Raw genomic sequence first — 144,179 nt, 5'->3', positions numbered from 1 at the left:
TTATCATTTTTTCGCCACAAATAGAGCTTTCTTTTGGTGGTATTTGATCACATCTGTAGTTTTTTCTTTTTGTTAAAAAAAATGTAAAAAACTGAATTTTTAAAAAATTATTTTTTTTTTATATTTTGTTATAAAAAATTTAAAACAGGTCATTTTTCTCCTTCATTGATGTACACTGATGAGGCAGCAGTGATGGGCACTGATAGGCGGCAGTGATGGGCACTGATGGGTGGCAGTGATGGGCACTGATGGGTAGCAGCGATGGGCAGCACTGCTAGGTGGCACTGATTGGCACTACAGGTGGGCATTGATAGCTGGCACTTGTGGGCATTGATAGGTGGCACTTGTGGGCACTGTTAGGTGGCACTGTGGGCACTGTTAGGTGGCACTGTGGGCACTGTTAGGTGGCACTATTAGGTGGCACTGATGAGGCAGATGTGCCTCTTCCACTTGGGGACCGATGTCCCTTACATCCGAGCCGGTGATCGGCTTTTTTTTCTACTCACGCTGTCAGCGTGTGTAGAAGAAAAAAAAAACAATTACCAATCTTTTGTTTACATCATGTGATCAGCTGTCATTGGCTGACAGCTGAGCACATGGTAAGGGGCTGGGACCGTCCCCTTACCTGGATCGGTGATCACCCGAGTCTCAGTGACTCGGTGATCACAGCGCGCCCAGGGCGCGTGCACAGAGGAGGCCGTCATATGAGGCCGTCATATGCCTCCCGGTCCGCGCTGTGGCCGTCATTCGGCCATAGCGCGGATGTGAAGTGGTTAATGTTTGTTTTTTTGGGGGTTTTTTTGGAAAAGACGGCCTTGAGAGTAGTATCATATTTTGTAGCTTATTGTTGTTATGTCAATTTTCTTGATCACTCACATCTCCATCCTAATTTGTTCAGATTATTGACAATAAGTGCTCTGACAGTTTACAATTGTTTATTTTTATGCTATGTTATTGTTGATTAATAGGACCATTCTCTGGTATTTTCGACCAGTGTTGGTCATATCTTTGTTATGTCATAGAAGTTAATTGTCTCTATTTCTGTCTATGTGCCATATCCTTTAATAATAAGTATTCTATTAAAAAAAGAACTATCTTCAGCATAAAAAAGAACAAGGAGGGGGGGGCGTGGCTGACCATGGCGGAGTCCGGACGCTGAATCCTGAGCTCCCGACACACGGAGCTATCCCCGTGGCCGTTTTTCTTGCTGAGACAGTCACCCGACTGATGCCCAGAAGGAGGAGGTCCCAGAGCGTCCCGCGGCCCCGAACACCGGCGGTAATCACCCGCTACTTTGGCTCCCGGGACCCAGAAGCTCAGGCCCTCGTGGAGTCGGCCGCAACCAACATGGCGCCGGCGCCTCCGACCACAGGCCATGCAGCGGCGAACAGACCTTCCCCACGATCAAGCCTTACTGTGTCACCAGGGGCTCCCGCAGATGAGGTGAGAGACTGCTCTCCGATCCCCTCACCAAACCTAAGTCTGTCTCCCTCACATGCCGCCGCTGATGACAGGCACGATGCTGTAGATTTACTCCCTTTAGAAGCCCTGAAGCAGATCCAACACAGCTTAGCCACTCTCCCTACCAGACAGGAGCTGGATGGCTGGGCTCAACGTATTGAATCCTCCCTCAAGAGAGAAGTGGAGGATCTTCGGGCTCAAGTTACCCACACTGATAACAGGGTCACTACTATTGCCTCTGATCAAGCTACACAGGAGTCCCGCATTACGGCTTTGGAATCCATAGTGTCCCACCATAGATCCCAACTCCTCCAAGTTCGTCTGAGGTCAGAGGACATCGAGAATAGGAGCAGGAGGAATAACATTAGGATTCGGGGCTTGCCGGAAGCTACGGCTCCTGGGGACCTTGCGGTAACTATTACGTCCATTTTTAACTCCTATCTCGATAGAGCTCCGTCCACAGAAATTGAGTTGGACAGAGTACACAGAGTGTCTCCTGGCGTGACACCTGCTAGCGGACGCCCAAGGGATGTTTTGTGTCGCGTCCATTACTATAAAGTGAAAGATCTGATCCTTCGGAAGGCTTGGCACAGGGGTCCTATTGACTTTGACGGCGCTTCTATTCAACTCCTGCCAGATCTGTCCCGTGCTACCCTAGGGATGCGCAGGGCAGTTAGACCCCTCCTAGTTGCTATACGTGAATCTGGAGCTACATATACCTGGGGCTTCCCATTTCATGTGCAAGTGAAGAAGGAAAATCGCCAATTTATCTTGAAGTCACCGGACCAACTCCCTGAGCTCTTTTTGTTCTTGGGTTCTGACCCAATCCCCGTACCCAATTGGTTGGATGCCCTGCTAGAGGACCCGGCTCCACAGATATCCAACCCCCTACCTCAAAGGCGCAGAAGATCTCGTTCCAGTGGTGCGGTCTCTGGTCAGGCTCACATCCATCCATCGGACCCGGAACTGTGACAATTATCTGGTGCCCCGTGATCTTTCCAGGATGACCTTGCACGGTCTTATTTACAGCCTGAATCCCTCGGACATGATTCTTTGATTCCGCTGGCTACATCCTAAATTTAACCTTACAGGCCAAGTTACACAAAGAACCAGCGTCATATGTCTAAGTGGAGGGACGGGCAGGCCCTATATGTCATTTAGTTAACATGGGGTAGCTTTGTTTTCTGTTTCCAACTCATTGTCTTCCGGGCTCCTCTGTCAGAGGGATGCTCATAAGGACTGGTCCCTTTTACCCTAGTCCTCCTGGTTATGTGTCTTGATTAGGGAAGTTTTGGGATCATTCCATAACTCGTTAAAGTTACAAATTCATTAAGCTGTTTTCTGATGTATGGGGGGTTTTGTTTTTGTTTTTCTTTTTTTTTTTTTTTTTTTTTTTGCTTTGTTTGTTCCGTTTTTCTTCAGGTTATCCAGCTACAGCGGCCATTGCACTGCTCCCTGCATCATATATGACAACCGTGGACTCTTTCCCTTTCAATCGGTTGGCGTCTGGGTCCCAGAGATCCTGCCAGTCCCCAAATAACGGAGTACTCAGTTTCTTTTATATTCCTCACATTTATGTCGACAGGGAGTAGTTCAGTGGTCAGCTTCAGACCCCAGTCAGATTGCAATGTTTTATGGTCACCGTGACTTAGTGTTACTACATATTGGCCCGGGGTGGCCCGTGTGTGCTGTTGGGTTCGCCACGGTCAACACTTCCCCCACATAGGCCCGCTCTCCACCCGAATTTCTAGGTGGAGACCATATATTAGTTTTGTGTTTAACAGAACTTTCTGATACAAGTGCATTTAGTGTTGTAAATTTGTGCTACCACCCTTGAGGAAGTTTTCCCAACAGGTGGTTTACTTACTTATCTTTCTATCCTTCCTCTACTCTTTCTCTCTCTTTCTCCTTTTCATTCTCATCTCTCTCTCCTCCCTCCTCCCCTTCCTTTCCCCTCCCCCCCCCCCTTTTTTTTTTTTTTTTTTTTTTTTTTTTTCTCTTTTCTTTTCTTTCAGGGAACATTTCGTTCATCACAATGCCAAAAGTTAACTTGTTCTCCCTGAATGCTCATGGGCTGAATATCCCAGAGAAGAGGTCGCAGGTGCTAGGTGAGATTTGGAGAAATCGTGTCCACGTAGCCTTCCTCCAGGAGACTCATTTTAAAGCTTCAAAACCCCCAAGATTCGGGAACTTCAGGTACCCTTTTGTCTACCACAGCTGCTCCCCAGACTCTAAATCTCGAGGGGTAAGTGTCCTTATCTCTAAAAATGTGGCTTGGTCGATGTCAGCTGTCTTCAGTGACAAACTGGGACGTTACATCTTTGTGAAGGGATCTATCTATGGGCAAGTTGTTACCCTAGCCAACATCTACGCCCCCAATATAGGCCAGGTGGGTTTTATTGAAGACTGTCTAGACAAACTGACTGACTTTGCAGAGGGACAGGTGATTTTGGGAGGAGACCTAAATGTAGCCTTGGATCCTCTGCTGGACACTTCCACGGGTTCCTCGCATCTGTCGTACGCGGCCCTGCGTCGGATTAAGAAAGCCCTGTCAGCTGTTCACTTGGTGGACGCGTGGAGGATTACACACAGCGACACTAGGGACTATACCTTTTTTTCATCCCCTCATAACTCCTACTCGAGACTGGATTACTTTCTAATACACCATTCGGCCCTTCCTTTAGTGTCTTCCAGCAGTATAGGGGTGAGATCACTCTCAGATCACGCACCAATTTCACTGACACTCATGTTAGGAGAGGGGCGGCCACATCAACCAGGGTCTTGGCGGTTAAATGAGAGCTTGATCCAGAAACCACCATATGCAAAAATGGTGGAGGAAGAGATTAAGGCTTACTTTGCAACCAATACAGCTTCGGTGTCCTCGCCTTGCTTGTTATGGGAGGCGCACAAATGTGTAGTCAGGGGAGTACTTATAAAATTGGGAGCTAAAGTTAAGAAAGACAGTCGGAGGGAGGTGGACTCTCTCTTGGAGCGCATTGGGGTCCTAGAAAAGCAACATAAACTATCTCTAGCCCGTGACGTAGCCGTAGATCTACAAAATTTACGTGACTCCCTGAATTCTCTCCTGATGGCTAAAGCAAAAACCAAATTTATGTACTCACGGAGACAATTCTATGAATTCGGAGGTAAACCTGGCAGACCCCTAGCCCGTGCTCTACATGATACCAAGGCACGTTCCTATATCCCCTCTCTGACGTCCCCGTCGGGCCAAAAAATCTTTAAATCACAAGAGATTGCCAACTGCTTTCGCAGCTATTACGAGAAACTTTATAATCTGACCCCTACGGTAACAGAGTCTACATCACAGACTCACAACTCGTTAATAGATGAATACCTGCTCACTTCAGGTGTTCCCACATTGACGCCTCAGGAGAGGGAAGAAATGGAAGGCCATATTACAGAACAAGAAGTGTTCAAAGCCATCAAAGGTATGGAACTGCGCAAGACACCGGGACCCGATGGTTTCCCCTTGCTTTACTACCAGACGTTTGCATCGCTTTTGGTACCGCGTTTTGTGCAGGCCTACAATGCGCTCCTGGATGGGACCCCACTCCCAAGGGACTCCTTATTTGCCCACATAGTTCTGATTCCTAAAGAGGGTAGAGATGCGACAGACTGTGCAAACTACCGCCCAATATCTTTATTGAATACGGATCTCAAGATATTTACAAAAATATTAGCCAACCGTCTGATCTCCTTTGTCCCCAAATTAATCCACTATGACCAAGTAGGCTTTGTCCCAACCAGGGAAGCCAGGGACGATACGATTAGGGCCTTGAACCTTATCCACTTGACCCGGTCCAGGAAAACTCCAATGTTGCTGATTTCAGCTGACGCGGAGAAAGCCTTCGACCGGGTCAACTGGCTCTTTATGAAACGCACGTTGAAACACCTTGGCCTAGGGCCCCATATGTGTCAATGGATAGAGGCAATTTACTCCCAACCCTCAGCAGCAGTCCGAGCCAATGAAGCAATCTCAGCCCCCTTTCCCTTGAGTAATGGGACAAGACAGGGATGCCCACTGTCACCTCTAATTTTCATATTGGTATTAGAACCCCTGCTAGCTCACATTAGGAATGATCAAAATATAAAGGGCGTCAGCACCGGCAACACACAGCATAAAGTTGCGGCCTACGCCGATGATTTATTATTTTTTGTGACAAGTCCCGTCACCTCTATCCCCAATTTATTACAGGCGCTCAAGATATATTCTGCTCTCTCTAACTATAAAATTAATGTGCACAAATCTGAGGCTTTAAACATTAATTTACCCAAGGAGACCCTCAATATAATTCAACAGAATTTCCCCTTCTCATGGGCTCGCCATAAAATGAAATATCTGGGCGTTTATCTTACCCCCTCACTAGCAGCAGTCTTCCAAGAGAATTACGTCCCCTGGCTTACCTCTCTACGTCTGGATCTCCAACGCTGGCACAAGAATACATTTTCCTGGTTCGGAAGGAATAGTATTTTAAAGATGGCAGTTCTGCCAAAATTATTATATCTCCTTCAAACATTGCCAATAACGATCCCAAAACATTTCCTTCGCTCTGTCAGAGGGGAATTTTTGAATTTTCTATGGGGCTATAAAGTTAAAAGATTGTCTCATCATATTTTGTCCTTACCAAAAGACCAGGGCGGTTTGGGGTTTCCAGACCCGTTCAAATACTACCAGGCGGTTCATTTAACTAGAGCCCTGGACTGGGCCAAACATGCCTCAGAGAAGGAGTGGGTGGGGGTGGAGCAGGCGTTGACACCTCTCCCGCTCCCAACTTTGTTGTGGCAGACTTCTGCCTTGCCAGTACCCCTGAAATCCCACCCTTTGATTGGAACTACCGTGTCGGTGGCAATAAAAACGGGTTGTGTCACGTTGGTTTCCCATAGTCCCTCACCTTTGTCACCGGTGGTTGGCGCTCAGGAGTTCCCATGTAGTCTATCGGGGAGGAGGTTTAGGGAATTTCTGATGATCAACAGATTTAGGTTTCAAGACTTCCATCACAAGGGTCGTTGGTGTACCATCGAGGAAATACAAGCAATGTTATCGCCACCTTTAGATAGATGGAGAGCAACACAGATCAGACATTTCCTTACCTCCTCACAGTTCGTGCCATCCAATAGTCATTCCTCGTCTGCTTTTGAGAGGCTCTACCTGGATCCTACTCCCCTCCGCCATCTACTGTCCTTAATGTATGGGTTTCTAGTCGACCCCCAGGACGGCTTTGTTCCTCATTATATACGGAAATGGGAGAATGATCTGAGTCGACCCTTCTCAGAGGAGGAGAGAGAACGAATCTTATACTTTGCACACCGCTCCTCAATGGCGAACAGGTTCCAGGAGGTTGGGTTTAAGATAATGACCCGTTGGTATAGAGTGCCCAAGCTTCTCCACAAAATATATCCTTCAGTCCCTTCCTCCTGCTGACGATGTCAGCATCCCGACGGTTCGTTACTGCACATCTTCTGGACATGCCCCCAAGTTCGTCCCTTTTGGGAAGCCATTAGACGCATAGTTCATAGACTGACGGACATTGCACTTGCAGATGACCCGGCTCAGTGCCTGCTCCACCTTACCCCGATCTCGAGACGTCGTTATAAGAAATCCCTCTTGATACACCTTCTAAACGCCGCAAAAATCTGCATTCCGCAAAAATGGAAATGCTCAGACCCCCCGTCAATTGGTCAATGGATAGCTGTGGTGAACGAAATTAATCTGATGGAACAATTGACGGCTGCATTACAACGTAAGGAGGAAAAATTCAACAAAACCTGGTTTTACTGGCACGATTTTCGATTTTCTCAGGACTACAACACCTATGTGACCCCCTCAGTAGAGCTATAGTGACAGAACATGTTTCCCTCTCCAAAGGCCTCCACCTTTGTTACTCCCCCCCCCCTTTTTTTTTTTTTTTTCTCTCTTTTCCCCATCCCCTCCTCTCCCCTTACTGCTTCCATATCCTCTCTTCCTCTCTCTCTTCTATACCCGTCTCATCTTATCGTCTCTCATCATGTCTATGTCTTTCTTCCCTTTGTTCGGATTCCCGAACTGTTATTTCCTTTATAATATTTGAAAATTTGTTTGTGTGCACCAGACTAGGGACGAGCATATTGTCTTTTCATTGTACATTGTAGTACTGTAAGTTTACTGTGGGTGAGCTGGCGCTATTTTTGAAGCCAACCGACTTGTCATCTTCATATAGTATGTCAATGTTTTGTCTTTGGACTATGTATCAATCTGCCCTCAATGTACAAACTGTCAGCATTGGTCTTGCATTGTTCTACCTGGTGTACTCAATAAAACTCAATAAAACTCTTTAAATGATAAAAAGAACAAGGAGCCCTAGAAGTGATGATTTGGTCCCCACAAAGCCCTAATCTCGTCATCATCAAGTCTGTCTGGGATTGCATAAAGAGACAGAAGGATTTGAGGCAGCCTACATCCACAGAAGATCTGTAGTTAGTTCTCCAAGATGTTTGGAACAACCTACCTGCTGAGTTCATTCAAAAACCATGTGCAAATGTACCTAGAAGAATTGATGCTGTTTTGAAGCCAAAGGGTGATCACACCAAATATTGATTTGGTTTGGATTTCTCTTCTGTTCATTTACCATTTTATTAATTGATAAAAATAAACTATTAACACTTCTATTTTTGAAAGCATTCTTAATTTACAGCACTTTTTCAGACCTGCCTAAAACTTTTGCATAGTACTGTGTATATATACAGTATATACAGTATCTCACAAAAGTGAGTACACTCCTGCTCATTTTTGTAAATATTTTTTTATATCTTTTCATGTGACAACACTGAAGAAATTACACTTTGCTACAATGTAAATTAGTGAGTGTACAGCTTGTATAACAGTGTAAATTTCCTGTTCTCTCAAAATAACTCAACACACAGCCATTAATGTCTAAACTGCTGACAACAAAAGTGAGTACACCCCTAAGTGAAAATGTCCAAATTGGGCCCAATTAGCCATTTTTCCTCCCCAGGTGTCATGTGACGCGTTACAAGGTCTCAGGTGTGAATGGGGAGCAGGTGTGTTGAATTTGGTGTTACCGCTCTCACTCTCTCATACTGGAAGTTCCACATGGCACCTCATGGCAAAGAACGCTATGAGGATCTGAAAAAAAGAGTTGCTGCTCTACATAAAGATGGCCTAGGCTATAAGAAGATTGCCAAGACCCTGAAATTGAGCTGCAGCACAGTGGCCAAGACCTTACAGTGGTTTAACAGGACAGGTTCCACTCAGAACAGCCCTCGCCATGGTCGACCAAAGGAGTTGAGTGCAAGTGCTCAGCGTCATATCCAGAGGTTGTCTTTGGGAAATAGACATATGAGTGCTGCCATTATTGCTGCAGGGGTTGAAGGGGTGGGAGGCCAGCCTGTCAGTGCTCAGACTATACTCCGTACACTGCATCAAATTGGCTGTCGTCCCAGAAGGAAGCCTCTTTTAAAGATGATGCACAAGAAAGCCTGCAAACAGTTTGCTGAAGACAAGCAGACTAAGGACATGGATTACTGGAACTATGTCCTGTGGTCTAATGAGACCAAGATAAACGTATTTGGTTCAGATGGTGTCAAGCATGTATAGTGACAGGTGAGGAGTACAAAGACAAGTGTGTCTTGCCCACAGTCAAGCATGGTGGTGGGAGTGTCATGGTCTGGGGCTGCATGAGTGCTGCACTGAGGAGCTACAGTTCTTTGAGGGAACCATGAAAGCCAACATGTACTGTGACATACTGAAGCAGAGCATTATTTCCTCCCTTCAGAGACTGGGCCGCAGGGCAGTATTCCAACATGATAACAACCTCAAACACACCTCCAAGACTGCCTTGCTAAAGAAGCTGGGGTTAAAGGTGATGGACTGGCCAAGCATGTCTCCAGACCTAAACCCTATTGAGCATCTGTGGGGTGTCCTCAAATGGAAGGTGGAGGAGCGCAAAGTCTCTAACATCCACCAGCTCCGTGATGTCTTCATGGAGGAGAGGAAGAGGACTCCAGTGGCAACCTGTGAAGCTCTGGTGAACTCCATGTCCAAGAGGGTTAAGGAAGTGCTGGAAAATAATGGTGGCCACACAAAATATTGACACTTCAATTTGGACGTTTTCACTTAGGGGTGTACTCACTTTTGTTGCCAGCGGTTTAGACATTAATGGCTGTGTGTTGAGTTATTTTGAGGGGACAGCAAATTTACACTGTTATACAAGCTGTACACTCACTGTGAAGGGTGTACTCACTTTTGTGAGATACTGTATATATATATTTATATATATATATATATATATATATATATATATATATATATATATATATATATATATATATATAGTAAAAGTCTCCTAAAGCACATCGTTTATTGTAAGATTGTAAGGTGGCATTTATCCATACCTTTGCCCACTCTCCCCCCTTCTTTCCCCATCCATTCACAGAATGCCTTGTTTTTGAATGATGGAGAGCAAGTGACTCACTATGAAAGCTGCACTAGGGATGCAACTATTTCAGTGTTTGAGTGCTGGAAGTTCCATGTTTTCAGTGGTGTACAGGATTATTGACAGTAGGAGTTTTCGCAAATGAATGAATGCAATAGGGGCCAAATATGGGGCCACAGTCAATAGATGTAGTTTTTTTTTTTTAAACGCAACTGTCAAAATATTGTTTTTAGACAAAGTTCACTTTTAAAAACATATTCAACTCACTATTAAACTCAATAGGAATGATCTAGCTAACAAACATGCAAAGCCAGCCCAGTGGTTGACTTGATTTAGGCCTCAGGTGACCTGGAATTCAAATGGCAAAAATCTGTGCGTAAAGGTGAAATTTATTTTGGTTATCAGCAAAAGTCCAATAATCACAGTAGTGATTAAATAGTAGTAGGTAGTAAGTAAATATGTTAGTTCTAAACCACACTGGTGGTGAGTAAATATGTTAGTACCAAGCCACACTATAACATTTGCTCTTACCATAGTGCCAGTTGAGACCAGTCCGGATCTGTTGTGCCCCTTGGTGGGCTTAATGACAAGGGCCCTTCCACTGTGGATAAAATACTGGATGGATGGACGTAGTTACCACTGGGAACACCGCCCTGCTTTTAAATTGTGTAGCACTGTGATTATTGGGGTATTGTTGTTCGGAAGGTACGGTAGGTCTTGGAATCCATCTTTCAAGAGTGCATAGTATATGTAATATTGCTTGATATAAATTTACTGTAATTTGCATTGCAGGCAATTATTCCCTTGTTTCTTCCTGAAGAAGCAGGCGTTCACCAGAAAAACATGCTGAAACTTTCTGATATCCCGATACTCACCAGAAGCAACAATGGAAACATGGATTGTGAAAGAATTATATGTAGTAATACTTTATGTATTGGGATATCTGGGTAGCAGATTGAGAAGGTTACACAAAAAATGTTTAACAAGTAAACAGTTTGGAATTTTACTACAAAGTAAATTGAACTCCAGAGAAGAGTCAGGGAAAAGAAGCCAATTTATGTTTCACTATTTTAACAGATGAAGCAGTTTTACCTATGGAACACTAGTGCAAAGAATGACCCTATCCCAGATAGCAAGGATAACTTGCCACAATTTGTGGTAGTTTTGAATTGTAAGTTTTGTTAACTTGCTGCACATTTTCACTGACAAGTTATACACTTGTAGAGCATGTTTGCAAAGAAAGTTGATCTGGAGTCATGCAATGCGGACCTGCTGAAATTGTGCAACAAACTTGTAAAGCCTTGCAAGTCTAGCAATAGCTTAGCAAGTAAGTTTAAAACTTGTAGCTCATTTGTTTACTTTCTGGGATTCAATTAACACATACTTCGGGCATCCTATTATCTAAAGGACAATATGATAATGCCAAGGAATATAGTATAATATATATGTATAGTGTGATACTGAAAATAGGAACTTGTGACGCTTTCACAATATATATGACTCAGAAGAAAGATAGAAAATTATAGTGTGAGATTTAGACCTTTTGAAGAGTCATAATTACCCATGACTTTGATCTCTGACCAAATGACAGCTCTGTCACAAACATTACATAATTAAATTTATAGTACATTTGAGTAATATAACACATAACATCACCCACCGGGAATTGCACTGATACATCCTATTATAAGCAAGATAACATTTTTAGATGAATCTAAGGATAAAATATTATATCCTATATAAGATTGGATTGAATAAAATCCAGTTTTATTCCCAGAAGACCTAATATAAGAATTCCTTGTCCTAGTGCACCATCTCATGGACAGATAAAACCACTGAATAAGTAAACACCTAGTTAATCTGTAATCTTACTCTCCAATCAGGTGCAAATAAATATTTTAGAAAAACATAAATAGTAATAACTCAATTTAGCAGACAATGTGATTAAGAAGAGTAAGGACTCGGCATAAGATGACATTTGGTGTCCAGATGCAGCATAAGCAGTAGCTAGGCCAGCTCAGGTGCAGCAGTGAGCAGTAGTAAAGTTTAATCCACAGAGTGCTGGAACTATGCTGCCCAGGGGCGTAGATAAGGGGGGGTCAGGGGTGTTCAACCACCCCAGAGCATCCTGGCAAAATGCCCAGACAGTGTCCCTGCTGTTTAGCCTCAGCATCAGCACAGTAGAAGCAATCAGAGTTTTGAGTGCAGCAGCCAGCCCCCTTCTATTGTGCCCCATCCCCTCAGTTTAATAAGGGGTCCCCCTGAAAAGCATGAAATTACTGCGAGGTCTCAGATGCCGGCAATTGACAGTGCACAGTTGAGGGAACAGCCTGACTCCTCCTCGAGGTATCATATGACACAGCCGAAGGGAGACTGGGGATGCAGAAGTTTTCCTACTTCTGTGCCATGCTGAATCTGAGGTCTGGTAAGTGGGGAGGCATCAATGTTCTGTTTTAGGAAGGAGGAAGTAAGAATTTCAGTCTGGGGGAGTTTCTTTTAGTGGGGGGTTAAGGAAAGGGGGGTGGGTTTGCTTTTCGAGAAGGGGGGAGTTTCTTGTAGAGAAGTTTACAGGGGGTGGTTAAGGGCAGGGATTTGCTTCTGGAAGGGAGTTTGATTGGATGAAGGGAGATTTTCTTCATAAACAGAAATCTTTGCTGGGGGAGAGGGTATTGATTGAGGGAGATATTTTTGCTTAGGTGGGTCGGTTTAGAGACAAGCGGTGCACAATATTTTTTATTTTTTCATCTCTTAAAACATTTCATAAAATTTCTTAGAACATTTTTTTAAGGTTTAAATAAAACACTGAATTTACTGCCCACCACAATATGTTGCCCCTTGCACCTGCTCAACTTGCACAGTAAGGTTAGTTAAAATGCAGTCTCGGGTCTCATTCATATATCCTACATGACCATGGTGCAGCAAGTATACTGCAAATACCTGCACCCGGGATCAGATGTTCTAATATATGCTCAGCCTGTACACCTGAGTGATGGGCTGAAAAGTGAGCATCTGGGATCCTGGCTGTAGGTATTCATGGTATATTTGCTATTCCACTGCCATTTAGAACATATGAATGAGATCTGAAGCCTGGTTCACACAGTAAGTTTTTTTTAGTTCAACCCAGCGGGCTGAAGTAAAAAAAAAACTAGGGAGCTTAGGAGGAGCTCACTGAACTAATGAGTTCACTACCGCACCACAACTGTGTGCATTGTGTTCTATTCAGTTGAATGGGGATAATTTTTGCTGCGCTGTATTGCAAAGTCTCATGGCCCCATTCTGCTGCCACATGTTTTTACTGTACCTCCCCCAACATAAAAGTGTAAATGATGCCTTTACATTTGAAAGACCTGAACCCCCTGGGAAAAAAAATATCTACTGCCCTAATGCTGGCAGAGTGTATTTAAGATGGCAATGCTAGTCTTAGACTGGGTATGCACTGTCCAAAAGAAGAAGATGATAGTGGAGAGGGCAGGGGAACAAAGGGGGCTTGCAGAATAAATATTAGGGGAGGGGCAGTTCTTTGAGATGTTCTTAAGCAAGCTATCGTTGGGGTCCTTTAAGAGCTTCTTCTCACTTAATGACAGTCCCAGTTAACCTGCATGCAGTATAGGTACAGTTCAAGCACAGTATAGTCTCAGCACAAGTGCAAGCTGGATGTGGTTCAGATGTGGTAAAGGTATGATATATTGCAGTACAGGGTTGGTATAAGTGCAGTCTAGGTTTGGAATAGGTGCAGTACAGAATGCAGTATGGGTGCTTTATGGATTGTGTACACTTGGTGTCCAGCTCTCACTGGCTCAGTCTCTGCTAGCAGTATCAGCAATGGACAAATAGCCCTCTCACCAGTTTCTCTGCTGCAGCAATGCAGGTGCTGTGATGTGGGTGCTACTGCGCTGCCCCTTGGTGTCCTCACTCCCAGTTTCAGGCTCGGATCTCCGCTGGTATGGTCTTCCCCTGGCAGGCAAATATCCAGATATAGGTGCTCTCTCTACAACTTCTTAGGTGCCAAGAGGAAGAGCTTTCCCAGGCAGTTTAATAAAAAATCATCTCTGCCTTCCTCCTGCACAGTGCTTTCTAGATTTGCACTCCCCGCACCATTAGTTTCCTTAAGGTGCTTGGACAACCAACATATCAAAGTGCTGATGGGCACAAATGTTTCATAGCTGGCATATACTGCATGCTGAAAAGCAACTCTATAATACCAACCTTGGCAGCTGTGTTTGTGTATGTGCAATACTTTAAACTTGTAGGAGGTGCATACAAATTTTGGCTCCAATCCTCCCACCACCGTGTAGCTGCAAAGGTTATGTTCTATGTAGGACTAGGCGGAAGGGTAGGCAGAAGAAGCAGCTGCCTTGGGCATTTTAACAGGAGGAGGGCACAAAAAGCACAGGATCTGCAACCTATGCTGCTGAAGAAGTTCACAGCAAATGGAGATGAGCACAATGTGGCCTTTTCACTGTGGGCTCTAAAGGACCATGTTCCAGCACTGATTCTAGAATTGGAGGAAATCTTTTTCCAATCAGGAGAAAGGGCAAAAGTAATTCTACTGAGGCACTTGAATAAGTAACAATTCTTGTGATCATGACATGAGACAAATAGGCTTACCTTGCACTAATCAATGGAGCTCCCCAGTCCTGGAGAAACCATGAGGCAGGGTTCCTGTTCTCCAGGGATTCTATGTACATTGGGGAGTTTAAAGTGACTCTTGTGGAGACAGACTGTTAGATAGTGCCAGATGCTTCAACCAGATTTGAGTAATCCTGCTGTTATTTAAGTGCCCGCTCTGATATTCGAAAAGCTTTGGGAAGTCTTTATTTATTAATTAAAGGGATTGATATAGCAGGATGAAGTGAATATTCATGAATATGGAAATGAAAGTGCCAAAATATGTAGTAACGGGGCACCACATCCAAAAGTCCATGCAAAGAGCAAAAGCATGTGCGGGATGAGGAAAAAAAGAAACTTTCTCGGTACACCCCCCCCCCCCCCCCAAGAATGACTCCACAACATTAACAATATTTCTGAATCATAAAAAAATATATATTTTTATTATAACAAGATGTGTTTAAAAACATATACACATATTGCGCCTCCTCAAAAGACTCCCACATAGTGGTGACTTGTCCCCATGCAATATGAACATACAGCTATTCCAACCATTTTTGACTTTAGACAATGTCTCAACAAATGAGCAATATTACAAAGATGCATATAAAAGCAGACGATTCCCCATTTGTAGTTTCTTTACATATTTCACGGCACAAAGCCGCTTCCTCCGGAGGTGTGGAGGTCACAATGTCTATAAAAAAGAAATAAATAAAAAATATAACAATAAAAAGCTATGACAGTATGAAAAAAATTGTATATTATAAATGCATAGAAGTTGTTTTTATGCATTACAAATAACATCACTGAACAAAGGGATCATAACTCACCAAGGAGTGAAGAAATGGCTAATCCTGGTCACAGGTCCTGCCCAAAAAAAAAACAATCCCTCACTTGGGCAGGTATGGGAGCAAACAAGAGCCAGATAGCGGGCAGCTAAAAACTAAGGATCAAAGCAAACATAAGGAAGTTCTCATAGGTGTGCGCAGCCTCTTGCATTAGGGTGTGCACCCCAAAGTTCAAATACATATGCATGTGTATATGTACTGATGGTGTCAGTAGGGCAGTGGACAGTGTCAGTAGTTTTATTTTTATTCTTTTTAAAGTATTTTATTTTGTAACATTTTTTTTAGGGATGAAATATCAGTGGTCTAAACATTGGGGAATATGCACCACACAAGGCGATTAGGGTGTGCCCAGGCACACCTGGCACACCCTGTGCGCACGCCTATGGAAGTTCTCAATTAGTCCAATACAACTACAGTGTCCAGGCTAGATGGATGCATATTGCAAAAACAGATGTCAGAGGAAGGTTAGCACACCTACCAATAGAAATATATAATTGGAGATGGTCCCTGAGCGGTGAGGACAGTTAATATCTGAATATTTGAGATGAATATCACAGTACTTGAGTAAAAGGGGCATCAGACTATGCATCCATGTGTACAAACAGACACATGGTGCCAGCCTCCAAGCTAAGACATGATGTTTGGTAAATGCACGCATAGGCATGCACATTCTTATGCGCATAGAAAATTTATTTAAACCTGAACTCTACACTAGTTCTTTGCTGTAAGTTCTCCAGCTTTCTTTCTCTGATCCAGTCATGATGCAGATCCGTGATCCTGTTACTGACCCCTCGTCCTCCCTGACTTTGCTTTTGGATTACTCTTGCCTGCTCATGTTGCTGTCTGCCTTGGCTACCGACCCCGGCTTGGACTACTGGCCATGCTTCTGCCTAATGAATCTGCATCTCACTGTCTAATTATTGCCACCCTCTGCTTGTTCCTGACTCTGATTCTGCCTGCGTCCTGCTGTCCATCCATTTGGATGCCAATTAACCAGGTGTGGAACCTGATCTCACCATCAACTAAACCTGGTGCGTCCACAGCGCATTACCAACTATACCTGTGCTCATCAGATACCAGCTCTCTCAAGTTCCTGCTCACAGTGTCTACATCTTGGCACTTGTACCTTTCCTTAGCCCCTGCACTCCCTGTCTTAAGATCCAATGGTGCTCGGAAAAATGTGCAAGAGGCCACCCACGTCATCTCAGGCTCTGCATACAGGTACGTGACACCAGCAGTGCTGAGTTTAAAGCAGAGCTTCACTATCTCAATCAACATTGACTATTTTTAATCCTTATGCTGCTAGCATTACGGGTTTTCTCAGCTAAGCACATCCTTCTGCATGAATGTCTGAGCTAAGGGCAGAAGGATTTTAGGAAGTACCGTAAATGCTACATGAATCATCTGCCCCTTCTCAGGATCGCCACAGACAGAAATGCTGGGGTGGTGTTTTTCAAAGTGATTTCTCAGCAAAGTAAAGAATGGAGACATTTATGGATTGGGGGTGTTTGCTTTGAATGTTAAAATGATTAAATAGTATTTTTGGGTTTGTGGTACTCAAATGCAGTATATTTCCCCCTTAAAAAGCAGCAAGGCAATTTTTTTCTTCCCTCCCTGCTTGAGTGTCAGTGACAATGCAAGTACTGAGCACTGATTGACTGTTAATGTAGGAAAAAGGAGGGAAGGAGGGGGAGGCAATAGCAACCCCTGGATAGCCAACAAAGGGAGGAAGCTACAACGTGATGTGATCAATAGCAAAAAACTTTATTGAAAGAATATCATGAAAATAGAAAAAGAAGGGGGATCCCACATATGTGGGTGGTAACCACACAGGTGGGGTCCTAACCTCCGCGATGTCTATGGAGCATGTAGGCCAACAACAATAATCAAACAGTAAAAAACAAAGTTGAATGGTTAAAAATAGACGCTAGTGGGACCACCCTCCCACCCCTGTAAGAACGTGGAATTCGCTGACTGTGCTGGAATACTAGATGGTAAGTGGGATAACACAGAGTCCTCCTGAGAGAAGCTATATAGCTGATAAATGTCCCAAAGTGACTGGGAATGAGTATGCCCTGTCCTGGGCCCGATGAAAGTAACTATTACCCAAACGGATCTCAATCAGGATATGTGAGCATAAAAAATAGGCTGAAATGATAAAGCAGTAGACAATAAATGGGAAAGGAACCACAGTGAGGATCCTGCCATCTAATAATCCATTTGGGTAGTCAGAGTCTCTGTTATATATTCGCAGGCATCACTAGAAGTGTACATGCCCTGAATAGGGCTAGGCAGGACTCGTGGACATACTAGATGTGATCCTACTAGATCCATTTCTGGAGGTTCATGTGCTCTCTCCACTCTGCTTAATACCTTTTGTGGTTCAGAGATCTGCAGGACACAATGTAAAGTTTTCTATTATTAGACATCCAGGACTGCCAGCATACAGTTCATGTTACCTGAACAGCAAATCTCCTGAAATCCTTCCAAGTGAATTATCACATATAAACAATACTATATGACTGTGCATTGACTTTGAATTACCCTGGCAGGACTGCTTTGCTGTCATTCATTCATACATTCAGGACTATTAGTAACGCCATACTCACGTCATTCAGCTGTGTCACATCTAGTATGTCCACGAGTCCTGCCTAGCCCTATTCAGGGCATGTACACTTCCAGTGATGCTAGACAGAGACTCTGACTACCCAAATGGATTATTAGTTGGCAGGATCCTCACTGTGGTTCCTTTCCCATTTATTGTCTACTGCTTTATCATTTCAGCCTATTTTTTATGCTCACATATCCTGATTGAGATCCGTTTGGGTAATAGTTACTTTCATCAGGCCCAGAACAGGGCACACTCATTCCCAGTCACTTTGGGACATTTATCAGCTATATAGCTTCTCTCAGGAGGACTCTGTGTTATCCCACTTACCATCTAGTATTCCAGCACAGTCAGCGAACGTTCTTACAGGGGTGGGAGGGTGGTCCCACTAGCATCTATTTTTAACCATTCAACGTTGTTTTTTACTGTTTGATTATTGTTGGCCTACATGCTCCATAGACATCGCGGAGGTTAGGACCCCATCTGTGTGGTTATCACCCACATATGTGGGATCCCCCTTCTTTTTCTATTTTCATTATATTTTTTCAATAAAGTTTTTTGCTATTGATCACATCACGTTGTAGCTTCCTCCCTTTGTTGGCTATCCAGGGGTTGCTATTGCCTTCCCCTCCTTCCCTCCTTTTTCCCACTGCTATTTTTGCTACATGGGAGGGAGCCCGTCTACTTGATGAACCGTTTTGATCTATCACATTCTATATGTCACGAGCAGACTCAATCTTAGTGGTTTTTACCCATTTTTTTCTATGACTGTTAATGTAGGCTAGGGGCAGGACCCACGACTAGCAACCAGGGGATTTTAATTTGCTGCAGGCCATTCTTAGCCTGCCCATCACATGGGACAGCAACAGTAGGGCAGTGATTGGCTGCTGGTCTGCTCAGGAAGAGAAGTCCTGGGTTCCCTGAAGGCAGTGGTGATGTAGCCTCAGCTACATCACCACTGCCTCTCGGTAAATCTCCTACTGCTACCTTGGCATACATGTGTGAGATGAAGTGCATGATGTCATGCACCTTATTTCGCACATGAGCTGTACTAAATTACTTTTCTCAACATATGCCTGTTGTGTTATGTGTCGTATGCGCGAGATGGAGCACATGATGTCACACATTAAATACCATCTATGAATGGAGGAGCAGACCCTTCAATCGGTCACTTGTCCTCCATTCATAGATCCTGTTTCGTATAGAGAAACTGTATTAGGGCTTCTATGAATGAAGCAGCTGGGCATAACTGGGCTCTCTTGATGAGAGCCAATAACAGCTCTTTACTTCCATTAACCAGCATTGCACTGGGTGATAGGATGGAGGAGAATTTTAATTTAAAGAAGAGGCATCAACACAAGGAACACATACTACTGACTGTTAGTTTTAAGTTTTTTATTTAGGCTACACTCAGGCTTTAATATGACTTTAGGAGCTTTCATTCTTGCACTTCCAGCTCCTCGCTGCATTGGAATAGTGCATTTACAAATGACTCAAGTTCTGGCATTGTTCAACCCCCCACACACACACACACACATACACACACGCACACACACACACACTCTAGTGGTGCTATTTGTCCCAGGGTTTGTGACCTAATATAAATGCTGCATTACTCAGAAAAAGTAGAACCGGTACATTCTTTTGGTTGGTTGGTCGGTCAGTTAAGGTTGGTTGGTGGAATTATTACTGGAATGCCTAAGAACAATAATGTGTCTGTATATTTTTTTTTTGTGCAATGCAATGCATAGGATTTATGTATGTTCACCGTGGGCCAATTAAGGCTGAATTGTTATTATGATTATGGTACTGATGCTGCGTCTGTGATTATGTTTCTGGTATGTCTCATGTTAATGATATCTCTGTAGACAGGTTGGTTTTGATTCAACATTTGAAAATACGATCATGATCTTGCCTTGCTTTTTCTACTTTTTTTTTGTAAGTCTTGGTCAACTAATTTGAATTACCTGTGTGTGTCTGGTTAAGCTAATGCCGCGTAGACACGACCTGGCTTTTCGACGGACTAGGTCCGGCGGACCGGATTTTGTCGGACAATTCGTCCGTGTGTGGGCTCCAGCGGACTTTTTTTTCCCAAAAGTCCAACGGTCCTAGAAATAAAACATGTTTCAAATCTTTCCGACGGACTCGAGTCCGGTCGAAAAGTCCGCTCGTCTGTATGCTAGTCCGACGGACAAAAAACGACGCTAGGGCAGCTATTGGCTACTGGTTATGAACTTCCTTATTTTAGTCCGGTCGTACGCCATCACGTACGAATCCGTTGGGCTTTGGTTGATCCTGTGTAGGCAAGTCCGTTCATTCGAAAGTCTGTCGGAAAGTCCGTCGAAAAGTCCGCCGGACCTAGTCCGTCGAAAAGTCCGCCCGTGTGTACGTGGCATAAGGCTCTTGACACCCTTAAAAATGCATCCATGTATGTTTTGTATACAATTTTATGTATATAAATTATTTATGCCACTTAATACAGCAATGCCACTAAAAAAAGAGATAGGCTTGCATAATGTCTGCCTACCTTATCATTCAGTAGAACTATTAAACCAAAGATAACAATCACTTTAGCATAATCAGAAAAGGATTCTTCAGACTATTGGAGACAAAAACCCACTGTGTCCTCCATGTGTCCACTCATCTTTACAGCCCAAGTGTAGTTTTATGTTCACACACATCAGGCAAACCTGGGATGCATACACCTATATGTTTTAAATGTCTTACTTTTGTATTTTATTTATATACTGTACTTGAGCCCCAGTGTTAGCCCAGAATTCCACTCCTCTGCAGCAGCCTCAAGATGAAAACTGCTACACTCTAGGTGAGTGCAGGGGGCTATCAGGGATCATAAGTTGCTCATTGGAGAGCTGTAGTTGGGACAAAGTAGGAGGCACGTTGGACCGCCATGTCATGTCTATCCTAGGTAATATACAGTATATTATAGCATGAAGATTTAATGTGAACTGTTGTCACTGTTGGAAGTTTGGAATTTAGTGACACCTTTTTTGGCAAACCTAAGCTATTAAAAATTTAAGCTTTTGGAACAGGTTAGATTCCATACTTGGGCAATTAAAAAGCGTGCACCTCTAATGACTGATTTTTGCCACTGAGGGGTATCACTTAACCGCTTCAGCCCTGGACCACTTGGCTGGCCAAAGACCAGAGCACTTTTTGGGTTTGGCACTTTGTCGCTTTAACTGACAATTGCGTGGTTGTGCGACGTGGCTCCCAAACAAAATTGACATATTTTTTTCCCCACAAATAGAGCTTTCTTTTGGTGGTATTTGAGCACCTCTGTGGTTTTTATTTTTTGTGCTATAACCAAAAAAAGAGCGACAATTTTGAAAAAAACGCATTATTTTTTACCTTTTGCTATAATAAATATCCCCAAAAAATATATAAAAATTTTTTTTTTTGTCCTCAGTTTAGGCCGATACATATTCTTCTACATATTTTTGGTTAAAAAAATCGCAATAAGCGTTTATTGATTTGTTTGCACAAAAGTTATAGTGTCTACAAATAGGGGATAGTTTTATGGCATTTTTATTAATTTTTTTTTTTACTAGCAATGACGGCGATCAGCGATTTTTATCATGACTGCGACATTATGGCGGACAGATTGGACACTTTTAGTTTGGGACCATTCACATTTATACAGCGATCAGTGTGAATAAAAATGCATTGATTACTGTGTAAATGTGACTGGCAGTGAAGGGGTTAACCAGGAGGGGGCGCTGCAGGGGTTAAGTGTGTCCTAGGGAGTGATTCTAACTGTAGGGGGATGGGCTACGTGTGACACAACACTGATCACCACTCCCGATCACAGGGAGCGGTGATCAGTGTCATTAGGCAGAAAGAGGAAATGCTTGTTTACATCAGCATTTCCCCATTCTTCCTCTCCGTAAAATGATTGCGGGTATCCCCGCAGACATCGAGTCCGCGGGACCCGCAATCACACTCACGGAGCTTGCGGCAGCAAATATTAATTTGCTGCCTCGCGGCAGCAAATTAATATTTGCTATTGTCTTCCTGCTTCTCCTCCCGACCAATCAGGAAGTGAGTCTGGCCGAGAGGAGAAGCAACCGTATTGGCCAGGAGCAGGGGGGAGGTGCCGGGGAGGAGACGCAGGGGGAAGCTGCCGAAGCTGCCCGCGACCTGGATGGGGTAAGTGTGGGGCTGATGGGCGGATGGGTGAGTGACGGAGGGGGGGTTTTGTTCGCCAATCGACGTTTGACTGGGGGAGTTTGACTGATCGAACGAAGTGAGGGGTCGGTTGATTTGTTTGCCACCCCTACCCCCACTCAAAAAACAGGGCACCAGCCGCCACTGAGAAACACCTTTGGGCAGTAGTATTGTCAGTCTGTAGAGAGGGTAGTGGTAGATGCACTAACAAATTTAGATGGACTTCCCAAAGAATTAAAACCTAACTCCAGGTTTTGTGTTTCTTCAAACAGTTTGGTCCATGATCAAGAAATGCGGCTGCTGTCAGCATTGCATAAACAGTATGTAGCTTCAGCTACATATAGTAAGCAGCACTATGCTCTGGCAGTGGTATGGGATCTTTTGTCTGCTGCTGGAAAAGAAACGTTTTAAGATGACCGCTGCTCAGCCATTCACAGAAAGCCGTCTACTTTTATGAATGAATACAAGGCTTCCTTTGGTTGACTGAGGTGGGGAGGTGGATGGGTGAAGTCATGATCTCCACCTTAGCCAGAGGAAGCTTTGTATTTGTTGATAAAATAAATGGCTTCCTGTGAATAGCTAAGCATCACTCAGCCCAATTCGATTTTGTTCCAAGAACGGGATGGGAAATCCCCATACTACTGCTGGAACAACGCGCTGTATACTGTCTGTAGCTGATGCTTAGACAAAGCACAGGGCAACTTTAAATAAGTTCTCTTTGGAAAATTAGCTGAAAATGTTAATTTGTCCATGAATTAAGATAAAATCTATCCTTCTATAGCAATGTGTAAAACTGAATGCCATCTTATTTTCATGACACACACGGACATTAAGTATATTTTCAGGCATTTTATCAAATTTTTTAATTTAAATTCCTAGAGTGAAACTGTACAGAGGACAGCTTTGATCATGATAAATGAAAATTCAAAATACATTTCTATTGAAAGGATAACTAACAAAGGCAGAATTTCAGTTGTTTTTACTTTCTAGTAAGTTTTTACTGGATAAAGTTCCTTGCACACAATACAAATGTAATTGTCCTCACTGGCTAACCAAGATTATGGCCCCACATTCTATCACTATCCAAAATTTGCCACCTCAACCTCCGCAACACCTCCAGGATATGCCCCTTCCTAACCAATGTCACCACAAAGCTTCTAATCCAATCCCTGGTTATCTCCTGCCTCGACTACTCCAACTCCCTCCTCATTGGCTTACCTCTAAATAGGCTATCCCCACTTCAGTCCATCATGAACGCTGCTGCCAGGCTCATCCACCTTACAAACCGCTCAGTGTCTGCTTTATCCCTCTGCCAATCCCTCCATTGGCTGCCACTCAGTCACCGAATTAAATTCAAGATACTAACTATACCTTACAAAGCCATCCACAACCTGGGCCCCAGCTACATCTCTAACCTAGTTTCAAAATACCAACCTAATCGTTCTCTTCGCTCCTCCCAAGACCTCCTGCTCTCAAATTACCTTGTCACCTCATCCCATGCTCGCCTTCAGTACTTCTCCAGAGCCTCTCCCATCCTCTGGAGTACTCTACCCCAGTCCGACCGATTTTCTCCTAATTTATCCACTTTAAGACGATCCCTGAAAACTCATCTCTTCAGAGAGACCTATCTGGCCCCCACCTAACAACTGTACATTTATCTTCTCAATCAGCACATCACCCACAGTTATTACCTCTTGTATCTCTTGACCTTCCCTCTAATGCCCTGTACACACGATAGGATTTTCCAATGGAAAATGTGTGATAGGACCTTGTTGTCTGAAATTCCAACCGTGTGTAGGCTCCATCACACATTTTCCATCGGAATTTCCGACACACAAAGTTTGAGAGCTTGCTATAAAATTTTCCGACAACAAAATCCATTGTCGGACATTCCGATCGTGTGTACACAAATCCGACGCACAAAGTGCCACGCATGCTCAGAATAAATTAAGAGACGAAAGCTATTGGCTACTGCCCCGTTTATAGTCCCGACGTACGTGTTTTACGTCACCGCGTTAAGAACGATCGGATTTTCCGACAACTTTGTGTGACCGTGTGTATGCAAGACAAGTTTGAGCCAACATCCGTTTGAAAAAATCCATGGATTTTGTTGTCGGAATGTCCGATCAATGTCCGACCGTGTGTACGGGGCATTAGATTGTAAGCTCTAAGGAGCAGGGCCCTCTGATTCCTACTGTATTAAAGTGTATTGTATTTGTACTGTCTACCCTCAAGTTGTTAAAGCACTACGTAAAATGTTGGCGCTATATACAGTAAATCCTGTATAATAATAATAATAATAATAATAATAATAATATGTGCCTCATAAAATTTATAGAGATTTATATATACACCAGAGAAGATGCTCACAATACAATTTTAAAGGAAAAGCTGTAGGAGGGGTACTTGGGCCTAAAAATTTTTTGCCTAGGGTCAGGCATGAAGGTAAAACATCCACTCTGGCCACTTATGAATTTATAGTGTGTTGAGCTTGTAGGGAGGAATGTATCATTGTATTTGTGCCAGACCCTGGCACAGAACACATAGGCAGTATATAATGCTGGTATTTGGAACCTTGTCATCTGTGTGTCCGTATGATGTCCTGAAGCCCTGCAGCACATCTGCTAACCCATGAAATTCCACAGTACACATGCGCCCATCAGTAAGACAGCCTCCTGGGTTCAGTGATATGGACATACCAAGAGGAAGTGGGGTGTACTACATTATTCTCTGCTAGGCTTTTTAATATCTAATTGTGGGAGAATGAGGGAGGGGGAAACAGGTGGAAGTAAGATATTTTATTGGGTGAAGGTCCACTTTAACTTCCTAGCAGCACCTACTCAGACATGATTTTAAATTGGGAACCCTGTGTGTGATACAGAAAATCTTTCCTGTCTTCCTAAGCCTCCATGTCCTGTCACATAACGTATCATGTACAATCCTTCCAAGGAATTTATGTGGGATGCTTATGGGACTTTTATCGAAATACACCAAAGTAGAGGTCATTGGATCTCTTTTTTCACATTTTTTTTTCTAGTTTGCTGCCCCATCCATGTTTTAAAATTGTATATAGTTGTTCTGTGATCCACTGTGTTCCTATAACAACACAAAGAAATGACTTCTGAATTCACAATAAGGCTAAGTTCACACCTAAGCAGCAAGCTGTGTTTGCATGGGTGCGAAAGCCCATTCATTTAAATAAGCTGCTGTGCCTGCATTTCATGCAAAAAAAAGGTTCCTGCACCTTTTTAAAAATGCAGCCGGAGGGAAATCACATGGTGCTTTTGCACCATGAAATTTCCCTCAGCCAAAAAAAAGTCTGCAAAGGAGCAGAGTAATTTGACTGTGGGTGATTGTGGGTACAGAAAAAGGTGTGATTTACATGCTATCCCGCACTAACAACCGCCCGCACAAGTGTGAACTAACAATAACACAAATAGGTTTGCCAGAGCAGGGCTTTTTTGTCCATAATATTTTTATTAAGAGAAAAAAAATGCAATATCACACATAGACAGTATCACCAACAAAAAGAAAAGTAAACCTCATAAAACAGTCCACCTGGATCATGAGATCAGGTACTAATAATAAATTAGGGAGAGAGCAGCCCTGCACTGATATCCGTGATGACTGCCTCCCGAAACTGCCGCCAAAGGTACATCTGGATGTCGACACTGAAAGCAATACAGTACAGGACCCAAGATTATTAGCAAAAGCCAATGAGAAGAGAGGAGCGTGTATGAAATATTGCCTGTATCGAAGGTAGCTGGAACAGTGTAAGAAAAAAAATGGAAATGCCCCCCAAAACATAAAAAAGGGGATGGGGGAAAAGGGAAGAGAGAACAGGTAGGTCCTGTGTTGAGCAGGGATGGGGGGAGCCCACTCCTACCTCCCTCACTTAGCAGATGCGATGAAAGTGCCTCCATATGACAAAGAGAAAAGCATGACATTGCAGGATGCACTTAACACCAGGTTCAGCTAAAAGCCATGATCAACCCCTGAGTGGGGGTGATCTGTTTCAAGGGGGCAGCATAATCTGTTTTTACTCGTCCATAGATTTGTAATGAAACCAACACACCAACGACTTGGTAAAGGATGATATTCTGTCTTGGTCTGTATAAATCAAAAATCAAAATGCTTCCATCTCTTCAATTTTGTTTAGGCAGTTGAACCATTCCCTCAGGCCAGATGGATGAGTATCCAGCCAATGAAATACATAACCTAGCTGCATTATTCATGTGCAGTGGTAGGGATCTGTCAGAGTAGGTCTTGTAAACCTCAGGAGAGAAAGAAAGCATGCAGGGAAGGGTTTCAAAATGTATTTGCTTTTTTCCATTTTACCATAAATTGTGATGAAGTTAACATATTTGGTTTCACATCCTCATTTCTATTTCCATCCATTCTATTTACAGTAAGTTGGGCAAATGCCAAAAAACATGCTATATTACATACAGTATATATGGACAGATTGTGCTGTGGCTAAGATTGCGTCTTAGAATTTAGAACTTTGTTCTGTTAGACAACAGGGGATTAATATATAAAGAGTCTCAGGTTTCCATTATTTTCATGTATTTCCCACAAGTATAGATAGTGTATAGCTTTTTGTGACGTTGCTTCTCCTATTGTATATTGTAAAAAAAATATTGTGTTTAATATGGATTTTTTATTTAATATGGGATATTATTTTTAATATTATATGTAAAATGAATTTAATATTGGATATTATAATACATATTGTATTTAACCACTTCAATACCGGGCACTTAGACACCTTACTGCCCAGGCCAATTTCCAGCTCTCAGCGCTGTCGCAATTTGAATGACAATTGCGCGGTCATACAACACTGTACCCAAACAATTTTTTTATCATTTTATTCCCACAAATAGAGCTTTTCTTTTGGTGGTATTTGATCACCTCTGTGTTTTTTATTTTTTGTGCAACAAATAAAAAAAGACCGAAAATTTTGAAAAAAACAAGTTTTTTCTTTGTTTCTGTTAAAAATTTTTGTAAATAAGTAAGTTTTCTTCTTCAATGACGGGCACTGATATGGCTACACTGACAGGCACTGATAAGGAGGCACTGATGGGCACCGATGAGGTGGCACCAATGAGGTGGCACTAATGAGGTGGCACTGACGGGCACTGATGATGGGCATTGATAGGTGGCACTGATGGGCACTGATAGGTGGCACTGATGGGCACTCATAGGTGGCACTGATGGGCACTCATAGGCGACACTGATAGGCACTCGCAGGTGGCATTGATGGGTACTTATGGGTGGCACTGATGGGTACTTATGGGTGGCACTGATAGGTGGCACGGATGGGCACTCATAGGTGACACTGATGGGCACTCGTAGGTGGCATTGATGGGTACTTATGGGTGACACTGATGGGTACTTATGGGTGGCACTGATAGGTGGCACGGATGGGCACTGATGGGCACTGATAGGTGGGCACTGATGGGCACTGATGGGCGCTGACAGGTGGCACCGATGGACACTGATGGGTGGCACTGATGACACTGATTGGTGGCACTGATGACACTGATGGGTGGCATTGCTGGGCATCACTGAAATATAATGGTGCCAATCAGTGCCCATTTGTGGGCACTGATTGGCACAGATCAGGCATAATTTGCATGGCCATGGGGTACATACCTGGCCATCTACATGTTGCCCCCTTCCCTGGTGGTCCTGGCAGCTTCCCTGATGGTCTAGTGTGGGCATCCGAGGGGGGGCTGCGCTGATAAACAATCAGCGCAGACCCCCCTGTCAGGAGAGCCGCCGATTGGCTCTCCTCTACTCGCGTCTGTCAGACGCGAGTGAGGAAAAGCCGATCAACGGCTTTTCCTATTGACATCATGATCAACCATGATTGGACATGGCTGATCATGTGGTAAAGAGCCTCTGCCGGACACTGTCTGGACAGTGATGATTGGGCATGTGCCAATCACATGCACCTTCCCAAGGCAAAAAAAAAACTCTCTAGCAATACACACCAAACTGAGCATGGGCAGAGTGCCCCCAAGGCTTTGTTCTATCAGCAGATGGATTGGGGACAGTGGAAGAAGGGGAAAAACAGAGAAGACAGGATCAAACAGCATTTTTAAAACAAAGTGGAGGATTACACCTTAGGTTTCACAGTGAGTATAACAAGCATCCTTTAGTATAAGGTAAAGCTATGCTTATGTCCTTATATGACCTCCTTAACCAGGATATCAGAGGCTTTATTAGATATTTGTGAGGCCAACTTTAGTAAATTTCCCTATCAGGGTGGCCATTTGGGCAGAGGGACCCAAACAATCCAGCGGCTCCTTTGGGGGTAATTCTGCATATCTTTTCTTCACATACAATATCGCACAAAAGTGAGTGCACTCCTCACATTTATGTAAATATTTTATTATATCTTTTCATGTGACAACACTGAAGAAATGACACTTTGCTACAATGTAAAGTAGTTAGTATACAGCTTGTATAACAGTGTAAATTTTGCTGTCCCCCAAAATAACCCAACACACAGCCATTAATGTCTAAACCGCTGGAAACATAAGTGAGTACACCCCTTAGTGAAAATGTCCAAATTTGGCCCAATAAGCCATTTTCCCTTCCCAATGTCATGTGACTCATTGGTGTTACAAGATCTCAGGCGCGAATGAGGAGCAGGTGTGTTAAATGTGGTGTTATTGCCCTCACTCTCTCATACTGGTCCCTGAAAGTTCAACATGGCACCTCATGGCAAAGAATTCTCTGAAGATCTAAAAAAAAAGAATTGTTGCTCTACATAAATATGGCCTAGGCTATAAGAAGATTGCCAAGACCCTAGAATTGAGCTGCAATGCGGTGGCCGAGACCATACAGTGGTTTAACAGGACAGGCTCCACTCAGAACAGGCCTCGCCAAGGTTGACCAAAAAAGTTGAGTGCTGAACTTTTGTGGTTGTGATGGAAGTTTCCACTTGATAATATTGTAATAGGAAGCCTAAAGACGGCACCTCATCTCCTTCATCTACTGTAAGTCATATTGTTTTGTTCTATTGTTTTTTCACGTGTCTCCAAAACATCTATGGAAAAACTGAAGAGCTTTCTCCTTTTTTAAGTTCAGTATTGTTTACTTCATAAAAATAGAAAATCCTTTGACATACTTGTTTCTCAGAAAACCTAGATATTATCATGTTACTTTCATATTTATAAATTTTAAGCTAACAATGGGAGCTGAAAGTAAAGAAACCTCATACTTCAATGTATGTCCTTTCCTGTAATTTAGAATTCTGGGTGCTGTACTATTCCTCCTTAAAGAAATTTTCAGTTTTCTAGTCAACACGAAAAACAATCACTGTTTCCCCTGAACACTGCCTCTCCTCTTCTAGATTTCAAAATACTAAAGTGCATCTGGGGGTAGTAAATACATTGTGCCTACACATAACCTAAAACTCTGAATACTGAGGCCCTGTGATATGCAAATAAAATTCACTGGCTATGCCATGTCCTCTCATTCCTCATGTTGTTTACAGTTGATCCATCGCTGTGATACCTGATGAGTGAAGTCAATGTGATGCCTGAAGTCAAAATTGTTTCTGAAGAATCTACCATAAAGTAGCAAATCCATGATTACAATATAATATAGTTGGACCATGCTTTGCTCCTAGGCCTCAACTCTCTGATAGGAAAGGGAGCACTCACCCACAGAAAATTCTTGGATTTGTACTGAGGAACAATTGGTTCAAAAGTTCATCTCACTCGCAAGACTTTTTGAAACATATAATGATTAAGAGCATCAAATACAGCCAACGCATTTTGAGGGAAAAAGCCTCTTCTTTCTTGAGCAGTCAATGTTAATAAAATCAGAATAGAATGCACTATGGGAATTGTGTTAAGGCTTAAGACTAACATCTCTTGATGGCACTAAACACAGCCATCTGCCTATAGTAATGTCAGGAGATATTAGTCTTCATCAAGCCTTAAGACAGATCCCTTAGTGGGATGTTGGTACCTTGTGGCATGTTGATACATCTGTAAAAGAGTACAATTTCTACAATCTTTTTTTTTTTTTTTTAAATATTTAAAGTCCTTTAGCTATATATACCTTTTATTGATTATAAAACCACCAAGGAGCATGAAAAAATAGATAATGGCGCTCCAAGTGTACAAAAATACCAGAGCGAGGGACATTCAGAGTCCTCGATAGAGGAGGGTTGGGAAGGATAAGAGATGGAAAAGAGATGTGTTCACCACCCTCCCCCTATAGGGGGTATCCCATCTTATCCCATCTCATCCATCCAGGGTCTCCACATTCCCTTAAACTTCCTATAATTACCTTGCCTAATATATATCACTCTCTCATTCCAAACTATTGAGTTGATAGTCTCGACCCAGCTCTCCACAGTCGGGGGGTTATGTGCCTACCATTTTTGTGTGATTAATTTTCTCGCCTGGAATAAGCATCTTATCACTACTTCAATGGTAACATTTAAGACTCTACCCCCCTCCGTGTCCCCAGTAGGCAGGTCTTGGCTGTTTGTTCTATTGTAGTCTTAAAGATTTTATTTATCCTATCTACTATCTCTACCCAGTATCTAAATAACTTTGGGCATTTCCATACCATGTGGATGAAGTCCCCTGTTGCCCTGCACCTGTGGCACTGGTCGTTTTGTCTCCCCCCAAGTTTGAACAATTTTTTGGGGGTATAATATACTCTATGTATTAGGAACAGGTGTGATATACAATTTCTATAATCTAAACATTCTATATTTTTGATTAAAAGGAGAGAAACCTGCAATGTTGGGACTTTAAATGAGGATAGTGGGGCCGTTCATAACCCCTCCTTCATCCCGGTTCAATAATAGAAACTAAAAAAGAGAGCAGATGCGGGACTTTAAATGAGGCATGCGGGAGCAGAGGTCTAACTAGAGTAAAGTATCAATTTTTTAATTAAAATAATACATAAATTCATAAGTTTACATTTATAGGCACATAGCTCAATAATTATAATTTGTATTCAATCATATAATACATTCCAACAAGGACTTCTATGTAAACATATGAGGACATGAATAGAAAATACATAACAATGAATGAGATACTCAGTGTCACTAAAGAAAAATGGCAAAATTAAAATACAGAAACATTGGAACGTCCATACATTGCTAATAATGGTATATATATAATGGTAGTTGTAAGCTCTACGCCGTTTCAGGGCCTTATAGCCACTCATCAGGAGCATAACCGTATTATTCACCTACGAGTAGGGAAAATAGCAATATTTAGAATAAGTTTGAAGGACAAGTGGGCAAATGTAAAACATGAAATTCCACATTCTTCCACAAAGACCATGGACTTACAATTGCGTCCTATATTTTTATTTCATTTTGAATAAAGTAGAATAGAAGAAGGGATAAAGCCCTAAAATGGAACCAATGTATAGTCAACAGAGGATCTCGTTAAATGAAAAGACACTTCCAATTGGATTCCACAGGAAGGTAGATATTTACTGGTCAGAAGAACAGGCTAAACACACACCATCAACATGTTTTGTGACTCTTTAGTAAAAATACTAAACATAAAATCTGAAAAAAAAAATATTTTCAGAGTGGAAACAATAAATGAAAGACATATGTAAAATATATCATTAAAAAAGAGGTAAGAAGATCCTTTAATTATAGTGGTAAGTATCTACAGTATATATGTTGTAATTCAACACATATGTTTCAATTGTATTACAACATATATGGACATGAAATCTGATCTCCAAATTTACTTTCACTTTAACTAGTTTGTTTGGGCCAACCTGGCTATATACAGTATACATTTTGTGTTTCGGCTGTGGGATGTGATCATCCCGTTCCACAGCCGAAACTAAGTAGCGTTGCTCAGCCATTCATAGGCAGCTTTATATTCTCTGAATGAATACAAAACTTTCTCTGATTGGCTGCGGCAGAGATTGTGATGTCATCCATCTGCCTCTCTGCTGCAGCAGCCAATCAGAAAAAGCTTTGTACTAATTCAGAGGATTCAAAACTGCCTATGAATGGCTGAGCTCCACTTAGCCTGATTCAATTTTGTTCTAGATGTGTTTGTATGCCATGGTGAGAACACGGAGCTGTATTTTGTATGTAACCTCAGCTACATACAGTTTATACAACATGCCAAGCAGGCTCACCTGTTAGTGTAGGAAATAGTTTACTGCAATACCCAATTTACAAACATCCTTTATGCTTTTAAAGTTTATGAATTATGCCTATAACTAAAGGGTCATCGTACCTCTTTTTAAATTATATATACTATATACATATATATAAATATATATGGTATATATATATATATATATATATATATATATATATACTGTATATACAAAGATAACGTGGTCACGAAGTACTTTGATGTTGTATTTTAGCCTGGTCTTATGAAGGTATATGGAGGCACCTGTTTATTTTATTTTTGGATTTTGGGGTCCCATTACTTCTACCATTGTTCTCTGGAATCTGATCACAGCCTAGTACAGTACAGGAATATTTGTGAAACCCCAACAACGAATGTGACCGCCCATAGTCTGTGTGGAGACAGTCATGTTCTCCACATGTGCTCATTTAGGTTACTTGACCCTAGGACGGGTATGCAGAAACCTTATGAAAGTGAGTATACGCTCACCACACTTTTTCATTAGAAGGATCTCTCTCATGTTTTTTTTCCCAAATGTCCTCCTTGTCGCTGCTCTTTCCTGCTCACCTGGAGCACTGCTGTCTTAATTAGAATAGAGTAGAATAGACAAAACCCCTGTCAGTTTTTTTCCATCTTGGTGCCATTGTGGAAATTTCTCTTTGCTTCCTCTCCTGGAGACACAACAGGAAGTTCAAAAGAATCTAAAGTGAGGGTAATCCCCACTTAGACAGTTGTAACAAAAGGAGAAGTTTTCCCCTCTATTCCTGTTCTATTCCCCTCTCTCTTTAAGATCGACTTCAGTACAACCAGCCTGCCTAATATATAAAAAGTCTCAGGTTTCCATTCTTTTTATGTATTTCCCACAAGTATAGATATTGTATAGCTTTTTGTGACGTTGCTTCTCCTATTGTATATTGTAAAAAAAAAATAATTTGGATATTGTGTTTAATACAACACACAGAGGTTGAAGGGGTGGGGGGTCAGCCTGTCAGTTTTTAGACTATACACCGAACACTGCATCAAATTGGTCTGTGTGGCTGCTGTCCCAGAAGGAAGCCTCTTCTAAAGATGATGCACAAACAGTTTGCTGAAGACAAGCAGACTAAGGACATTGATTACTGGAACCATGTCCTGTGATCTGATGAGACCAAGATAAACTTATTTGGATGAGTGCTGCCAGCACTGGAGAACTACAGTTCATTGAGGGAACCATGAATGCCAACTTGTACTGTAACATACTGAAGCAGAGCATGATCCCCTCCCTCCGGAGACTGGGTCGCAGGGCAGTATTCCAACATAATAACGACCCCAAACACACCTCCTTTCAGGTCTGGGCTCAGCCCTTCCTTCCCTGAGCTGGCCGCTTAGCTGTCGGCTAATTGCCAGCTCCTATCTCTCCACAGTTACTCAGCTGTTGATGATATCCTGCTCGTCAGTCCTGCCTACTTAAATCGTCCAATCCAGAGGAGCTCTGCCTTCGCCTTGGTCACATCACATGAACTATCTCCTGCGATCCTGTTCAAGACTTGCTTTGCTGACATCCCTTCTGGCTCCAGATCCTGCTTGCTGTTCCACTACATTGATCCCTGACTTCTGGCTTGGCTGACTATCCGTTCCAGTTACTGAACTTTGGCTATGTTTTGACTATGTTTGTTCTTTTTACTTGTATTATTAAACAAGTGAGATTTAACTGTACTTCTGTCTCGGCCTGATTTCATGGTTTCTGACACCTCCAAGATGACCACTGCCTTGCTAAAGAAGCTGAGGGTAAAGGTGATGGACTGGCCAAGCATGTCTCCAGACCTAAACCCTATTGAGCATCTGTGGGGCATCTTCAAACGGAAAGTGGAGGAGCGCAAGGTCTCTAACATCCACCAGCTCTGTGATGCCATCATGGAAGAGTGGAAGAGGACTCCAGTGGCAACCTGTGAAGCTCTGGTGAACTCCATGCCCAGGAGGGTTAACGCAGTGTTGTAAAATAATGGTGGCCACACAAAATATTGACACTTTGGGGCCAATTTGGACATTTTCACTTAGGGGTGTTCTCACTTTTGTTGCCAGTGGTTTAGACATTAATGGCTGTGTGTTGAGTTATTTTGAGGGGACAGCAAATTTACACTGTTATACAAGCTGTATTACACATTGTAGCAAAGTGTCATTTCTTCATTGTTGTCACATGAAAAGATATAATAAAATATTTACAAAAATGTGAGGGGTGTACTCACTTTAGTGAGATACTGTATGTCACTCTTCAATCACTTTATCATAAAGTATACTGTTATGCTGAACTTTTGTGGTTGTGATGGAAGTTTCCACTTGGTAATATTGTAATAGGAAGCCTAAAGACCGCACCTCATCTCCTTCATCTACTGTAAGTCATATTGTTTTGTTCTGCTGTTTTTTCACGTGTCCCCAAAACATCTATGGAAAAACTGAAGAGCTTTCCCCTTTTTAAGTTCAGTATTGTTTACTTCACAAAAATAGAAAATCCTTTGACATACTTGTTTCTTAGAAAACCTAGACATTATCATGTTACTTTGTTGTGCTTGTTCATATTTATAAATTGTAAGCTAACAATGGGAGCTGAAAGTAAAGAAACCTCATACTTTAATGCATGTCCTTGCCTGTAATTTAGAATTCTGGGTGCTGTACTATTCCTCCTTAAAGAAATTTTCCATTTTCTATTCAACACGAAAATGAATCACTGTTTCCCCTGAACACTGCCTCTCCTCTTCTAGATTCATAAATTTTTCAAAATGCTAAAGTGCATCTGAGGGTAGTAAATACATTGTGCCTACACATAACCTAAAACTCTGAATACTGAGGCCCTGTGATATGCAAATAAAATTCACTGGCTATGCCATGTCCTCTCATTCCTCATGCTGTTTACAGTTGAGCCATCGCTGTGATGCCTGATGTGTGCAGGACAGGCAAAACAAGCAATTGCTTGGGGCCCCAAGCTGGCCTTGGGTCCCAGCCATGCCACCGGCCACCGCTTTCTATAAGCTGCAGTCTGTAGCGTAGTCGAGCTCCTCTTCCTTCCTCCTGCAGTCCACATGGTACAGGACTCAGGAGATTCAGTTTCCTGTTCCCGGCTGGACTAACAGGAAGTGCACACACTGAGTGCTCACTTCCTTAAAGTCTGGCTGGCCGGGAAAAGAAAACTGAATAAAGCTGAGTAATAAAAATATGGTAGCTCCAGACGAAACTTTCAGAAGAGACTTCTTTCTGCCCATGGTTGACACAGCCCTCAGAAGCCTAAGTGACAGGTTTTCAAAATTGAAGGGTGTTTATGACCTTTATGACTTTCTGTTCTCAAAGGACAACATGAAGCAGACAATAAAGAATGGAAAGCTTCATGAACGATGCAAAAAAATTGGAACAAACCCTCCATGACATTGATGCTGATCACTTGGCACTTGAGATCAATTCATCTCTCTACACTTTTCCAGACCATGTAGCCACTTCCCCATTTGACATGCTTAAAGTGAGAAGCTACTGGATGTGTACAGTAATTTAAGCATTGCTTTGCGTCTACTCCTGACTCTCCCTGTGTCAGTGTCCTCTGGTGAGAGGAGCTTTTCAGCTTTGAAGCTGATAAAAAATTACATGAGGTCCACCATGGGCCAAGAAAGGCTCACAGGACTGGCACTTACATCAATTGAGCGTGATGTTCGCCAGTCTTTGGACATGGAGGACATTGTGATTGCCTTTGCAGAAAACAAGGCTCGCAAACAGCAGTTTTAGATAATTTGCACAAGTTTGTGAGAACTTAAAAATGTTAATGTCAGTGTGTGTGTGTGTGTGTGTGTGTGTGCGTGTGTTTTAAGTATGTTGCATTTAGTTATTGTGCACTTTTTTTATGTATATTTGATTTTATGGTAGTGGTGTTTTTTTGCAAATGTTCAATTGTTGAAAATGTTCAAATTTTATGCACATTATATGCAACAGCAGTATTTGCACTGTAAACCTTTTTTATTTATATAAAGTGTTGGTGAACTTAAACTGTATTGCTATGCTCTGATTCCTGTAGGCTTTGCGTGCGTGCGTGCGTGCGGGGGGGGGGGGGGGGTTGGGGGGCCTCCATGTCCATTTTGCTTGGGGCCCCCAAATTCCTTCAAACGGCCCTGGATGTGTGAAGTCAATGTGATGCCTGAAGTCAAAATTGTTTCTGAAGAATCTACCATAAAGTAGCAACTCCATGATTGAAATATAATATAGTTGGACCATGCTCTGCTCCCAGGCCTCAACTCTCTGATAGTGGGAAAGAGAGCACTCACCCACAGAAAATTCTTGGATTTGTACTGAGGAACAATTGGTTCAAAAGTTCATCTTAGAAGACTTTTTGAAACATTTAAAGCGAAAGTCCCGCAATTTTTTTTTTTTTTAAAGTCAGCAGCTACAAATACTGCAGCTGCTGACTTTTAAAATAAGAACACTTACCTGTCCAGGGCGCCCGTGATGTCGGCACCCGAGGCCGAACCGTTCCTCGTTCCTCAGATGCTGCCACCGCCATCTTCGGTAAGGGAATCAGGAAGTGAAGCCTTGCGGCCCCACAGCCTGGTTCCCTATTGCGCATGCGCGAGTAGCGCTGCGCAATCCGGATGGTCCCTGCTGTCTCTGGGATCCGTGTGCTTCCCAGCAGACAGCGGGGGGGGGGGGGGGCGTAGACTCCCGCAGGAGTCTATGCCCAGAAGTGGATGCAAAAACCTGTATTATACAGGTATCTGCACCCCCCTCCCCCCTGAAAGGTGCCAAATGTGACACTGGAGGGGGGGAGGGTTACAAAAAGCGGAGGTTCCATTTTTGTGTGAACCTCCACTTTAATGATTGAGAACATCAAATACAGCCAAAGCATTTTGGGGGGAAAAAGCCTCTCCTTTCTTGAGCAGTCATTGTTAATAAAATCAGAATAGAATGCACTAAGGGAATTTTGTTAAGGCTTGATTAAGACTAACATCTCTTGATGGCACTAAATGCAGCCAGCTGCCTATAGTGATGTCAGAAGATGTTAGTCTTCATCAAGCCTTAACACAGATCCCTTAGTGGGATGTTGGTACCTTGTGGCATGTTGATACATCTGTAAAAGAGTACAATTTCTACAATCTAAACATTCTATATTTTTATTTCATTTTGAATAAAGTAGAATAGAAGAAGGGATAAAGCCCTAAAATGGAACCAATGTAGAGGCTCCCGTTAAAATGAAAAGACACTTCCAATTGGATTCCACAGGAAGGTAGATATTTACTGGTCAGAAGAACAGGCTAAACACACACCATCAACATGTTTTGTGACTCTTTAGTAAAAATACTAAACATAAAATCTGAAAAAAAAATATTTTCAGAGTGGAAACAATAAATGGAAGATATATGTAAAATATATCATTTTAAAAAAAGGAAGAAGATCCTTTAATTATAGTGATACGTATCTACAGTATATATGTTGTAATCCAACACATATGTTTCAATTGTATTACAACATATACGGACATTAAATCTGATCTCCAGCTTCACTTTCACTTTAACTAGTTTGTTTGGGCCATTCTGGCTATATACAGTATACATCTTTGTGTTTTGGCTGTGGGATATGATCATCCCGTTCCACAGCCGGAACTAAAGTAGCGGTGCCGTTCATAGTCAGCTTTATATTCTCTGAATGAATACAAAACTTCCTCTGATTGGCTGAGGCAGAGATTGTGATGTCATCCATCTGCCTCTCTGGCACAGCAGATGGTCAGAAAAAGCTTTGTACTAATTCAGAGGATTCAAAGCTGCCTATGAATGGCTGAGCTCCACTTAGCCTGATTCAATTTTGTTCTAGGTGTGTTTGCATGCCATGGTGAGAACACGGAGCTGTATTTTGTATGTAGCCTCAGCTACATACAGTTTAAACAACATGCCAAGCAGGCTCACCATTTAGTGTAGGAAATAGTTTACTGCAATACCCAATGTACAAACATCCTTTATACTTTTAAAGTTTATGATGTATGCCTTTAACTAAAGGGCCATCGTACCTCTTTCTAAAATTATATATACAAAATATATATATATATATACACTCTGTATATACAAAGATGACGTAGCCGCAAAGTACATTGATACATTGATGTTGTATTTTAGCCTGGTCTTATGATAAATATATCTACCTTCTTGAAGAAGGTATATGGAGGCACATGGTTTTTTTTTCCAAATGTTCTCCTTGTCTCTGCTCTTTCCTGCTCACTTGGAGCACTGCTGTCTTGAATAGAATAGAATAGAATAGAATAGAATAGAATAGACAAAACTCCTGTCAGTTTTTTTCCATCTTAGTGCCATTGTGGAAATTTCTCTTTGCTTCCTCTCCTGGAGACACAACAGGAAGTTCAAAAGAATCTAAAGTGAGGGTAATCCCCGCTTAGACAGTTGTAACAAAAGGAGAAGATTTCCTCTCTATTCCTGTTTTGGTGATGACTTAAAATCTTTAAGATCGACTTCATTACAACCAGCCTGCCCATAGATGGATTGACACGTGTCTGGTTTCTGCTGAACCAGCTGCATTTCTATTCATCTATGGCTGGCTGAAGTCTAACCAGTGACTGATGAAATGAAATTTTTCACTTTTGCAACTGTTACTAGGTACCATGGTTGACCTATTTACACAATGTTTTAAAAAAGCATTGATTGTAACTTTAAGCCCAACTTTGTAGAATTTTTTAAAGGATCCCACAGCAAGATTTTAAAACAAAAAAAAATAGCTCTGGCTGCAAAACTCACTTCCTTTCTGGCATTGTCTCCCGCAATAATTACTTTCCACCACCAGATGTTCTCGATCTTCTTGGTTGAATGACACCCAGTCTGTAAGTGTAGGGTGTCATGGACCCACCCCCTAAGGGTACATCCCTTTACTGCATATGATGATGCAGTGATGACATCAGTCCCACTCCCTGCATCATTGAGGACTACTTACAGCTGGAGTAAATTTGCATGAAACTATACTAAAGACATCTATAAAAAATGTATAACAAAAGCAAACAATACAGCTGGGGAGGCGGTGGAACTAAGATGGAAAAGGAAGCACTGTGGGAGGGAGAGGAGAGCCTAGAGGTGGGTACTATGCTATAAAGACAAGGCAGACCCAGTATTGCATGCAAGCCATTTGAAAGCAAAGACAAATCTGAGAGTCAATTTCTCATTTTGAGTCAGCCAGTCAGTCAGTCAGTAAATTGTTTATTAAATTACAGTAAAATAATAATTTCCCCAAAGTCTGCTGAGCCTTATAGTTTGAATGGCCAGAGTTTTACAATATCTTCTTTTTGTTTATGTACAATTAGTGCCAAGTGAATATTACAAAATATATTGAAGTACTAAATGTAGAGTACTTAGAAATTGCTTAATTGCATCTGAGGGGCTATACAAGTGCAGTGCCATTCATCCAGACAAGTTGGACAGTCTCCAAGGACAGTGTAAAGGGCTTATAGACCTCAGTTCCAAACTAGATCCTATAAATAAGCAATTAATAACCTTCGCAATTTCATAATGGAAACTAATTAAAACAGAGAAGTAATTGTGCATAGAAACATTTACCTGCACACACCTCAGTAACACCTATGAGTAAAATCAGGCAGCCACAAGTCAGCCTCCTTTTTTATATTCCACATTGCATTTATTCATTGCATCGCATTTATGGCTTTTTTCTATAAAGGTAGCAAATCGTACATGATGATGATTAAAGCTGAACTCAAGCCAAACAATTAAATACACAGAAGAAATATATTTAAGGGAATAGTTTTATCCGTCAAAGGGTTTTTCATTTCTGTCCATCCAATTCTGTGATTTACACAGCTCCACCACACAGCACAACCTTATCTGGCAGTGCAGGAGACATGATTTTTCTCTGCTTCAGTTCAGTAATGCCCCGTACACATGGTCGGATTTTCCAACAGGAAATGTTCGATGGAAGCATGTTGTCGGAAAATCCGACCCTGTGTAGGCTCCATCAGGCATTTTCCATCGGAATTTTCATCACACAAAATTTGAGATCTGGATCTCAAATTTTCCGACAACAAAATCTGTTGTCGTAAATTCCGATCGTGTGTACAAAATTCCGATGCACAAAGTTCCACGCATGCTCAGAATCAAGCAGAAGAGCCACACTGGCTATTGAACTTCATTTTTCTCGGCTCGTCGTACGTGTTGTACGTCACCACGTTCTTGACGTTCGGAATTTCCGACAAGATTTATGTGACCGTGTGTATGCAAGACAAGTTTGAGCCAACATCCGTCGGAAAAAATCCATGGATTTGGTTGTCACAATGTCCGATCGTGTGTACGCAGCATAACACTTACAGGTCTCCTTTCCACCCAATCTGTGACTGGACAGTAAAAGAAGCAATGCACCGATAAACTGATCTCGATGTCACTCTTCTCTATAAATGACATTTATAGCTGTATTAATGAATACAGAGCCTTTTATATGTCTAGAGTTCAGCCTTAAGTTCTGACTATAAATAAAGAAAGCATGTATAAACTTTCTGATTAAAGTAGAAGCCCAAATATAGGGAAAACAACAGGATGTGGAAATGATGACTTATGTATATTTTCTAGGTAATGTTTCATGCCAAATGAATATAATGTGGTTATTTAATTGCATACTCACATGCCGTACAATTGGAAACATTTAGATGAATCACTTTCTGGTCTCACGTGAAAAAGGACACCTGATTGTTACTTGTGTTACGTAGACAAAAGATGATTCTTAATTTTTGTTAATGCAAGAAGTAATTCAAAATGTTTAGGTAAATATCAGCATGAAGCCATTTGCCAATTTACATTCTAACAAAAGCCTAATATATTGATTATACTGCATTCTATGGAACTGCCAACTCTGTATGGTACATGGAGCAAATCTTTCAGGCCTTAAGTTTAGACCCTGTTAGCTGGTACTAAAATTTAGACCTAGGACAAATCATTGTTTGCATTATAAGTCAGTACTTTTGACACTTTTTTGTGAATGAGTAGGGGTAAAATGTACCCCTACTCATTCACATGGGGGGCCGGGATCTGGTGGCCCCCACTGTTAAAGGAGGTTTCCAGATTCCAATAAGTCAACCCCGTACCCCCACAACCACTGGGCCAGTGTTGTGGGGAAGAGTCCCTTGTCCTTATCAATATGGGGACAAGGTGCTCCCCCTACCCCAAATTACTCCCTTGTTGGTATGGCTCGGGGGGGGCACTCGCTCATCCTCCCCTGTCCTGGCCTGCCAGGCTTCATGCTCGCATAAGGGTCCAGTATGGATATTGGGGGGATCCCACGCCATTTTTTTTTACATTTTGGCAAGGGGATCCCCTTAAAATCTGGTATGAATTAGGGGATCTCCATGCTGTTTTATTTCTGAATTTTTCATTGCCAGCAATCTTTTTTTTACATTTCAGCTGTCAGTGGGAAACCCACTGAGGGGAGGAGCAGGAGCTTTATTCGCATTGATATGTACACAGGACTGCAATTTGAATCTGGTCCCACTAAAGTCTATGGAGCTAGATTCGCACAGCACCAGATTAAACTCGCACATGAGACTTTTTTTAGCCACATCAGAAATTGCACTGCATTGATGGTCAACGCCCTTCATTGAAAACAATGTTATTTCAGATGACATGCACATCTATGCATTCGGAATGGATCAAAATTGCATCAGAATTCGCATCAGTGTGAACTGGGCCTTGCCAGTGTTCAGACATATGTGACAGGCACTGAGGAATTTCTTTGGCAGAAATTAGTTCTCTTTAGATATGATCAACCCACCACAGCTAAAGCTGAAATCAAGAAATTATTATTGTAGCACCCTCCTAGTGCAGGATGCTAGGTCAATTTAGTTTTTGGCCTAAAAACAAATTGTGGCAACAAACCATTCAGGGCTTAATAGTGCTGGTCTGATGTCAACTCACCTACATCTCAGGTGTGGCTCTAGGGATCAGAAAACACTATCAACAAAACAAGAAAAAGAAAAAAAAAAGCCCAAACCGCTGATGGCTCCAAATCAAGTCCAAAAAAGAGACCTACTAATCTGAGCCTTCGTGGCTAATAATCATCCAAGTAAAGACATTCTCAAAAAGTATACCTTTATTATCACATACTAAAATGCATAAAAAGTACAGAAAAAGATAAAAGCATCAAACCCTGCACCATATCATATAAGAGAGGCAATGTTGTCTACAACAGACCAAAAGGCAGGTCACAGTGAGTATATCAGGCAAAATCAGGCACCAAGTACCTTACTGGAATTACCAGATAATAGTGTAATTGACTGAATAAACACAGTGCCCCATAAATAATATTACTAAGTTTACTACAATGGAATGCAAGTGTAAAGAAGTTATAACATATAGCAAGCAAACTACTAGCCATCCAATCAAGGTGTTTAAAGGTAAGTCCTATGTTGACCCTACCATGCAGTGCTGGAGTAAGTTGGAGCTCATAAACCTGGCCAAGCTTAAGCAATAATATAGCAAGTTTAACATGGAGTAGCAGATTGTATGACAAATACAGTCCACTGAATGTAGGGATAATCAAAAGCTTAATACAGTCCTTATGGACTGCCAATAAACACAGCATGGTCTGCATTTGTGTCACAACAGAATAAGCGGCAAAAGCAGACAGAGCAGGAGTATAAGGGCAAAAAGCCAACACAGCATGCAAGAAGTCAAAATTCAAAAAGACTTTCCATTTAGCCCAGATCAAATAAGGATAGCAATTGTGTGTTAATACTAAGTCAGGGGACATTCTCCCTATAAAGAACTGTCTCTGTGTCACTGCTTGTCCTTGCTCAAACTCCAAGCTTATTTTGCTTCCATTTAGGTCCATAGCCACTCTCTCCCATTCTGCAGCTGCTCAAACAGCTCGTGTGCTAGCACGTCACGTGAGGGGTGAGACCAGCGTGATGTCAGACGTCTTAACTTCATGACATTTACGCAGTTCGCCGCACAGTCGTAAGTCGGCTTTGTCAAAACATTTGTTTTTGCCTCCTTCTGCAATCAGGAGATCAGTCACTGTTTGGTCTGGTCTGTTCAGGGTTTCACAGACTGGGAGTTGATTGCTTCCTCCTGCCTCTAGAAGAAGTTTCTAGAGCTTAGGGAGAGAGAATTAAAAAAACCTTTCTGAATATTGATCAGGGCCTATCCAATACCTGGTTAGGTGTACACAGATGATGCCTGGGAAGCTGATAAATAGTCAGGAACCCTGGAGAGACTGTCTTTCTTCGGTAAGGATGTCAGTTCCCAGACTCAGGTGGGCTGTTGCCCCGGAGGCAGCCTATGTACTGGGTTGCTGTTCCATGAGATCTCAGTGGTGCAGGGACCTGGAAGTGACTTGGAACTGACCCAAGTGACTTGGAACTGACTCAAAATGATCCCTGTGACTCTACAGCGTTCTGGAGATTGCACTGGGTGCAAGCAGTTGTGTATTGGCACAAGGTAACCAGATGCCAAAGAGACCTGCTTATGCTGTTCAGGTGTGACGGATAGACTGTTCTTTGCTCACATTAGCTGCAGGAGAAGACCATCCTCTATTTGCTGCTGGTACTGGAAGGCATTTCTAGATTCAAGCTTACATTTATTGTTTAAGGTTTCAATTGGAAAGATGCCTGAATCGTTCAGAAAGTGGGTGATTAGATAAAAGCCATATCAGAACCATATGTGAAATACTGATGGAGAGATAAAACTTGGTGTAAAAGTAGGGTTGCCCAATATATACTGCAGGTAGGTATGGAGTGAGATCAGTTTATGTTTAAGTTTTAAGTTATCCCACACCCTCAAGGAGTGTTTCTTAATTGGGCATGAAAGCAGCCCTCTTTCCTTATGTTTTTATTGCTATCTGTGCCCCCATTTGCAATATTCACCCTTCCTATGTGTCCCGGTGACCATTTTTTATGGCTGAAAGTGAGGGGAAAAAAAAAAACACAATTTTGAGTTGTTATCATAACAGAAATAGAGGCAATATAATTATTCTGGTGGCAATTGTCTACAATAGGAATTGACCTTTCTTTGAAGAATTTTACCTCCTGTTGTACCGGTGGAGCAGAAAATGGAGGTAACGCTTCCCAATCGGACACAAACCTCAAAAAAAAAAATCCTGAGTGGGGTGTTATTTTTCCTCCTCCTTGTATATAACGGCAAAACTTTTTAATTTTTTTTCTAGTTTTGGATAGAGTGGGGAAGGTCTGATCCTCTGTCAAGTTTGTATTGTTGTCTGTTTTCCCACAAAAGAGATTCACCCCTCTATGTGTCCTGGTGACTTCCAGGATGGACCAGATCAATTTTAATTAGCCAGTGCCAGCACAGTGAATTTGATCTGGTCCGTGCATAGAAAAGGGGGAGAAGAGTGGGGATTTCAAATCCATGGACAGATGCAGCAGCTAGTGTTAGGGTGTGGAGGGTTTCTATTGTTAGTTCACCTCGACATTTTTTTCTGTAAATGTGAACTAAAACTTTAAAAAAGAATTCCATGTATGGATATTTTATACATAGTTACATTGGTCCAGCTTGAACTAATGTAACTATGCATATACAATACCTGGCAGATGCTCCTGGAAGCCACAGTAGTATACACTGCTACTCATGATTTCGGCTTGCTTCCGGGTCTCATGCTGAGTGACTGCATTCTGAGAATAGGAGGTCTACTTCTGGGCATAGGCACCATTCAGGAAATGCTTTGCATTTTCTAAAAAAATGGAAATGTCTGATTGGACAAACTATTTCCAAGTATGGTATATACATAGTTACACTTGTCCAAGTTGTACCACTGGAACTCTATATAAAATACCCATACCTGGAATTCTTCTTTAAGGCTATTCTAAGTGGCAATGACCCTCAGAAGTGTTCTTGTACATAGAGATTTAACAATTTGTTGAAAAGGTCAGAGTTAACAAGTCACTACAGACTGACAGCAAAGAGTACCAATCCTGTTGTTTTAGGCTACAATTACACTTAAGTATATATAAAAGATTTTATTTTGTGGCTTTCTGCACATTTGTTTCACGCGTTTTAAGAGCAATGTGCGTTACAGGGTCTTTTTTGCAGCAGGAATGTGTGTTTTTAGCACCATAGACTTTAATTATAGGAGGGCCTGAAAAACACACGTAACTTGTTTACAGGTGTCTAGCGTCAGATGTCTGAGTGCTCAGAGGTGAACAGTCACCATTTACAACTAAACTCCAGGCATGAAGTTTTTTTAATTTTTAATTTAAGAGGTTTACCGAAATATGCATATGATATATATAATTATGCTTAATAGCCATACCTGTAATATGTAACCTCACATTGACTGTTAGAAATGTTATCTGCTTTATATAGAAACTAATACAGTGGAGAATGATTTGTGTTGTATTGTTTCTGAACCTACTGCTAGCATGAAATCTGCTTTGCATACTGGTTAAAAGGGTGATAGAACAGTGTGATAAAGAGAATGTCACCTATCTTGAGGCCTTTAGACTGTGTTTCCACTCAAAATAATCACAGGAACTATATTAAAAAAAGAGATCTAGGACCCCATGTTTTGTTTTTTGTTTTTTTTTGTTTTTTATACTGACTGTAAAATGGGGTAAAACCATAAGTGAGCTTTGTCACCCAAGGGCATAGGTTTACCAGAAAAAGATAAAGGAAATCTGAAAAAAGAAAACTAATGGAGCCACCACATCTAAGGACTGGAAAACTTCAGTATACTGTATAACAGTGTATATATATATATATATATATATATATATATATATATATATTTCTACTATATAACTACATACACAGTATCTCACAAAAGTGAGTACACCCCTCACATTTTTGTAAATATTTTATTATATCTTTTCATGTGACAGCACTGAAGAAATGACACTTTGCTACAATGTAAAGTAGTGAGTGTAAAGCTTGCATAACAGTGTAAATTTGTTGTCCATTCAAAATACAACACACAGCCATTAATGTCTAAACTGCTGGCAACAAAAGTGAAAATGTCCAAATTGGGCCCAAATAGCGATTTTCCCTCACTGGTGTCATGTGACTCGTTAGTGTTACAAGGTCTCAGGTGTGAATGGGGAGCAGGTGTGTTAAATTTGGTGTTATCGCCCTCAGTCTCTCATACTGGTCACTGGAAGTTCAACATGGCACCTCATGGCAAAGAACTCTCTGAGGATCTGAAAAACGAATTGTTGCTCTACATAAAGATGGCCTAGGCTATAAGAAGATTGCCATGACCCTGAAATTGAGCTGAAGCACAGTGACCAAGACCATACAGCGGTTTAACAGGACAGGTTCCACTCAGAACAGGCCTCGCCATGGTTGACCAAAGAAGTTGAGTGCAAGTGCTCAGCATCATATGCAGAGTTTGTCTTTGGGAAATAGACATATGTGTGCTGTCAGCATTGCTGCAGAGGTTGAAGGGGTGGGGGTCAGAATGTCAGTGCTCAGACCATACACCTCACACTGCATCAAATTGGTCTGCATGGCTATCGTCCCAGAAGGAAGCCTCTTCTAAAGATGATGCACAAGAAAGCCTGCAAACAGTTTGCTGAAGACAAGCAGACTTAGGATGTGGATTACTGGAACCACGTCCTGTGGCCTGATGAGACCAAGATAAACTTATTTGGTTCAGATGGTGTCAAGCGTGTGTGGTGGCAACCAGGTGAGGAGTACAAAGACAAGTGTGTCTTGCCTACAGTCAAGCATGGTGGTGGGAGTGTCATGGTCTGGGGCTGCATGAGTGCTGCCGGCACTGGGGAGCTACAGTTCATTGAGGGAACCATGAAAGCCAACATGTATTGTGACATACTGAAGCAGAGCATGATCCCCTCACTTCGGAGACTGGGCTGCAGGGCAGTATTCCAACATGATAACGACCCCAACACACAGCCAAGACCAGCACTTCCTTGCTAAAGAAGCTGAGGGTAAAGGTGATGGACTGGCCAAGCATGTCTCCAGACCTAAACCCTATTGAGCATCTGTGGGGCATCCTCAAATGGAGGTGGAGGAGCGCAAGGTCTCTAACATCCACCAGCTCGATGATGTCATCAGGGGCAACGTGTAAAGCACTGGTGAACTCCATGCCAAAGAGGGTTAAGGCAGTGCTGGAAAATGGTGGCCACACAAAATATTGACATTTTGGGCCCAATTTGGACATTTTCACTTAGGGGTGCACTCCATTTTGTTGCCAGAGGTTTAGACATTAATGGCTGTGTGTTAAGTTATTTTGAGGGGACAGCAAATTTACACTGTTATACAAGCTGTACACTCACTACTTTACATTGTAGCAAAGTGTCACCCTGTTTACAGGGTTTAGATATCCACCGATATCCAGACGTGACACCCGATATCATGGACTTTCCATATATAATGAAACAAAGTGCTCCAATAGTGCAGTATTGTTGTACAAAGTTTATTCTATTAAAACAGCTTCAAACATTGCACTCACATAAGCTCAAATCAATGAAGCCTAGCGGCATCCACTTGCACCAGCAAGTACTGGTGTAATGTGGTCTCAGCGGACACAGTATAGGTGAACTGAATCTCACCAGCAAAAGATCATAATCCTCTAAACGTGACTTCGTGGAAAAACTGGTGCCATACAGCCACATCCCAGGGACGTGGCACTGTCACTGGGTTTATCTATTTATACTGTTTAGTGCTACTATTTACTTTAGTTTACAATGTAATGCTTATTTATATTCAAGTATATATTGCATTAAAAAAGAGAGAGTGAAAGGAGTTGGCGTGTGCCAATGAAATATTTTTATTATTATTATTTAAGTCTATCATTAAAAGGGTGTAGTCAAGACTGTGCAATGTTGTAATGAGGTTAGGTTGTGCGATGATATTGTGTCATATAAAGTGATGTTCTGAAGTGTTAATTGACAACTGGGCCTGTAACAACGATTTCTTCCATAGCCGTACCATCATCATTGCTGCTCTAAGAGGCAAACAGCATGAGGGCACAGCGTACCTCCCAATTTCTGAGATAGGAAAGAGGGACACCTTTTAGGAAGAAAAATTTAGGCAAAAGATACACCCTGTTTATTTAGTGCAATATAATGTTTCTGCCAGTTAAATGGTCTGTTTTTATAGTGTTCTGCACTAAAAAGAGGGACAACTCAGGAGGAAAAACAGACAGTATTTGGTTCAAATATAGGGACAGTCCCTCCAAATGAGGGACAGTTGCCACCTATGAGACTTCAACTGGCCTTTTATCTTGTTTTAATTTTCTTAGAAAATGTATTTAAAAAATAATTAATGAAATAAGGAAACAGTCGCAAGCAATATTACAAGATGTATTTTAGTGGTCATTACAGAGTCCATAGATGTTGAATGTCCTTCAAGAGTATTTAAGTGTATGTAAACCCAATATTTGTTTAATATTTTTGTATTACTGTATACTGTTTCCTTAACCCCTTTATGACTGCCTAACATATTGTTTTTTCTTTAACAAGCTCGCGATGTGGTGCCCAAAAACAAAACACTGAATGTGCACCAAAAAAGTGTATGTAAACACTCACAAAAAAGTGCCCTTAGAGTGTGTCATATGGTCCCCTGTCGAAGTTGGAGGACCTTCCCTGACCCTCTGTGGTGCAAGATTCCTGATAGGGGCAACACACACTTAGATCCACCTAGCCAAAAAGCCTGCCAGACCATGTTCCTCATGATCAGCCAACCAAAGAGTACTAGGTGAGGGGCTCTCCCGAAGAAAGACTCTTAGACAAAGGAGGAAGGAACCTAAGTGCCACACATTCCCCCCCTAGACTTCAGGGTAGGCTCAAAGACTCATTACCTACAAGCTAAGGGAAAAAAGACACATACAGGGTAGGTGAAAATAATAAAGAAAATAAATAACAACATAAATAAACAAGGAAAAATAAAAAAGTATGCCAAGGCAGTGGCAAGGCCTTGTGATTTTATAACAAAACTGCCCCTGTCTTGGCCAAAAGGCCTAGCCCATGAGGCATGGTACAGAAAAATAATTTTAGTGCTGTGGTCTAGTGCAGTTTCACACAATAATGTCCCAAATCCATAACACTATTCTGGCACCCCCAGGGTGCCATTCTCAGAGGGCGCTTGACATTGTGGGCCCTTAGCTTTCCCAGTCCTCGGCCAGACAAGGTAGCACAGTTCAAATCAGGAGGCACTGGGCGCCTCGGAACCCTCCACACTAGGGAAATACTCCCAACCACCACTTTACCCAGTGGGTGCCTAATTTAGTTTCTTTCCTAGGCAAAGGACTCTCAGGACCCCATCATGCAAGCATCATACACTGATAAGAAGAGATACTACACTTGATCTTAGCCAGAAGGCCGAGAAGCAATAACATACAGTATGTGTAGAGGTGGTAGGCTTTAATGTCCATATGTACCATGCTGAAAATGCACTCACTGCGCGCTCCTAGCACAGAGACCGAGCTGTAAAACACAGCTCGTGGTCCCTTCTAATGATCAGTGTGAGATTATGTGACCACTGTGACAGTCGATCACAATGGTCATGTGATCAGCCAAACTTTACCACAACATTCACAACTTTTTAAAGGGATACTGGGGCAGGTGGGGAAGGTGTACTCACATAGATTTATGCCCATAACTCAGAACCCAGTATGTCCAGTGGCTTCAAAAGCAAGAGGGTGTGGATTGCTTTTGAAGCTGCTGGACATACTGGGTACAAAGTTATGGGCACAAATATGTGTGAGTGCATCCATGTACAGTATGTGTGTTGTTTGGTGATTTTGCTATTAACATATTGCACTATGAGCACCTTTGTTTTGTGATTCCCCTAAATTAATGTGAGTGGATATAGAAAGAGAATGAAGTAACACAGGGGTCGCTGGAGTTGTGGAGTTGCAGCAGTGTGAAAAGTGCATTTAGACTCTGCTTAGCGGTAGAGCCACAGGCAATCTGGTGAGTTACTATCTGGTGGGGGTGTGTGGCATTCACTTGGAGAACACTTCATTGGAATGGTCACAGCACATGAGCACAGCGATCTTTTGAGGACTTTGCATTTATGTGTACATCCAGCAAACGCACAGTGATTCTTGGCACTTTTTTTCTTTCATTTCTTTTGTTGGTAATTGTTCATAGTCACAGAGGCACTATGCAAATATGATAATATATTTGTTACTGTTAATTACTGTTACATATATATATATTTTTTTTTCTTTGTATTTTTAGGAGAACATTTCTATTTGATCTATTTAATTTTCCCTTTTTCCATGCTATAGAGCTAAGCTAGCTAAGTTGAGCAGCAGGCTCTGGTCACATACACAATTTTGTCTGGTTTATAGTATTAGAATTTCATATTCACAGCATGTGGAGCAGGTAATATTGTTTTTTCAACCACTTCAGCCCCCAAGATTTTACCCCCCTCCTGACCAGAGCACTTTTTACAATTTGGCACTGCGTCGCTTTAACCACTTGAGGTCCGGGCCATAGCCGAATGACAGCCACAGCGCGGACCTCAATCTCCGGGAGGACGTCATATGACGTCCTCCCCTATGCACGCGCACCGCGCGCACCCTGCAGGGCGCGCGGTGTGCGCGCTGTGATCACCGAGTCACGGAGACTCGGATGATCACAGATCCGAGTAAGGGGCCGGCCCCGGCCCCTTACCATGTGATCAGCTGTCAGCCAATGACAGCTGGTCACATGATGTAAACAAAAGCTCGGTGATCGGTTTCGTTTTCTCCTCACGCTGACAGCGTGAGGAGGAAAAAAAAGCCGATCACCGGCTTATGTCAAAGGGACATCGGTCCCGAAGAGGAAGGAGGCACAGATGCCTCATCTGTGCCTCCAAGTGCCATCTGCCAGTGCCCACAGTGCCCACAAGTGCCACCTATTAAAGCCCACAAGTGCCACCTATCAATTCCCACAAGTGCCACCTATCAATGCCCACAAGTGCCACCTATCAATGCCCACAAGTGCCACCTATTAGTGCCACCTAGCAGTGCTGCCATCAATCAGTGCCCAATCAGTGCCCAACACTGCCACCCATCAGTGCCCATAACCGCCACCCATCAGTGCCCATCACTGCCACCTATCGGTGCCCATCAGTGCCGCCTCATCAGCGTACATCAATGAAGGAGAAAAATTAACTGTTTGCAAAAATTGATAACAAAATATAAAAAATATATAATTTTTTTTTTTTAATTCTGTCTTTTTCAATTCTTTTAACAAAAAATAAAAACCGTAGAGGTGATCAAATACCATCAAAAGAAAGCTCTATTTGTGGGAAAAAAATTTCATTTGGGTACCGTGTTGTATGACCGCGCAATTGTCATTCAAAGTACGACAGCGCTGAAAGCTGAAAATTGGTCTGGACAGGAGGGGGGTTTAAGTGCCCAGTAAGCAAGTGGTTAACTGACAATTGCGCGGTCATGCAATGCTGTACCCAAACTAAATTTGCATCCTTTTTTTCCCACAAATAGAGACTTCTTTTGGTGGTATTTGATCACCTCTGCGGTTTTTATTTTTTGCGCTATAAACAAAAGAGCGTCAATTTTGGAAAAAAAACATTATTTTTAACTTTTTGCTATAATAAATATCCGGTGATCTGTGATTTTTAGTGGTATTGCGACATTGCGGCGGACAGATCAGACACTTTTGACACATTTTTGGGACCATTGACATTTATAGAGCGATCAGTGCTATAAATATGCACTGATTACTGTATAAATGTCAGGGACAGGGAAGGGGTTAATACTAGGGGGTGATCAAGGGGTTAACTGTGTGTTCCCTCACTGTGTTCTAACTGTGTGGGGATTGGACTAACTAGGAGAGACGACAGATCATTGTTCCTACTTTGTAGGAACTCACGATCTGTCTCCTCTCCTCTGACAGCACAGGGATTTGTGTGTTTACACATACAAATCCCCATGTCGGCTCTCGTGCATGTGATCGTGTGTGGCCGGCGGTGATCGCGCCCGCTGGCCACATGCATCGGGTCCCCCGATGTGCAGCGGGTGTGTGCGCATGCTTCTGGCAGTGCTCGCGCGTCCTCTGGTGGCTCTCCTGGGCAAAGCTGTATATATACGGGATTTCGCCCAGGAGAGCCATTCTGTCGCAGTATATCTGTGTGAGCCAGTTGGGAACCAGTTAAGTACATCTTGTTTTTGCAAACCTTTTGCAAAGTTGCTTACCTGCAGATTCTGTCAGTATCAGCAAAAGGGCAAGAAAGAGAGCACCTAGTGTAGTAAACTTCAACAAACTTTATTATAAATGAGAAAATGGAAAAACGACTCACAAGGGTGAGCTGTGTAACACATGGAAACAGAGTCTGCTTATAGGACATGCAGGAAGCATGCGCTGACCTAATAGACAGCCCAAGGACTAATTGAAGCCATGTGCAGGGCAGGGTGACAGCACTGTTGCTAATTGTTGTGTTTTAGCCTGCAAAATTAAGTTCTATTATTTTATTTGACTTGTAGAAAAAAACAAGAAAAAGTTATTTTACTCCAAAATGTGTGTAGCGCTTCTCCCATAGGAACTGCAGGAATATTGTCCAGGTTTTCCCAAACTTTTGCCCCACAGCCAGGCTACAGGCTCATTCATTCTTTCTTCAAATTCCAGTCTAGCAGACCCATAGCTGACTATAAGGCACAGAGGGGTAGCTAAAGCATGTTAAATTAGGTTAGGGAGTCTCCAAAACAAGACATTCAGATGAGATAGTAGATCCAGATCTTTGTAAAATATAAGTAGGTGCTTTATTCATACACTGCAGTGGAGAGACACAAACACAGTTCTCTGCAACATAAGAGAGTAAAAGTGAAAGTGTTTCTGACTTACAAACATCAAGTTTAACAATATATATGTATGAATATGCATAAGGTCTAGGCATGTTATAGTTGTGATCGTATAATTTAGTCCAATCAGCATTCATATCTTCTTAGTAGCAAGGGGACCGTTAAATGGGTGGTTACATCATGTGCTGGCCAAAAAAGAAATTTCAGCAGTATCTGGTCAGTTCAGACTGGTTTTGGTATGAAAGCCTATTTTGAGCAGCTTTCTGGGTTCTTATCAGTAGTTTGTGTCGTCACATATCCAACAGTTTCGATTTCCCAGGTATTGAAACAAAACAAAAAAAAAACACCTAGGGAAAGTAAAAAAAAGTGCACTACCAATTCTTAAAGTGATAGTTTCTATTTATATATATATGCATAACTCAACATTATCAGACCCCTATAATTCTACTAATTTCCCTCCTCTTGACCCCTATTGAGGGGTCACTACCATATTTTCCCTACCTAGTATGATACCAGAGGGTCCACAGTACTACTTCACATCTATGTGGAGTAAAGTTCTTAGGGTGTATGTGGATACATATCTTTACTCATTCGCATCACCCATCTCGGCATCATACGAATTTGCTAATCTGACAGCATCTGGATCTTAACATTCCCCCCCTCAGGCCACCTACCTAAGGCCTCTCCAACAACAGCTTCTGCCTGGCAGGGCAGCGTGCTCCCCTCAGACTAGAATCCTTCACTCTGGGACAAGACCCAGAGCTCTGTGTGCTCCCTGAATTTATGCAGTCTCAACATCAGAGCCCGCCTCTCTGGAATAGGCTGGGGCTGCATCAATATTCATGCTATCATCTGCATAACTCCACATCTATCATCCAGAAACTTCTCAAATTACCTGTATATAGAAGTAGTTATCCTACAGACTGGCAGCAGCAGAGCACACAGAGCAGACCTGACTAAACACCTACAGCTCACTGACTACAATGAGTCAAACTATGCTTTTACCTTATCTACAATTACAGCCACACTGACTTCAGTATGACAACTAAATTTCCCTATCAAAAATACACATGAACGGGGCGTGGCTGGATGACCAAAGCTAGTCAGGTTCTCACTAAGCTCCGTGAACATCCGCACTAAAATCCTGTTGACAATGCGCGCTACGATCCACTACTGAGTATCACTTGTCCCCTGCCTCGTCCTGACACTGCTAGGCTTCCATCTATGGCATTCAAGTCCCATGGTATGTCACAGCCTGACCCGCGGCCTCAACGCTCGGCCATTGATGCAAGCAAGGCAGCGCTGATGGTGAGGATCGATCACCTAGCGTCTGAATGCACCCTCATTTGGCATGACCTGGACAAAATAACGGGCCGCCCGACTGCTGCTGAGGGTTGCATATCTGATGTTGAGGACTCCTCCACTACCCATACAGCCCAGCTATCAGAGCTGCAAGGTATGGTGAGAGCATTGCAACATAGGGCAGATGACACGGAGGACAGACAGAGGAGGAATAATGTGTGGGTAGTGGGGATGTCTGAGGGGATGGAGAGAGCCAGGCCAACTGTCTTTGCGGAGCAGTTCTTCAAACAGATCTTTGACTGATCTATCCCTGACATACCTGGTGGAATGCTGGCACCCCTCCTCGTCCCTTCCTGGTGTGGTTCCTAAATTATCGCAACAGAGATATGATTCTGGCGGAGGTCCGAAAACACCCTGAGCTGCACTATGAAAAGACGAGAGTCATGATGTTTCCTGATTTTTCGGCAGAAACCTAGAGGAGGCGTCGCTCCTTTACCGATGTTCGTAAGTGCGTGAGAGAAAAAGGCCTTCAGTGCAGTATGCTGTATCCTAGCAAGTTCAGAGTACCGCATAATGGCGTTGTTAAGTTTTTTGATGTGCCACAGGAGGCTAGCAATTGGCTAGTTGCTATACCATAATGGATCACTTCACCATTGGTGATATGGCCTTAATTTTCACCTCATGATTGGATGTCCACTATGATTCTGGGTCAAGATGGGCTCTTCTGCCTTTGATAGAAGGGTAGAGAAGGAAGCGCCACCTGAGTGTAGTATTAACAAATGATGTTTAATGACACCAGGTAAAAACACACTTACAGGATAAAAACATATAAAAGGCTCATCTGTATAGGTATGTGGTCCTCGGTGTTCCCTCTGAGGGAGGCCTATTGAAGGAGCAGTGGCTCCGAGCACGTAGCCTTCTCTCAACCTCTCTGCTAGCCCTCCTCCCTGGACGATCCCTCCCCTGGATACCAAACCCGGAAGCAGACGGACGACCTGTGACGTCATGCACGCTTCACGTGTGCTCCACGCCGGCCCCTAGTGTCTTCCTGATGGCCACAGAAGGAGCTCCCGGCTAGTAATCCACCTTCTGCAGCCCAGCATCCCTGCAGTGTCACCACCACAGGATCAGAGGGAACACCGAGGACCACATACCTATACAGATGAGCCTTTTATATGTTTTTATCCTGTAAGTGTGTTTTTACCTGGTGTCATTAAACATCATTTGTTAATACTACACTCAGGTGGCGCTTCCTTCTCTATCCTTCTCTCATCCATCACAGAGCCAGCTCTCTGAGGAAACAGCAGCCGCCTAGCCTACCAGCCTACTTTAACCATTACATTACCGGATACCACTTAACCCTTGAACTTCCAGCCTGTCCCCTATGGACTAAGTTGCTCAGCCCTTTATATCTCCTGTTATATATGGACTTGTGTGTTTGCGCTTTGAAGTAGAATAGTAAAGTATCGAACCAGGCAGAACTTCAGCAATGCAGGTTTATTAACAGCTGATAACATACAGGTTTATGTTCAAAATATTACAATATACAGGTCTAATTTATACAGTTTCTTACAATGCAAGCATATTAGATATAAATATTCTTATCCTCTAACCAAATTGAAACGATTGTGAAGTGTTCTCACCTTGAACCAGAATGGGTCTTTACTGCCAATTCTTGAGAACCTGTCACCTGATAGGGACCAGCCGGTCGACCAGTGGTCTGGTCCCCTCACAGAGTTCTGGGTTCCAGCTCGACCAAGTTTTTGAGGGAAATTCACCTGAGACCACATTCTGGAACAAGTCAAGAAGTCTTCTCTGACTCGTACGAGGAGACAAGTTATGGACAGATACTTGCCCATTGGTTCTGACCTCTATGACCCGTGCACTAGGGCAGCATACACAGAGTTCAGCCTTATGAGCTCCTATCTGACTTGTCCGAGGGGACAAGTTAGGACAGATACTTGCCCATTGGTTCTGACCTCTATGACCCGTGCAATTGGGCAGCATACATAGAGTTCAGCCTTATGAGCTCCTATCTGACTTGTCCGAGGAGACAAGTTAGGACAGATACTTGCCCATTGGTTCTGACCTCTATGACCCGTGCAATAGGGCAGCATACATAGAGTTCAGCCTTATGAGCTCCTATCTGACTTGTCCGTCTAACAATTACAGAGCTTGCATTTATATACCATTTCACAAGTCTTATCTCAACTATCTTTCTTACATATGATTGGTCGCTAAGATCTACGTCAAAGTAACTAACCATAAATCTGACACCTGTTCTACAACCAGACAAACTTAATTATTCCCAAAATTCCTATATGTTCATTAAAGTGATTTATAACTGTTTTTGTCCAATTAAAAACACCTGTATAGAGACAGTCTGGCACCCAGCTGTGTTATCAAACTCTCCTTATCTTGATAAGATTTAACTAGCTTCAAGGATTTGCAGATTTACAACTTTGAGACAATTAACTTTCAATAACCCCACCAGATGTTTTATATGTTTCACTATATGCATGTATTTTAACAGTTTTAATGAGGGCACAAGCAGACCTTTGTTTGACCCTGTCAAACTTAATTAATGTTCTGTACATAACTTTCCTGTATTCCACCTAATTATTTTAACCACCTGTTTTCTTATCTGTCTGAGACCATTCTACATAACTTGAATCTATTCTAATGAACTTTCACCCAGTAGACTATCTTAATACATTTTCGAGAACACCTGTTTACAAGTACTTGTCATAAAGCAAAGGTCATTTAAAGTTCAACACTTAAAAATGAAGACTTTCTAAATCTGGAAAATACAGTATACATTATTAAAGATTAATAATTGTTGCTTTACTTATTGAATAATAATATTGATAAAACCACTACTATATAATAATATAAATAATAATAATAATTATCAATAAAATATATGCAAATCAATATATATAATATGAAATACATTGGCTAATATGAGATTCCACAACATTTCCCCCCTGTTGAGGCATAAGCCTCACAGCAATTACAGTACAAATCACCCACCATGCTCTTCAGAGACCCCATGCACCCAACACTGATCACATAAATTGTCCAAAAAAAAAAAAAAATAAATCAGTCCAAAAAATAAAAAATAAATAAATCAGTCCAATCAAAAACACACTGCATCTTCTGTAGCTGCAAAGTCCTTCTCCATATGTGGCACGGAAAACATAGTTGTCAGTCTCAGTGGCATTGTGATCATTCTTGCCACAAACTTCTTGCAACAGGCAACATTTACTCAGCAACATCACATCAAGGATAACAGGGAAGAGGAACAATCCGTTCAGCTAGTGAATGAAAGCCAAGTATGTGGTTCCAGGGACCATTCAGCAGACTCAGTCCCATAAGGCTCTGCCTTTTCCTGCATAGGTCTTTTCAGCTTAGCCAAGTGCTTGATGTTTTTTTTGGAGAGATCTCCTTCTTCATCATCAGTTGCTGGTCCAGTATCATAGCACAAGCTGCTTTGGATGCTGTAAGACACAAGTTCAGTGTATACCTGTTCTGCAAGGGTACAAGTCTCAGATGTTCCTTTATTGCATGAAATCCTTCCTTTGTAGCAATTAACATTTGTAACAAGTTGCATCATGTCTTCTGCGATCACCCGATATTTGTCTGGATCTACAGGTTTGTGGTTTCGGAAAGGGAAACACCCTTAAAGTAGGCACCTCATCCCAGATAAAGATTTAGATAAGTGAAAAAGGAAGGAAAGGGATTTTTACGGTGCAATTTATTCAAATATAAAAGAGAAGGCTATATGTTTTTTTCCACTTTCTGTTAAAAAACAGTTTTATTGTTTACATTAAAAACAGACATATATGTCAATAATTTGTGACAATACAATTAAAACAGCGTGGTCAATAATGGAGGATAACATATAGGATATACGCTACGAATTCACAAATAGTCGTTATTGCATACTAGCCCGACATGTTTCGCATTAGTCGCTTTATCAAGGGGTATGCAATTGAGTAGCGAGTCATCCAAAACTTTTAAATTATTCTACAAAAGAAGAAAAAGGGTTTTACATATAGAAAAAATATATATTTTGCAATAATAATACAACATGAGATAAAGAATGTGTTATCACTCTGAAGTACCCATAAAGGCTTACCCCCAAAATAATTGACCCTAGGTGGACTCATCAGGACCAGTGTATGCAGACACAGCCGAGCGGGATAGCAAGGGAGGCTAAATATGCAACCACAGGGAGCAGTCAGGTGAAGCTGTTGTACAAAACAAAGGGGTATTCAATATAAGGGGATAAATATCATTGTATAAAGGGTTAATTGGATTTGTAGAGAGTATAAAGTTAAGTAAGTATCACTTACATCAAAGAGTTATTATAAGTTGCATCTGCGATCCGAGAGATGCAGTTAAACGCCAGAAATGGCAATAGCCAGAAATAGGTAAATGTAATATACGTTTGGAACTGGGAAACAGGACCTAAACACAATTTGCACAAGGATATGGTTAAAGTTTGGAATTAAGACTATGCTCCATAAAGAAAGTATTGAAAAATGATGTTGTCAATCAACATCATAATGAGAGTTTGTTCAGAGTATAGAGTTTTCAATTAACTTAAAAGGGAGAAAAGTTATAGATAAATTAGACACTCAACCAGAGTTCAATAGGTATAGCCATAAAAACATAACTCTAGAATATGGAGCAAGGTATGGTGATAAACACCAGTCACATTACCTAGCTTATGTCTTCGCTTGCAACCTCCGGCGCTGGCAGACATGGCTGTCAGATTAGCCGGTTTAAATACTGCTCCCCATCGAGACGGCGTGTGACGTTGCCGGCTCGATGCGGACGTGATGGCGCTACTGCGCATGCCCGGGAAGCCAAACCTCGTCGAACCTCAATCCCCACAAATCACCGCGCCAGAGGAGACAGCCGACATGCGTGCCAATGCGCATGGTAGCTCCTCCCGCACAATGATCACGCGGGGACGGAGGGGGCGGGGAATGGTTGCGATGGAAACCAGCTCTGCTGAGGGCGACGAATGCCATCGCCTGTCGAGAAGCTGGCTTGGAGGGGATGCACGGCGCGGGTTGGGCACATCAAAAAGGTGTGCCCCGGGCGTCCGTGTGGATGCGGCAGCCCCTCTATAACATATCCCAACAGGACCGGCCTGAAGTGGTCTAACTGAGAAGGGTCAAAGGGGTAATCGATCGACATGGGGGGACCACAGACCAGCCAATTTCGATCGGTGCTACCGAGGGACAACACATATTGTATCTATCAAATCATGAATACAATAAAGAACATGGTTAAGCAGTGAGACATCATTTAGACAGCAATTACACATTTACACAAATGTATAAATACACTTCAAAATATAGTTATAAAAAAATAAAAATAAAGTCAGTGTCAGGATACAATAGGTCTCTGGCAAGCACTTCAGGGCAACCTACAAAGCAATGGCTCCTACATTTTCATTTTATCTAATAACTTAATTTAGTGTGTTCCTTTTACTTCTACAACATTCGCTAAAATAATATACATGTATCTATATACTATATACTCTTACACTATTAATAATAATTGTTAGTATAAATCCTTTGAAGTACATAATTTCACTACAAAGTATTTTATATAGACTATTCTTTTACATTTCCCAACCTATACTATTTCCCATACAATAATTGTAAAATTCTTATCATTTCCTAACCTTGACTCCACCTATCAGTCACTATTACCCTGGTCATGTCATACTGTCAATAAAGTCAGTCCAGATATTTCATTAGTTTTAATTTTTTAGTCTTCCCACAATGTTTGCTAAACCCAAAGCCATTTCACTTTTTGTCCATTTCTGCACATACTATACTGCAGAATATTATACAATAACAGTCAGCATGGGTCTCTTCTGTCAGTCACTGCTATACTGTCTAAGTCAGTAGCCTACCTCTTCTATGTCTTAAAACATGAATTATAAAACAATATCATGACAAATATCATAACATATCCTATAAGGCATCAATAGCATACAGTCTTTAGCGATAATGTCATACTCATTACATTACACCTCCCCACTTTTTTTTTTTTTTTTTTATCAAAAAAAAAATGATAAAACTATTTGTTTATAATGATTGAACATTACTCAAAGTGGAACTCTACTCACAAAAATGTGATAAAATAAGGTTCATTAGCAAGAAAAATACATTCCACATTAATTATTATGCTACCATTTTACTGAAGCCCATAACCTTTGAGCAGCAGTAGAATTTCAGGCTGTCAGCAGACTGGCCTCTAGATTTTTAAGCAGTGCAAAAAAATAGAGCACAACTGAGCCTGTGTAGAGCAGGGTGGAACAGTGGATTTTAAACAGTATAGGCACTTATTTTTTTACTGTGCTTCATAGCTACACCTGCAAAAAGGGTTAGCCTCAAGTGATCCAGCAGGAATCAATTTTCTGACCAAAGTTCCACTTTAAGGTGTTCACAATATTAATACTTATAACATATATAACAAACAAAACAACAGTAAGTCTCTACATACAAAGTATCACATATAATTAATTAGAAATGTCCATTACTGAAATATTTCCAATGTCTTTGTCTGCAACAGTCTCTTGTATGTATTCCACTTGCACTTATGTGAATAACACTCTTGGTAATCTCACTCAGACTTTGACTACTATAGAAATGGAAAATGTCACTGTCACAAATGTGGATTTAAATGGACACTTGAATTGTGAATTCTTCCACTTCCTTTTATGATCTTTAATGTACTTGCAGTCATCAAGGGTTACTGACATACATTCCTTTAGTGGCTTTGATTGGAACAAGAGATCACATCTAAAACAAGGATCTGTTTAGAAACAAAACTACACCAATTTGGTTAATTATTTTAAACACATGAACATTTTATCTCCCACTGTACAACATGAAGTCTAAGCAACTATGATTTGCCTCTAGAACTCCTAAACTTAGTCACAAATCTATCCAAAGTTTCATATGGCCCAGCAAATTGTATTTAATTTGGTCTAGAACAGCCCATACAACCTATCCACCAATGAATATGAGTGTGGACACAAGGTTCTATTTTCTATGCCAAGCATAGAGCAAAATGGAACTGATTTTTCATAAAAATGGGTACAATTATCTGATATCAGTGCTGTATACACTCCAATCCTGGGAAAATTTCCCACATCAGACACTTAGCTGTTGTCTCATACATTTGCATGACCATATGAAAAACTGTGATTTACTTTAAAAAGGAGCAGACATTTATTAAAGTATATCTATATCTACAGCTTTGTTCTTTCATTGCAATAAAGCCTGTATACAGGCACACAAAATAGACTTTGAAGAACTACATTTTGTGAAACTACATTGTGATTGTTCATAATTACAAATAAATCAAAATAAAATTACATGGTCACTTGCACAGTCTGTTAAATCTAAAGAGGTTAAGAAAATGTGCATTACTATGTCCCTTCCTTAAGAATAATTATATACAAATTTTATTGTTAATTAGATCATATTAATGCAGAGTGGCCCTAATCCAAAAACTGACTTTGCCACCTGTAGTAGCATAACTAGGAACTTGAATAATAAAAAAAAATCAAAAGGAGTGAAATTTTACAAAGTATAACTTTACATATGAAAACGTGCTGGCTGCTCCTGGAATAAAGAAACAAATTATTTATTTAGGCAAACTAATAATCAACCTGATAATTACTAAATATTGTAATCAGGTAGGACAAAATAAGTTATAGCCAATACCAATAAGGGACCTTGCTCACCAGAGCTTACAAGCTAATATTAAAAATTAAGACTCTAATTATCTAATTCACCCCCCTGTATGTGCTACATATAGCACATATAATAAGATGGTAGCACTGTTACCATGCATCACTCTTCACTATTCTTTTTAGAAAATAATAAACAAATATAAATTTGGAGTTCCCTGTTACCAAATAAATAAATCCCATTGCTATCTTTGTGAATACTACTAAATAGGCAAATATATAAAGATGACAGTATACATAATACTGTACAATAAGATAGAGACATGACAAAATAAACAAAAGCTACAAGGGAGAATAAGCACCCTACTTACAAGAGTGATACACTAAACATAAAATGCACCTTTCACTACTACAGTCCATAATATAAAAGACAAAATACCTATTATAATCTACAGTTTATATTCTAATAAAAAATCAACAAATGTTTGAGAATAAGAACATATTCTGAGATTTTATTTATTTTCTGGTCAGCTCATCCAGTTTCTGTCTAAAGGCACCTAAACGTGCCCCTTTATCTCAGTACAGAGCACTGAGATGAGCTGTCACAAAAAGTGATTTAATGTAGTTGTTGCACGTACGTGCAGACAGCTATTTCTAAAATGGTGACTATACTTTTCTGCTCTCCTACACTCATACTGAAAGAAATACATTATCTTGCTTAACATGTAAAACCTACAACTGTAAAATGTTTTTAAGCATGACATTAATTACATTAGCAACATTGAATTTATCTACAGATATTTTCCTTCCAAAAGCAGTATGCTGGATACAAAAAAAAATATGGGAGAACTTTGTGTCGTAAATTACTTAAAACAAACAACTTTCTTTTTTCTACAGTTTAAATAACTTCTAACTCCCTCAGCTCATTAATGGTGCTATCTAGCTGAGGTACATATTCAAAAGAATATAAAAAAAAATAAAAAAATAAAAAATGAATCGTGCCTTCCACACACACACTCACTCACTGCCAATAACATTTAGAACTTTGACGCTAAAGTCAATCAGTCACCATAGATGTATCAATCCCTAGCCTCTCAACGAAAGACACATACAATCAATCACATAGGGATTCATTTTACACCTCATACAAAAAAAAACACACACACACATTTAACTCATATAAATATAAATCCTTCTATCAAATACTAATAACAAGTGTCACGAAATCAAAGATATGACACAGAAAGTTCTAATTGTATTTGTATGGAAGATACATACCATTTCCACATTCATCATACACTATGCAGAATTCAGCATCAGTTACATACTTCTTACAATTCACTCATAGAACTAACACATAGGGTCCTTTCACACCAACGTTTTTACAACCACTACAGACTTATTCTAACCTAATTTGGGAGATGATCAGTCTCCCTCACACATACAATATTCCCTAACATTCTACAAACATTACAAATAAATTAACTTACATTTGTGAACATTCATTAACAAAATGTCATTATCTTCTGTTTTCTATATAGCAATACACAGTCACTCCACCTAGCAAAGTATGCATACATATGAACACAAATTCCTGACTATATATAAATATACAAATATTTACAGAATATTAAAACTGACAGCTTAGTTAGTAATTACTTATGGACAGCAGTGCTCAGAGTAAAGCCAATAGGCACCGTACGCGCATATGTCTCCTTACCAAAACGCTTGTCTCAAGACACGAAAAACCGCCAAGCCCTGCTTGCCACGGCGATCAGGAATGTCTCAACCTGATCTTAACTCAGACCGTTATAACAGATACATATAAACACATACACTTATAGCACAAAGACGATACATACCTTTTAACTTTATTAACAAATGGAGCTCCAAAACCTTCACCTTATTTACCTGTCAGGACTTACCTTTCCTGACATCAACCTTCTAAACTCATGAGTTTTATTTTACACCACAAAGGTACCTTTTCTACTAGTAGCTACATATCAGTACTGTTTCAGTTTTTTAACTTAGGCTTTCTAGGGATCTGATAACCCCAAAGCCTTCTCCTGATTGATTACCAATCCAGGAAACCAACATGCATGTTAACGCAGGTTCTCCAGGGGTCTTTAAGTCCCCAAAACCTCATCCAGACTTAAATTCGCAGTCCAGGGAATCAACATGCATGTTACGCAAGTTCTCCAGGGGTCTTTAAGTCCCCAAAACTTCATCCTGACTAATTTTTGCAGTCCAGGTAAACAACATGCATGTTACGCAAGTTCTCCAGGGGTCTTTAAGTCCCCAAAACCTCATCCTGACTAATTTTTGCAGTCCAGGGAACCAACATGCATGTTACGCCTAGGTTTACATAGAGAGTAATTAACCCTCTACAGGGGTACCCCTTCGGAAAAGAAAGAATTGAAAGAAAAGAAGAAGAGAAAAGAGAAAAATAAATAAATAAATAAATAAATACATTTTCTACCCAGGGTATCTCATCCTGTACAATGTACTTTAAGGCACCCACAGTTGAGAAAACCCAACCTGCCATCACAAAGATCTGCCTGGTGGACAGCAAAACCCCAACAACAACCACCCGCCCATCCTAGCGCTAGCAAAACACGGCACAACACAATGCAGAACTAATAATAGGTGTCTGCTAACCTGATATAAATTGCGCAAAATTGTGTTGAGCTCAGTGCCTCACCAGCATGGAGTTAGGCAAGATCGGACTTGAGGTTATGCTGTCCCCGTACGGGCCACCAAATGAAGTAGAATAGTAAAGTATCGAACCAGGCAGAACTTCAGCAATGCAGGTTTATTAACAGCTGATAACATACAGGTTTATGTTCAAAATATTACAATATACAGGTCTAATTTATACAGTTTCTTACAATGCAAGCATATTAGATATAAATATTCTTATCCTCTAACCAAATTGAAACGATTGTGAAGTGTTCTCAACTTGAACCAGAATGGGTCTTTACTGCCAATTCTTGGGAACCTGTCACCTGATAGGGACCAGCCGGTCGACCAGTGGTCTGGTCCCCTCACAGAGTTCTGGGTTCCAGCTCGACCAAGTTTTTGAGGGAAATTCACCTGAGACCACATTCTGGAACAAGTCAAGAAGTCTTCTCTGACTCGTACGAGGAGACAAGTTATGGACAGATACTTGCCCATTGGTTCTGACCTCTATGACCCGTGCAATAGGGCAGCATACACAGAGTTCAGCCTTATGAGCTCCTATCTGACTTGTCCGAGGGGACAAGTTAGGACAGATACTTGCCCATTGGTTCTGAACTCTATGACCCGTGCAATAGGGCAGCATACATAGAGTTCAGCCTTATGAGCTCCTATCTGACTTGTCCGAGGAGACAAGTTAGGACAGATACTTGCCCATTGGTTCTGACCTCTATGACCCGTGCAATAGGGCAGCATACATAGAGTTCAGCCTTATGAGCTCCTATCTGACTTGTCCGTCTAACAATTACAGAGCTTGCATTTATATACCATTTCACAAGTCTTATCTCAACTATCTTTCTTACATATGATTGGTCGCTAAGATCTACGTCAAAGTAACTAACCATAAATCTGACACCTGTTCTACAACCAGACAAACTTAATTATTCCCAAAATTCCTATATGTTCATTAAAGTGATTTATAACTGTTTTTGTCCAATTAAAAACACCTGTATAGAGTCTGGCACCCAGCTGTGTTATCAAACTCTCCTTATCTTGATAAGATTTAACTAGCTTCAAGGATTTGCAGATTTACAACTTTGAGACAATTAACTTTCAATAACCCCACCAGATGTTTTATATGTTTCACTATATGCATGTATTTTAACAGTTTAATGAGGGCACAAGCAGACCTTTGTTTGACCCTGTCAAACTTAATTAATGTTCTGTACATAACTTTCCTGTATTCCACCTAATTATTTTAACCACCTGTTTTCTTATCTGTCTGAGACCATTCTACATAACTTGAATCTATTCTAATGAACTTTCACCCAGTAGACTATCTTAATACATTTTCGAGAACACCTGTTTACAAGTACTTGTCATAAAGCAGAGGTCATTTAAAGTTCAACACTTAAAAATGAAGACTTTCTAAATCTGGAAAATACAGTATACATTATTAAAGATTAATAATTGTTGCTTTACTTATTGAATAATAATATTGATAAAACCACTACTATATAATAATATAAATAATAATAATAATTATCAATAAAATATATGCAAATCAATATATATAATATGAAATACATTGGCTAATATGAGATTCCACAACAGCTTAGAGTTACCAATACTCTGTTTCTTCTGCCTTTGATGGTACTGTTACCAAATGTTGTAACTACTGCCTCTGTGTCCCTTGTCCACGGTACCTTTGTTTTGATCTTTGCCTTTGCTCAATGTACGGGGGCTCTAATTGGTCTCCCTTAAGATGGGGACCACCGCACTGTCGTGCTTTCCCTGCATATAGCTGCGGAGTCTGATGGGAGGACTCTTCGTGGCAAGAACAAAGCAGCTGTTACAGAAAGCTACAGTTGGACTCCCCCATTTTTGTTGGTTTAGTTAAGGGTATAAGCGGACTGCTAGAACTGTTTTTTTGTTTTGTTTTGTTCTCTAGTGTAACAGCAAGGATGGACTCTTGTTTTCAGTTTTTGTCTCCCTTTCACAGCTGTTGCTTTCCTCAATACTCCTATGCTAGAGCTGGATGGTCCCTTCTTCCTGTAACATGGTACCTTGATGATTTTTTTATATATCCTGATGAATATTTACCACCCTGACACATATGACTAGTAGAGTCAAAATTGTTTCATGGAATGTTAGAGGACTTAATAATAAGTTTAAACCGGCTACAGTTTTTCAGTGTCTTAAACCACTAAAGCCACATATTGTACTCCTTCAGGAGACCCACCTGGATGATAGCAAAATTTTAGCTCTCTGTAGGCCTTGGGTTCAACGCTCGCTGCACACCACCTACTCCTCTTTTGCCAGGGGAGTCTCTATTCTTATTAGTAAAGCTGCTCCCTGAACTATCCATCAGCTGATCTCTGATCCGGGGGGGGGGGGGGGGTGTCAATATCTGGCAGTGGTCCTTGATATCCTATCTCATAAAATGGTTATTGAGCTCCCTACTGGGACTGGTAGGGGCACTTGGAGATTATCCCCTGGCTGGTTACAGGTCGAGCAGGTCTTCACGCAATTGCAATCCGTTATTACTAACTATTGGCCTGTTAATGTAGATTCTGCCCAGCCACTGACAGTTTGGGACACATTCAAGTCTGTGCACAGGGGTTAATGTGTCTCAGTCATTAAAACAGCTTGGGTGGATCATGGCAACTTACTGAAGGGTTTACTAGAAGAGGAAAAGAAATGTGTGGATGAATATGCTGAGTCTCCCTCAGATGTGACCTATTCCTCACTTTTAGAGGCCAAAATTCTTCTTTCCATGCATTTCTCTGACCTGGCACATACAGAATGCAGTCGCAGGGCTGAGTCTCTTTTTACCCAGGGGGAAAAGAATGGCAAACTCCTTGCCATGCTGGTGGCGGAGCATAGGCTAAATTTAGCTATTTTCCGATTCTAAAAATGACTGAAGGAGAGATTTTACCAATCTACGGGACATTATGGAGGAATTTGTTAGATACTACACTGCACTTTACTCTCCCATTCCAACTTATGAGGCCAGCTCCCTAGAGACCCTGCTGAATGGCTTGAAGTTACTCATGCTCATGCTCAACAACTCGGAAAATGCCATCCTAGAAGCCAACATCACCTCACTTGAAATTAAAGCTGCCATTAGCGCTTTCCCCATATAAACACAAAAATTGAGGGAAATAGCAGTTAAGCATACAGTATAAATATAAAATACCTAATAACAACACTGTTTACCATGAAGGGTAGTGTCACTCTGACCCCGATAGGGCATATATCAACATGAAGAGATCACCACTGAGGACCGTGGGGAACAAGAGGGCCAAATGAGTGACATAAAATGCAGTGTTACAGTTTATAAATTTCTAACTTTAATAATTATTGATTGAATTAATCTGCCCCAATGGGGAATTGACTATTGTAAAACAACCTGGATACATTTAAAAACTGGGCCTATCAAAGGGACCCTTGTGGTAGCCCCCGTGACTATAAACAATCAACAAACCCAATACACAAACAGCATGTGACACTATACACATAACAAAAAACATACAAACGTCAGATGGTCAATGTACACCCGGTCAATCCACGGAAAATGGCATATATAGGTTTGGGAAAATAATTTTCTTAGGGTATAATGGATTGTCCGCATGTACAGAGGTCCCTGGGTGCTCGAGCCTAAGGACTGTGGATGGGGGGAGGTGAGAGCATAAAGAGTCAGTTTTTGAGGAGATCAGTCCAAAATTGAAAATGCCTTGGAGATATGAATATTATCTTCTGATGTAATAAAGATCTATTAGATTATGACTCCTATGTAAATAAATTCCTAAATAGGAAAGTCAATTCACAAAGTCAATAACATATGGGGGCCATTTTAACTTCATAAGGGCCCTTAAGGGAATGTATGGACAATTTTGATCCATTGGTGCTTTCCCCCCACATAAGCCGCTGGGTCCGGATGGGTTCCCGATTGAAATTTATCGGGCCTACTCTGAGCAGTTAGCACCTAGGTTATGTGCTCTCTTTGAACATTGTCTGGACTATCAAACCCTATCTACCTCCATGTTGGAGGCGTACATGGTTCTGATACCAAAACCGAGAAAGGACCCTACAGATTGTTCCTCGTATAGACCAATTGTGTTGCTCAAAGCAGATCTCAAAATTCTCACCAAGATTTTGGCCACTAGATTACCTAAAGTTATATCATCGCTAGTGGATATAGATCAGACTGGATTTATGCCTGGCAAATCCACAGATACCAATCTGCGCAGGATTTTTACACACCTTCGATTACCTCATGCATGCCAGTCCACGAGGGTATTAGTGTCAAATGACATAGAAAAAGCTTTCGACTCAGTGGACTGGCAGTACATGCATAGGGTCCTTGAAAAAATGGGATTTGGTCTGAACTTTTGAAAGTGGGTAGCACTTCTATACAATTCCCCTAAGATGGTGATCAGACTCGGATTCTCTGTTTTCCCTTTTTTCCCAATTGGTAGAGGGATGAGGCAGAGGTGTCCTCTATCGCCTTTTCTTTTCCACTTTTGATGGAACTCCTAGCCATAGCGCTTCGATCCTCCTCAGAGGTGAAGGCGATCCAGGTAAGAACCATCAAAGAATGTCTAGCATTATACGCTGATGATCTTATACTTTTTCTTAGCGACCCAGGCCCTCCCTAAAAGCGTTGCTTACTATTTTGAACACCTTTGCATGCTTTTCGGGTTTGAAGGTGAACTGGACACAATCCTCTTTTTTGCCTCTGGATGCAGGAGCCACTGTGGTGGCGGATCTCTCACTTCCTCTGCGATGGGTATCAAAGTTAACTTATCTTGGTGTCCAGATTACTGTGCAAGTAGAGGATTATATGGCTTTAAACCTGCTCCCACTAGTCTCATTACTGAAGCAGAGAATCCAGGCCTGGAAGAATCTACCGCTATCTTTGATTGGGAAAATAAATCTTCTCAAGTTGAAGATCCTCCCGGTTATACCTTTATTTGTTACGCCATGCACCCCTATGGATCCCTAAATCCTACTTCAAAAGACTGGATGGCCTTGTAACCTCCTTTCTTTGGTCCCCTTCACCCCCTTGTATAGGCTTAAAGGTGCTCCAGGAACCCTTGGGACAGGGAGGGTTGACCTTACCTGATTGGTAATGGGCATGTGCATATGTATTCAGCCCCTTTGTTATGAAGCCCATAAAAAGCTCTGGTGCAACCAATTACCTTCAGAAGTCACATAATTAGTGAAATGATGTCCACCTGTGTGCAATCTAAGTGTCACATGATCTGTCATTACATATACACACCTTTTTGAAAGGCCCCAGAGGCTGCAACACCTAAGCAAGAGGCACCACTAACCAAACGCTGCCATGAAGACCAAGGAAATCTCCAAACAGGTTAGGAACAATGTTGTTGAGAAGTACAAGTCAGGGTTAGGTTATAAAAAAATATCCAAATCTTCGATGATCCCTAAGAGCACCATCAAATCTATCATAACCAAATGGAAAGAACATGGCACAACAGCAAACCTGCCAAGAGACGGCCGCACACCAAAACTCACAGACTGAGCAAGGAGGGCATTAATCAGAGAGGCAGCACAGAGACCTAAGGTAACCCTGGAGGAGCTGCAGAGTTCCACAGCAGAGAATGGAGTACCTGTACATAGGAGGACAATAAGCCGTACGCTCCATAGAGTTGGGGTTTATGGCAGAGTGGCCAGAGGAAAGCTATTACTTTCAGCAAAAAACAAAATGGCACATTTTGAGTTTGCGAAAAGGCATGTGAGAGACTCCCAAAATGTATGGAGGAAGGTGCTCTGGTCTGATGAGACTAAAATTAACTATTTTGCCATCAAAGAAAACGCTATGTCTGGCACAAACCCAACACATCACATCACCCAAAGAACACCAGCCCCCCAGTGAAACATGGTGGTGGCAGCATCATGCTGTGGGGATGTTTTTCAGCAGTCGGGACTGGGAAACTGGTCATAGTTGAGGGAAAGATGGATGGTGCTAAATACAGGGATATTCTTGAGCAAAACCTGTACCACTCTGTGTGTGATTTGAGGCTAGGATGGAGGTTCACCTTCCAGCAGGACAATGACCCCAAACACACTGCTAAAGCAACACTTGAGTGGTTTAAGGGGAAACATGTAAATGTGTTGGAATGACCTAGTCAAGCCCAGACCTCAATCCAATAGAAAATCTGTGGTCACACTTAAAGATTGCGGTTCACAAGCGCGAACCATCCAACTTGAAGGAGCTGGAGCACTTTTGCAAGGAGGGATGGGCAAAAATCCCAGTGGTAAGATGTGGCAAACTCATAGAGACTTATCCAAAGTGACTTGGAGCTGTGATAGCCACAAACGGTGGCTCTACAAAGTATTGACTTTAGGGGGGTGAATGGTTATGCACATTGACTTTTTCTTTTATTTTGTCCTATTTGTTGTTTGCATCACAATAAAAAAAAAAAAAATCTTCAAAGTTGTGGGCATGTAAATTAAATGATGCAAATCCTCAAACAATCCATGTTAATTCCAGGTTGTGAGGCAACAAAACACGAAAAATGCCAAGGGGGTGAATACTTTTGCAAGGCACTGAATATTTTTCACAGCCATCACTCTGGTTGATACATTGGATTGGACCTATTGCCTTTGTTGCCTGTACTACATACGGCTCTGTTTGTCCTCCTGGATCCTTGCGGATCCTATGCCCACAGCTCCCGGGTCAGACATTCCTGGCGGTCACCATTGGTATATAATCATGTACTTTCATTTTTAGCAAATTTGTAAGTATGGGTCCCCTATGGTGACCCTCAGCTTTAACACAATTGTATTTTTTACCAACTTTGTCATGTATTTTGATATCGTTTTACTTTACAGATATTTGTGTGTGCATCAACCCCTAAGGAAGTGAATGTTGATTAACAAAACAAATCAGGTCTTAAAGATGCACTTTTAAACTAATTATGTACTGATTTTTGGAATACTGTATTTTGTTAGGGTTATGTCAATTACTACAAATCTGCCTATTAGCATGGCATTTCTCTGATATGCTATTTTAGTATTATTGTACCATTCAATAAATCTGTTTAAAGTGGAGTTCCACTTAAAAATGTAACTTCCACTTTTTGGATTCCTCCCCCCCTCCGGTGTCACATTTGGCACCTTTCAGGGGGGAGGAGGGAGCAGATACCTGTCTAATACAGGTATTTGCTCCCACTTCCTGGCATAGACCACCACGGCGCTTGCGGTGACCTATGCCACTTCCGGCGCCTACCCCGTCCTCCCGCGCTGTATTCTGGGAGACACACAGGTCCCAGAACACAGCAGGGACCTGAGAGGACGCGCAGCGCGACTCGCGCATGCGCAGTAGGGAACCATGAAGTGAAGCTGCGCGGCTTCACTTCCTTATTCCCTCACCGAGGATGGCGGCGGCAGCAGCCTGAGAGCCGAAGGACGGATCGGCTTCGGCTGCCGACATCGCGGGCTCCCTGGACAGGTAAGTGTCCGTATATTAAAAGTCAGCAGCTGCAGTATTTGTAGCAGCTGGCTTTTAATATTTTTTTTCAGCGGACCTCCTCTTTAAGTGAAAATGTGTTGTGCTTTAATTAACCTTTCAAGAAAGAGGGGTTGAAACAAGAAGGAGAGTATTCTGGGTAATGTAGGCATAGGCCTAGGCATAGGAGGAGTCAGTGACGTACACTATCGAGGCTGGTCATCAGCTCGATAGTAGCGCTGTGAGGAATCACCACGCTCCAAGCGCCTGATTGTTTTTTCCTAATGCACAAATTATCCAGGTTCATGTGAGTGTATTTCTTGATGATTTTTGCCCTGAGGTATTCCGTTCATTGCGCAATGATGCTTAACTTTGATTTTTTGCATGCATCTTTCTGCATTTGAGAGTGGCTACCAAAACACCTTTTCAAACATCCCAAAGTGAAAAGAAGTTTTAAAATGGACTTAATTTGTCATTATATGGGACTTTGCATATAGCATAGCCATATTGGTTTACTCATTGTGTATGTGAAGGTGGGGATTAATGGGTTATCCCACTGGTGCAGTACATGCTGATGTTCAGGAGGCTACATGATTGCTAATATTGGCTACATTACCTAGAATACTCTCTTTTTTGTTTCAACCCCTCTTTCTTTGTATTTATTTATTTTTTACCATTATGAGTTATTAATTTTTAACATGGAATTTAAGCATTGATTAAAAGGTTAATTAAAGCGCAACATATTTTCACCTAAATATTCACTTATAGGTGCCTGAACACGTTTTGATGTTTTCAGCTTAAATTATTTGGTTTTCTTTCTGTCACATATTCACAAATATCCATTTCAGTGCTTTAGTATTATTTTTACCTTTATTCAATAAATCTGCATTTCATTTATTCATTTATTGGGTGTGTTGCGCCTCATTCAAAGTGCCAAGGACAAATCTATGTTTGTATATGTTCACATTGGGAAGGGAGGCGCTTCACGGGGTGCATCAAACCATATCCTGTATTTTAGAAACTAAAATACCAAGAAAATCTGTGCTTGTTAAAGTTTGGCTGCTGAGCATCATCATTTTTAAAGCCAAGACACACAATGACACTCAATGGAAATATTTTATTAAAAAGACAAAATTCACATCAATCTTAAATATAGTATACTAATATACATACTATCTTTCTTAATATGTACATACGTGAGTACAAATATATACATTTTAAAATATCTATGTATTTATACTGGTTGTATAAAGAATGTTTAACCTGTACAGTACATTCATGTTGCTGGTAACCTGAAGGTGCAAGATAGTGCTACAGGACAGTGTTCATCCCTATTGACCTCTTTGTCAAGCACCAGAATAGGCTAGTAACTCTCTAATAAACATAGCAGCATTTTGTGCACAGCACAAAAATCCTATAGCACACAAAACAAGTGTTAAACAAGTCATAATGATCAGTAAAATATGTTACAAATAGTTATGAATACCAAAAATTTTGCAGTTTTTGGATAGGTAAATATTTAAGAAATAGGTTAATGTAAGACAATTTTTTTCTGTAATATGATGCAATTTCAGCTATAGGGTTTTTTACCTACAGGAAATCTGTCCATGTTTGTTTTAGTATAAGCAGAATTTCACTTCTAGGTGAACACAGCTCATGTGATTAAAGAGCTTGTGAGCTGATTAAAGCAGAATGCAGGACAAACAGCTAAATATAAGATTTAGAATAATAGCACCAAAATGTTTGTAATTCGGCTTAGTTGCTCTTGGGACTCATATCGTTACCAGGCTGTATAGCTAGTGGGTACATAATTTAGAGCCTGCATTTCTACTTTCTGTGTCACCTCTACACCTCAAGTTTATTCAATAAGATAGGTCTGTGTAACCTAGCCATATTGGCTTACAGTCCTACAGTCCCACTTTCATCCTCACTTTTGGAATGCAGTGGATAATGTCAAGTTAATATAAAAGGCAGACTTAATGGAATATTATTAGTATTATTTATTAACTGAATTCATGTCATTTTGATTAACCAAATAACTCAGCTACAGGTTTTATACAGCATCTGCTGGAAATTCACTTCAATATCTACTGGGAAAGTATGCTGGTAGACAAGAGCTTCTAAGTTGACCACTTAATGAATTACTGGCAGAACCCAAACTTGTCCTAATACTTTACTCTAAATCATGTGTATCCTGGTCAGTGCTGAGGTCTGTGTTTAGTGTTAGATAACCTCTGCTTAGTTTCTAGTGAAAAAACTAGCTCCTACAAAACCTAGACTAACCAGGTACATAAACCCTAGTCCACAAAATTGGCACAAAATTGGCATTTAATGACAAAAACACAAAACTATATTCATTTCAATCTCCTGAATTACCAGAGTGGAGAATGATCAACTTTATTGGAAGCACTAACTAAGGTTAGGTGACCTAAAGAGGTGTTCTACCATAATTTGAATATATTGATATATAAAAGACAAGTTCCCTGAGTAGGATTACATAGGGACCCAGTTGGGGTGAGGAGATATTAATACACTTTCTGAGTTTTTGTGTCGCACCAGAAACCTTCTCACAGAAACTGCTGATATGCTGAGGGATCTGATGGACAACAATATATTTTGTATACTTTCTGCAGCTATGTTTACTGGAAACTTCTGCATGCAAGACATGTCAGTGTAAAGGATAATTGGATGTGATTATAGCCAAGCTGTTATTCTTTTAAAGAAAACAGATTTTCAAAGACTTTAAACATATTAACATTTAAAACATGTTAAAGCTTTTATGTAATTTTAGTGGCTGGGTTTACATCTACTTTAAATCCACTAACTTTTAGTCTGTGATCATTTATTGGCGGAACTACTGCCATAGCAGACCATGTGTCATCAATATCCAAGAGATGAGAAGGGTTGGACAGGAGATTTTCTGTTCTGCCAATCACACTGGGCAGCCTGACCCCATCTAGACCTCCAATCACACTGGACCGCCACAGGATTTGACAGTTCACCCGATCACCGCTACCATTTGTGAACACAGAAGTCTGCAGAGGAAGTCTTCTATTACTCAGTTTTTCTGCCATATTCTGCAATAATTGTCATCTGACTGAGCCACAGAAGAAGCTAGTAGTGGAAGACTTAATCTATTTGCTTCAGTGTTTACAAATTGCAGCAGTGATTAGGTAAGCTGCGAAATCCTATGTGGCTCCTTTGCTGTTCTGTCGATTACACTTCTGTTCTTTAAGTGTGTGATTGACAGAACAGGAAATCTTCCGCCCAGCACTTCTCATCCCTAAGGTTCTGACCAACCATCTCACCCCCCCCCCCCCCCCATTTCCCTCTGACTTGATGATGGAGGTCTTAAAAGGGTCAGCTTGAGCAGCAGCAGCACAGATAAGCCATTTTTTATGATCCTTTGTAGCTACTCTCCACTGTCTCACTCTGCTGTAAGTTCCCTTCACCACAATGCTTTATTTCATATGGCACGCTTGCCATGCGCCATTCTGCGTCCCCTTGTTTAATGTGCAATGCTGTCCAATTCCTTTTCGCACCCCTCATTCCATATGCAGTGCTGTATATTACCTATGTTGCCAAGCCTCATTCCCTATGCCATGCCTTACATCCCCAATTACACCCCATCATTGCATATGCCATGCTGTACAATCGTAATGCCACCAAACCTCATTCTGTACACCATGCTGTTCCCTATTCCGCAACACATTATTCAGTATAAAACGCTATACATTTTTCATACTGTACCATCTCATTCCACATGGCATGCTGTATTTTCTCTATTCCCACTGCCTCATTTCATATACCATGCTGTATATTCCCTATTTAGCAACACCTCATTTAATTTACCATGCTGAACATTATATAAAATCTTTCCATCCAACCCTGTCTCTTGCTGGCGCTGTGGCTCAGCTTCAGGTACGTACCTACAGAATGTGAGAGGATACGCATCTTCTGGACTCAGGTATTTAAAATATATAGTACAATTTATGAAGAGCGTCTAACACGAACTCCAGCAGCTCGGCAGCTTATCCTCCTATATTGGAAGACTGCCACTACACCACCATTGTCCCACTGTGAATGACAACATGGGAATGGAGGAGATGCTGGTATTGGATAATAACACCTTTGACAAATATAAGGTTTTATGGTATGTTTGGCTCCGCTTCTCTTCCTCTGATACCCTCACAACAATGCTCTCAACCCCGGCGGGGCCATCTCCGTCTTTACCTTGACACGGGGCTTCTAGTGATGATACTACTAAAAACTCGATGTTATCAGAGTATTTTACCAGCCATTCTTTCCTCCCTATTTTCTTCTCTCCCCTCTGTATCCTCTCCTCCCCCTTCCTATCCTTTCTTTTGGTTTCCTTTTTTGTCTTTTTTCTTTTTTCTGTTTTTCTTATATGAATAACAGATCAAAAATGTTCTGGTGTTTTATAGTGACACTCCTCACAGTTTTTCTACTATATTGTTAATATGTACAATTCATGCTATGGGCGATAGCCATTGAGCAGACTTACTGTTTAATTTTGCTATTATAGTGTCTTACTTATGTGTTTTGACTGTTTCAACCCTAATTTACCATGCTGAACATTCCCTATTCCACACCACCTCCCTTTTTCGCACTGTTTCACTCCATGTGGCAAGCTGTACAGTCTCTATTTTACACTGCAGCATTCTTTTTAGTCTTTTGTCACTGCCATTGTAATTAGGGTTCTATACAACAGTGTTTTTATCTGTTGGGGCCCGTTAAAGGTTTTGCTACAGGGCCCTGTGATTGCTAGTCATGCCCCTGCGACCACTCCATGCAGACCATAGGATTTCTTTGAGTCCACCACAAGGTTTGTATATTCTTTCTGTTGATGATTGTTAAATGTATTGATATAACATTTTTATTTGCTTCTAAGCTTATTGGCCATTTGTTTTGCTCTCTGTATTAAATGTCTTCATATCCAGAGAACATATTTGAGTTACTATCAGGCTACCAAAAACCTGCTCTGCCTGAAATTAGTACCCTGACAACAGATAAAACAAGTAATAGTTTAAGAAAGAATACAGCATTTGTAAATCAATACAGTACCAAATAGGACTATCAATTTCATTAAAACTAGCCTACACCTAGGCATTAGTGTCCCACCATATTATTACAACTGCTCATATAATCAATAAAAATAAAACTATTGAACTTTCAGTTTAAATCTGTTAAATGCGCTTCAGGTGCATTCAAACAAAAGGTTCTCAATGTCTAATGGCATGCAGAAAGACCACTGCTTTCCTACAGACAGCAGGCTGCTGGCAGGAGACAGGCTTTTCTACTCAGACTGCTTAAATGAACTGTTAGACATTGAGCAACTTTTGGTTTGATGCATCCGAAATGCATTTAGCAGATTTAAACTGAATTTTTAACTGAACTTAAAAATACCTAGTTGTGAAAGTCAAATTAGCATTATATGCAATTATTTAATAATCAATAGTTGTATGACTAAGTGACAATACCAGCCAGTAAAAAATTGTCAGCTCAGTTGTTGCACATTGTGAGGGATCAAAAGTCTACATTGAATTTCAATCAAGCACCAAAAATAACATTTACTACCAAGATCCTTTGAACATTTAAGCTTCTCTTTTGAACTATGGCTTCTTTAGTGTAAGAATTCATAAGTGACTGTTCTTCAAAAAGTTCTCTCTATGAAGTTTCTTACATATATTCTATAGACACATCTTCTTCACTTGGGGACAACTCGTTGAAAGTTGATTCTAGCTGTAGAGACCTATATAAGGGTGGTGGTGTTCTTGGTACTTGGCAGTTCTGGGCTTGAGGCAATTGTAGCGCTGTGTTAAAAGTAGGTGGATCATCATCTGTTAGGCATGGATTGTCATGACCAACTATGCCTGAAGAAGGTTGGTCAGGGGTATGTTCTGTTTGTCCCTTACGATTCTTCCACCATCTGATGAATTTGTTCCATTTCTGACGTAAGACTACCCAGAAGGAGTCAATGAGGAAAATTTCTGCAATCTCTAGGACGCAGACCATAGAGCAACTCATCCACAGACCCAGCTGACCTCCAAAGTTAGAGAGTAGATTAGAAAGCTGTAGAAAAAGAATAAGCCAAGTTAATAAAAGAAACATTCAATTATTCTGTTGGAGCCTACAACACCATCCAAATAATTCTTGAGAGTCCCTCATCTGCCCTTTAAAGACTAAAGCTATCTATTATTAAAATGTACCCTGAGGAAAAACTACAGGATTGTCAGCTTCTCATCAATGTTCTGTTTTCCCAGAGTCTATACAAACAGAAGAAACCGAGAGGCTATAACATAAGACTAGTATCTCATCTAGTATTTTTCTCTTCACCTCTTCTCTGGACTGTCCATGTTATTAGTAAAAACAATCCAAGATGGAACTGTTTTTGGAAGTTACACTATGCAAGACCTCTTGAGGAAGTCATCTAATATATCTTGGTACGTTTATCCCATCAGCATGGAAAAACTGGTCCACACATCTGTTCAATAAAAATATTGCTTTCAGTATATCATGCTAGTGCTTTAAATGTGCCAAATGATACCTGGGAAGAGTTATACTTATGTATATGGCATAATTGTTTTCAACCATATTTCTATGGAATTACTAATTGTTGTACATAATTTCATTGTGTAATTGCAATTTTACACTGTATGATTAAATGTTATGGCTTTTAGATTTGGTTGTGTACCTAACAGCCCTATTCAGTACTATACTTTTCTAAATCATACTTTACTTACACTGGTAGAAGGGCTCTCAGCTATTGTCTTCAGGTTTAGGTCTTGGTAAAATATGCCCAGGTTTGCCAGATCATATCTAAAATAGAGAGAGCAAATGGGATTATTAATTGTTAGATGATGACAATAATGGATTCATAGATTCAGTATAGAAGTAACCTGAAAGTCTGAAAATATTGTGACATTTTCCAATTTAAGGGCAATATTCCATGAAGCTTAAAAAAATCTTAGCTGGAAGCAGCTTATTCTTGACTGCTAAAATTCATCTACTTTGAGGCAGTAACTTCAATAACAGTGAGCTGAAAAGCTTTAGCATAACTGCTCTGGAACAGGTATATTACCTTTGAATCTGGAAAAGCTGCGTCCAGCAGCTGAGATAGGTATTTTACTTTGTGACATATTCATTATAAAGCATCAAATCACCTAAAACTGAAATTCCAGCTTTGGATAGATTCTGGGATTAGAAATCTTGGAGGGAGTTCCATTAAACAATTGCTGGAATGAGGAAAACTAATTTTGCCTGATGGAGGCCCAGTTGGGTTCCTAAGAAAATGGTCTTGAATGGAGGGAAAGGATGAGAGCACTTTTATACAATAAAATTGGATAGATGGCATCAGGTTAAATCAATGCATGTCATGGTACAGTGCCTTGCAAAAGTATTCCCCCCCCCCCCCCCTTGGCATTTTTCGTTTTTTGTTGCCGCACAACCTGGAATTAACATGGATTGTTTGAGGATTTGCATCATTTAATTTACAGTACATGCCCACAACGTTGAAGATTTTTTTTTTTTTTTATTGTGAAACAAACAAATAGGACAAAATAACATAAAAAGTCAATGTGCATAATTATTCACCCCCCTAAAGTCAATACTTTGTAGAGCCACCTTTTGCAGCTATCACAGCTCCAAGTTGCTTTGGATAAGTCTCTATGAGCTTGCCACATCTTATCACTGGGATTTTTGCCCATTCCTCCTTGCAAAACTGCTCCAGCTCCTTCAAGTTGGATAGTTTGCACTTGTAAACAGCAATCTGTAAGTCTGACCACAGATTTTCTATTGGATTGAGGTCTGGGCTTTGACTAGGCCATTCCATCACATTTACATGTTTCCCCTTAAACCTTGCAAGTGTTGCTTTAGCAGTGTGTTTGGGGTCATGGTCCTGCTGGAAGGTGAACCTCCGTACTACCCTCAAATCACACACACAGAGTGGTACAGGTTTTGCTCAAGAATATCCCTAAGCACCATCCATCTTTCCCTCAACTCTGACCAGTATCCCAGTCCCGACTGCTGAAAAACATCCCCACAGCATGATGCTGCCACCACCATGTTTCACCGTGGGGATGGTGTTCTTTGGGTGATGTGATGTGTTGGGTTTGTGCCAGACATAGTGTTTTCTTTGATGGCCAAAAAGTTAAATTTTAGTCTCATTAGACCAGAGCACCTTCCTCCATACATTTTGGGAGTCTCCCACATGCCTTTTCGCAAACTCAAAACGTGCAATTTTGTTTTTTGCTGAAAGTAATGGCTTTCTTCTGGCCACTCTGCCATAAAGCCCAACGCTATGGAGCGTACGGCTTATTGTCGTCCTATGTACCGATATTCCAGTCTCTGCTGTGGAACTCTGCAGCTCCTCCAGGGTTACCTTAGGTCTCTGTGCTGCCTCTCTGATTAATGCCCTCCTTGCCTAGTCCGTGAGTTTTGGTGTGCGGCTGTCTCTTGGCAGGTTTGCTGTTGTGCCATGTTTTTTTCATTTGGTTATGATAGATTTGATGGTGCTCCTAGGGATCATCAAAGATTTGGATTTTTTTTTATAACCTAACCCTGACTTGTACTTCTCAACAACATTGTCCCTTATTTGGAGAGTTCCTTGGTTTTTATGGCAGTTTTTGGTTAGTGGTGCCTCTTGCTTAGGTTTTGCAGCCTATGGGGCCTTTCAAAAAGGTGTGTATATGTAATGACAGATCATTTGACACTTATGCCCCATACACATGATTAGATTTTCTGCCAACAAATGTTGGATGTGAGCTTGTTGGCGGAAAGTTCGACCGTGTGTATGCTCCATCGGACATTTGCTGGCGGACTTTCTGCCAACAAATGTTGGCTAGCATGTTCTCAAATTTTCCGCCAACAAATGTGTGTTTTCGGACTTTCCGATCATGTGTACACAAGTCTGTCGGACAAAAGTCCAAAGTACAAGCACGCATGCTCGGAATCAATGCTCACCAAACACAACAGCAGAAGGAGCCCAAAGGGTGGCGCATGACTATTGAACTTTCTTTTTATCGGCCTGCCGTATGTCTTGTACGTCACTACGTTCGTAATTGTTGGCCAACATTTGTGTGACCGTGTGTATGCAAGACAAGTTGGAGCCAACAACCTTCGAACAAAATTCCACAGTGTTGTTGTTGGAAAGTCTGATCATGTGTACGGGGCATAAGATTATACACAGGTGGACATCATTTCACTAATTATGTGACTTCTGAAGGTAATTGGTTGCACCAGAGCTTTTTATGAGCTTTATAACAAAGGGGGTGAATTCATACGCACATGCCAATTATCAGTTTTTTATTTCTGAAAAATAGTTTTATATATATATTTTTCTAATTTTACTTCACCAACTTAGACTATTGTGTTCTGATCCATCACATATAATTCAGATTAAAAAAAGATTGAACTTAAGGCTGTAATGTAACAAAATAGGTAAAAAGCCAAGGGGGTGAATACATTTGCAAGGCACTGTATATAACTGCTGAGGAAGGAGAAATGGTTCCCACTTGACGCCACCTGACACAGTCAATAAAAGAGTTTTTCACTCTACCTATTGGTTTTACAGCCATTATACAGAAAGAAAACATCAACAGAAAAAGTGAGACTTTATGATACTTGGGGTCCATTTATACAAACAGAGTTGGCTGGAAATACACTTTAATGCCCCATACACACGGTCGGATTTTCCGATGGAAAATGTCCGATCGGAGCGTGTTGTCGGAAATTCCGACCGTGTGTGGGCTCCATCGGACATTTTCCATCGGATTTTCCGACACACAAAGTTGGAGAGCAGGAGATAAAATTTTCCGACAACAAAATCCGTTGTCGGAAATTCCGATCGTGTGTACACAAATCCGACGGACAAAGTGCCACGCATGCTCAGAATAAATAAAGAGATGGAAGCTATTGGCCACTGCCCCGTTTATAGTCCCGACGTACGTGTTTTACGTCACCGCGTATAGAACGATCGGATTTTCCGACAACTTTGTGTCTCCGTGTGTATGCAAGACAAGTTTGAGCCAACATCCGTCGGAAAAAATCCTAGGATTTTGTTGTCGGAATGTCCGAACAAAGTCCGACCGTGTGTACGGGGCATAAGAAGTCTGTTTATAAATGTCTTTACACAAGAATCACACAGCTTTCACCCAGGATTCACACATTTTTTTTCAACTGAATCCAATTAGAAATTGTTTCAATCTTTAGTAAATGATGTGTGAATCTTGTGTGAAGACATTTTTAAACAGACCTCCTAAAGTGTATTTCAAGCTATCTCTGTTAGTTTTAGTTTTGGACCGAGTGAGAAAGATTGAGAACTTATGCCAGATTTTTATTGTTACCCAAGGCTTCTTAACAGAGATTCCCCCTCACTTAAGCTGCACGTACATTTGTCAGGTTTTTTTTGGGTTGAATAAAAAAAAAAACTGACCTCATCCCTCCATCCACACACTTGAGGTGGATGGCAAAATCCCCCCATTGTGTCTATATATTCCGACAGCGGGGAGTCTTCCCCACTGTCAGAATACACTGGGCTATAGACTGCAACACTGATCAAGCAGCAAAAATCCATCAGGATGGTTGAACAAAGGTTAATCAGTAGATTAACTTTTGCTCAAATACAGTGCCCACACATGGATCGAAATTTGGCCGGTCACTCCAGAACCATTCAAATTTATGGGCAGCTTTACTCTTTCTTTCACAAAACAGCAAGTGAGGGAAAATCTACAAATGAAAACCAAACAGAAATAAAAAATACTTTTTTTTTAATAGGGGGGGGGAGCTAGAACCCCTGTCAACTTTTTACTGTTATCTATCTATGCTGCAGATTTTTCCTCACACCCTAACTCATGTAACCACTGTCTCCATTATAAGAAGTGAAGAGAAATTTCTCTAACAGAACTCATTAAAGTCGTGAAATCTGCTTTAAAACTGTTATCTAAAACAAAGATCAATGAAAAACTGGATGATTTGATACTTCAATATTTATCCATGACAAAATATCAGCATTTTAGGACACAAGTATGATATGTGCTCTCATGTTTTACACAAGGATAAGGAAAACATGGGAACACATATCAATTAACTGTGTCAATGGGAGAATCAAGCAATTTTCTTTACTACAACCAGGGCTATTTTTCAGCGGGAACGTGGGGGAATGCAGTTCTGGGACCTCCAGCACAGAATGTATGAAATGACAAGGGGTGTTAGGTTTGCTTGAGGGTCTATTGATCCCAGCTGCTGGGGGATCTATAGTTGCTGGGTATGTCTATTCTGCTGGTGGAAGAACTTTTGTTGCTGCCGGGGTCATTTGTTTCTGGGAGGCATCTACTGTTGAGGGAGGGGCTATTGTTGCTAACTGCCATAGGGTCTATTAATGTTGGCTGCTGGAAGATCCATTGTTACTTGCTGGGGTCTATTGTTGCTGTGGTGGATTATTGTTGCTGGGGGGTATTTTGTTGCGGATAGTCTATTGCTGCTAAGAGGGTCTATTATTTTTAGGAGGATCTATTTTTGCTGGGGAAGGGGATCTCTTTGCTTTTCCTGTTATCATCAACAAATTCCATACAAATTATTTAGCATCACAAAATGATACATGGTTCTGTATTCTCTAAAAGGGGCGGCACTGGAAGGTGGGTAGGGATGGAACCAAGGTATGTGCTTGGAGGTAGGTAGAGGGGGGAGACAAGGTTGACTCGGAAGTGGGGAGGGCCTGCACCTATTCTCTGAGAAAAAAAGCCCTGCATGCAACCCATGGTTGCAGGAAAGAAAATCGCACTATCTATGGCCTGCCTTATGCTGTGTACATATGGGCGGACTTTTCGACCGAACTCGTCCGCCGGAACGAATCCGTCGGCCAATCCGACCATGTGTGGGCTTCATCGGACTTTCAACTGACCTTTTCGGTAGAAAATCAGACGGACTCTAGATTTGAAACATGTTTCAAATCTTCCCGCCGGAACCAGTTCCTATCAGAAGAAATGTTAGTCTGTATGCTGGTCCGACAGACCAAATACGACACAAGAGCAGCTACAGCACCTGCCTGCGAGAATGTTTCCAGCACGATCCTATCGCGCTGGTTCTCGGCGACAGGGTACTGTACATCTCGTGCTCGCTGCAATAGGAAAAACACATTTTTCTATTGCAGCGAGCACGAGAAAGAGGCGACAATGTCCCTTAGGTCTGGTATGGATTTTTAGGGGAACCCCCTACACCGAAAAAATGGCGTGGGAGTCCCCCCAAAATCCATACCAGACCCTTATCCGAGCATACAGCCAGGCCGGTCAGGAAAGGGGGTGGGGACGAGCGAGCGCCCCCCCCCTGAACCATACCAGGCCACATGCCCTTAACATGGGGGTGGGTACTTTGGGGAAGGGGGGCGCCCTGTGGCCCCCTCACCCCAAAGCACCTTGTCCCTATGTTTATGAGGACAAGGGCCTCTTCCCGACAACCCTGGCCGTTGGTTGTCGGGGTCTGTGGGCGGGGGGGCTTATCGGAATCCGAGAGCCCCCTTTAATAAGGGAGCCCCCTAGATCCCAGCCCCCGCCCTATGAGAATTCGTACCCCTACCCAATCACCTGGGGGAAAAAAGTATCAATAAAAAAACACACTAGACAGGTTTTTAAAGTAATTTATTAGGCAGCCCTGGGGGTCTCTTCTGACTTCTTCGCACTCTCCTGCTTCCTCCCACTCTCCGGTTCTTTTTTCCACTCTCCATTTCTTCTGCTGCTCTCCTCCGCTATCTTCTGCTCTTTTGCTGCTCTTTTGCTTTTTGGCCCGGTCTTCTCCATCGTCTTCTTCCCTCTTCTCTTCTTCCGATGTTGACTCGACGCTCTCTCCCGTTGTAATGCCATGTGAGCGGTGCGCAACGACTTATATAGGCATGGGGCGTGGTCACTGAGTGATGTCACCCGTGACCCCGCCCCTTATGACGTCACAGTGCCGGAGCATAATGGGACTGTGACGTCATAAGGGGTGAGGTCACCTGGTGACCTCGCCCGGTGACCACTCCCCATGCCTATATAAGTCGTTGCGCACCGCTCACACGGCATCACAGCGGGAGAGAGCGTTGTGTCAACATTGGAAGAAGAGAACAGGGAAGGAGACGACGGAGTAGACCGGACCACCGCTAGCAAAAGAGCGGCAAAAGAGCAGAAGATAACGGAGGAGCCCGGCAGAATAACCGGCGAGCGGGAGAAGAACCGGAGAGCGGGAGATGAACTGGAGAGTGGTAGAAGAGTCCAGAGAGCGGGAGAAAAAGCAGGAGAGAGAGCGGAGAAGTCAGAAGAGACCCCCGGAGCTGCCTAATAAATTACTTTAAAAACCTGTCTAGTGTGTTTTTTTATTGACACTTTTTTCCCCCAGGTGAATGGGTAGGGGTACGATGTACCCCATACTTATTCACATAGGGTGGGGGGTCGGGATCTGGGAGGCCTCCTTTTTAAAGGGGGCTCCGGATTCCGATAAGCCCCCTGCCCGCAGACCCCGACAACCAACGGCCAGGGTTGTCGGGAAGAGGCCCTTGTCCTCATCAACATGGGGACAAGGTGCTTTGGGGTGGGGGTGGTGGGAAGGGGCGCCCCCCTGCCCCAAAGCACCCACCCCCCATGTTGAGGGCATGCGGCCTGGTACAGTTCAGGGGGGGGCGCTCGCTCGTCCCCACCCCCTTTCCTGACCGGTCGGGCTGCGTGCTCGGATAAGGGTCTGGTATGGATTTTGGGGGGACCCCCATGACTTTTTTTCGGTGTGGGGGTTCCCCTTAAAATCCATACCAGACCTAAGGGCCTGGTATACTCTTGGAGGGGAACCCATGCCGGTTTTTTTATTTAAAATTTGGCGTGGAGTTCCCCCTCAAGATTCATACTAAACACAATGCCTGGTATTGGCGAGGATCCAAGTCGGATCCCTGCACCAGTGTGAACCCGGCCTTAATGTCAGCAATGCTTGTCGCTCATTGGGAAAGGAAAAAACATTTTTCCTTTCCCGATGAGCGAGCCAGCTCGGCGCTGGCTCCCGCGACGGGGCTCGCAAGGTGTCAATCTTGCCGATAAAAGCAGCGAGATTGACTTACTTTTCTAGTCCCGACGTACATCATCACGTTCAAATCATCATCATCACGGACCTTTGACGGACTTTAGAACGGACTTTAGTCCGTTCGTGCATGGGCAAATCCGTTCATTCGGAAGTCTGTCGGAAGTCCGTCGGAAAGACCGTCGGAGGTTTGATGCTGAAAAGTCCGCCCGTGTGTACACGGCATTACACTGCATGCGTCCCAAAAGTCCATAAGTATCTATGGACTTCCAGGGTTATCATCAGAGTCAATGGGTATTATTTATACAAGTATCAGCTGTTCTTGTTCCCCATAGAACTCAACTGGATTATTTCCTTCATCCATATGAACACTACATCTAAATGAGACAAATGCAAATGGACTTTTAATTTGGTGAACCTGTATTACCAAACTGGCAAGTCCTTTCTTAATGCACTGTAATTTTACCAGCTCCCCTAAATAAACATAGTTCACTAAACTGGAAATTTAATCTTCCTGTAATTAAAAAGTCATTATTGCAAACAGAATGTAAGGGTATAATTTAGCTGCATGAAGTCATCTTTGGGTACAGCCCTTTTTATAGGGATGAAAAGATGACTCTACTGTGTAGTACAATTTAGGCAATGCAGTGACGTAAAAGTCTTATAATGAGGACAGAATAAATGCAGAAAAACATTCAATGGCTGCAGCATAAGATTCATTCTATATGAGAACACATACTGTATATTGCAAAATCTGCAAAAGTGACAAATGAATCACCACCAAGGGCAACAAAATCAGAGGGGGCAGGATATTTAAAGGGCGATCAGGATTTCATAAAAGAGTGGATATTTGTGCAGATTTAAAGGGAAGATGGGATTTAAATGCAAAGCTAAAGTTAGGGCTCTCCTGAATGGGTAGGCTCGATTTCCTTTACAGAAATTATTTTGCAGCCTCTCTTTATGCCTTTTTAATACCAATGGGCCCTATAGCAAAATGTTATATGCCCCCCCCCCCCCCCGCAAACGCCCCCCCCTACAAAAAAAAATGGTGGGGCTTAAATTAAATAGTGGACGTGGCTTAAAGGGTATGGCTCAAAGGGGGTGTGGTTCGAGTCTGAGATGAATGAGGGATGGAGGAAGGAAGGAATGAAAGAAAGGAAGAGGGAAAGAAGGAAAGAAAGAAAGGAGAGAGAAGGGATGGAGGGACAACAGGCCCAGATCCTACACCACAAATGCAATATATGTATTCCAGAAAGTTTAACAATCAACAGATAAAGATACTCCAAACACCTGGTGTTAGCGCTTCAATCATCCTCACCTGTGCCCAATGCAGAGTGGCCAGTGCCCAATGTGGCCTACCTGTTCCCAATGCAGCGTGGCCTGCCTGTGCCCAATACAGCCTCACCTGTGCCCAATACTGCCTCACCTGTGCCCACTTGTGCCCAATGCAGCGTGGCCTGTGCCTAATGCAGCATTGTCCAGTACCCAATACAGCCTCACCTGTGCCCAATGCAGCCTTACCTGTGCCCAATGCAGCCTCACCTTGCCCAATGCAGCGTGTCCAGTGCCCAATGCGGCATGTCCAGTGCCCAATGCAGCATGACCTGCATGTGCTCAATGCAGCGTGTCCAGTGCCCAATGCAGCCTCACCTGTGCCCAATGTGCCCTGCCTGTTCCCAATGCAGTGTGGCCTGCCCGTGCCCAATACAGCCTCACCTGTGCCCAATGCAGCCTCACCTGTGCCCAATACTGCCTCACCTGTGCCCACCTGTGCAAAATGCAGCCTCACCTGTGCCCACCGGTGCACAATGCAGCGTGAGCCATGCCCAATACAGCCTCACCTGTGCCCACCTGTGCCCAATACTGCCTCAACTGTGCCCACCTGTGCCCAATGCAGCCTCGCCTGTGCCCACCTGTGCCCAATGCAGCGTGACCCGTGCACGATGCAGCCTCCCCTGTGCAGAGGAAGAGGCGAGCCAGTGGCGGAACTACCGGGGAGAATGAGGAATGCATACTGCAGCCCTCAAATGGCTGTTGGCGAGTGTGGGGCTGCCTCAGAGTGGAGGGGGGGGGCGAGCACCGCCCACACGGTCCCCCGGCCAGGGGAAGTGAGGAGAGGAAGAGGCAAGCTGTCCGTACGAGCAGAGAGCTATAATAGCTTTCATTTGAATTTCCTGTGTTCCCGGGGCTCACCGTCACATAGCCCTACCTCTTGGCCCGGCGCCTTTGATGACCTCACATGTCCCGCATTGGACCGGTGTTCTGTCTATCAAAGGCGCTGGGCCAAGAGGTGGGGCTATGTGACGGTGAGCCCCAGGAACACAGGAAATTCTAATGAAAGCTATTACAGCGGACCATCTCCCTCTCTGCTCGTAGACAGTTTGCCTCTTCCTCTCCTCACTTCCCCTGACTGGGGGACCATGCGGGAGGTGCTCACCCCCCCCCAAAGTATGCATTCCTCATCCTCCCCACGGGCCCCATAGCGCCCGCATGGGTCGCTATGGCGGTAGTTCCGCCACTGCTAAACATGTTGGAAAATATAAGTATTTTTATTTCGCTTTCATTCCTTAGAGTATACAGTATATTGCTGTTACATTTTTTTAAAAGATAAGAGTGGTTCTTTTTTAACGGTCTTTGTCAGTATGACCTTTTAATGTAACTCCAATACACTTATATGGATTGTGGCTTACAATAAGGAAAAGAATGAAAATTGGGGGCTAATCAGACTTACTTTGTCAGGTTTTTATCGAGTTTGCTTCCAAGTTCCCAGGACAGAATCCGCAATGTCCACACCTGACAAAAAAGAAAAGCACAAATATGACATATAATAACAAAAAAATCTAAGTGCACCACCCGTACAGCAAGAAAATAGGCTGACATTATTTATCAGTTTTAGTGTAGAATCTAATTCACTGTAGAATCTAAAGCAGGCAATAGATTATGCGATTTTCTTTCCTGCAACCATGGGTTACAGGAAAAAAAATCACTAGATTCCCCTGTCAACACAGTCAATGTTGATGGGGGATTCCCTCCCGCGGAGCTATTGTGTTCTCCCAGGCAGGGGACACTTGGAGCCATGCCAGCTGGGAGAACACAGTGGTTACTGCTAGCAGCTATAGCCAATGGCAGTAATCACAAGCTAAAAATCAGATATGCTGGTTATACCCAAGCCTGAAAAAGGAAAACGAATACAGCCACTGCATCTTAGGACTGGTAAACTGCAATATATCACATTTTTATTCTTCGCCTGAACCACTAGATTTGAATCTGGTGTACATAACCTTGACATGTGGATTTCTATTTAACCCAATGTGCTAGGACTGATATTATGTCTCAAATATGACTCTTCCAAAAAATCTTTATTATGGGTAGAACCACATAAGGTGCACTTTAAATACTAACTTTTTTTTTGTTTTGGATAGGGTGGGGAAGAGAATACATTTCTGTTAGTTTTTATTTTCTTTCTTATTGGGGAGATTTCCCCTCACTTTATGTCCCTTTGATGTCCACACAAGAAATATGGCATGTGGTTGTCACCGGGACAGCGATGACAATATTATCAGGAGTTCTAACCTGTTCCTATTCTCTTATTCTACTAAAAATGGGTTTTTGGATAAGTCGATGTTGGAAGTACAGTATATACCCCTGACAGGAAGTGAGGAGAAATCAGCCCTACTTTTCTTAATAAGAATGCAGATGACAATAAAAACCTCTCACTGCTTTATGCATAATAGAAAAAGTCTTTGATGGATTGGGCTTTAATGAAATATATTTGACAAGATCCTGACATGGACCTACCTCGGATCTCACTGATGGCCAGTCTGCCACACTTCTTATAAATGACCATTCTTTAAAACTGAAAAATAACAGAGAAAATAATTTTTTAGAGAGTAAACATGCAATTTCCACTACGGTGTGATATTTTCCAAAAAGTATAATCAGGCCCCCTTCCTGCTTATGGTAAGCCACACCTACCATCATGGTAAGTCTTCCTCCCTGGCACAAAAAAGAAAACTTGCCCATTTTCCTGAAAATGTGCAGAGCCTTTTTTAAGTGGGTGGCTAACAGATAGGAGAATATGCTAATTTCTATCTACAGGAAAGTCAACTGTTTTCAAGTCTGTCTTTTAACCAATTAGCATGCAGTGCTAAATCATAAATGCTGCTAATAATTTAGTGATACATTTGTTGAAAGTTTTCTTTTAAAGCCCAATTGAACTCTCTTGACTTATTACTGTAAGGCTATGTACAAACAATAGGATTTTCCGACAACAAAATCGTGTATTTTTTTCCGAAGGATGTTGGCTCAAACTTGCCTTGCATACACACGGTCACACAAATGTTGTCGGAAATTTCGAACGTCAAGAACGCGGTGACGTACAACACGTACGGCGAGCCGAAAAAAATTAAGTTCAATAGCCAGTGCAGCTTCTGCTTGATTGAGCATGCCTGGACTTTTGTGCGTCGGAATTGTGTACACACGCTCGGAATTTCCGACAACAAGTCTTGTTGTCGGAAAATTTGAGAATCTGCTCTCAAACATTTGTTGGCGGAAATTCCGACAACAAATGTTCTATGGAGCATACACACGGTCAGACTTTCCGACAACAAGCTCACATCCAACATTTGTTGTCGGAAAATCCGATTGTGCCCATAAGGCAGCCAGGCTGCATAGACAGTAATAGATAGGCTTGTCTTTTAGGCCTTATTCACATGGGTGATTAGGGCCAGTCTGCAAATTCTGATGGCAAGAATCAAAGTCTCTTGCAGCTGAAGTCACCAGTGTTTAGCCATGAGTAATCACAAATGCCAGTTGTCCAGAAGTACTATTCTGTCCTTTCCACCAGGTAACCGCTTCCATGGACAGCTACATGTCAGCTTACCATTCAGCCACACAGTCAGAGCAGCCACAGCTAACAGTAAACACTGGTGATTCTGTCAAGCATATATATTGGTCTATGCAGCCTGACTTCATTACAAACAATAAATCAATAAGGTTAATTTTGACTTTAATGCAGCAGCTTTATTACACTTTTTTCATTTTATTTTGCGCTATATTTTGATATGGTCAAATGCAGCTTATTATTCTATAGAACCTATAAAAGTGTTTAAAGTGTTTAAAGCTGAAGTTTAGATATAGTGATTTTTGCATAATTAAGTTGGTCCAGCTTGGACCAATGTAAGTATGTATGAACCTGGTAGAAGCTGGAAATCACTGTGGTAGGCACCACTACTGCAGGGATTGCCAGTAGCTTTATGGTTCCACTACCCTGCTGCGTTGTGAACACAGGAGATTGCTTGCTCGGCCCAACATCATTCAAGGAACACTTTGCATTTTCTCAATGAATGCAAACAGTTTTTTTGGTCTGATATATAAACCTCTAATAAAAAATGTACTATTCAATTACTAAAAGTGTTATAATATGCTAAAACTTTTATCCAACCACTAAATAGTTATTTCTGTTATTTTGAACAGCCAATATAAAAGAAAACTAGTGATGATAAATGCACTTCTGGGTTTAACCAATCATTTTTTTTTTTTTTGCATATCATTTTTCATGATCCACGTATCTAGAGACCTGGAAGGGTGTGTCCTTCGCCTACATATCTTGTAATAAATAGTGTTCCTTTTGCCATGTCAGAAAGTTAGAAAGTATGTTCTTACCTGCAAGACTCACGACATGTCTCCTGACATCCCAGCTCTTCCTGGACAAATCTTTTATGCAATTTGAAGTAACAATAAACTAAAATGAAAAGAAAAATAAATGTAAGTGACAGGCAAGGTTTCTGAAAAAAAAAAAAACATTGGGGAATTATTGATTCTCAAATAATTTCCCATCTTTCCTAAATATGACTAACATGGGACTCTGAGGGGTTGATTTACTGAAGTCAAATAGGCTGTTCATTTTGCAAAGGAAGTTTCATTTTGCATGGGAATTTAGACCTTTGGAGCCAGAGCTTAGTGAATCAGGTGAAACTCTGAAGACTTCTATCGTCCAATCATGTGCAAGCAAAAATGCTCTTTTTAACTTCCTTGCATGTGATTGGGTATTCTTTGAAAAGTGCTAGTACACGACACCATGGATCCAATATGCACACCCTTCTATATTAACAGCTAGCTACACCGCTATGAGCACTGAGACCCTGGGGTTCCGGCTTGGGCGCTCTAGATGTCCCATTCCACTTCTCTCTTCTCTCTCTTCTCTCTCCCATCCTTTTTTCTTCTTTTACTTCCCTTGTTTATTTTTGTCTAGTGAATTTTATACACTGACATCATATCCACTAGTGCCTGTTTCCCTGGTATAGGCGCATGAATTTCCTCCTTGTTACCTACAATGTTTCTCTGTTGCAATATGATCAATGTACTTTTCGACATACTTAATGTTCTGTCATCTGCTATGACTTCTCTATTTGATGTACAACTGCTTTTGACTTGCAAGTCGACCTTATGCTTTTATCTGTGTGCCTGACACTGACAGCGGTCACAAGCCGCATTCTTTAAAACGTTTCAATAAAAATTTATAGAAAGTCAAAAGTGCACCGCATTTGCTAAGCTCTGGGTAAGATGAGTTCTTTTTTCTGTATCTAAAAATGTATAAAATCGTGGCATTCGCACTCTGTAATTAGTGAGTGACAATGTAACACCTGGGCTACACATGATTGTCTATATGGCTCTCAGTCACATGATTTTCATCAGTCTAATCTATCATTATCAGCTTCAATACTTGCTGAATCACTGACCTTCAGGTATGCAGAGAAAAAGTTTTATCTGACTTACTGCATACTGGCCAGCTCTGTCAAGTTCCTGGCCAGTAACTCAGAATATATTTTAGCTATAGACAGCCAGTTACTACCATTCTCAGAAAGATTTTTGAAATGGTATCCATCATATATCTCTCAGGAAAGGTCCCCTTTAAGTTGTTTGCACTGAGCTATTATGCATGTGCATTTGTCATTCTGCTACTTGAAATTACCTGTGGAAATGACACTGTAAACTTGGCGGTATAAATAAAAGTAACTATTTCGCCTCCCATACAAACTCTAATGGAGTGAAACAACGCTTATGCTATTTTTGTTTCATCAACACATTTTAAAACCTGTAATTTTAATATTCATGTCAACAGTGCTGTTAATAGAGACATTAAAATTGCGTTTGTGTTTTTTATTTCAGAAGGGAGTTCCTTGCTTCAACTAGCTGCTACATGTATTTCATTATTATATTTTTCTTTTAATCCTTAGCGCTGAGAGATTCAAATTTGATTTGCTTCACACGTGTTTAAACCTTGCCACGTGTACAGGAGATGTCACGTCATCTACGCTTCCATGTGTGAGTATTGTAAAAATGCTGCATTTTAGTGCATTTTTTTTCACTGCCATTAAAAGAACGACATCTAACATCAACCACAATAATTCCAGTAGACACCTTCTAAAAATACTAAATTAAAAATATTCTATACACAATGCTTTTACACTTGGCATCTGTGGAAATGGCATTACTCCCTAAATAATGTACACACAAATCAGGTAAATAAAGAAGAGATAGGGGAAAAATTCAACCACCACAGTCTTTTTTTGCACACATATATTCATTTTCCAGTGGGGGCCCAATAGCCATTCCCCGTAAATGGGTGACCCCGCCCCCTCTGACAATACGTAACGCTACATGAAGGGGGCGGGGTAACCCGTTTACGTCACTGGGTGGCCGCGCCCTCAGCTATATAACAGCTGTCATCGCAAAGAGGCTTCAGTCAGCAGTTTTTTCCGTTTTTTTTTTTTTTTTTATCGGGTCACCAGATGCTGTGATCGAAGACGAATGGACATTGTGGGACAGTTTTTTTTTTTTTAATAAAGGACTTGTCCCAAATTGTCTACTGTCATTTTTACCATTTTGACACTTTTTGGTGAATGGGTAGGGGTACAATGTACCTGATACCCATTCACATGGGGAGGGCCGGGATCTAGGGGTCCCTTTGTTAAAGCGGGCTTCCAGATTCCAATAAGCCCCCCGCCCGCAGACCCCCACAACCACCAGGCAAGGGTTGTGGGGATGAGGCCCTTGTCCCGATTAACATGGGGACAAGTTGCTTTGGGGGGAACCTCAAAGCATCCTCCCCATGTTGAGGGCATGTGGCCTGGTACGGTTCAGGAGGGGGTGCTCTCTCGTTCCCCCCTCTTTTTTTTCGGATTTTGGGGGGCCCCTACGCCATTTTTTAATTTTCGCTCGGGGTTAGCCTTACAATCCATACCAGACCCAAAGTGCCTGGTATGGATTTTGGGGGGACCCCACGCCATTTTTTTTAATTGGTGCAGAGTTCCCCTTAATATCCATACCAGACCTAAAGGGCCTGGTAATGGACTGGGGGTGGGGGGACCTATGCCCTTTTTTTTCAATGATTTTCATCTATATTGCCGGGACCTGACAATACATTACATCTGCTGCAAGTAGTTTTAAATTATATTTTGCTGCGGTACTGTTCTAAACACGGGGAAAATTTGCTACTTTACAGGCATACTAAGGACACTCCCAGGCACAATATTTAAAGGAATATTTAATTTTCATTGTTTCACTTCAAGCATTATTAAAATCACTGCTCCCGAAAAAAATGTCAGTTTTTAAAATTTTTTGCATTGATACATGTCCCATGGGGCAGGACCCGGGTCCCCAAACCCTTTTTATGGAAATAACTTGCATATAAGCCTTTAAAATTAGCACTTTTGATTTTTCATGTTTGTGTCCCATAGACTTTAACCACTTGCCGTCCAGCTGCCGTCATTATACTGCGGCAGGTCGGCACTATCCCGCGAACCGTCGTAGCTGTACGTCGGTTCCTTTAAGCAGGATAGCAGGTGCGCGCATGTGCTAGCTGCACAGCGGGGGGTGCCGATGCTCGTGACCAGCAGCCGTGATGACCACCGGCCACGAGCGATCGCGGGCATGAGAGGCAGAACAGGGACGTGTGTGTGTAAACACACACATCCCAGTTCTGTGAGGAGAGGAGAGAGAGATTGTGAGTTCCTACGAACTGAGAACCACGATCTCTCATCTCATCTCATCTCATCTCACGGTTAGAACACACACCTAGGGAACACAGTTGACTCCTTGATCGCCCCCTAGTGTAAACCCCTTCCCTGCCAGTGACATTTACAGTGACAGTAATCAGTGCATTTTTATAGCACTGATCGCTGTATAAATGCCAATGGTACCAAAAATGTGTCAAAAGTATCCGATATGTCCACCATAATGTCGCAGTCCCGATAAAAATCTCAGATTGCCGCCAGTACTAGTAAAAAAAATAAATAATAATAAAAATGCCATAAATCTATCCCCTATTTTGTAGATGCTATAAATTTTGCTCAAACCAATCAATATACGCTTTTTGCAATTTTTATTACCATAAATATGTAGAAGAATACATATCGGCCTGAACTGAGAAAAAAATTAGCTTTTTTTTAAAAAAAATTGGGGCTTTTTCAAAATTTTTGCTCTTTTTTTGTTTATAGCGCAAAAAATAAAAACTGCAGAGATGACCAAATAGCACCAAAAGAAAGCTCTATTTGTGGGAATAAAAGGACATCAATTTTGTTTGTGTACAGCGTCGCACAACCGTGCAATTGTCAGTTAAAGCGACGCAGTGCCGTATCACAAAAAATAGCATAGTCGTTGAGCAGCCAATTCTTCCGGGACTGAAGTGGTTAACGGTGTTCGCGTGTTCGCACAAATTTTTGGCCTGTTTGCAAGTTCTGCTGCGAACCGGGGGATGTAATATTTTATGTACACTTAGTACATAGTTATATAGTTAGATTGAAGAAAAGACACAAGTCCTTCTAGTTCAACCAATAGAAAAAAACGTTCATTAACTGAGGGCAACGATTTTGATTTTCAGTACTTTCTAATCCGTGTTTTAGCAGCATTTAATAGGAGCAAGTATTTTTGACCACCTATAATTAGCTATTGATCGTGAAGTATTATGTACTAAAATTATCTATGGATTGTTTGGAATCTTTATTGAGGTATTCTCACCTAAAGGTTATGTTATGGTCTTCTAACATTGCATAATTCAAGGACAAAACCATCATATGTATGAAATATTAATCAATTCCCTACAACCTCTCTAGCACAGCAGGGAAATTGAAGTGTCTCACCTATGAATTTTGGTGTTTTAGACCCTATAGTTAGTAATTTGTTATTTGTCCCAGCTACAGCAGAGGATTTTAGTGCATATTTAGTCTTCACAGGCCAAAAGACAGCAAAGCAAAGGCTAACATTTGGTAAAATATACCAGAAGATGGCAGAACCCATAGTAAGCACATATACTATCATAATAAAAGAAAGTTAAGTCAAAACTTACTCCAGCTGGGGTATTCTTCATAGTTGCAGTATTTTGCTCCTTCTGGCAGGGGCTGGTCATAGTGTGCACAACCACAGGTTTTTACCATTTCGAGCTGGAAGCAGGAATAAAGGCAGATCTAGCAAAGGGAAAGACGTGCCAAAGTTAAATAGACGGCATAGTGTACTTTAATGAACATTACTAAAAGCCTGTACATATGTAAAAAAAAAAAAAAACAGGGCACTGTTCTACAGAATATTTCTTGAATGAACTCCAGCTTTCCAACAAATCAGTGCTGTCAGGTATCATTATTAATTGTATCAATCACCTAATTTATTCTTTATATTGCCAATATGGACAAATTCAAAAAAGACATATGATGTCATGAGTGTCATTAAAGTAGAACTATAGACAATTTTTATTTTCATCTTGGACAGAGTAAGGGAGGGTTATAACCTCTGTCAGATATTTTTTCCCATCTGTGTCTAATTGTGGATATTTCTCTTCATTTCCTGTCCCATAACCAAACAGGAAGTAAGAGGAAATCCCTGCAAATTGAGGGATTTCCTTGGGGACCCCCAGGTCACCAGAACTAGTGTACCCATTGAAGGATTTCCTCTCTATTACTTTTCTGGGGACAACCCAAAATTCTTGATTTTCCTTTACTTTCACTTTCAATGATAATGGTAAACAAGACTAATCGGGAGACTAACCGGGAGGTTAAATCTCATTAACCGTGGGCACAGACAGCAATAAAATCATACAGGTGTTCTAAACTAAAAAAAAAGTTTTGCCTTTGGTTATACTTTACATAATGGTTTTCCTTTTTCTTTGCCCCCCCCCCCCCATAACATAGTCTTATTAACTGTAGATCCTACAAGTAAATCAGTTATTTCTCCACTTTCTGTAGGCTGCCAACACTGTTTATTCTGCAGTGAAATCGCACAGCAGAATTGTTGCCCTTCAGACAGCATAGTCTTGGACATGTACTTTTAAATGGACTTTAATCACTTCCCGCCCGGCCTATAACAGATTGACGTCCAGGAAGGGGTTCTATTATCCTGACTGGGCGTCATATGACGTCCAGCACGATAACATGCCGGCACTCGCCAGCGGGGGGCACGCAGAAATCGCGAGTGCGGCGTGTCAGTCTGACACGCCACATCTCTGATCGTGATAAGAAGCCTCTGACAGCCTCTACACCTGTAGTACCTGCCCAATCAGTCCTGCCCATCAGTGCCATCTATTAGTGTCCATCAATGCCACCTGTCAGTGCCAATCAGTGCTGCCTATCAGTGCCAATCAGTGCCGCCGGTCAGTGCCCATCAATGCCACCTGTCAGTGCCCATCAATGCTGCATATCAGTGCCACCTGTTGGGGCCCATCAGTGCTGCATATCAGTGCCGCCTATCAGTGCCCATCAATTCTACATATCAGTGCCTCCTCATCAGTGCCCATCAGTGTCAACTCATCAGTGCCCATCTGTGTCGCTTCATCAATACCATCAGTGCCACCTTATCAGTGCCAAATCATCAGTGCCCATCAGTGAAGCAGAAAACTAAATTTTATAACAAAAACGTTGGACTTTTTTAGTTTGTTTAGCAAAAAATAAAAAACGCAGAGGTGATCAAATATGGCACTGAAGAAAATGATAAAGCTTTAGTTTGGGTACAGTGGGTGCAATTGTCATTCAAAGTGCGACAGCGCTGAAAGCTCAAAATTGTCCTGGGCAGGAAGGGGCAAAAGTGCCTGGTATTGAAGTGGTTAAGTAAAAGATCAACAAATCAAAGACCAAATCTATCTAATGCTTTTAAGCAGGTAGAGGGACAATTTTATTTATTTATTTATTTTTTTACTTCTACTTCCTGATTCAGCGTTTTGGATTCCAGTGTCACCTCTCCACCTCCAACATGCTAAGAAATATTTTAACCACATACACATACCTGATAAGTGTACGTCTTGTTGTAGAGATTCGGGACCAGGATATCACTTCCATCAATAGTACACTCACTGTAAGGGCTACTTAACTTTGACGACTCTGTCTGAAATCAGAATCAAATGGTATTAGAATATATTTTTTTACTGCTGGTTGCTTATAAAAATCCCTTGAAGACTTATAACAATTTCCCCGCTACAATGTTGAATTACCTTAGGGCACTTTCACACTGAGCCGCGCGGTAAAGCGCCGCTATTGTTAGCGGCAATTTATCATCCTTTTAGCGGCACTTTTCGGCCGCTACTGGGGCACTTTTAACCCCCAATAGCGGCTGAAAAAGGGTTAAAAGCGCCGCTGCACTTTGCCGTCGCTGCCCATTGATTTCAATGGGCAGGGCGACGGGGTTCTAATCCCTGTCTATGCTATGCAAAACTATCAGCAAATGTTGTTCAGATATACTTTAAATGCTAAAGTGCATCATCTGATTAGATTCCATACTGTATTGGTCTAACTTTACGTGAATTCTGATTGGTTGTTCTGGATTACTATTCTATATACTATAAAGTATTTATCGGCATACAACACGCACAGGTGTATTACACACACCCTAACTTTAAGAGGGAAGTTTCAGGAAAAAACCACAGCCCCCTGCACAGTACACAACCCCCCCCCTGCACATTACACAGACCCCCTGCATAGTACACAGACCCCCTGCATAGTACACAGACCCCCTGCACAGTACACAGACCCCCCCCCCCCCTGCATAGTACACAGACCCCTTCACAGTACACATCCCCCTTTCCCTGCACATCACACAGCCCCCTTTCATTATAAAGCCCCCTTGCACTCCCAGGAGACTGGGGTCTCCTGGGACAGCACTGCCAGCATACTCTAAAGTTGAGAAAACATCACTGCCAGCCCCTTCTCATACACTGCCCCTCCTGTGTCACTCTCATTGTAAATCGAAGATTCTAAATACCTCAATTAACGCCGCTCTTTCGTGGACCCGGCCATGTGACTGCTCTCCTCTGATGTTTCATTGACTGTCACGTGACCGCTCTCCTCCTCCAATCAAAAGCTACACTCGAGGAGGAGGCGGAGTGGGAGGAGGAGAGCAGCCAGAAAGAGTGGCGTTAATTGAGATATTTAGAGGCTTTTATGTACATTGAGAGTGACACAGGAGGAGCGGTGTATGAGAAGGGGCTGGCAGTAATGTTTTCTTAACTTTAAAGTATGCTGGCAGTGCTATCCCAGGGCAAGGAGAGGTGGAGCAGCCGGCATGACACCCCCCCCCCCCCCCCCCACAATGTGTGGTACCCGGAGTGGACTGCCCTATCCCCACCCCTCGTTGGTAAAAAAAATATATTGGCGTATAACACACAGACACTGTTTGTCCTCTATTTTCAGGGGGGAAAAGTGTGTGTTATACACCGATAAATACGGTATTTATAAGTAGGAGCCAATGTAATCAGTGAGTCTCTTGATGTCATCAACCAATCCAAAAAAGGAGGTTACCTCTTACTAGTCTAAAAAAAAACATTTTCCAACTCTAATGCTTAAAATGGCTTGTTTAAAGGATAACTAAAGGCAAAACGTTTTTTTATTTTTGGATAGAATGGAGAGGGATAAGAACACCTGTCAGTTTTTATCACTGTCTGTGTCCCTGTTAAGGAGATTCACCCTCTCTATTTGTTCTATTTACCATTATCATTGAAAGTGAAAGAAAAAAAAAATCACAATTTTTGGGTTGTCACCAGAAAAATAATAGAGGGGAAATCCTCCAATGGAGACTCTAGTTCTGGTGACCTGGGGGTCCCAGAGGAATTCCCTCAATTTGCAGGGATTTCCTCTCACTTCCTGTTTGGGGATTGAACAGGAAATGAAGGGAAACTTTATTCTTGTCCAAAGAAGCCTTGCGCACAGAAAACAGCAGCCTAAATATTTTTGCCTCGCCAATGTTTGTCAATGAAAGCAAGCATGATTAGGTATTGACACTACTTGCCACTGCAGGTATATAATGGGGCCAGAATTTACATTGTATGTAGCCTGGTGAGACTTTTCCTATTGCAATAAATGAGGCAGAGCAATCCACAAAAGATCATATTGGCCCATAAAAGCCACCTGCTACCCCAGCCCTCTTGGCAAATGCCAGAATTAAAACATAACCTGATTAGGTCTCATTTTGAGTCATCCAGTCATTCAGCGTGTGAACTGAAAGCCTATGTTGGTTAGGTTGGGATTCCAAAGCAGGAAATCTGTAACAGTAATGTTCTGTTCACTCTGACATTTACTTACCAGATGCATGCCTATAGATGTCTGGGCTGCTGTCTGAAGTTCAGTCCCTGACTCTTCAATGAATGGATAATCATTCTGGTCATGGACTAATATTTTAGCACCAGCTGCTGTAACTAGGAAGGGGTTATATTCTTCTTCATCGATGAAAATAACAAGCTTCAGCCCTAAAGAAAGATAAAATAATTATAGTATTACCATAAATAGAGGCGTGATAGACACATCAGATGAAAAGCTAGTAAGGAATAATTAAAGGGTTGACCTAAGCTTGTATATGGTCACACCTCTTTATGATCTTTAAAAGCTCAATTGAGTCTTAAATTTAAATAAGCTAAAGAGATTACAGGAAAAAAAGATGTAAAGATGTTCAATGTCATCCAGTTCATTTTCTTTCTGAATCAGCCACAGCCTAAGTAGAAAAGCTTATTCCCTGCCACCTGCTACAGAGTGTGGCCACTGCTCTCATACCGTGGAAGTCCACACACCCCCTACTGAGTCAGACCTGTAGCTCTGCAATCACTAAAAATGAAGGCTTCTCAGGGATTAAGGACCTCTGACTCAGCAGGGGGTTTGGACCTCTGCAAAAAGATGAGCAAAGGTCCCATTCTGCAGCATGCTGGCAGGGCTAAGGCTTTTTTACTCAGACTATTGCTCTGCTTTAAGACTCTTTTTTAATCAGATCATTTTTATTGAAAATAATGTTTTTGTGGCTTATAATAGGCAAAAGAATGCACAGAAAATAAAGGTAGATGCATATGTTTAGGCCCTCAACAGAACAATATTCCACAAAGTGTAGGATTTCAAGTATTGGTTATACAAATTGTATGGTAATGCAGTATAGAACATCAACTCGCGAGAAAAAAGGTGAAATAGAATACATCAGAAACTAAGAACAAGGAAAGGGACTCCTAATACAAATAGCATATGGTCAATCATTGCCGATCGTAAGTGTGCTACATGTGCCCCAACCGATCAGAGAATTTGGGATAAGACTGCATCTGTGAAACATCTGTTAGAATCGAGATTAGGCCAAAGGATTAACAAAGGTTTCCCTTATAAATACGCTACCTGGAAGTACATATATCTCGAAAGCAGTATTAGTGCTCTGATTTGTTTCTTGTGTGGTCTACCGTGACTGCTCTGGGAGCTTACGTCCACGGCCCCTTTTTTTGTGTCAATATCTTCAACATCAGAGTGTGGTTTTGACCTCCCTGATCCACTGGACAACTGTAGTGGGAGTATTTGAGAGCCACCTCGCAGCTATCAGCTTCTTGGCTAAATACAGTAATCTACTAATGGCTATAGTCCATAATCGGTTGTCCCCAGGCATGTCCAAGATGCATAGTAAGAGATTTAAAGCAATACAAGTAACAAATGTCAGGTTAATTAAATCCACAATGTCATACCAGTATACAGAGGCGGCTCTAGGCTTTGTGAGGCCTTAGGCAAAACTTACACATGAGGCCCCACGGACTGGGACGCTCCGTGATGAGGCCGCTATTCCTCAGGCTGCGGGCAGTATCTGATTTGCCCATCAGCTCCTAAGCCACAGAGTCCCAGTGGGGGTAGGCGGAGCCGGCGGCGTCAACTTCAGTGATTGAGAACAGGCAAATTAGGAGGCCGCGAGGCCCCTATGAGTGCGAGGCCTTAGGCGACCGCCTAATTTGCCTAATTAGAGAGCCGCCTCTGCCAGTATATAATTATTGACGGCATCACCAGAACATGTGAATTAAGTTTCCAGTGTCCTTCAAGCTCCTGGGGCATAGGGGAAAATCCCTGCGGCTGTATTGATGAAACCATTCAGGGGTGCAGTAGGTTCTAGATTGTACAGTTGAGACAAATGTCTGGAATTAGAAGGGGAGACTAAGGGAATCATTTGTAAGACAGATTCCCACTGATCCAGAAATGCCAACATACTGTTGCAGTTTAAAGGGTTTGCTTGCAAGATAGAGATATGTAAACTTGTGCATACATAGGAAACATTACCCCTCTACCTGTCAGCTTTGAGTATGGTGCTGAGCACAGGGGGTCTGTAATGCATAAGTGGGGTTAAATTATGTTGAGCATATCTCAGCTGGAGATATTGGTAAAAACAGGTGTGTGGGAGATGAAATTCCTTCTGCAACTGTTGAAATAATTTCAACACATCATTTTCAAACACCTGGAAACTAGTGCAATACAAGAGTCTATCTCTAGTTGCCAAATTCTAACTGGAACGTCATGGCTTGACTAACATTGGTATAGATTTAAAAAATGCTTTCAGTAAGAAATGATGTGTGATATATATATGACTGAATTCTCACCAGCTTCTGCTCCACCCATAGAAGATACAAACAGCTGCTCTCTTGATGCATCATTGAATGTGTAGCAATTGCCATACAGAGGGTGAGTAAATAGAGTGAAGTCCCTGTATTGGAAAAAATATTTTTCATTAGTTTTTCTGTCTCTTAAAGTGGATGTATACCCAAAAATATACCGTATATATTTTTTTATGTCATAGTGTAGAGCAGGAATTTGCAATTAGCGGACCTCCAGCTGTTGCAAAACTACAAGTCCCATCATGCCTCTGCCTCTGGGTGCCATGCTTGTGGCTGGCAGAGTCTTGCTATGCCTCATGGGACTTGTAGTTCTGCAACATCTGGAGGTCCGCTAATTGCATATCCCTGGTGTAGAGTATAAGATTTCCTATCATTGCCACAAAGAGTTAATCCATCTCTGAGCAATCCTCTTTTATTGTTCAGTGAGATAAAACTTGAAAACAGAGAAAAACTTTGTCAAATCCTCCCCCTTGCTGTGAGTGACAGGTGATTTACATATCTCGTGCACTAGCCTAAGACATGCATTATTTTTTAATTCCCACCCCCACTCCTTTCTTCAGCAGCTCTGCAAGGATTGGATGTTCCACACCTCAGCATGATTTGGCATGGTGAAGTCATGTGGTTACTTTCCTGTCTTTTCACTGGATGTTAGAGATCATAGCAGAAGTTCAGTGTAAGAAATACACAGGAGAAAATGCATATTGACAAGGGGAGTGTAGAGGTGGGCGGGGAGTCTACTGACATCACGACTCCACCCACCGAGCTCCAGACAACAGACCCACCCACAGAATATGCAGTTTTTCAGGTCTCATAACAGACAGAGGGGAGACATTTGACAGGTAAAGATACATGCAGGAGGCATGTATATCCTTATAGATAACCCCTATGGCAGTACTTTAGAAAGGATGACATTGGGTTTACATCCACTTTAATTAAAAGGTCAGTTAACCCAAAATTGATGTTTAAACAATAGTTGGACACTTGTTAGTTGAATCACTCATTGATCTTCTAATATCTATAGAAGAGATTAGCCTGATGATATTGCCAGCTCTTTCCCCGTCCATGGCCAATATGAAGCCAAGTGAGTAAATCTCACTCCGCCTGCTGAAATCTCTATATAGCAAAGTAAATGACATTTTTAAATTACAATGAATGAAGTAAATGATTAGCCCTTTTCCTTTGCAGTACTAGACATTGGATTGTTAGCTTGTTTGGGTAGCAGGCACCAGGGTGACTCAACTACTCTGTATATTCCTTGGCTGACACAAAAATAAAATACCTAAAGTTTATGATTCAATCTATCAGTGTTCACACAACTTTATAGATCAGTTTCAGATGGAGTTTTTATTCCAGGGATGTTTGTAATATTTGAGTTCATCTCCATTAATTAAAGGTAATTACATTCATGGGTGCTCTATAAAGAAGTATTTTCCCAATTATCAAATTCAGTTTCTTGAATTTGTTTTGGAGCTGGGGGTTGATTATGGCCTTATATCTGCCGAAGCAATCCTCAGTGTCACTCATGTCTAAACACTTAGTAAGTAATTATTATACTGTGATATCTCACTGAATTTACATATTGTTATTTATATCAGCTTTATGTTAAGCTGGTAAGGTATGTCTCTGAGGTCCAGCAAACATGATCATTCAATAGATTAACCAGTAAAAAAATGTCACTGCGTCCAGTTGTCATTTTTCTAGTTCTGGCTGGAAAATACAGAGAGTTTGGATGGCTAATATAAAGCAGTATTAATCCCCAAAAATAAAATGTATTATATTGTATTTTACCAATTCTTAGATGTGGTGGCTGCATTCTTTTTGTATCTATTTTCTGCATTTATTTTTAGGATTTTTCTTTTATTTTCACCTGGTGATTCTGCCAGTAAGTCTGTTATTTTTTAACTTCCTTTAACAGACTAAACTGTCCAGCAAAAGTGGCAGTTAAAGGGTTGAGACAAACCATTTAACACTGACAGGAGTGGTTACAATGGTCAGTTTTTATTTATGTATAGCCAACAGTTGCTGTAACTGCCTAAAAATGTTAAATTAAATTTGGATTTAATTTGTTAGTCAAGTTTATTTAAATCTGCTAGTACATCTAACACTACATTCTTCTAAGATTGCAAATGCTGCTGTACAAAGATTGCTTTTTTGCTCCTTCATCCAGACTGGAGACCAGCTGTTAAATATTGTCACCTTAAAGAAGAGGCTCTGCTAACCCTTGAAACAACAGGGGAATTTAGTAACCAGTCATCTTGGAAGTTCAGATGTAGTGCTGTTTTTTTCCCATGTTAGGTTTTTATTGCTGTCTGTGTTATCTGGGAAGAAACACCTACACTGTTTCACCTGGTGACAATGGGTGAGCTGGGTATGAACTCGGTGAAACCTAGTTAGGCAGAACCCATGGGAAGCTGTCATATGATTGCATCCCCATTGGGCCAATCAGCTGCAGCCAAGGCACACTTGAGCTTGCAGCTGCACACATGCAAAGGGAAAGGGATGCTCATGCCATCATTGACATAACATGACCTCCAATAGGCAAGCAGAAATGCAATCACGTGACAGCTTCCCATGGGTTATGCCAATCTGAATATGGCTTGAGTTCTGATTGAACCCAGCTTATCCCAGCTGCTGACCCTTGTCCTCAGGACAAGAAAGTAATGTCTTCCAATAGATACACCTTTTCCAGTAAGAACTGTTTAAGAAGGGATTTTTATACAATTTAGGGAGATTCTTTATACTTCCTATGTGTCTCAAGGTCAGAAAGTGAATGGAGATCTCCCCGATAGGACACATTGTTAAAAGTTTTCGGTATAGATACAGTTTGATAGAAAGGGTGTTTATGGGCACAGGAGGCATGGATTAACATCACCCTTTCATAATCACCTAAATCCTTCATAGTTTATATAAAATGTAATCCCTTTCATCATATAGTTTTCTCCAGGACTCTAGATTTACATTAGGCTCCTTCAGAGACACAAGAAGATACAAATAATTTAAGTAAATCACTATGATATTTGTTGCTGCTATATAAAATAATTAAAAAAAAATATTAAAAGTTCAATTCACCTTGCACTACAAGACTGACCATCAAAGGAACAACTGATAAACAGCTCTTCAGCAGAGTAACCCATTGCAATCTTCTTTTCTGTCGGAATCTTGGCCAAGATGTTTGTATAATGTAATCTGTACCATTCCTGGATGGCATTGATAGCTGAGCTGAAGGTGAACACTGTGCAATCTGAGCTGTTGTTTGGGTCACACTAGAGCATGAAGAAGAAAACAAATCTAAATTAATAGACATGTTTACAAAGTTTACCAGTCAAGTAACATAATCCCAACCAATCCAATTTGCAGTGCCAAAAAAATATTGGGCCACATGGCTAATTTAAAAGATCCAGAAATGTGTCTCCCAAGATATAAGCTGTGTTCATTCTGTGCCTTTGTACATTTACAATAGGCAGTACCGGTGTGATTAATATAGTGAGTAACTGGATTTAGATTACCTATAAAAGGATAAGGTACCCAATATTGCAAATGTGGTGATTCTCAGGTAATCCTAATTGCAAGGTAAGGTAAACATGCCAACATGTTTCCTATACGTCCACAAATGGAACAAATGACCAACCACTTGTGTTTTAAATCTAAGACCCCGTGTGCTGATCTTTAAGTATTCTGGACTTGCTGTAAAGTTTAGAAATTCTAGGTAATAATTACAGCATTTATCACTAATATGTTTGTTCCCCTAAAGCAGGGGTAGGCAACCTCGGCACTCCAGCTGTGGTGAAACTACAAATCCCATCATGCCTCTGCCTCTAGGAGTCATGCCTGTGAATGTCAGGGTCTTGCAATGTCTCATGGGACTTGTAGTTTCAAAACAGCTGGAGGGCCATGCCTACCCCTGTCCTAAAGTATGTACATCAGCTGAGATTGTTGGGTAAAGTACACTTAAATTTAGTGATGACCTCACTAGGTTTAAAATAAGGCATGTAATAAAAACAAATAAAAAACATAAATAGTGTACAGCGCTAATACAAATGGCAGTAACTATTCCAATGAAAACAGAAAGGTTTATTTTAAACATTTCATTTGCATGTTGATGGGAAGTAAACTTCATCTTTAAGTATCAAATATGCTTGAGAAACAAGTGGGTTCAAAACAATCAAGAAGGCTTGCATTGAACCAATGGAAAGCACGGTTGAGCCAAGTCTCACTTCTGCCATAAATCCCAAAAATATACGGTTTTTATCTCTCATTTTAAGTTAGTCTGTGCAGACCAGGTGTTCTGGATGTATGAGAACCAAATGATGACGGAACGGTACTATAGCTATAATAATTTAAAAAATGGAACAGGATTATTTGGGGTATTCAACTGAAACCAAAGTTGAAAAATTGGCTTGAAGCAAGCAGCTTGGTTAAAAACTTTACCTTGATTCCATTTCTTGATTGCACAAAAACTGCAGAAATGACTTCCCGAGTTGCAGTAAGCTTGTGTATTTGTGACTTGCTGATAAAATCCTTATGATTTTTATTCAGTTGTTCTATTTACGCTTGTAGTGATAGTAAGGCCTCATGCACACTGGATGTTTTTGGATGTTTTTACAGCAACTGTTTTTGGTTTCAGACGTTTTTTCTACAGCAAATAAACTCCCCATCATGTTATCCTATGTGTCCATGCACACATAGGCTGTTATCAATTGTTTTTGGCTGGGGCATTTTTTGAGAAAAAAACCCCAAAACTGGTGGGCTCTGAGAGGAGCTTTTCTGCTGTAAAAACGCTCTAACGACAAAAAAAGCCTAAAAACGCAGATAAACGCTTAAAAACAAGGCTCACCAGCGTCTTTTAACATTTTTGATCCCATTGAAAAAAAAAAAACGCTTAAACACAATAAAGCTGAAAACCGCTAAAAACCGCTAAAAACCGCTATTGCAAAAATGCTGAAAAACTTGGAAAAACTCACTGCAAAGCTACTGGCATTTCTATAACGTTATTATAACTTCCAGTGTGCAGTATAATTGAATTGGAGGCCCCCCTTATCATTTAAAAAGCATTATGGAATGTTTAGGTGACTCACCAACTTATAACCAACAATATTTCCAGCTGTTCTCTCTCTGTTCTGGTGGACCACTCTGGCGTTCATTCTGGAACGTCTACCTGTACGAATGTCATCAGTAACGACCTCATTTCCATTTATACTCCTAATGTTAAACAACTTGATTTCTTTAAAGTACTCTAACTTCTCTTCTGGAATAGCCTCTTGTTGTTGTAAGTCTCTGCGTCTACGAATAAGAGGACTGGAGAAACCATATATGTCCCTCAGTGCTTGGTTGGTCTCTAATTCCAGTCCAGTCAGATATTCCTTGATTGCACTGTACCTGTAAATAACAGAAATTAGGTAAAAAAAAAAATAACATGACTAGACTACCTAGACCAGTTAATATTATATAGCAGGTGCATGCAGTGAGGTGTGCCCCAAAAATACTCCAAATATCTATCCAAATGTTTAAATGTACCAATCTTTACTAATGACAGAGCAGCAAACCGTGCATTCTTGCAAGCTCTGTGTATATGCGTATATTTAAAGGTATAATTAGTGGTAAAAAATAATGCACAGAGAAAACACTGAACAGTTTTAAATAAATAAAATAAAAATAAAAATAATCAGGGCTTATAACCAGGCAATACAACTGTCATGCAATCACAATTACAGATGAAAAGGAAAAGGCTTGGGCAATTTTACTTCTCCATCATTAGAATCAGGGCCCAGAAATATATCAATGGAGGTACATTGCTTAGCATATTTTTATCTGGTTGAGTTGTGAAATTTCATCTTCCAGGCTGTCCAGAGTCCTTTACAACACATTACTATAGCATTTTATCTCTCCCTCTACCGGCTTTTGTTAAAAGATACCTTTGCATTTGTAATAGTGTTTGGATACCCGATGGGAGGTGCATTTTCTAGTTTCAAATTTTTGCTTTGTAAATGTTTTTTTATTTTTACTTAAAGAGGAGGTAAAGTCTTCCTCTTTAATTGTACCTATAGGTAAGCCTATAATAAGGCTTACCTGTAGGTACTGTAAATATCTCCTAAACTTGCAGCATTTAGAAGATATTTATGATACACACTGCCTCCGATGTCATGTGCCATTTCTTCAGGGCCCGTGCCATGAGCGGCAGCTCCCGTGCGCATGAGCGGGGGAGACGCCATCGCGGCTCTGGCCAATCATAGCGCCGGAGCCCATCAAACCCAGAAGTAACTCCAGGAAAGATGTCGGCCGTGTCTGCAGTGCGCGGGCGGCACAGCAGGACTTAGTTCTGAGGTATTTCATAATGAGCTAGTATGCTTCACATTATGCCTTTGTCTTGCAGGTTTTTGTTTTTTTGAGGGGGGGGGTTTCGGAGGTTTACAACCTCTTTAATTTCTTAAAAGATGTTTTACCTGTACTATTGAGCATCATTTCTTCTTTAGTTCTACATATTTAATTAACATACACTGTCAAGCTTGTTAATTCTGGTGGCTTTAAATATAGAGATTTTAGTGGTACAACATAGTGTGCTAGGACTCAAAGCTTGATTTACCCAAACTCCATTTGGTCTGTGATGAAAGTCCCATACATGGCCAATAGTCAGGGACATATTCGTACTTCCTGCCTCTAAGCCAATTGCTATCTGCCATCTTTCCCAGTTCCAGTTGACCAGCTAGCCTTATTATCAGAAGAAGACCAGACAGCATAGACAAACCAAGGCATGTGACAAAGAGACAGTTTGGGGGAGATGTACTAAAACTGGAGTGTGCAAAATCTGGTGCAGCTCTTCATAGAAACCAATCAGCTTCCTGAGTTTATTGTCAAAGCGTAATTGAACAAGCTGAAGTTAGAAGCTGATTTGCTACCATGCACAGCTGCACCAGATTCTGGGTGCTCCAGTTTTAGTAAATCTCCCCCTTTGCTTACTCTATGTAAGTATACCTAGAACCAACACCTAGAAGAGTAGACAAAACTGCGGACCTTTTCTTCTAGCAGTTTTATTTTGTTATTTATTCGTTTTACTTCCAGAGTAGATGAATTGTAGGTACACAGTACACTTTATCCATCAACAAATATACACAAACTGTGCAGGTACGGCTATGATAATAGCTTAGCCTGATTTGTCTGATAGGCAGGGTGGCAGTTTAAAATAGTCATTCTCAACCAAGATTCCTCCAGAAGTTACCGGGGTTTTTTTGGGTGTGGCTGATTGACCTCCTCTTTGATGGTGCATGTATAGTTTGAGGGCCAAAGCCACATGCAAAAGCCAGCAGCATGACACTAATTACCTCTTTTACCTGTCTGTAAGAGTGGCATTCTGGCCACCACTGTAAGGGTTGTCATCTTCCTCCTGACCACCAATGTAGTGGGCCTTTTTCCTATTGGCCCGCAATTAATTGGTTATGCAGGTGTCCCCTGAGACCGGAACATTATTTTAGGGGTTCCTGTTTTAATGACAGTCGGTAACATGGTGTATGCTATGTTCACTTTTTTTGGCAGAATTTCACTTTTCACAATAAATAAAAGCCTTTTCTAATGTCTTTTCTGTCCAAGCCATTCCAATATGCATATTTCTCACTTGCCTAGCCCAGGCAAGCTTTGAATCTTTACCTCTCGATTCAAAATGTATTAATACGCATTCTGAGCCCTGACTTCATGTGGTATTATGTGACCATCCAGGAAACCTTATATCCTATTATGCACTGCCTTACTGCATCAGAGAATAGGGCATGTTATACTTCTGTGGACAAGCCTCCCTCATATATGTACCACCTTTTTCATATGTACACCCACGTTCTTGCTTCTTTAAGTTCACCATACACTGTAAAATGTTATTGAACAATCTCCTTTATATCTACCATTAACTATATAGTGCAAGGGCCTGCCCGATTTGATACAAATTGAATAGATTGTTCAGGTGGTATCTCTTGTTACAAAAATTGTGGTAAATTTAAAGAAATTGTACAATCAGATTGCACAGTGTATGGCCAGCTTTATACAAGTACACGAGGGGGAGACATTTAGCTGTCAATGTTCTTGTAATCCAGGTCCAGCGCAGGGACACAAATTTCACTGTAACACAGTGTATTGGAAGCGCATGTTCTTTGATGTGCATTTCCCGTGGCACGCATAGGGCAGCCCATTGATTTCAATAGGCTGCCCTACGTGTGACAAATGCAGCAAAGTAGCTAATGAGGCATTTTGGTGCATTGTAGTTTGCACATTTTTTACTGTGCTTTTGTTGTGCGCTTTTTGCACTTGACAAGATGCTTGCTTCAGCACTTGGGGTGCCGTTAACAATTAATGGCACTGAAAGTGGAATTAGTTGATTTTAATTGCACAAAGGTGGCCATACACTGTACAATCTCTGTAAAAAAAAATTTAGTTTAATCTAAGCTATATAAATAGGAGGACACACCTATCTATCCAAGTGCTCTGTATCCAATCGGCTGATGGTAAATCTAAAGGAGACTGTACAATCAGATATTATAGTATAATGTGAGCTTTACAAACTTCCAGGGACACACATCTCCTGTTTTCAATGCTACAGCTCTGCTCCACATAGGCTATTATATGATCACTGAGCTCCTGTACACTCTGCCAAATGAACGATCTATGCAAGATGAAGGTAACATAAAAAAATGATAGATCATCCGTTAGAAGACACTGGCTGTGTATTCTTGGATTATGGTGCTCACTGACTGACTGCCTTGGAAAAGCATGAAACTACAGAGGTGGGCGGGGGCAATCTCCTAGAGTGGGAGGGCAGGTGCAGGGTGTGTGTTAATAAGATCAGCTGCCGAACTACTTGCTTAGTTCACTAACAGTTTTCCCATCCCAAATACCAGAGCTAATACCAGGAAGTAATTGAGGAGTTTTCTATAGGAGTCAATGGAGGCCAAAATAACGCCTGTCCTAGTATATAAAGAGTGTGGTTTTTTTTTCCTGCAACAGAAGTACATTAATGGTGCATTTGTACACAAGGAAGCTGGAATTTAGAGAAAAAAAAGGTGAACTAAGTCTTTAACCACAGCCCCGAAGAATTTACCCCCTTCCTGACCGGAGCACTTTTTGCGATTCGGCACTGCGTCGCTTTAACTGACAATTGCGCGGTCGTGCAATGTTGCACGAAAACAAAATCGATGTGCTTTTTTTCCCACAAATAGAGCTTTCTTTTGGTTGTATTTGATCACCTCTGCAGTATTTATTTTTGCGCTATAAACAAAAAAGAGCGACAATGTTGAAAAAAAAGCAATATTTTTTACTTTTTGCTATAATAAATATCTCCAAAAAATATATAAAAAAACAAATTTCTTTCTAAGTTTAGGCCAATATGTATTCTTCTACATATTTTTGGTAAAAAAAATAACAATAAACATATATTGATTGGTTTGCGCAAAAGTTATAGCGTCTATAAAATAGGGGATAGATTTATGGCATTTTTATTATAATTTTTTTTTCTTTAGTAATAGCAGCGATCTGCGATTTTTATCGTGACTCCGACATTATGGCGGACACATTGGACACTTTTGACACTATTTTGTGACCATTGTCATTTATACAGCAATCAATGCTATAAAAATGCACTGTTTACTGTGTAAATGACACTGGCAGGGAAGGGGTTAAACACTAGGGGGGGAGATCAAGGGGTTAAGTGTGTCCTAGGGAGTGATTCTAACTGTAGGGGGGATGGGCTCACTACAACATGACAGAGATCACTGCTCCCGATGACAGGGAACAGTAGATCCCTGTCCTGTTGCTAGGCAGAACAGGGAAATGCCTTGTTTACAGAGGCATCCCCCGTTCTGCCGCTCCGTGTCACGATCGTGGGTCCCCTGCGGACCTGGGGGCACACTTACGGAGAACGCGCCGGCGCATGCGCCCACAATGCCGCATCTTAAAGGGGACATACTGGTACGCCTATTTGCGCAGCCGTGCCATTGTGCCGATGTACATCATCGTGCGCTGGTTGGCAAGCAGTTAAGGGCCTAAGCCACGGCCTCTGTTGCAGAAATCAAGTTCTGCCAATGGAAATATCTGTTTTGCATTCCTGCAGAAATGGAATACATAAATTTGGATCTTATTTTGTTGTGCAACCAGATTCAAAGCTTGGAGCCATACAATATGGGGAGTATATAATGATATGAAGCACAGATAGTCAGGATTACCATCACTGAGGTCTGTAAACACAACAACTTTACAAGCAATTCCCCTGTGAAATTTGCAGAGAACCTTTTCTTGTTTTACTGGTTACAACCTGACTGAATAAAACAACAATATATAAATAAAACTACAGTGAATAATGAGTGATACATTCATCCCTGCAGATATTATAAAATACCAATTCTGTGTAGTATGCACTGCGGGAAATGACAGGGGAACAATGCATTCCTTCACCTGTAATGTATCCTTAGGCTATACAGAGCAGTCACACTGTCTTGGTGTTTATTATGTACCTGCAGGGCATAGAATTTAACATGGGAACAAAGTGCTGTGGTTATTTGTCCTTTGTCCGTAAGAGCGAGAAAACAGGTACAATGCATTCTTGTATTAGTGCTTAGTTGTATTACGTGAGTGCGTGTCTATGAGTGTGGGAGTGAGCACACTTAACTGAAATAAGGGCTCCATTCACACAAGATTACCTGTTATTTGTTTTAGCTTTGTGACCGTAATTTTCAAATCTCATTAAAAAGAACTGAAAATACCTATCGCTTTTTTTTTAAATAAGCATTGTTATTATGGTGTGTAAAATTTGTGAATTGAACTTAATATTTTACTCAATGAAAATTTAAAATGCAGCATTGAAAATAACAATCACTCAACAAGGAACTGATTTATGATGAACGGTATCAGCAAATCAGAATATTTGTATTTCTTTAAAATCGGAACTAAAATGTATTTTTAAAGTAGAGTTTTATGGCAGAAAAGTCTATTCTGTAAGTTTCTGTTTCTTCTGCCATAAAATCTCTTTCCCTACCTGCTATAGTGTTTTGTTTTGTTTTTATTGCCATGCATATTCATATTAGTGTAGAATCCTAACAGCTGTAAAACCCAGTAGTAAAAACTAGGTGCTGGGGCAAAGTAATTTCCACGTGTAAGAGGTATGTCATCCATGGTCAGCCAATAGTAGTTTCCAGAACCAGATGAAGAACTGGAGAAGATGGCAGCAGTGGTAAAAGGGAGATGTAAGTGTGGACCTTTCAGCACTGAACAAGAGCATATTATGCATACTTGTATATAATGGCAAGAACTATAGGTACCCATATTGGCACAGCTCCACTTGAATTGATTGATAGAAATAGCATAGAAAAGCATTTTACAGTAAATGTATTAAAGGCCATGTTCCTTTTGAAAAGGGGCCTGTTCATACTTACAGTAGCTCACAAAAATGAGTAAACCCCTCACATTTTTGTAAATATTTTATTATATCTTTTCACGTGACAACACTGAAGAAATGACACTTTGCTACAATGTAAAGTAGTGAGTGTACAGATTGTATAACAGTGTAAATTTGCTGTCCCCTCAAAATAACTCAACACACAGCCATTAATGTCTAAACCGCTGGCAACAAAAGTGAGTACATCCCTAAGTGAAAATATCCAAATTGGGCCCAAAGTGTCAATATTTTGTGTGGCCACCATTATTTCCCAGCACTGCCTTAACCCTCTTGGGCATTGAGTTTAGCAGAGCTTCACAGATTGCCACTGGAGTCCTCTTTCACTCCTCCATGATGACATCACAGAGCTGGTGGATGTTAGAGACCTTGTGCTCCTCCACCTTCCGTTTGAGGATGCCCCACAGATGCTCAATAGGGTTTAGGTCTGAAGACATGCTTGGCCAGTCCATCACCTTTACCCTCAGCTTCTTTAGCAAGGCAGTGGTCGTTTTGGAGGTGTGTTTGGGGTCGTTATTATGTTGGAAATCTGCCCTGCGGACCAGTCTCCGAAGGGAGGGGATCATGTCTGCTTCAGTATGTCACAGTACATGTTGGCATTCATGGTTCTCTCAATGAACTGTAGCTCCCCAGTGCCAGCAGCACTTATGCAGCCCCAGACCATGACACTCCCACCACTATGCTTGACTGTAGGCACACTTGTAGACACCATCTGAACCAAATACGTTTATCTTGGTAATCCATGTCCTTAGTCTGCTTGTCTTCAGCAAACTGTTTGTGGGCTTTCTTGTGCATCATCTTTAGAAGAGGCTTCCTTCTGGGATGACAGCCATGCAGACCAATATGATGCAGTGTGCAGCGTATGGTCTGAGCACTGACAGGCTGACCCCCCACCCCTTCAACCTCTGCAGCAATGCTGGCAGCACTCATACGTCTATTTCCCAAAGACAACCTCTGGATATGACGCTGAACATGTGCACTCGACTTCTTTGGTCGACCATAGCAAGGCCTGTTCTGAGTGGAACCTGTCCTGTTAAACCACTGTATGGTCTTTGCCACCATGCTGAAGCTCAGTTTCAGGGTCTTGGCAATCTTCTTATAGCCTAGGCCATTTTTATGTAGAGCAACAATTCTTTTTTTCAGATCCTCAGAGAGTTCTTTGCCATGAGGTGCCATGTTGAACTTCCAGTGACCAGTAAGAGAGAGTGAGAGTGATAACACCAAATTTAACACACCTGCTCCCCATTCACATCTAAGACCTTGTAACACTAATGAGTCACATGACACCGGTGTGGGAAAATGGCTAATTGGGCCCAATTTGGACATTTTCACTTAGGGTGTACTCACTTTTGTTGCCAGCAGTTTACACATTAATGGCTGTGTGTTGAGTTATTTTAAGGGGACTGCATATTTACACGGTTATACAAGCTGTACACTCACTACTCTACATTGTAGCAAAGTGTAATTTATTCAGTGCTGTCACATGAAAAGATAGAATAAAATATTTACAAAAATGTGAGGGGTGTACTCACTTTTGTGATATACTGTATAAAAAGTGAACCAGTGATTCTGTCTCCTCCATGCAGATCCCAATCAGCTATTTTGGGATGCAAAAAGGACTATTGTTGGCTATACAAAGTGCAATTTGATTATAATTTCAGTACTAGAGAAATATACATAGATAAGAATTTTAAGGTACCATATGAAGAGGTAAATAACATATACTCAAGATGTTATCATTACTATCAAAATGTTAAAATTATATACTGTATAAAAACTAGTGGAGAAATCCACGTGATTGCATATATTGCTATACCAATACATTTGCTACTCCAATGAACTCAAAGCCCACTACTCAGCTAACTAGGAAATATTTTTGATTATAAACAAAGCTACTATTTGCATTAATTTAAAACTGATTTCTGCATTTGGATGAGGGCGGTTATCAATGCATTTATTTCAGCTTTAGATTACAAAACAGTCAAAGGGTATCCTACCAATATCCCAGTCATACAAATAAGAATACACAATTATATTAATATATAAATTGTTGGTGATTGATTCTTTGAATGCTTTCTGTGACCTAAATCTACATGAAATTGCTAAAAAAAAAAAAAGTTTTGCATATAGCAAGAAATGAGGTTCTGAAAGGTGGGCCCATCAATGTACAGTCTTTACATCATTGCCCTTAAAATGACTTTCTGTCATAGACAAACATCAGCACTTCTGCTCATCTAATTATTGTTTTCTCTATGGAAAAGGGGCACAATTTTTCTTTGGTCTCAAAGTCTTCTGGTTTGGCTCTCCAGACACTCACATGCACTTTTTGTCACAAGTAAGCACAATGCAACAGCATCTACTTATCAGTAGTAGTGAAACATTTTCATGGTGAATATATTTAACATTAACAAAGCATATATTTAACATTTGGAAAATAATTTAATTTTCCATCAGGCTTGCCGTTTGTGTCTCTGTTAAACAGGTTTCTACACTCGTCTTGCACATTAATGCTGTGCAATTAACAGTATAAGAGATTAAGACGGGTTGGATTTTAGTAGACATCGGTATCCAGAATGTCCTGTTCAGCTCTATCTCTTATATTGGGGATGTTGGTATCTATGATATGGTTAATTGAGTGGTCCAAATTGCCTAATTTCTGCACAAGTCTTGTCATGACCACAAAGGTAGTGGGTGCTGATCACATGCACCCCCCCAAGAAAATAAAAACCTCTCTAGCAATTCACACCAAACTGAGCATGTGCAGAGTGCCCCCAAGGCTCTGTTCTCTCAGGAAATCAGGAAATGATTATGGAACAGTGGAGGGGGGGGGGGAGAATCAGAGAAGACAGGATCCAACAGCCTTTTTACACAATGTGGAGGATTAACCCCTTAGGTTCCATAGTGAGTATAACAAGCATGCTTTACTGCATTTACAGACTGATTTTACTGTTGCGGGTTTAGTAACACTTTAAAGCTTAAAGCTAAATTCTCCCTGATTCCTTTTTTTAGTATTCTGTTTTCAAAAATAATGATATATCTCTGTCTTGCCTAACCATTTTTTTTTCATTGTACAAGTAGGTATAGTGATAGCTACATAAGACAGAGTGCTATCTTTGTTCCAGGTACAGCCCGAGAAACTCTGCACTGCATAAAACTCATCCTCCTGCTGGATAGTGGCAGAAATCAGTAAATGGCTAAGATTTCTGAGGTCACCTCCTGACATCAGTGTTTGTGGATAGCACTGGATAGCTTCCCGATTTGTCATTAAACATTGATGTCATGATTCGACAACAACAAGCAAAGTAATTAGACAGCCTATGCTTATGGTTTATGTGTATGGATAAGCACAGAACTTGTATGCATGTCAGTGATGTCTCTACAAGTCAGTTCACAGTTCAGAACGTATTGAGCTGATGGTGTGCATATCTCTTGAGTTCAGAGCAGAGTTGTCACTCTTATGTAAACTGTGCCTGTTTACACTATAAAAAAATGTTACAAGTGGCGTGGTTTTTGTCATTTTCACTGCTGGTTCACAAGCCTGTAGCTTGTCAATGAGAACTTGACCACACCTAGTCCCGCACTTTACTTCTGGAGCACTTCCTCTGTTGCTGAAGCCCTCCCACTGTGAGCTGCAGTGCCTGGTTGAGGAGCGTGTGGGACACAAACGAAGGAGAATTAGGCTCAGTCGGCAAAACTCAAGAAAGCTATTTTTTCACTCTGCAAGGCTCGTGCATCACAGTAGTTGGATTTGAAATTTGTCTTACAGGAGAATTTAGTTGTCCTTTAACCAAAGTGCTGCCTATTGTTTGGAATTTTCTTCTATTGTAGGATAAAGGAGATTTGATAAAGCCTGTCTAGCTTTACGCAAAGGTGTTACAAAGGTGTTACATACATTCAACCCGGAAATCAAGCCTTCATTGAGCCAGCGGCTGTATGAACTAATCAGGCGGATTTCACGGATTTACTTATAGCTGCTGTTCACTCGGGGTGCCAAGACATTAGGCACTCATACATGATTATGCCGTTTGCTGATGGAGAACATGGAAGCCCTGAATAATATACATTCCGGAGTCTGATTGAACAGGGACACAAGCCCGATGGAGGAACAGATGGCTCAGTACAGCTACTAAGGTGGAGACCCATCCAACGCTACCAACTCTATGACTACTACCCCTGCAGGGGTAACTACGTTTGGTGAGTGGGGACCCATTGGGGGAGCACTACAGTCACACTACCTGCTGCGCACGGAAGTCACTTTATCTATGGAATATTGAACATTTTGGGACTACTTACATTTTTTGGTTTTCCTTATCTATATGCATTTTTTGATTTTTGATTAGGGTTTGGGTTATCATATTGGACACTTAATACATTTATGCTTAGGTGTGGAGTTTATTGCACTGTATTAAGAAGGGTATGCTCACATAATTAGCGTTTGTATGGTAAGGTGTGGATATTTCTGGACATTTCTGCACCTTAATATTGTGTATACATTTCTCATATCATATATTTATAATTAATTTTACTTTGTTGAATTTGGTTGAATTGCAATCAGTCTGAGCTAGCCCTATTTAGATATATATTTTTTAACACATAATCACCTTTTAGATTGTGTATATATCACATGTTTTCTATATATTGTCTATTTATGGATTGATATATTTTCCATTATTCACTTCTTATGCTCCTATGTGGGAGCACGCTCACTTTTAATCTGGTGTAAGGAGTCTAGTTTAATACTTCATACTACTTCTTAACAAACCACGTAGCACCATTTAGGGTAGCGCCAATCACCCCATTCTCTATACCTACTCCTGTAAGTTCCTTTGGGAACCCAATAGGGGGGGCTGCAACCCATACTATCCTAAGCGCGGAATCTTTAGTAAATTTGTTTGTAATTGAGGTTTATTGGCCCTTTGCAGGAAACTTTCCATCCTGTCTGAATGTATAAGACCACATTTGTATAGCCTCTCAGAGGCAATTAAGTCATTGCTGAGCACTCTACATTTAGCACTTCAACATATTTTGTAATATACTCTTGATACTAAGCTGTATATAAATAAAAAAAAAAAAGTAAACTATGAGAAGACGTCTGTTCAACACATCCCTGCATTAGTCTACAGCAAAGGATAGAAATGGCCTGAATCAACAAAGTTATTATTCCTAAGTGGTAGCTCTTAAGTGCAGTAACCCACAGTGCACTGGTCAGACTATATCAGAGTGGATGTTGATTGGTTAATATGGGATACTGCACTTAAAAATAAGCACTTCAAACTCTTTCGAGTTCGGTCAAAAGTCAATTTACCATTATCATAATACCTTGTTCACAACTGTATGCTAAATTACAATACTATCCACATAAATATCAAGTACTGTTAAAGTGCCATTTTGTATACAGTAATTGCAGAACAATTAAATAATTAATGGTGTGAGTTGTATTTCCTAGTCATCTTGCTCCTTTAGGGCTGATTCTCAAGGACAACATTGTAGTGACATTTGCTGCTCTTCTGTGCTGCAGCAAAATGCAGGAGCAATGGAAAGGAAACAGTTTTCATTGGTGCCTGTTTTTACTACAGTGCTGCTTACTGAAAAAAATATAGCTGCCCACATTTTCCTGTATCACAATGCATTGCAATCCCCCCTGATTTTTCGGAACGCATTTTTAAAGGATTTTATAGAAAGCAGATCATTTTGTGATATAGTAATGGCACTGCAAGGAGTAAGCCATGGCACAGGGTAAGTGGGGCTCTAGAGGCATAATTAGGTTTTAGGGCAATATCATAGTAGCCAACAACAGTACTACTCGCCTGCTGCTACGTGTTACTCCCTTGCTTGCAGAAATGCAGCAGAATTTCACCTACCAGCAAAGAGCAGAGATATAGAAACACCTCACTGGTTAAGTGGGTGACTTAAAGTTGAACTTCACTCTCCCAATCAACATTGATTATTTTCAATCCCAATGCTGCTAGCATTAGTAAATAGATAGGAAAATATATTATATTTACTTGTTTTAAACTTTTTTTTTTTTTTTTTTACATTTTTTAAGTTACTTCCTATCTTGCCTAGGCAAAATATGTCATGCATCCCAGGAGTCTTCGGGAGGGGAGGAGAGGAGGAGGGGTTTCGCCCTTACTCAAGATAGCCATGGCCACAAATACTAGGGGGTCATTTCCAAAGTGATTTCTCAGCAAAATAAATCATGGAGCCATGGATGGATGGTGGAGTTTGCTTTGAATAATAAAAATGAATTAAATAGGGTTTTTGGTTTGTGGTGCTCAGATGCAGTGAAGAACTGCTTTACAGACATAGGAGCAGGAGAGTGACCTTAAAGCCTTCACACAGATCAGACATATAGAGCTCACCAACATCCCCACCTATCATGTCACTTCACAACACCCATGAAACCACAACTGTGGTGCCCATTCCTTTCACCTGTACTTTGATGTTCTTCCCCTCCTGCTATAGTCCTACAATACTGATGCCTATTCCCCTCACCTGTACTGCCAAAAATCTTCCCCTACTGTCAAAGTGGTACAACACCCTTACTACCCTTTCCTGTCTACTATGCTGGCAGACCACAATCCTTTTAACCTCCCTGGCGGTTTTCCCAAATGTGGCTCGGGGTTAAAATTCAGGACCATTAGCGGTAACCCCGAGCCACACTCGGGATTACATCGCAGGATCCTGGTGTGCCTTTACTTACCTTGTCCCCGGGATCCTGCGATGTCCCCCGCAGTGTCCGTGGGCTCCGTCCTCCTCCGAAGCCTCTCCGTGCCAGGCACCGTTCCCTGCGAGCGTCGCGACGCACGGGGGGCGGAGCCTGGCGGCAAATTAAAAAAAAAGTAAAAATCATAACACATACAGTACTGTAATCTTACAGATTACAGTACTGTATGAAATTATTTCACATCCCTTTTGTCCCCAGTGCTTTGGCCCATGCCCTGCATGCAATTTTATGTGATATATACTGTTCTTTCTGCCTGGAAACTGGAGATTGCCCATAGCAACCAAAAAGTGTCCCTTTACGTCAAAAGTGGCTTTAGATCAGCTAGAAAACAGCGATAGTAAATTAGAACACTTGCAGATTTGAGCGATAGTGAATCGTGGGGAAATTTATTTTATTACTATTTATTTTTATTTTTTTTAATTATTTATTTTTATTTATTATATTATAATTTATGTTTTTGTGTTTCAAACTTTATCATACCCAGGATATCTACTAGAATCTTGTTTGGACAGATTTAAGTGTGTTATTGTTAAGAATTACAGACCTACAATATAAAACGCCAAATTTCCATGCAAAATAATTGTACCGCTTTCAGCACCTAAAATCCGAAATAATCATACCGCCAGGGAGGTTAAGAGGCCCACTGGCTGAGAGATAAATTGCACTTTTAGGTAGAATCTAACTTCCTTAAATAATGGCATTCACATCTTAGTCTTCAACTTGAAAATGGGTTAGAAATATTTCTGTACTGCACACTACGGTAATCAAAAAAAATTGCCTGAGCCTAATGTGTCTACAGATCTCTAGCTAAAAAAAAGGCTTATCTGCTCATCAAATAATGGAATTTTAATTTGATTTGTAATTTTCATTACTAGTGCCACACTAGTTCCAGTCACTAATCAATTAATGAAAGAGGAGCTCTAAATAAATTAACTGCTGGGCACACACAGTAGCAATGGCATAACTATAGCCATAGCAATTGACACAGCTGATATTGGCTTGAGGGTAAGTGGGGGTATGGCAATTAGGGAGGCTGTTGATACAAAATAACAGAACATCTCTATTCATCAGTGGATCCAACACTCTATCATTAAGGGTTTGAGATGCTGTAGTTGATGGTGATACTGACCCTCTGTGAAGACTTCAGTCTAAAAAAGCTACGGTCTATAGTCTAAAAAAGCTCTCCTTCACTCTCGCTTTGTGGCAAGCTGCACATGGGAGTAGATTTATTGCCCTCAGAAAGTACACTACATCCTGATATTAAGTGTGTAAGACCTAACATAGTCTTTCTAAAGGGTTAGAGAGTAATTTTGTGTAGGAGGACTAAAAACCTTGCCACAATGCAAAACATTATGGTTATTGTTATTGCTATTACAACTTGGTCACTACAGTGACCGTATTCTTCAAGTAATACTGACGGGTGCCACTTAGAAAGATTGCCAAGGGTTGCCCATTTTCTGTAGCTATGTCTGTGCACAGTAGCTTGAATAATCTAGAAAAAAAATCCCAGCAGTCTTTGGGGATTTCATGAACACCAGAGGTAAATTTTACTGTAATTTACCATTTTCACAGGGTTGCTTCAAATTTGAGATATTTTTTAGAGCTTAGATTATCTCTGTATACGTTACATTACTTCATTTTGAGTGATTATATAAAATATATTTTCTGTTTGTAATAGAAGAAGCGAGTCTCAGTCTGATTGTTGGCTGTATAAAGTTGACAGTTGCTAGTTTTAATGCTTTGATGTCTGAAATGTATATAGGGGGTTCTTTACTAAAGGCAAATCCACTTTGCACTACAAGTGCAAACTACAAGTGCAAAGTGCACCTGAAATTGCAGTGAATGTGCACTTGGAAGTGCAATCGCTGTAGATCCAAGGGGGACATGCAAGGAAAATAAAAAACACCATTTTAGCTTGCACATGATTAAAATCAGCAGAGCTTCCCCTCAGATTTACAGCGACTGCACTTCCAAGTGCACTTTCAGTGCAATTTCAAGTGTACTTTGCACTTCTAGTGCAAAGTGGATTCGCCTTTTGTAAATAACCCCGATAGTGTTTGTCACATTACTATTCCAAAATCATGGCTAGGAAGCTAATTGTTTGTGTTGGTACCTCATAAAGATATATTCTGAATAGTGTGTGTTTATACATTATGTGTTAATGATGGGTGTAACTAGATCTTGGCACCCTGTGCACTTTTGGTGCCTTTGGTTCTCGTTTGCAGTAATTACAGTAGCCCAAGTATTGAAAATACACAACTTTGGTTGTGAGATTTTATTTGTATTTTATTCATCCATTCTCCTAACCCTTTTTAGTAATTGTATTTTCCCCTCATTGCATTATGTTAGGTAAGTTAAAAAATTTGGAATTTTTTTAAACTACTGAGTTTCAATGTATTCCAGTATTTTGTAATTCATATTCCTTTTCAGTTTACAAGAATATTGCCATATTACTAAAAATGAAATTATATATTCTATGCACAATATGATTTGGAACATTGTGCACTTAATTTTGAATCATTATTATTTTTTTAACTAACAATAAAAGTTTTATCCATGTCATCATGTTTACAAAATTAGAGTTATGACTGTTAAAATCCAGTTAATTCCTTTCAGAAAAAAATAGACTTAGGCCCGGATGTAAGGGTGGTGGGAAGCAGTGGAGTTGCAAGATACTTTTGGGTGTTCTGAGTGCCATGCTTCTGAGGACACTGTCAAATTAAATGTAAAGCACCAGAGTCAGAGAATATAGCAGGAAAAGGCTGGAAGAAAGGCAAGACCATGAAGAGAAAGCAGAAGGAATACAGAAGAGATAACATGAAGCCAAAAATCTCTGCTTTTCCACTTTTATGTTATGATACAAGTCATGTCATGTTCCATCCAGGTGTCCAAGGTTACCCTGGATTTTTTTTGGGACCCTAGCTACACCCTAATACATACTTGGTTTGTTGAACCTGAATACAAGTAGGTATATTATTGGACAAACTGTTTAATATTATTTTAACTGATGTTGATGAATAAACACACATAAAGTGATATTTACTTAACAATAATCCAAAAACACATAAAAACTGACACCGAAAAAACATTTTGCTACTTCCGTCAAACATGCTTCTGCATGCTGTGTGAATGAAGTCTATAAATGTTTAATTCCATAGTAGATTGTGATTAACACCTTATTGACTAATCCCTTTTCTGAAGCACATTAAAAACAACATGTGTAATTAACTAGCGTTCAATCTCTTGGTACTAAGGGATTAAACATCCTTTAAACTCATCCTTTAAGCCTCTATAAACAAGAAATATAATAGACTTAAGAAGATCATTTGTTGTAATGTTGGCTCCCTGCATGCCTTGTTCTACAAAAAATGTTCACAGAGACTGGTAGTCACCAACCCCCTTAACGTAAGCCCAAAATTTCTTACTTGTATGGGTTCATGTTGCAGATGGTGATGGCCGGGAAGGTCAGTTTTTGGAAGTTGACGGTAATGGAGACACTCACACTATAATAGGACATGAGCAGGAGAGCACATTGCCAGAATATAAGGGCCACTGCTATTAAAGTCAGGACAATCCAGATCCATTTTCTTAAGCGACCCTTAGATACGACTATCCTCCTGCAGCCGTGGGTGTTGGTGGTCAAGCAGTACCATTGCATCAGCTCATACAAGGTAGGAGCTTGTGGCCCTGTGACCGGAAGGGTCTTTTTGAGCTTCTGGGTAATTTTTTTCTTCGGCCCATTGGACATGTTGAATCTAGTAGGCATAGAAAACAAATAATTAGAACTCTAATTTATCTTTGCCACCTAGAACATAATAAACCTTTGTCATTGTTTTACCAGAAAAAACAGAACTTTGCACCTGATATCTGGCTAGTCTGCAATTATTTGTTGGATAACCGCGTTCAGGACCTTAACTGTGCTATCTGTTAGCTGGAATTCCAAATAGCGTCCTACATATTAATCCCCAGAACTTTTGGAGTTCCCAGAAAAATTCCAAAGAAGGGGTTAAAAACTCCTGTGTTGGGGTGCTTTCAAAGCACTTTTCAGGCGCTTCATTCCAATGGGCAGGGCATTTTGGGAGCGCTAAATACAGCGCTCCCAACCCGCCCAAAGATGCTGCTTGCAGGACTCAGAATTTACCTCCCTGTGTCCCAAAACAGGCATATGAACACTTTGGGCATCAATGTAAACATTTTTAGGTTCTCTGATAGAAACATCTGAGGAGAACAGAGACTAGGGGAATCTCTATGAAAATGTTTTAATATACATCTTTCATTTTTGTATAATCATTTATTTGTGGTTTTTAGGGTTTTTTTTATTACAATTATGGTTTGGGAAGGGACAAAAAGCCTCTATATAAACGTATTCTTCTACAACTACTTCAGTAACATTTAAAATTTGACTGCCTTTAGAGTAAAAAACTACAAAGCCAAATAGGTAATTTTTTTGATAGGATATCTACAGAACGTGTCTCTCTATGAATAGTGATGTATAGTGACGAGAGTTTTTTATGTGAAGATTACTTCTTAATTTTAGGCTCAGTAGTCCCCTTAAAATGAATAAATCTGCTTTTGATTTCTACATAAACCAAAAATGTCAGAAAGATTTGAGTGTCCGGTTCTAAGAAAAGGATACTTGTTCATGTCTGCAAACATGCATATACATATGTAGCTATATTATCTATAAAAAAATAAATTATATAAATAATACCACTAAAAAGGTTGTAAAGATATCTGGTTAATGAGTGTATATATATATATATATATATATATATATATATATATATATATATATATACACTGGAATCTACAAATAACATGAGAGCCACATAGGACTGCCAAACTACTGGCAGAGGACCAGTTATCTGAAAAATCTAAATTTAAATGATGCCATTTCTACAAAGGCGTTGTTACATAAATTTCTACAGGACGCCACTTTGTATGACCAGTAGCCAAGTGTTGTACCAGGTTAGCCACTGAAAAAAGTGGAAATTTGGATTCAGAGAGACACCATCTATTGACTAACTAAAAATACTTTAGTGCAGTCTTTTTGCAGACTGCAGTGTGACTTCATCAATAGCCAAGAATCTGTATGAAGTGTATTGTGTACTAATGCTAGATATATCTGGGAGATGTCCCTCCATTGTGCATTGTATATAGAGCTCCTGCTGGATAATATGATGTAATAATATAATAAACATGCTAATATTTCCAGGAGCAGGGGAAGAACTGAACACATGAGACAACTCTGCTGTGTCCAATTCTAAGAAAAGGATACTTGTCTATGTCTGTAAACATGCATATATACAAATGTAGCTATATTATCTTTTAAAATTATATATATATATATATATATATATATATATATATATATATATATATATATATATATATATATATGTATATATATATCCATATCTATATCTATAATATATATCTATAGATATCTATATCTATAGATATCTATATCTATATCTATATCTATATTCTATATTCTACAAATAACAAACAAATAGTGAAAATGCCCAGCCTAGACAAATTTTATTGAGTGTATCTATTTGAAAAAGTTTAAATGAAAAAAATAATTAAATATTAATTTTAAAAAAGTATATTAATTAAAAATTGAAATGAAATATACATACAAAAGACAAAATAACTGGTCAATAAGTATATAAATAGATAAATATGCATATATATATATATATATATATATATATATATATATATATATATATATATATATATAAAAAGACATCTGATCAATGAGTACCCATACATAAGTGTATATCCATAGATAAATGTGTGCATGTACAGCATATAAAAATAATATAAAAAGATATCCGGTCAATGAGCATCCATATATAACTGCATATATAATAATAATAGTAGTAATAATAAGTAATAATAATAATAATAATAAGTAACTACCACTAAAAATAAGAACCTGCAACAACCGACCTGTATAAAGTCACCCCGTAATATATTAAAATAAAGGGGGGAATCACAATAAGTTATTATTGAATAAAAGCTTGATCTCACCTGTCGCAGAGAGCAGTAGGTATAATCTAGATGAGATCTGTGTTGCAAACTCGTAAAGATCAACTAAGTCTGAACTGAATGTGCTTTCCAAACCACCCGCTGAGTCTGGTCTGAAGCAGTAAGGACTGTCTCAAACTGGACTAGATAAACTGACAGGTAAATCAGGTCTTACAGACAATTATGTTTTGTTTAGTGTTGGTATTTCGATGTTGCTTTAGATCTATAAATTGGAACTGAGCTATTTGAACATGACTTTGGATTGAGCATTAGATTCCAAGAAGGCGAGAATGCCAAAGGGAACATTAGGCAGAACCTAAGAATGATCCTATTGGATATTTATAGATGACAAGTCTGTGCAGAACATTTGCATCATGCATGAAAAAAAAAGATGACGCATCAGAATGAATTGAATAGTGATCTGTAGATTGTGAGTAATCCTGGATACTGAGATGGGGATCCATAATCTATGCACATATTAATTCTGTCAATTACATCAGTGTTGTAGAACACATATGGAGATCACTATTACTTATTACAGCTAAGCAGCTTTCCCTGAGTAATCAGCGATGGTGGCAGCATCCACCTTATCCCCTGATTCTATGGCTGCACAGAAGAATGTGACTTTGACTTTCTTTAAAGTGAAAATACACCCAAAAACAATGATTTATTATATGGCAGCTTATCAATTCTTAGAAGTGGTGGTTGCATTTTTTTTTTTTTTTTTTTTGCTTTCTTACGTCTATTACGTCTATTTTTAAAGGACCAGTAAGCTTGTTTTTTTTAACAAAACATGCTGTCTTGCAGATTTAGCTGTTAGAGGATTGGGACAAACCATTTACCACTGACAGGGTGCTTATAATGATCAGAGTTTAATTATTTATGTAAAATATTTATCCCAAAAGGAAAACAACTGTTGCTCTGACGTAAAGTTGTTGTATACCTAAATTTGACATTTTAACCTACAGGTAAGCCTATAATAAGGCTTACCTGTAGGTAAAATTAATATCTCCTAAACCTGTACGGTTTAGGAGATATTCCCTTTGCATGCAACCGCTGATGTCAGCAGCGCATGCGCTCTGAATGCCTGGCAGCCGGGATGAAGACTCCCGCGCGCATGCGTGGGAGTGACGTCATCGTGGCTCTGGCCACTCACAGCGCCGGAGCCGTGAACCCAGAAGACAAGCCGAGGGTAAGATGTCAGATCCCTCAGCGTGGACCGAGCTCCGATACGGGGGCTCCGTTCTGAGATAAGTATTTCATAATGAGCTAGTATGCGCTGCATACTAGCTCATTATGCCTTTGCCTTGCAGGTTTTTTTTTTTTTATAATGTGCGGGTATACAACCGCTTTAAAAAATGCTAGCTGGAATTTGGTTTCAATTTGTAAGTCTATTCAAATCTGCAAGTACAGCTAACACAAATCAAATGCTGCCAGTGTGCCCCCCGCCCACTGTCTGCTCTTACCCTGTCTCAGTGGGACAGCTCCTCGATGTCTTCTCCCGTCCTCTCTTCCCATCCTCTGCTATGATTGGACGCCTGATAGGCGTCCAATCACAGCGCCTGTTGTTTCGGCCAATCAGGTGACGGGTAACAGATCCGAGCATCTGATTGGCGGAGAGGCGGTTTAGTGTTAGGAAAGCGAATATTCATTCACTTTTCTAACACAGCTGAGTGACTTGCGAGCGTTCCAGCATGGCGCTCGCAGGTCACCTTTTTTGATGCCTATTAGAGCCTATGGCTCTAATCAGGTGCTTGAAATTGGTGCTAGAGGGGGTGGCAGGAGAGAGGGGGTGGCGCCCTTATGGACGCACCACCACTGCATGGATAGTAGGGTATATGGTTTGGCATTGTTTACACCAGTGCGGTTATTTCCAGTGCATTCCGGTTCCAGGAAAAAAAGTAGAACATTATATATTTTTTCTGCACTGAACTGTACTGGAACGTGGTAAGACGCACTGGAATTCACATAATTGCACCAAAAATGCACCAGAATGCACAAAAGAGGGGGAAAAATACACTGGAAAGCATCAAAAATACATCAAAACACACCGGAAACGCATCAAAAACGTGCACGCAGAAATGCATCCAGAACGCATCCGGACTGCTTTTATGGTGTGAACTGGCCCTACCGCTTTAACCTTTTCGCTGCCAGGTCCATACAATGTACAGACCTGACAGCGGGGAGAATCACACACAATCCAGTGGCTGCTCTGCTGCCGCCCGATCGCTTGCACACACCCCCGGTACCGGCGCCCCAAAACCCCGCCGCACCCCGCCATGCTTTCTGGGCTCCGCTTGCCCATTGGCGGGCCTGTGATCTCCATGGCGGGTTCCGGCGGGTAGAGGAGAAGGAGAAGAGCGGATACAGGTCCGCTCTCCTCCCCTTCTTTCTGTGACTCGGAAAACGGCGTCGCTGACGTCACTTCTGGGTTAAGCTCTCTGTGTCCCCGGCTCGCTTTTCCGTGAAGGATGTTTTGCAATGCGATCTACATTGCAAAATATTTAGTGGAACACAGGGGAGACATGCAGGGTCTTTTAAACCCTGCATATCTCAGTAAAGAGAACCTGTCAACTAAAAATCAAAAGTGGAACTTCCACTTAACTGTCTCCCCCCCCCTCAGGTGCCACATTTGGCACCTTTCAGGGGGGAGGGAGGGACGGGGACCTATATTTGATAGGTCCCCTTCCCCACTTCTTGCGTGGGGTGGGCGGACCTCCGCTATAGGTAAAAAAAAACATTTTTTTTTGCAAAAAATTTAAGTTACACCCAAGCACATAAAATACCCCCCCCCCCCCAAAAATAATGTTTGAAGCCCCCCCACCCTCACATATACATACATACTAACATAAGCATTTGTTTGCCCTAAAATTCACTTTAGTGTGTTTTTTACTGAAGTTTTGCGTTCCCTAAACCTTTATGCCCCGTACACACGGTCGGACATTGATCGGACATTCCAACAACAAAACCCCATTTTTTCTGACGGATGTTGGCTCAAACTTGTCTTGCATACACACGGTCGCACAAAGTTGTCGGAAAATCCGGTCGTTCTGAATGCGGTGACGTAAAACATGTACGTCGGGACTATAAATGGGGCAGTAGCCAATAGCTTTTGTCTCTTAATTTATGCTGAGCATGCGTGGGTCGAAATTGTCCACACACGGTTGTAATTTACGCGAACGGATTTTGTTGTCGGAAAATTTTATAGCCTGCTCTCAAACTTTGTGTGTTGGAAATTCCGATGGAAAAAGTCCGATGGAGCCCACACATGGTCGGAATTTCCAACAACAAGCTCCGATCGCACATGTTCCGTCGGAAAGTCCGACCGTGTGTACAGGGCATTACAGTAATAACATGTAACAGAAAAAATTGGAACAACCGCTATTTTATTCTCTAGGGTGTCTGCCTTCAGAAAATATATAATGTTTGGGGGTTTTATGTAATTTTCGGGCCAAAATTTTTTTTTTAAACTTGTGTGCAAAAAACACAAAAGCAGCTCTGGCAGCGAAAGGGTTAAGGGCCAGTTCACACCACATACAGTCGAGTACGTTTTTTTTCTGCATCAAAAGCGCATGGAAAGTAGGTTATATGGTTTCCAATGGCATAGTTTACACCAGTGCAGTCGGTTCCAGGGAGTTCCAGTTCCAGAAAAAAAAAAAAGTAGAACATGCTGCATTTTTCCTGTACTGGACTGTACCGGAACGTGGTAAAACGCTTCAAAAACGCACCGGAATGCACTGGAACGTATCAAAAAAAGGAAAAAAGAAGAAAAAAAGCATCTGGAATGCATCCAGAAACGCACCAAAAATGTATTGAAAACACGCATGCAGAAACGCACCCGGAACAGATCTGGAGTGCGTTTTTGTAGTGTGAACCAGCCCTGAGTATGCAACATAGTAAAAAAAAACAAAAACACAAAAAACAAAAGCCAAAGATTTTAATTCTACATATTCGGCAACCTCTGGTTTCCCACTTGTGAGAAGCCTGTAATAAGGCAAGAGTTTGGATAGGCAGGTACTTAGCACACTGATCCAAGCAACATCAACATGAAAGTCACATGGGACTCCCAAGCTGCTGGCAGAGGACCAGTTATCTGAGAAATCTAAATTTAAATGATGCCATTTCTACAAAGGCGTTGTTTAATTCATTTCTACAGAACGCCACTTTGTATGAACAGCAGCCAAGTGTTGTACCAGGTTAGCCACTGACAAAAGTGGAAATTTGGATTTCGAGAGACACCATCTATTGACTAACTAAAAAGACTCTAGTGCAGTCCAAGAAGCTTGGCTTTGGGGTGACACACCCTTTATTAGTCAACAGATGGTATCATCCTGAATCCAAACATGTACAGTTTATACAAAGGTAATTGCATTTTAAAGAATATAGAGCAGTGATGGCGAACCTTGGCACCCCAGATATTTTGGAGCTACATTTCCCATGATGCTCAACTACACTGCAGAGTGCATGAGCATCATGGGAAATGTAGTTCCAAAACATCTTGAGTGCCAAGGTTCACCTTCACTGGTATACAGTATACTAATACTCACAAGAGCAAGTTTATTTAAAGCGGCATTAAACCCAAAACCAAAAATGTAATATATTGCAGCTTACCTTTTATTAGATGTGGTAGCTGCATTTGTTTTCTTTTTTTAGGCTTTCCCCCCCTCTATTTTCACCTGGTGATCAGGCCAATAACACACCTCCTGTATTAGAGTGCCTCCATTCTGGATGAAGGAGCATAGGGGGCACCTTTGGACAACAGCACTGTTAATCTGGGGAAGGGGAGTTTTAGATGTACTAGCCGATTTAAATAAACTAACAAATTGGAGCTAGCAGTTACACCAACAGATTTATCTTTTCCTTTTGGGATAAAGGTTTTACATAAATAAATAAAACCTAATCATTGCAAGCACCTCTGTCAAAGGCAAATGGTGAACCCATTTGCCTGAACCCTCTAACTGCTGCATCTTCAAGAGAGCTTGTTCTGTTGAAAAACAACAGACTTACTGGCCAGATCCCCTGGTGAAAATAAAAGAAAGTAAAAAGAAAGAAAGTCTAAAAAAAAGTAAATTAAAGTACCACATCTAAGAATTAGTAAGCTGCAATATAATAAATGTTTGCCTTTGGGTTTCATTTTGCTTGAATCCTATACATTAGGTAACCTCTGACTGTCCCCTTATAATAAGCATTGTGTGTTATGCTGGCCATACACTATACGAAAAATCGGCCGAAAAATCGTTCGTATAGACACTTTGTTCGTTTTTCGGCAAGTTAATGGGCACAAATCGATAATCGTTTGTGACGTTTTTGTGGGAAAAAAACGAACGGGAAGTTTGGAAAATTTCTGCCGAACGTACGATAAATTGCAAGGTTAATGTGTTTCCCGTCCGAACTGTCTGCACTAGGTATATGTAAAAAAACGAACTAAAAATGATTTATTCATGTCCACAGAACAATTTATCGGTCATTACATGATGGCACAATCGTTTGTGGTCACGGTCGAACGTTCGTTTTTTCGAAAATGGGTTCGGCCGATTTTCTGTATAGTGTATGGCCAGCATTACTGGCCAGATCACCAGGTGAAAATAGAGGGGGAAACCTAAAAAAAGAAAACAAATGCAGCCACCACATCTAATGATTGGTAATCTGCAATATATTTTTAGTTTTGGGTTTCAAACTGATTTAAGTATGCAATATAGTAAAAAAAAAAAAGTTAAACATTTTAATTCTATATAATAGGCAGCCTCTGGCTTCCCGCTTGTGAGAAGCCTGTAATAAGACAAGGGTTTGGATAGGCAGGTACTTAGCACACCGACCCAAGCAACATCAACATGAGAGCCACATGGGAATTAAAAGCCACTGGCAGAGGACTAGTTATCTGGGAAATCGAAATGAAAAGGATGCCATTTCTACAAAGATGTTGTTACTTCAATTTCACCAGTTTGTATGAAATGAAAAGGATGCCATTTCTACAAAGATGTTGTTACTTCAATTTCACTAGTTTGTATGAACAGCAGCAGATCGTCGTACCGTATGTTAGCCAAAAAGTGGAAATTTGGATTTAGAGTGATACCATCTATTGACTTAAGTAGAAAGATTACTGCAATCCAAGAAGTTTGGCTTTGGGGTGACACACTCTTTTTTTTATTTAGCCAATAGATGGTATGACCCTAAATCCAAACAGGTACCGTTTATACAAAGGTAATTGCATTTTGAACAGTATGGCGTATACGCAAAAAAAGTTTTTTATTTAAACCAAAAAACAAAAATGTTATATATTGCAGTTTACCAATCATTAGATGTGGTGGCTGCATTACTTTTCCAAATCCAAACTTCTACAGTTTGTACAAAATAATTGCATTTTGAACAATATATAGTATAAGAGTAATTTTGTTTAAGAATTAAAAAACAATACAATAAGATAAAATCTGTAATTTTTGTTTTTGTTCGGATCATTTTATTAGTCTGCAGTAATCAGATTAGAATGGAAAACTGACAGCTCACCTGTGTAGTAGCAATGCAGAAGGCTGATTGTAGTAGTCACAGACTAAAGATGATGCTGGCACACTGGGAGAAGAGCAATCCACAGCAAGGATCTGTTGTTTTTTTTTTTTTTTTTTTTTTTATTCTACCCGGATGAGTTGGTAATTTTCCATCGGCATGCCAATATTCTACATCACTGGGCTGACTGCATTCTTGGCTTCTGCAGGTATTAGTACTGCCTACCTGCTAGCTCCATCTCAGCACACTGACTTTGCCTAAAGCACAAGTCAGCACAAAATTACCTACATCCCTCCTATAAGGACAGGCAATGGGGACATGCTAAAGCCTCTGTCCCCACCTAGTGGCATATTTATGGAATTACTTCCAACTTAGATCATTTGGTACAGCACTGGCAGCCTTGAAGGCTTTTTGCTTGTATTAGAGCAGTGTACTGTACATTAGCGCCATCTGCAGGTCTGTAACCATAATAGAAGCTCATAGCACAAGTTTGGTAGGGTTTGGGTTACTCTCCCAGCTCCAATCAAATGTAGTTACAGCAAAAATAATATCTAAGACACTTGTATATTTTAGTTTAATTTTCCAAAGCACAAGGAGTTAAATCTGATGGATCACAAAGGGCAGCAACTCACATGTTTACATTTTCTTTTCTTAGTTTTATTTTACAATATAATATATTAAAATTTAACATAATATAATAAATATAAGCTAATAATAAATATAATATAATGTGGTGGTGTGGGGTGGTGGGGGGAGGGGGTTTAAAGCAGTATTAACCACTTAGAGACAGGAAGATTTTTCCCCTTAATGACCAGGCTATTTTTTCAAAACGGCCCTGCATCACTTTAACTGACAATTGCGCGGTTGTGTGATGTTGTACCCAAACAAAACTGACGTCCTTTTTTTGCCAGAAATAGAACTTTCTTTTGATGGTCACCTCTACGGTTTTAATTTTTTCCGCTATAAACAAAAAAACAGCGACAATTTGGAAAAAAATATATATTTTTTTACTTTTTGCTATAATAAATATCCCCCAAAAAAATTAAAAATTCTTCATCAGTTTAGGCCAATATGTACAAATATTTTTGGTAAAAAAAAATCGCAATAAGTGTATATTGATTGGTGGTAGATAGGGGGTAGATTTATGGCATTTTTATTATTTTTTTTTTTTTTACTAGTAATGGCGGTGATCTGTGATGTTTTGAGGGACTACGGCATTGTGGCGGACAGATCGGACACTTTTGACACTTTTTTGGGATCATTGACATTTATATAGCAATCAATGCTATAAAAATGCACTGATTACTGTGTAAATGTCACTGGCAGGGAAGGGGTTAACACTAGGGTGCGATCAAGGGGTTTAATGTGTTCCATGGGAGGTGTTTCTCACCGTGAGGGGATGGAACTGACTGGAGGAGAAGAGAGAATGCTGTTCCTAATCACTAGGAACAGCAGATCTCCCTCTCCTTCCCTGTCAGTTTACATTGACAGATCCCCATTCTGGCTCTCTTTCCCACGATCGCAGGTGGCCAGCGGACATCGTGGCCGCCTACCATGTGCATTGGGTCTCCCGCCGTGCAGCCGGTGCACGCGTGCCTCTGGCGGCATGCTCGTGCCTGCTATGGCTCTTAAAGGAACCAACGTACATCTACGGCTATTTGTGGGAACGAGTCGACCTGCTGTAATACAATGACGGCAGCTGGTCAGCAAGTGGTTAAAGTGGGAGTAAACTCCCATGCATGAATTTTACCTATAGCTAAGCCTATAATAAGGCTTTCCATATAGGTACTGTAAAACGTGCACTGTTTAGGGGATATTTACTGTAGATGCAGCCAGTAATCTCACCAGGCGCATGCGCTCTGAAGGAACGCCCACCCGTGCTGTTCCTATAGAGTCCTGTGCCTAGAACGGCGGGAGTGACGTCCTCGTGGCTCCGGACACTCACACAGCTGGTGTCCACAAACCTGGAAGGAAGACCAGGTGAAGATGGAAGAGCCTTCAGCAGTGACAGCGCGCTGCTGGAGGGCTTCCTTCTAAGGTAGGTTTCACATAATGTGCTTGTATGCGGTGCATACTAGCACAATATGACATTGCCTTGCAGGTTTAAAATGTTAAAAAACCCAACAGTTTACTACCACTTAAAATGCTATATTTTTTTCTAATTAATACATTAAAACTTGCTATTAAACATTGCCCTGCACACAAGTAGTTTGGTACAAACGTTTAGCGAGCTCCCTGCTTCGCACCACTTTATCTCCTTCTATGGACCCCTGTAGGTGTCTACCGGGAGCATGCATGCAAGGGTGGCTCCTTAGAACCCTTAAGAGAAAGGAGCAATGGGCTGCACACTGAAGAAATTCAACTTCATTCAAGGTTTATTGCATTGGCAGCACATGCTTAATTTAGCCCGGCTGTGGATGAAACAAGCTGAGGGCATAGCTTTGGGTGGAAGTGAGTGGTGTGCTGTCATTGGAATAAACCTTGGCTGAAATTGAATGTCTTCAGTATGCAGCCCGTTATTTGGAAGGTGGACTACAGTGGGGCAAGAGCTGACTCCAGGGCCTTGGCACCAGGCTAATTGCAGGGAAACAAGCTCAATATAGGCTGGTCTGTGAGCAGAATAGGAGTTTGTCCTTTTAGGCTTCATTTACATGTGTGGCTAGCAGGTGTTAAAACCAGTTAATCCACGCTTTTACTGCCCCTGAATCTGGGCATGCAGCCGCTCAGGGCTGTACACATGCTGCGGTAAAAATAAACAGCATGTAGACAGGGGCATTCTACTTTCTCCACTGCAGGTAACGCTCAACTGCAGCGGCAATGCAGAGGGAGAGGAAGTCAGGAGGAACATGGATCCCATCTATGGTTTCCTGGGTCACTGGGGAAGCTATCTGATCAGATGCTGCCGCCTCTATTTAAGACCCTGGCTCCCGGGCTTGGCATGCCTTTCGCATGCGGGGAGTGTAGGAACAGGTCACCCGTCTGTCAGGAACAGTGATTAACGGTAGTTAGCAGTTCCAAATGAGTAGGGAAAGGATAGGGACAAGCCATTCTTCCTGGAGACCTGCCCATTTGGACATTCCGCCACCCACAAGACAGACGCTGTCAGCACATTCGAGATCTGCTCTGCTATACATCACTGTTGCGTTCTGTGAGTGTTCCCGGCCGGGTGCCTTCCTGCCAGGCTCGTTGTGAGTTGCCAAACTTCAACTTTGACACAGTGCCTTTAAAAAGTATTTATACCCCTTGAAATTGTCCACATTTTGTCATGTTACAACCAAAAATGTAAATGTATTTTATTGGGATTTTATAGTCCAACACAAAGTGGCACATAATTGTGAAATAGAAGGCAAATGATAAATGTTTTTCAAAAATGTTTACAAATAAATATGTGAAAAGTATGGTGTGCATTTGTATTCAGCCCCCTTTACTCTGATACCCCTAACTGAAATCTAGTGGAACCAATTGCCTTTAGAAGTCACCTAATTAGTAAATAGAGTCCACCTGTGTGTAATTTAATATCAATATAAATACAGCTGTTCTGTGAAGCCCTCAGAGGTTTGTTAGGGAACCTTAGTGAACAAACAGCATCATGAAGGCCAAGGAACACACCAGACAGGTCAGGGATAAAGTTGTGGAGAAGTTTAAAGTAGGGTTATTTTATAAAAAAATATTCCAAGCTTTAAACATCTGACAGAGTACTATTCAATCCAATAAATCCCAAATAGAAAGAGTTTGGCACAACTGCAAACCTACCAAGACGTGGCCATCCACCTAAACTGACCAGGCAAGGAGAGCATTAATCTGAGAAGCAGCCAAGATGCCCATGGTAACTTTGGAGGCACTGCAGAGATCCACAGCTCAAGTGGGAGAATTTGTCCACAGTACAACTATTAGTCGTGCACTCCACAAATCTGGCCTTTATGGAAGAGTGGCAAAAAGAAAGCCATTGTTGAAAGAAAGCCAGAAGTTGCAGTTTGCGAGAAGCCATGTGGGGGACACAGCAAACATGTGGAAGAAGTTGCACTGGTCAGATGAGACCATAGTTGAAGTTTTTGGCCACAAAGTGAAAACGCTATGAAGGGTGGAAAACTAACACTGCACATCACCCTGAACACATCATCCCCACTATGAAACGTAGTGGTGGCAGCATATGGGGGGGTCCTATCCCAATACCTGTCCTGATAAATAGGGGCTTAGTGAGGCTACATGCCAATACCAGACCAGACCACTAGGGGCATATTGAGGTCCTATGCTAATACCAGATTTTACCACTAGGTCTTATACCAACTCTGGACCTGACCAATAGAAGCATAGAGAGGTCCAGTTACTGGATGGGAATTGGTCTTGTCATATATGAGAAGATAATTTGTGTGCCAACACCAGAGCTGACCATTAGGGCCATAGTGAGGTCTTATCCCAATACCAGATTTGACCACTAGGGCATAGTGAGGTCCTATCCCAATGCCAAACTTTACCATAACAGATATCGTGAGGTCCTATACCAATAATGGACCTGACCACTAGGGTCATAGGGAGGTTTGCAGGATGAGAATCGGTCTTGTCATATACAGTGAGGGAAAAGAGTATTTGATCCCCTGCTGATTTTAATGGTAGGTTTATTTTAACAGTGAGAGAGACAGAACAACAACAAAAAATCCAGAAAAACTCATTTTAAAAAGTTATAAATTGATTTGCATTTTAATGAGTGAAATAAGTATTTGACCCCTTCGCAAAACATGACTTAGTACTTGGTGGCAAAACTCTTGTTGGCAATCACAGAGGTCAGACGTTTCATGTAGTTGGACACCAGGTTTGCACACATCCTTGGAGGGATTTTGTCCCACTACTCTTTGCAGATCCTCTCCAAGTCATTAAGCTTTAGCTCCCTCCACATATTTTCTATGGGATTAAGGTCCAGAGACTGGCTAGGCCACTGCAGGACCTTAATGTGCTTCTTCTTGAGCCACTTCTTTTTTGCTTTGGCCGTGTGTTTTGGGTCACGTTGGAATACCCATCCATGACCCATTTTCAATGCCCTGGCTGAGGGAAGGAGGTCCTCACCCAAGATTTGACAGTACATGGCCCCGTCCATCGTCCCTTTAATGCAGTGAAGTTGTCCTGTCCCCTTAGCAGAAAAACACCCCCAAAGCATAATGTTTCCACCTCCATGTTTGACAGTGGGGATGGTGTTCTTGGGGTCATAGGCAGCATTTCTCCTCCTCCAAACACAGCGAGTTGAGTTGATGCCAAAGAGCTTGATTTGGTCTCATCTGACCACAACACTTTCACCCAGTTCTCCTCTGAATCATTCAGATGTTCATTAGCAAACTTCAGATGGGCCTGTACATGTGCTTTCTTGAGCAGGGGGACCTTGCTGGCTCTGCAGGATTTCAGTCCTTCATGGTGTAGTGTGTTGCCTATTTTTTTCTTGGTGATTATGGTCCCAGCTGCCTTAAGATCACTGACAAGATTCTCCCGTGTGGTTCTGGGCTGATTCCTCACCGTTCTCATGATCACGAGGTGAGATCTAGCATGGAGCCCCAGACCGAGGGAGATTGACAGTTATAATGTGTTTCTTCCATTTGCAAATAATCGCACCAACTAATGCCACACTCTCATCAAGCTGCTTGGTGATGGTCTTGTAGCCCATTCCAGCCTTGTGTAGGTCTACAATCTTGCCCCTGACATTCTTGGACAGCTCTTTGGTCTTGACTATGGTGGAGAGATTGGAATCTGATTGCTTCTGTGGACAGGTGTCTTTAATACAGGTAACAAGCTGAGTTCAGGAGCACTCCCTTCAAGAGAGTGCTCCTAATCCCAGCTCGTTACTTGTATAGAAGACACCTGGCAGCCAGAAATCTTGCTGATTGACAGAGGATCAAATATTTATTTCACTAATTAAGATGCAAATCAATTTATAACTTTTTTTAAATGCGTTTTTCTGGATATTTTTGTTATTATTCTGTCTCTCACTGTTAAAATAAACCTAACATTAAAATTATAGACTGATCATCTCTTTGTCAGTGGGCAAACGTACAAATTCAGGGGATCAAATACTTTTTTTTCCCTCACTTGCTCTCCAGAAGATTTACCCCCCTTCATGACCAGGCCATTTTTTGCGAAACGGCACTGCTTTACTTTAACGTACAATTGCGCGGTCGTGAGACGCTATACCCAAATAAAATTGATGTCCTTTTTTTCCCACAAATAGAACTTTCTTTTGGTGGTATTTGATCACCTCTGCAGTTTTGATTTTTTTCTTCATTAATTTAGGCCAATATGTATTCTGCTACATATTTTGGTAAAAAAAAAAAAAAAAATCCCGATAAGCGTATATTCATTGGTTTGTGCAAACTATGGGACATTTTTATTTATTTATTTTTAGTTATTTACTAGTAATGGCGGCGATCAGCCATTTATAGCGGGACTGCAAATAGGACACTAACCAAAACTTTTGACACTTTTTGAGGGCCAGTGACACTAATACAGTGATCAGTGCTAAAAATTATGCACTGTCACCACTAATGACACTGGCTGGGAAGGGGTTAACATCAGGGACTGATCAAAGGGTTAATTGTGTGCCTAGCTGGTGTTTTGTACTAGGGGAAGGCATAAATCCATGTCCCTTTGCAGGAACACAGGATTCATGCCTTACAGTATGTACTGACAGAATGGCGATCTGCCTCTGTCCGCCGGCACCCGCTGATCAGCTCCAGCTGCCACTTTGGCACCATATATCTAAGTTATAAACACGGCAAGTGGTTAATAAAGAAGTACATTAAATGGAGAAGATTACCGCGCTAATAATTGTGCAAAAAGCTGCTAGCACCCTAATTGACAATTATTGTGTAAAGTAAAAGAATCATAAAGTGTTGCACTAAATAAACATTAATAAATGTGATCATACATATATGCATAGGTCATAATCCAAAAGAAAACAAACTGAAAATAAAAACAAAAAGTGAATATCCCAGAAACTGAATATAGAAAAAGTTCATAACATGAAAGTCCGTAGTGGGCCACCAATGATGTACCCATATAGGTTCAAAGTTCACAAGAGTGCTTGAAATGATGTTCCATGACAGGTGACAGCCACCAGCATGACAATCCCACCACCATGGATAATAAGGTTACGCTTACCAGAAAGTGTGGACCCAAATACCTTAAATTAGTGAGACACACAAGCAGGGGTGAGTAGACATCAATCAGGGAAGCCAAATCGCTCAGGTGTCTATGATGGATAGATCTCTAAAATTCCCCACAGCTCTGATGTAGATGGACTTCAACAAGGACACACCGTCTCTCTCAGATCAACCGGATATGTGAAAACAAATCAAGCAGTCGCACGTAGTGTAAAACTATCTTAGATAAATTTATTTAAAAGGTATATAATACTTACTAGAATATGATGTAAACATCCCCCCATGACTAAGCTTCGGGGGAGCGGAGTAAAACTTGTTGGGGGTGTGGCCTGGTTGTAGTCCAGGCTGAGGATGCCGCTCTACTCACCACTCCAGGACACCTAGATGTGCAACTTTTAGGGGCCACCCTATTGTTCTCTAAAGCCTTACAGGAACCACGATGGGTTCCATCGCCTGTCAGCACTCTAGCAGCGGCTGCGGAAGAATTGATTACATACCCCTTTACCACTAAGCCTGAGCGGCACACACACATTTCCTAGGTCACAATGATGTAAACAAGGCTTGTTAAAATATTGCAATGACTCGTAGTGGCAGTAGCTGGAACTGATGTGTTTCGTCACATATGACATCACTCATAGGGGCGAAAGGCCTCTTTGTTCATTGCATTTATATAAAATTTTATAAATCAATCATATTGAAAGCATCTGTAAATGGCAATCCCAAGGAATGATGACGGCCAAAGTTTCTGCAAAATGGCGCTGGGCGTGCGTATCAAGCCTCGTTTTCCCCGCCAACCATTACAAACGGGCATGCCCCGCCAGGGCCAATGATTCCCGGCGTACACATACATGTCTGGTATGAGACCGCCTTCCTACCCTGCTGACTCATGACAAGAACAGGAAGTAGAACAGGGTGCAGCAGGCCTCACATCTAGTATGTGACCGCCTACCTACCCTGCTGACCCATGACAGGAGCAGGTAGTAGAACGGGCCACACAAAGCCTCATGATAAAAATATTGAACTATACAAAAACCCGTGCTAAGGTGATCAAATAGTGATAAATAAAAAACTGCAGCAGCTGTGCAAAGGTGCTACAACCTTAAACAGTGAGAGAAAATATATATAAACAGTGCTGGCACAAAATATATTAATCTAAACAGTTCAATGACATATTGGCTGATGCCATATAAATTTACAAACATAGAATACACACAATAAAGTGCTTGGTGCTCATATGATACATTGAATAAAGTGCATATTGGACTTTACGTCAATGGTTATTTCACTATGCATTTCCTCTCTGTTTTCCCATGTATGGAGTGTGGCGAATCCTCTCTGATATAAAGAAATCCTTCTGGAAGAGTCTCTGAGCAACCATCCCAGATCATTAGATCACAGCCTATTTTGACCCCAGGCTGAAAAGCTGAGGGTCCAATATTTTTGGTGAGTGGGATCACTGAAGGGGGAGTGTGGCACCTCACACCTTGCAAGTTTGGAGCACTGTTGCACTTTATGCAATATATCATATGAGCACCAAGCACTTTATTGTGTGTATTCTATGTTTGTAAATTTATATGGCATCAGCCATTATGTCATTGAACTGTTTGGATTAATATATTTTCTGGTAGCGCTGTTTATATATATTTTATCTCATAATAAAAATAGCCTGGACAATCTAAATGTATAATTAAACATATGTGTGAAAACCACAACACAAAGGATCGGAACCAAAGTACCCATAGGCTCCAGCAAATAAAATAAAATACAAAGCATAAATATAAAAAAATGTATTTATATAAAGGCAGCATGAATGCCTTATATTAAAAAATTCTTTAAAGAATTCCACATTTGGCTGTACTGCACTCCTGTGACCCGTTTTCAGCAGACAGCGAGCTAAAGCCTGCTATCGGCTGACATCACAGAACTGATTCAGGCTCGGGAAAGATCAAGACCATATGGTCTGGATCTGCCCACATGCCTTGACTGGCATACGGCTCAGCCTGTCAGCGAGCCACTTAGAGCCTGAACCAGCTGCTCCCGCCCCCTCCACAGCTCAGCGCTCCAGTGAGCGTGGGGGGGGGCAGAGCAGGGAGCGGTGACTGACAGTCATTAGCTCTCTGCTGTGGGAGCTGTGAGAACCGATAGATAGGCGGTGTTTGAGTGCTCGGTTCTCAGTATTAGAGCCTGTGGGCAGGGATGGGTGAACGGTTTGGCCCAAGCACGAGTTCAGGCTGAACATTGGCTGTTCACACGGTCGATGAACACCCGAAATATCTGGGCATTCAAACGTTTGTTCAGGCTGGCCAAATGACCACAAGCACTGCGCTGCTGCACAGTGCATTGGAAGCCCTGATTGGCTGATGCAATGAAAGCTTTGCCCAATCAGGGCACAGAGCACTGTCAGAGACATGATTGGAGAAAGTAATGATGACTCTATTCAATCATGGTTCATTGCTCTTAGTCCCGCCCCACACTATAAATGTATTTTTTCAATAGTGGCCATTTGTAGTGTGATATCGGCGTGGAGAGAGATAGAACAGGGCTCTGTTCACCGCTACTAGACAGTTAGTGTGCTTTAGTGTGTTATTATGATTCTATTATTAGTGTAGAATATGAGTTTAGTGTGAATCTAGTGATACCGTAGTTCAGTCAGTGTGAGTGTAGTGCGACCATTCCTTTTTACTTTAGTGTAAATACAGTGAAAGTTCAGTCAGTGTGAGTGTAGTAGTGAGTGAGTGCACTGAACAGTATATTTCAGTGCATTATGTGCCGTTTAACGCAGTATATTTCAGTGCGTTGGTGCACGTGTAACACAGTATATTTCTGTGCGTTATGTGCCGTTTAATGCAGTATACTTAAGTGCTTTAGTGCACGTTTATCGCAGTATATTTCTGTGCGTTACTGCACGTTTAACACAGTATATTTCAGTGCATTACGTGCCGTTTAACGCAGTATATTTCGGTGCGTTATCTGCCGTTTAACGCGGTATATTTCAGTGTGTTAGTGCACGTTTAACGCAGTATATTTCTGTGCGTTAGTGCATGTTTAATGCAGTATATTTCAGTGTGTTATGTGCCATTTAACGCAGTATATTTCAGTGCGTTAGTGCACGTTTATCGCAACATATTTCTGTGCGCTACTGCATATTTAACACAGTATGTTTTAGTACATTACCTGCCGTTTAATGCAGTATATTTCAGT

General features: G+C 41.2%; 1 protein-coding gene and 1 pseudogene across 2 annotated transcripts; both read right to left on the bottom strand.

Annotated features, from left to right (window-relative positions):
- Positions 1–49,503: 49,503 nt before the first annotated feature.
- LOC141101843 (U2 spliceosomal RNA) lies at positions 49,504–49,625 on the bottom strand (annotated as a pseudogene).
- Positions 49,626–73,322: 23,697 nt separating this feature from the next.
- Positions 73,323–134,113, bottom strand: SCNN1G (sodium channel epithelial 1 subunit gamma). Of its 2 annotated transcripts, none has more exons than XM_073636691.1 (13): positions 133,840–134,113; positions 124,725–125,054; positions 108,226–108,526; positions 106,220–106,413; positions 103,136–103,239; positions 100,836–100,999; positions 98,548–98,646; positions 96,626–96,743; positions 91,942–92,020; positions 90,076–90,133; positions 89,009–89,070; positions 78,990–79,065; positions 73,323–78,318 (listed from the first exon to the last, which is right to left on the bottom strand). In XM_073636691.1, exons 2-13 carry the CDS (start codon positions 125,045–125,047, stop codon positions 77,926–77,928), a joined length of 1,971 nt encoding a protein of 656 aa, XP_073492792.1. In that variant the 5' UTR covers positions 125,048–125,054; positions 133,840–134,113; the 3' UTR covers positions 73,323–77,925. The 2 variants fall into 2 exon arrangements, with proteins under 2 accessions (XP_073492792.1, XP_073492793.1); XM_073636692.1 differs by lacking the exon at positions 133,840–134,113 and adding an exon at positions 127,339–127,595.
- Between the last annotated feature and the right edge of the window lie 10,066 nt (positions 134,114–144,179).

This window comes from Aquarana catesbeiana, linkage group LG06, assembly GCF_042186555.1.
Source record: "Aquarana catesbeiana isolate 2022-GZ linkage group LG06, ASM4218655v1, whole genome shotgun sequence".
Taxonomy (NCBI): Eukaryota; Metazoa; Chordata; class Amphibia; order Anura; family Ranidae; genus Aquarana; species Aquarana catesbeiana.
This window is presented reverse-complemented; position numbering and strand designations above follow the sequence as displayed.

Bases quoted from the DNA above. Each gene is read 5' to 3' on its own strand.
- SCNN1G (XM_073636691.1), bottom strand. From the start codon at position 125,047: ATGTCCAATGGGCCGAAGAAAAAAATTACCCAGAAGCTCAAAAAGACC. The intron at 108,527-124,724 runs GTAAGAAATTTT...TGTTATTTACAG, and splicing joins TGCAACATGAACCCATACAA to GTACAGTGCAATCAAGGAAT. The intron at 79,066-89,008 runs GTAAGTCTGATT...TCTCTATTTTAG, and splicing joins CTCGATAAAAACCTGACAAA to ATATGATCTGGCAAACCTGG.